Genomic DNA, 144,179 nt, shown 5'->3' with positions numbered 1-144,179 from the left:
CTCTATGACCAATGTCTGAAAATTCAGTTCCCAATGACTTAGATGACATAGCCCCACAAGTGTAGCTGCCTGTGACATATATCATTCTCTTTGACTAGTCCAACTTACTGCATGCAGCCACTCTTGCAGATGTCTCGGGGATCTGGCATCTCCAGCAACCTTAACCTCATTTTTCACAACTTCACAAACAGCCTCTCAAGGCCTCCTGCCTTCTCGGGGCCTTCACTCACCAACTCCGCTGTCACATATTGTCTGGCCTTAGTGCCTCACTGAAACTACAGCAAAATCCATGAACCCTTTCATTCTTGCATCTTTCATGCCTCTAAAGCCAGCCCCATGTGGATAGCTGCCAAATTCAGCAACCCGCTTCGGGTGGCATCTGACATTTTAAATATCATATTTCTAGCAGCTTCTATTTACTTTCTAGAAGCTGAAAACTTATTGGGCCCTTTCATAATTTGCAGGCTTAGCTTGGTTGGGTCTTGCCCTGAGGGTATCCTTGCTATTTTTCTCCAGGTATCTATCTAGAAGTTTCTCATTGACTGTAAACCTCCTGTTGCTGTTTTTCTCTCCAAACTGCACATTTTGTTTCTTTCTGCCCCACTTGCTCTTTTTCTTTGTAGAGCGACATTAACAGTATGAGTATGGTTAATGCTAATAACCATGTTTGATGCTTGATTGTCTTGAGATTTCCCCTGGGGAGGAAATTAGTCCATTACTTGTAAGTTTAAACTCATGTAAGTTCTTCAGATATGGGAATAAGGAAGTCAGATTCTTGGTCAAAATATCTCACAAATAAACTTTTGACTCATTGCTAATATTGTAATCCCTAAAAATTCTTAAGTTATACCTCTACAGTCTTCATTGATCTCAGAACTACCATATTCCAGGATCTACCTAGAATGGCAGTTTAAGCTCTACTTATAGCATTCATTTCGTTTTAGTCCAAAATTTTAGTCTTCCACATTTCTCCCCAAACTACATGGGGAAAAGTCTACCCTACACAAAGAACTTGAGGTGACTGAGTAAAGCAGGGAGTGGGAGAGATGGCTCTCCCCAGGGAAGAGCAAAAGAATTGGTTGTGCAGTGCCAAACAGTCAGCCCTGAAAACATACATACAAGTAACATTATATGGAATCAGCAGATTATATGGCATCAACATCTTATATTTAAGAATATACATGTATATACAAATAGTATATGCATACAATAACAATTGATGAAGAAAAAGACCTTGAATTTGAAGGAGAATGGGGAGGGGTGTGTAGGGGTGTTTGGAGCAGTTATTCTTAACCTTTATAATGCTGTGATTTAGTACATTTAAATTTAATCATATAACCCCTAATAGAGTTCCTCATGTTGTGGTGACACTTAACCATGATATTATTTTCATTGCTACTTCATAACTGTAAAATTACTACTGTTATGAATCATAATGTAAATATCTGATATTCAGATCAATAGGTTGCTCTGCCAAGACTAATTTTTTTTTTGAGTCAGTAAGATTGTGAGCTCAAGGTGAGCCTGAGATGCATATGGAGAACCATTCTTAAAATACATACGGAGAGAGAGAGAGGAAGACAGAGACAGAAGACACAGAGACAGAGAGAATTACTTGTTGTTAATGTATATGAGCAATCTTACACATGAATAAAAATTAAATTATAATTACTTGTACATCCACATTTTCTTTCCAGAAAACAAAATTATAAAATTTGGAAATAAGGGGTCATCATGGGAAAAGGCACTTGCCTCACAAGCCTGGCTACTGTAGTTTCATCCCTTGAGTACACATAAAGAAAAGGGAAAGAGTCAATACTACAGAGTTATGCTTTGTTCTTATATACATATACATACACAATAATAAGAAATATGTAATTTTGAAAGCGAATTGGAACTACTTTAATGCATATTTTTCTTTTTAAAAATTTTAAACAACCTTTTTATATTACATATCAATACCAGTTCCTCCTCCTTCCCCTCCTCCTGCTCTCGCCACCTTCATCTAGCCCCGCCACACACACACACACACACACACACACACATCCACTCCTCAGAGAAGATAAGACCTCCCATGGGGATTCAACAAACTCTGACACATCAATTTGAGGCAGGACTAGGGACTGTATCCAGGCTGTGCAAGGTATCCCTCCATAGGAAATGGGCTCCAAAGAGCAAGTTCATGCAGCAAGTGGCCCCACAAACTGCCCAAGCAATACATCTGTCACCAACATTCAGAGGGCCTAGTTTGGTCCTATGCAGGTACCCCAGAAGTCAGTCTGGAGTCAGTGAGCCCCTACTAGATCAAGTCAGTAATCATGGATTGGCCCTTTTGCTCATATCACTCCTCCCTCTCTATGCCTGAATTCCAGGAGTTTGGCCCAGTGCTTAGCTGTGAATCTCTGCATCTGCTTCCATCAGTTACTGGATGAAGGTTCTATGATGACATTTAAAGTAATCATCAATCTGATTACAGGGGAAGGCAAGTTCAGGCACCCTCTCCACTATTGCTTACAGTCTTAGCTGGGGTCATCCTTGCGGATTCCTGGTAATTTCCCTAGTGCAAAGTTTCTCCCTAACCCCATAATGGCTCCCTCTATCAAGGTATCTCTTTCCTTATTCTCTCTCTCTGTTCTACCCCCAACTTGACCATTCCATTCACACATGTTCTCTTCACCCTCCATTTCTACCCTCCTCTCTTCCTCCCTGCCCACAATCCCAATTTATTCAAGAGATCTTATCTTTTCCCCTTCCCAGGAGGATTCATGTATGTCTCTCTATTAGGGTCCTTTTTGTTACATAGCTTTTCTGGGCTTGTGGACTGTAAACTTGTTATCCTTTGCTTTACGTCTAATATCCAATTATGAATACTCTTTTGCTTCTCTCTCCCAAGCCTACATACATTTATCCAACATTGTGACCCATTTAGAGGTCTTTTTAATCTGAATTTTCTTTATTGCATATCTGTAATTATTTTCTGACCAGAAGTGGTTCTTAAAAAGTTAAGTGACACTCTTGGCTCCCTGATCATTCTGCAGGGGCTGCTCCCCTTGCTGGAGCTGCTCCCCTCTGCTAGGACCTCACTCTCCCTAACCCATCTCAGCTTGCACCCAGGAACCTCCTCCCTTCTTCCTCCTTTCTGCGGGGCTGCAGGATCAGCCAGCTCAGCCGATTTGGGTGCTGGGGGCAAAGGGTGGTGGGAGTTCCTTTTCTTTGGTAACCTGCCTGCAGAAAGGTAGGCCTTTTGTCAGCAAGGTCCCTGGCCAGAAAGGGAACCTGATCCTGTTTCAGAAAACCCATTGGATAGCATTTGTAGAAGGAGATGGGCAGGCACCAAGGCAAGAATTCTTCCATCAATCTGAAAAACAACATGAAAACACCAGAACCCAATGATCTTACAATAGAAGGACTTGAACACCCTAATCCAGAAGAAGTGGAAAAAAATTGACTTTATGAAAGCAATAGAGTCCCTTAAACAGCATGTAAAAAAATGCCTTTATAGAAATGGATAAAAAGTATAACAAAAAGTTTGAAGAAATGAGTAAATATGTAAATGATTGCCTGGGAAACCAAGAAAAAACGATCAAACAGGTAATGGAATCAGTTCAAGAATTGAAAACTGAAATGGAAGCAAGGAAGAATACACAAACTGAGGGCCGGCTGGATATGGAAAATCTAGGTCAACGAGCAGACACTACAAGTATAACCAACAGAATACAAGAGATAGAAGAAAGAATCTCAGATTTTGAAAACACCATGGAGAAAATAATCGCACTGATCAAAGAAAACAGCAAATCCAACAAATTCTCATCACAAAACATTCAGGAAATATGGGACACAATAAAAAGACCAAACCTAAGAATAATAAGGATAGAAGAAGAAGCAGCTCAAAGGCCTAGAAAATATATTTAACAAAATTATGGAAAAAAACTTTCCCAACATAAAGAAAGATATTCCTATGAATATTCAAGAAGCATACAGAACACCAAATAGACTGGATCGAAAAAAATCCCCTCACCGTATAATAATCAAAACACAAACACACAGATTAAAGAAAGAATATTAAGAGCTGCAAAGGAAAAAGGTCTAGTAACTTATAAAGGTAAACCTCTCAGACTTACACCTGACTTCTCTAAGTAAACCATTAAATCCAGAAGGTCCTGGATAGACGTACTGCGAAAATTAAGAGATCATGGATGCAAGCCCAGACTACTATACCCAGCCAAGCTATCATTCACTATCAATGGAGAAAACAAAATTTTCCAGGATAAGAACAAATTTAAAAAATACGTAGCTACAAATCCAGCCTTACAAAAAGTAATAGAAGGAAAATCACAACCCAAGGAATCCAACATTGCCAACACTGCCCGCAATAACTCAGACATCTAGCGACCCTTCACCAGCACAACTCAAAGAAGGGAAACACACAAACTCTACTACCAAAAACAATAACAATAATCGGAGTCAACAACCACTGGTCATTAATATCACTTAATATCAATGGACTCAACTCTCCTATAAAAAGGCACAGGCTAAGAGATTGGATACAAAAACAGGATCCAACATTCTTCTGTTTACAAGAAACACACCTTAATTACAAAGATAGGCATCTACTCAGAGTAAAGGGTTGGGAAAAGGTTTTTCAAGCAAATGGACCTAAGAAACAAGTAGGTATGGCCATACTAATTTCTAACAAAACTGACTTCACACTAAAATCAATCAGAAGAGATTGAGATGGACATTTTATACTCATAACAGGAACAATTCATCAGGATGAAGTCTCAATCCTGAATATCTATGTCCCTAATATAAAAGCACCCACGTATGTAAAAGAAATATTACTAGAACTGAAGGCAGACATCAAACCACACACACTAATAGTAGGAGACTTCAACACACCTCTCTCACCAATGGACAAGTGTTGAAATAGGAGCGGCGGGCTGCGTCCCCGGCATCCTGCCACCCGCACGGCTATCTTTACCCAAAATAATTACACGGACACTGTATTCTTTTAAACACTGCCTGACCCATTAGTTTCAGTTTCTTATTGGCTAGCTCTTACATATTGATCAAACCCATTTCTATTAATCTGTGTAGCCCACGAGCTGGCTTACCAGGAATGATCTTAACCTGCGTCTGTCTGGAGTGGGAGAATCATGGTGACTCCTTGACTCAGCTTTTTTCTCCCAACATTCTGTTCTGTTTACTCTGCCTACCTAAGGATTGGCCTATCAAATGGGTCTAGGCAGTTTCTTTATTAATAAGAAATCACTCCCACATCATTTCCCCTTTTTCTGTTTAAACAAAAAAGAAAGGCTTTAACTTTAACATAGTAAAATTACATATAACAAAACAGTTATCAAGTAAGAATTATAGTTACAATACTTATATCTACTTTATCTTTTTTCATAACAATGGAAAACTATAACTACCTATCCATTCTTCAACTCCATCAAAGACTCCAGAAGGATATATTACCTAAGTAAACAAGAACTAAGAAACTTCAAACTCTAGAAATGACAAAGACACCCTGCTGCTTGGACAGTCACCAAAAGTTCTTTTGTACCTTTGGGGCATTCATCTTCAGCCTTCAGGCCCATAGTATCCAGCAGACATTTTCATCAAGCAGGAAATTCCAAAGACAGTTCAGTCACTTTCTGCTGTGTCCTGCAGAATGTCTCGCAGACTCTTTCTTGAGTTAGAAACCCCGAACGACCATCTCACCTTTAGGCAAGTTCAGCAGTCCTCTCTCTGCGGGTTCTCTTTGTCCAGTTTATGCAACAGTGCAGGCAAGAACAGTTTCTTGCCCAAATGGCTATCAAACTTCATAAGGATCCTCTTCGATGCCCATCTTCTTCTTGAAGTAGATTGGTGCTGCCAGGAGCAGAGTGTCTCATTGTCATGAAAAGTCCTAAGTTATTAAAACATTAAATGCCATATTCTGCAGTCTTTGAATGATATGAAGAATGTCTATCTAACTGAAATGTATCTCTATATATCTAGAAAATCTAACTAACATGACTACAAGCTTGACTATTACTGATGATTATCCATTAACCTATATTTCTTAATTATACATTACAGTTTTTAATGAACTACACAATCACAATATCTTAATCAATAGCAGAAATAAGCATATACATATAACAAAATTGACCTTAAATCTCTATCAATAAAGCAAAATCTATACTAATGCAAATTATTCATATGTATATCATATCCCCCTTTAAATGTAAAAGAACATTTATAAACAATATTTTGGGAACATGGACGCAGTTTTTTCTCTCCATACTGCTTCCTGCTGAATGGGGACGCTGTTAATCAGATCATTCAGGGTGTAACCTGTGTGCCAGGTTTATCTCAGTTGGCAGTTGAGTGAAGTCATTTTTTGAGGGTGTTCACAGAAACTTTTTGGGAGTTCGTGGTCTATCATACCATATCGGGATAGATGCAATCCACAGGGTCTGATCCTCTGTGAAAACAAAAGAAGACCCTCTCCAAAGCATCATATCCTTAGACCCAAATTTTGAAATCGTAATACCCTTATATCCATTCTGGTTTAGCTTGGCAGCCCATGCAATGAAATGTGTCTCTGTACTTAGCTCCTTCACAGTCAAAAATTTTAAAGAAAACACAATGTACATAATCCAGACTCTCTGTGAATTTTCCATTTTTATGTGGCTTATTTTTTTTATTTCTTTTAATCTCTTAACTATCTGTACTCTGTCTCTTTAAAGACTTTACCCTTTTTTAAGACATTAACTTTATTTTTTATATTCTTTTTCTTCTCTCTCCCAAGCCTACGTACATTCATCCAACAGTGTCTGAATCTGTTTTATTGTAAATCTGTAATTTTTTTTTTTTTTTACTATCCAGGAGCACTTTGTTTTGTGCCTTTAAATCACTAAGCGCTTAAGAATCTAAGCTGTGACAATTCCTAGGTCAAAAACAGGTACTGCCTGCTTGCCCCGCCCAGTCTAACACGGCGGAGCCACTCCTGCCTCTAATCCTTGCACATTGTACCAGTAGCATGGTGGGCCTCTGAGCCACAGCATACAATGACTTCCTTTTAGGCACACAGCGAGTCTAGTTGCCATTAAACAAATCATAGCACTTTACTCCAAATGCTCTATTCAAAACCTCTGTCTCCCACAGGAGCCAGACAGAGATCACAATGGCAGCACAGCCCAGAAAGCCAGCATTTTAAAACAGCCAGTTTTTCCTGCTGCTGAGTCAGGAAAATTTCAAAATGGAGGACATAACATTTTGTTGTAGCTCTGGGGCCGCCAGGTAGGAGCGGCACTCAGCACTTTATTCTGAGACTGAGCATGCAGCACAGAAATTGTTTTCATCCAAGTTACAACCAAATCTGACACGCATAGCACTGCGCAGTCTGAAAACACTGTATGGCGGCAGGAATCCTCCATGCTCTTCTGCCTGTCTAAGCCTGATTCTGCAGTCTGCCCAGGTGCAGGCGGGGAGCGCTGAGCACTCTCCTTCCAATCCCAAGCAGGGACACAAACATCCAGTCCCATAAAATCCATTGAAATGCTTTAAAGCCAGAGTTCACGCTGGCAGCACAGCCCCAGAAAGCCGCACTTTAAAATGATGCAGCCTTTTTTCTGTTGCTGATGCCGAATCAGGAAATGTCTCTATGGCAAGCCACTAGTAAACAGCAAAAATCTGTGTTAAACACTCTCTCCCTTATTTTTAAGCCTTCTCAGGTTGCTTCCCTGGCACCCAGCCGCCCACATGGCTAGCTCTAGATTATGCCCCGAAATAATTACACGGACAATGTATTCTTTTAAACACTGCCTGACCCATTAGTTTCAGTTTCTTATTGGCTAGCTCTTACATATTGATCTAACCCATTTCTATTCATCTGTGTAGCCCACGAGCTGGCTTACCAGGAATGATCTTAACCTGCATCTGTCTGGAGTGGGAGAATCATGGTGACTCCTTGACTCAGCTTCTTTCTCCCAGCATTCTGTTCTGTTTACTCCGCCTACCTAAGGGTTAGAACATCAAATGGGTCTAGGCAGTTTCTTTATTAATAAGAAATCACTCCCACATCAGACACGTCAATCAGACAGAAACGTAACAGAGAAATGAGAGGATTAAGGGAGGTAATGAATCAAATGGACTTAAAAGACATCTATAGAACAAACCACCCAAATAGGAAAGAATATAGATTCTCTCCAGCTCATAGAACCTTCTCGAAAATTGACCCCATACTCAGTAACAAAGGAAACCTCCACAGATTCAAAAAAATATTAGTGACCACCTGTGTCTTATCAGATCACCACAGATTAAAGTTAGAATGCAACAAGAATGCTACCCCCAGAAAGCCGACAAACTCATGGAAACTGAACAATCAACTACTGAACCATACCTGGGTAAAGGAAGAAATTAAGAAAGAAATTAAAATCTTCCTTGAATTTAATGAAAATGAAGAGACAACATACTCAAACCTATGGGACACTATGAAAGCCGTCCTAAGAGGAAAGTTCATAGCACTAAGTGCCCACTTAAAGAAAATGGAGAAAGCACACATTGGAGACTTAACAGCACACCTGAAAGCTCTAGAAAAAAAAAGAAGTAAACTCACCCAGGAGGAGTAGAAGACTGGAAATAATCAAAGTGAGGGCTGAAATCAACAAAGTAGAAACACGGAAAACAAAGCAAAGAATCAAAGAAATAAAAAGCTGGTTCTTGGAGAAAATCAACACGATAAACAAACCCTATCCAAACTCATCAAACAAAAGATAGAGTACACGCAAATAAATAAGATCAGAAATGAAAATGGGGATATAACCACAGACACAGAGGAAATTCAGAGAATCATTAGATCTTACTACAAAAGCCTGTATGCCAAAAATCTGGAATATAAAAAAGAAATGGAAATTTTTTAGATAAGTACCATATACCAAAGTTAAACCAAGACCAGGTGAAAAATCTAAATAGACCTGTTAGTCATGAAGAATTAGAAGCTGTTATCAAAAACTTCCCTTCCAAAAAAAAGACCAGGACCAGATGGTTTCAATGCAGAATTCTACCAGAACTTCCAAGAATAGCTAATACCTATACTCTTTAATGTGTTTTACAATATAGAAACAAAAGAGGCATTGCCAAATTCTTTTTATGAAGCTACAGTTACCCTGATACCAAATCCTCACAAAGACTCAAACAAGAAAGAAAATTACAGGCCAATCTCACTCATGAACATCGACACAAAAATTTTCAATAAAATACTGGCAAACCAAATCCAGGAACACATTAGAAAAATCATCCATTATGATCAAGTAGGCTTCATCCCAGAGATGCAGGGCTGGTTCAACATACAAAAATCAATCAATGTAATCCATCATATAAATAAACTGAAAAAAAAACCCATATGATCATTTTATTAGATGCTGAAAAAACATTCAACAAAATTTAACACCCGTTTATGATAAAGGTCTTGGAGAGATTAGGGATAAAAGGGTCATACCTAAATATAAAAAAAGCTATTTACAGCAAGCTGACAGCTAACATCAAATTAAATGGAAAGAAACTCAAAGCCATGCCACGAAAATCAGGAACTCTCTCCATACCTCTTCAATACAGTGCTTGAAGTTTTAACAATAGCAATAAGACAACATAAGGGGATCAAGGTGATTCATATTGGAAAAGAAGAAGTTAAACTTTCGTTATTTGCAGATGATAAGATAGTATGCATAAGCAAGCCCAAAAACTTTACCAAAGAACTTTTACAGCTGATAAACACCTTTATCAATGTGGCAGGATACAAGATCAACTCCAAAAAATCAGTTGCCTTCCTATACACTAAGGATAAGGAAGCAGAGAGGGAAATCAGAGAATGATCACCTTTCACGATAACCACAAATAGCATAAAATATCTTGGAGTAACTCTGACCAAGGAAGAGAAAGATCTATTTGACAAGAACTTTAAGTCTTTGAAGAAAGAAACTGAAGAGGACACCAGAAAATGGAAGGATCTCCCTTGCTCTTGGATTGGGAGGATCCAATTTGGTAAAAATGGCAATTCTACCAAAAGCAATCTATAGATTCAATTCAATCCCCATCAAAATCCCATCAAAATTCTTCACAGACCTTGAGAGGACAATAATCAACTTCATCTGGAAAAACAAAAAACCCAGGATAGCCAAAACAATCTTATACAATAAAGAAACGTCTGGAGGCATTACCATCCTTTACTTCAAACTCTATTACAGAGCTACAATATTGAAAACAGTTTGGTATTAGCATAAAAACAGAGAAGTCGACCAATGGAATTGAATAGAAGACCCATATTTTAACCCACAAACCTATGAGCACCTGATTTTTGATAAAGGAACTAAAAGTATACAATGGAAGAAAGAGAGCATTTTCAACAAATGATGCTGGCATTACTGGATGTCAATCTGTAGAAGAATGAAAATAGATCCATATATATCACCATGCACAAAACTCAAGTCCAAATGGATTAAATACCTCAATATCAGCCCGAACACACTGAACCTGATAGAAGAGAAAATGGGAAGTACTCTACAACAGATGGGCACAGGAGACCACTTCCTATGTATAACCCCAGCAGCACAGACATTAAGGGCAACATTGAATAAATGGGACCTCCTGAAACTGAGAAGTTTCTGTAAAGCAAAGGACACTGTCACTAAGACAAAAAGGCAACCCACTGACTTGGATAAGATCTTCACCAACCCTGCAACAGACAAAGTTCTGATCTGCAAAATATATAAAGAACTCAAGAAACTAGACTTTCAAATGCTAATTAACCCATTTAAAAAATGGGGCACTGAAATGAACAGAGAATTCTCAACAGAAGAACTTCAAATGGACAAAAGACACTTAAAGTCATGCTCAACTTCCTTAGAGATCAGGGAAATGCAAGTCAAAACAACTTTGATATATCATCTTACACCTGTCAGAATGGCTAAAATCAAAAACACCAATGATAGCCTTTGCTGGAGAGGTTGTGGAGGAAGGGGTACCCTCATCCATTGCTGGTGGGAATGCAAACTTGTGCAACCACTTTGGAAATCAGTGTGGCAGTTTCTCAGGAAATTTGGGATCTGTCTACCCCAGGACCCAGCAATACCACTCTTGGGAATATACCTAAGAGATGCCCTATCATAGTACAAAAGTATATGCTCAACTATGTTCATAGCAGCATTGTTTGTAATAGCCAGAAACTGGAAACAACCTAGATGCCCTTCAATGGAAGAATGGATGAAGAAAGTGTGGAATATATACATATTAGAGTACTACTTAGTGGTAATTTTTTCAATGATATCTTGAAGTTTGTGTGCAAATGGATGGAAATAGAAAACACTATCCTGAGTGAGGTAAGCCAGAGCCAAAAAGATGAACATGGGATGTAGTCACTCATATTTGTTTTCTAGCCATAAATAAAGGACATTGAGCCTATAATTCATGATCCTAGAGAAGCTAAATGAGAAGGTGAACCCAAAGAAAAACATATAGTTATCCTCCTGGATATTGTAAGTAGACAAAATTGCCGGGCAAAAACTGCGAACTGGGGGTGGGGTGGGATGGGGGAAAGGGGAGATGGGGAGAGAAAAGTGAGAAGGGGAGGATGGGAAGAACTTGGGGGAATGGGATGGTTGGGATAAAGGAAGGGTAGGTATGGGAGCAGGGAAGTATCTATCTTAATTAAGGGAGCCAATTTTAGAGTTGGCAAGAGACTTGACCCTAGAGGGGTTCCCAGGTGTCCAGGGAGATATCCCCAGCTATTTCCTTGGGCAGTAGAGGAGAGGAAGCCTGAAATGGTACTATCCTATAGTCATACTGATGAATATCTTGCACATCATCATAGAACATTCATTTGGTGATGGAAGGAGATAGAGACAGAGACCCACATTGGAGCACCGGACTGAGCTTCCAAGGTCCAAATGAGGAGCAGAAGGAGGAAGAACATGAGCAAGGAAGTCCGGAGTGCGAGGGGTGCACCCACACACTGAGACAATGGGGCTGAACTATTGGGAACCCACCAAGGCCAACTGGACTGCGTCTAAAAAGCATGGGATAAAACTGGACTCTCTGAACATGGTGGACAATGAGGGCTGCTGAGAAGCCAAGGACAATGACACTAGGTTTTGATCCTACTGCATGTACCAGCTTTGTGGGAGCCTAGGCTGTTTGGATGCTCACCTTCCTAGACCTGGATGGAGAGGGGAGGACCTTGGACTTTCCACAGGGCAGGGAACCCTAACTGCTCTTTGGGCTGGAGAGGGAGGGGGAAGGGAATGGGGGAGGGGGATCGAAATGGGAGGCAGAGGCAGGGAGGAGGCAAAATTTTTAATAAAAAAAAATAATAATAATAATAATAATAAGCTAAGTGACATTACTATGACTAAGGCTGCTTTGCCTTTTGGGTTTTCCCAGTCCAACATGTTGGAGGTGGTCTGTTTATTGCCTCTGAGAGCCATTCTTTCTGCCCCACATCAAGGGTCAGGTTGCAGCAGGTCTGTGTTAGCATTAAGCAAGTTTTAGCACTCTGCTCACAAATCCCATTTAAATGTTTCATAGCTGGACCTCCAGCTATGGAGTCAGAGTTTGTGCTGGGAGCATGGCCCAGGAAGCCACCATTTCAAAACTGCACTGCTACCACTGAATCAGTAAGAACTTTCTTAAATGAGTTGCAGCATGCCGCCAGCAAGAAAACTCTTTCAGAAAAATAAATGCAGCTAAACTTTGTTGTTCTGTGTCTAGAATTCCTTTCTAAGCTTTCTCAGATTTTAAATGGATTCTAGTTGGCCATGTTAGAGCCAATTTGTGGTGGAGGCTGTTTGTTTCTTCCTGGTTGCTCAGCTCCCAAATAATAACACAGAAACCATATCATTTGTGATACTGTTTGGCTAATAGCTTAAGCATATTTCAGGCTAACTCATATCATAAATTAACCCATCTCCATTAATTGGTGTATTGCCACGAGGCTATGTCTTACCAGGTAAAGTTCTGGCATCTGTTTTCAGTGGGGCTACATGACTTCTCTCTGACTCTGCCTTCTTTCTCTCAACACTCAGTTTAGCTTACTATTTCTACCCTGTCCTTTCACAGTCACCCAAACAGTTTCTTTATTCATTAACCAATAAAAGCAACACATATACAAAAGGACCTCTCATATCAGTACATACTATGCTTGTCTTTCTGGGTCTGGGTTACCTCACTCAGGATGGATTATTTTTAGTTCCATCCATTTACCTTCAAATTTTATGATGTCATTTTTTTTCTACTGAGTAATACTTTATTGTGTAAATATACCACATCTTCTTTATCCGTTCTTTAGTTGAGGGGTATCTAGGTTGTTTCCAGATTTTGGCTGTTACAAACAATGCTGTTCTTATGCCAATACCAGGCTGTTTTCAGTACTGTATCTCTGTAGTAGAGTTTGAAGTCAGGGATTGTGATGCCTCCAGAAGTTCTTTTATTGTGCAGGATTATTTTGGTTATCCTGGGTTTTTTTTGCTTTTCCATATGAAGTTGAGTACTGTTCTTTGGAAGTCTGTGAAGAATTTTGCTGGGATTTTGATGGGCATTGTGTTGAATCTGTAGATTGCTTTTGGTAAGATTGCCATTTTTACTATGTTAATCCCCAGATGTTAATCCATATAACTTCGAATACCTGATTTTTGACAAGGAAGCAAAAAGTATCAAATGGAAAAAAGAAAACAAATTTAATAAGATGTGCTGGCATAACTGGACATCAACATGTAGAAGAATGAAAATAGACCCATATCTATCACGATGCCCAAAACTCAAGTCCAAATGGATCAAAGACCTCAAAATAACGCCAGCCACACTGAACCTTATAGAAGAGAAAGTGGGAAATACACTTAAATGCATTGAACTGGAGACCACTTCCTAAGTATAGACCCAGCAACACAGACACTGAGAGAAACAGTTAATAAATGGTACCTTCTGAAACTGAAAATCTCCTGTAAAGCAAAGGACACAGTCAACAAGACAAAACAACAGCCTACAGAAAATATCTTCACTAACCCCACATCAGACAGAGGTCTGATCTCCAAAATATGTAAAGAACTCAAGAAATTGGTCACCAAAGAACACATAATCAAATTTAAAAATGGATTACAGACCTAAACAGAAAACTCCCAACAGAGGAATCTAAAATGGCTGAAAGACACTTAAGGAAATGTTCAAGATCCTTTGTCATCAGAGAAAAGGAAATCAAAACAACTTTTACACCTGTAAGAAAGGCCAAGATCAAAAACACTGATGACAACTTAGGCTGGAGAGGTTGTGGGAGAAAGGGAACACTTCTTCATTGCTGGTGGGAATGCAAGCTGCTATAGCCCCTTTGGATGTCAGTGTGGCAATTTTTTCAGAAAATTAGGCAAAAACCTACCTCAAGACCCAGTAATACCACTTTTAGGTATATATCCAAAGGATGCTCAGTTGTGCCACAAGGACATGTGCTCAACTATGCTCATAGCAGCATTGTTTGTCATAGCCAGGACCTGGAAACAACCTAAACTCCCCTCCACCAAAGAATGGAGAAGGAAAATGTGGTACATTTACACAGTAGAGTACTAGACACAGATAAAAATAATGACATCTTGAATTTTACAGAAACATGGATGGAGCTAAAAAACATCATTTTGAGTGAGGTAACCAGGACACAGAAAGACAATTATCACATGTATTCACTCATAGGTAGTTTGTAAACCTAAAGCAAAGAAAACCAGCCTAAAAACCACAATCCTAGAGAACTTGGACAACAATGAGGACCCTAAGAGATACTTACATAGATCTAACCTACATGGGAAGTAGAAAAAGACAAGATCTCCTAGGTAAATTGGGAGCATGGGGGACCTTGGAGGAGGATTGAAGAGGGCAGGGTAGAGCCAATGAGGGGAGCAGAGAAAAATGTAGAGCTCAATAAAAATCAATAAAAAAAACCAAATAATGCTTCTCTAAACATAGTTGAGCAAATGTCCTTATGGTATGAGTGTGCATTTTTTGTTTATATGCCTATGAGTGGTATTGCTGGGTCTTGAGGTAAATTTATTCTCAAATTTCTGAGAAACCACCAGGACATTTCATATCCTTCACAAGAAAAATCCATCAAGATTAAAGTCTCAGTTCTGAAATCTTTGCCTCAAATACAAAGGCAACTACATTTGTAAAAGAAACATGACTTAAACTTAAATAGCACATCAAACTCCACATAAAACTATTCAGAGACTTCAACACTCTACTTTTACCACTGGACAGGACTGCCAGACAGAAACTTAACAGAGAAATAAAGGAACTAACAGATGACTCAAATGGACTTAATAGACATTCCACCCAAACTCAAAAAATATACCTTCTTCCCAGCTTCTTATGGAACCATCTCTATAACAGGCCTCATACTTGGTAAGAAAGCAAACCTTAGCAGTGCTAAGAGGAAAGTTCATAGCACTAATGCCTACATAAAGAAGCTGGAGAAATCTCACACTAGTGACTTAACAAAACAACTGAAAGCTCTAAAACAAAAAGAAGAAAACTCACCCATGAGGAGCAGATGACAAGAAATAATCAAATGGAAATCAATAAAATAGAAACAAAGAAAACAATACAAAGAAAAACGAAACAAAACTTTGGTTCTTTGACAAAAATCAGTGAGAATTAGAAATAATTAAGAAACACCTATATATGTTTTAATTATTTGCACTGTTAAATATTAAGAACTGTTTCAGCTTTTCATCTCATTTTCATCTCGTCTATTGTTTTGTAATTTCTTACTCATCCATATGTCAGCAAACCTCCCCAGCTATTTGAAGTTGTTTTGTTTTTCAGAAGCTCTCAATTTCCAAAAGAAAAAATAAAGGGAAGGACAAAGAATATTTTTAAAGGCATAACTCATGAAAAATCCCCTGAAATAAACTTTAAAACTGCATATTAAAAGAGGAAACTAGCTTTCCATTTTATACAATGCAGAGATATACTGAACAAAAGAAAATCCCAATAAAATTGTTAAAATGATTTATGAAAGAAATGAAACCAGCCTATCGTCTGCCTGACAATATTTATGCTAACAGAAAATGGTACAATATAGTCAATACCTCTAAGTAAAAAACATAAATTATTTTCCACATACCAGCCTGATTTTCAAAGAAAAAGATCACAGACATTTAAATAATGTGTGAAAACAGGAGATCTATTATTTTGATAATTTCTCCCTTATTTTAAAGGAAGAACATCTAACACCTAAAGTATCTAGAAAGGCATCATTAACATGCAACTGTTGATACTGATTAATAATGACACCTAATGTCATAGATAAAAAGAGGCAGTCAGTCTTTATATATCTCCAAATAGAACAATTCACAACCTATGATGCTAAAAGAAAGAATAAAAAAAATTAACACAAATCTGATCTTACAGAACTAAGTGCCAATTTATAGCAAGTGTAGGATAAAGTAGCACATCAAATGGTAATAGAAGATGCCAAATCTGGGAAGGTCTTAGAGGACGAATGATAGCATTGCTTGAACACATAAAGTATAAGTGGAAATAATAAAATTCTCTAGATAAAAAGACCTTTAGAGGTCAATGAAGTACAATGAAACTGCTGCTTAATAATAAATATTTTGAGGATGAGATATTCAAGAAAATAAATAGTGATTACTGCAATGGCTGGTGTGTAATTAGTTATTTTTGAGGGGATATAAAAAGATTGATTGTTATAAATGTCTGCTTTTTTCATGAGATTATGAGTACTAGAGTTTGAACCATAAGAACCTATGTAAATCTGGATGCAGTAGAATGGACCTGTAATCTCTTTACAGTGATGTGAGTTGGGAAAACAGTAATATTCTTTGAAGATCCCATGCCAAATAGCATCAAACAAGGTGAAAAATGATCAGGGAGACTTCAGGTTGTCCTCTGATATCCACATACTTGCTGTGGCACATGTACATTCACACATACTTAGACTGACACCCACAAATGCACACTGAACTCATACAACATATACCCATACATCTTCCCAAAAGAGCTCAAGGTCATCATTGTGTCCATAGGTAGTTTGGAGTCAGTCCAAGTTAGAGAGTTTGTCTCTCAAAATGAAAAGGAATAAAATAGCACTCTTATGTTAGCTCATGTTGGTTATCTTTTTATTTGTACAGTAGTTATACACTCAAATGCAACCCAAATATGTATAGTTTTAAAGCATGGACGTAGATGGGCATGCATAGAATAACTAGTTACTTCGGGAAGAATAGTTAAGAATTTTTCAGAAGCCTACAGGGCAAGGGAGAAAAACAGTAAAAATAAAAAAGACAGAGAGAGAACCATTAACAGATTCCATTTCTTTTTTTTTTTTCAGGAAAGTATCATACTGTCATTATTTCTATTTTAAGTAAAACTTCCCCCCATTCCTTTATCAAGGCTAAACAACAACCAAAATCTGTCTAAGAAAAATGGTATATGCTGGGTGTACTACAGCATACCTGTAATTCAAACACTCTGGAAATAGAGCAGGAAGATAAAGACTATCCTCAGTTATCTGTCAAGTTCAAGACAAGCCTGAGCAATTTAAGACCATGGTTTTAACCAACAAAGAGGAGCAATATTCAAAACTTTGGGGCTACTAAGACAGCTCTGTGGATAAATATACCTGCTGCCAAGTTGGATGATTTGAGTTCAATCTTCCACTTAGTTGAGGAACAGAAAAATCTCCTGCAATTTGTTCTCTGACCTCCATATGTGCACCTTCAAACAGACAAATTAAATAATTTTAAAAGAGCAGTGTATAAAACATAAATACAGCATTTAACACCATTGCCTATAGAAGGCCAAAGTTATTAAAAGCTAGATCTACATAGCTACATAGCATTTACCTGATAGCTAAGGAAGTTGAACATGTCCTTAAGTATCTTTTGGCCATTTGAAATTCTTCTGTTGAGAATTCTCTTTTCAGTTCAGTACCCTATTTTTTAATTGAGTTATTTGGAATTTTGATGTATACTTTCCTGAGTTCTTTATATATTTTGTAGATCAGACCTTTGTCTAATGTGGGGTTGGTGAAGAACTTCTCCCATTCAGTAGGTTGCCTTTTTGTCTTAATGGCTGTGTCCTTTGCTTTACAGAAGCTTTTCAGTTTCAGGAGGTCTCATTTATCCATTGTTGCTCTTATTGTCTGTGCTACTGGTGTTATACATATATTTCTCTAATGGTCACAGTTAATCTCTTTTTTAAAAAAAAGGAGGAGGATATGATATAGAGGTGAATACTTTATATTGGTATGGACTTTGGTTTATTGATACAAAATTAAGGTAATTCTTTTTTTAAAAAAGAGATTGACTGTGACCATTAGAGATATATACCCTACCCCTTTTAAATGAAAGCAGATATTTATAAAAAATCATTTCAGGAATTTGGGCATAGTTTTCTCCAAGCCACTTCCTGCTGTTTGTTGGATTAAGTATTTTTAGTGTTCGTGGAGACTTTTCAGAGGGTCTTGTTTCATCAAACCACATTAGCCTGGAAGAAATCCACAGGCTCTCATCTTCTGTAGAAACAAGAGCAGACTCTCTTTTTCAAAGTAACATATACTTAGACTCAAATTTTGAGGTTCAGATACCTTTAAAATATATATGTTGGCTTAATTTAGCAGCCCCCAGAAGTCAAATGTTTCTCTGCAGTCAATAAGTTCAAAGAAAACACAATAATAGACATAATCCAGACTCTGTGTATATCCCATCTTTGTGTGGCTTATTTTTACTCTATTTCTTTTTAATATTTATTATCTTTACTCCTTTAATCTATTACTGTCAGTACTCTTTCTCTTTCTCCTAAGCCCATGTGCATTTATCCAATACTGTGACCCATTTAGAGTTCTTTTTTTGTCTGAATCTATACTTATTGAGTATCTGTAATCCTTTTCTCACCAGAAGCACTTTTTAAAATGCTAAGTGGGCATGTCTAGGACTAACAGTATGGCTTTGACCGTTCACTCCACCCAGTACAACAGAGAAATATGTTTACTGTCAGCTCTGCTAGCCATGATCACTGCCCTAGCTCCAGGAATATAGTGGGTCTATGTTGTCATTAAACATGCTGCTCACAAACCCCATTTAAGTGCCCCATAACAGGACCTCCTGAAAGAGCCTGAGCCATTCAGGCCACAAGCATGAACCAGGAAGCTGTCAGTTAAAGGATCTGAGCAATTTTTGTTGCTAATGCTGAGTCAGGAAGCCTTTGCTTAAAGGAGCTGCACCTCTGCTTGCCAACAGCAAACAAAACCTACCTAAAAAAATGTGGCTGTGGCTACCAAGAAGCCGTTCTTGGCTCCTGTTTTTGTGGGTCTAGAAACCTTCTCTTTTTTCTGAAACTTTTCTAGGTCCTATGTGGATCCATGCCTTATGTTGGGTACCATTAGGTAAATGGAAACTGTGGTTTTGTTTCCCAACTGCCCAGACCCAAAAAATCCCATAGAAACTATATTAATTGCAACACTGTTTAGCCAATGTATTAGGCATATTCCTACCTAGCACTTATATATTAGATTAACCCATTTTTATTAATCTGTGTATTGCCAAGAGGGTGTGTCTTACTGAAGAGATTCAGACATCTTTCTCCTTCAGCAGCTATATGGTGTCTCTTTGATTCTACCTACTGTCTCTCTATATATATCGAGATCTGTTCAGATTTCCTGACTAGCTTTATTCTGCCCTGTCATAGGCCAAAGCATCTTCTTTATTAACCAATGGTAATAAAACATATTCACAGCATATAGATGGGAATCCTACATCAACCTGAATTCCATCTTTTACAAATTTTGGACATGATCTTAACAAGACATATATCCTCATTTTGTTTCTGTTGTGATAAAACACCGATGAAAACCAACTTCTGGAGGAAAAAAGATTATTTTACCTTACAGGTTATAATCATTCTTGAAAGAAGCCAAGGCAGCAGCTCAAGGCAAGAGTTTGAAGCAGCAACCAATGAAGAAATGCTTACTTTCTTGATGCTTCAAGTGCCTTTCTTATATAGCCAAAGATGGCATTGCCTATAGAGAGCTGGACCTTCCTCCATCAACTAGCATTTCAGATAATATCCCAAAGACATACCCACAGGCAAGTCTGATCCAGGCAATTCTTCAGACAAGGGTCTATCTCCCTAGTGACTCTAGGTTTGTGTCAAATTGGTTGGTAAAGCTAACTATGGCACATCTCTAGAAATGATGTTTATATTCAAAACATAATTAGCATTATCATCTCTCAAAAAAATTCCTAGTACTATTTAAATAACCTTTGGACTAAAAATTCTTGCTAACACACAGTTGGAAATATTGTCGGTCCAAACTCACACTTCTACCACCATGAGAAAAATCTAAAGCACAGCATGATTTCTAGACCCACTCTGACTCCTCTCCTTTAGTGCATTTCAACTTGCATCTCCTCAGTAAATACGTCTACAAACAATAAAGTACAATTCCTAATTACCCCTAGTCAGTCATTAAGATCATTGGACTAAGTGCTAGAGAGATGAAATGGTAGTTATGTGCACGGGTCTTCTAGAAGACCGAGGTTTAATTCTCAGCACTCATATGCCAGTTCACAATGATCTGTAACTCCAACTCTAGGGAATCTAATTACTGTTTCCCAACCTCCACAGACTCTACGAATATATGCTCTACACATACATATATGCAGGCCAAGTGCTCATATACATAAAGTAAATAATCAAATTTAGAAATTACTGGAATAATTCATCTTATTTTTGGATAATTTGTTCATAAAAAGAAAGCCTTTAGTTGAAAATTCAACTCCCATGCCTATTACAGCTTTCAACAAAAAGCAGAGGATTTCAGCATTCACCAGCATTTCTTTTTCAAGTCTAGAAGTTCAACCTTGAATATTTTTACCTCTGAGTGACTAACTTTCCTAGTAACTGGCTAACTACTTTATGCATATATCCTCATGTACTTGAAGATTTGATCTGTTATTCCTGACTTTGCAGAATCTGCTGCCCTCTCCTAGGCTGTCATTTTGCTTTCTCCTTAAGGTACTCAACCATAGCCTAAACTGTCTATCTGTTGCCCATTCTCCTTTTCAGTAAGAAAGCACTGAAAGGTTTAATACCGATTCTCCACTATTGTTGTGGTTTTCTATATACATTTGCTGTTTATATTTCCCTACTGTGATCCAGAGAACTGGTTGTTGCTACTATTTGAAAATTTCTTACTCACCATCCCATGTCTCCAACTTGCTCCAGGGTAGAAGACTGCTTGTTTGTTTCTTGGCTGATCAGACCCAAAGAATCACACAGAAATTATATTAATTACAACACTGTTTGGTCTATTGGCTCCGGCTTATTATTAAATAACTCTTACATCTTAAATTAATTAATAACTCTTACATCTTAAATTAAATTTCCATCAATCTGTATATCGTCACGAGGTTGTACCCTACCCACAAGTTTCTGTATGGTTCCTGTCTCCTTGGGCAGCTATGTGGTATCTCCCTTACTCTGCCTGCTCTCCAGTGTTTTTCTCACATTAGGTGTGTTATTTGGGGTTCTCTAGAGAAACAGAACCAATAATGAATGTCTATTGTAGTGGTTTGAAAGAAAATGATCACCATAGGTTCCTATGCAGTGTTACTATTAGGAGGTTTGGTATTGTTAAAGGAAGCATGTTACTGGGAGTTGGTTTGAGGTTTTACATAGGAAAGCTAGGCCCAGTGTCACATAGCAGTGTGTCTTCCTGCTGTCTATAGATCCAGATTTAGAACTCTCATCTACTTCTCCAATGCCATGTTTGCCTGCATGCGGCCATGCTTCCCACCATAAAAATAATACTAAACCTCTGAAAATTGTAAGCCAGTTCCAATTAAATGAATTCCTTTAGAGGACTTTCCATGATCATGGTGTCTCTTCACAGCAATAAAACCATAACTAAAACATATATTAAAAGAGAATTTAATAGACTTAATTATATATATATAACTAAATCTATTAAATATTATATATATATATATAGTCAGAGTCATAGAAGAAAAATTTGTATCATACCAGATAACCCCAATAAGTCATAAACCCAGTTTTGTCAAGTTCACAAGTTTCAATCTGGTCATGAAGACCTGGAAGAACCCTGGATAGGTCCCTGGATAGGTACTGATCATCAGTCCATCAGAAGTCTGAAGAAGGTGGTTGTAACATCAGTGAAGAAATTAGCAGAGTCTTCTGTCTGCTTTCGAAGCCTTAAAAATAATTGAATGAATTATCATCATTTGGAATCCTTAAAAATAATGGAAGAAATCATCATCTTATCATAACCAGCAGCAGCAACAGAACAGATGAACTCAACAAGAGCAAAGGACAAGGAACAACAAAAAGAACACACTGGGATTTCATTCTTCTATGTCCTTTTTACCTGGGAAGCTACCAAAAGGTGCTGATCGCTTTTAGGCTAGGTCTTCCCACATTGATAATGACAATAAAGACAGTTTCCCACAGACACACCCACAGGCCAACTTGATATAAACACTCTGTTATATCAAATTGTATCCACTCTATTATATCAAATTGTAACCACTCTATTATATAAAATTGTAACCAGTGTAACCAGCCTGGAAACAAATATTACTGTACTTATTTTGGCATAAGATGATTTTGTTTGCTCTTTCTTCAATCTAGCAATTATTTGCATTGATCAAACCCACGATAAACTTGCCTAGGGTCTTATATCACTAGAATTAACTTTGATTTGTTCCATACTTCCTTCACATAAACATTTACTTCCTAGAATTAGATGATACAAACAGCTTGTCTACAAATACACATGTAATTTTAGAAGTGGCCATATCCTCCTTCTTCAAATAAAAGGTTAGTTATATGGATTAAATCCTTGGCTAATTTGTCTCAAATTCAACTTCACTGCAATTAATTTGGGTGCATTCCCTGCTTCCCTCTCAAATAAGCATTTATCATATAGAATAGACAGCTAGCAGAATAAACAACTTGGCTAGATGTAATTTCGGCAATGACTTTTTAAATCCTGTCCTCTTTGAGATAAGCATTTAATTATGTTAGCTAGACCTCACAGCTCTCTCTTTTAGGATCAAATGTCACTGAATTAAGTTCAGTGTTTGTCTAAAGCCAGAACCTTTCCCTGGGCTAAATATGCAGATTCTTACTTTTAGTTACTTTGTGCCTCCTTTTTGTCTGTTCTTTTCAGAGAGAAAAGAAAAGACTTTGTTGATCCTATAGTATCAAAAGTTAAATCTTGCCTAAAAGAATCCCATCACTTCCATGGGCTTTATTTTTTAAGCTCTAAATGTAGATAGATTTCAAAATTTAGTTTTTGGTTTAGGAAACATTTATTGAGGGTATTATGTAAGAAATGTTTGCTAGACTCTGGAGATGTGATGAGGAAATCTACAAGTTCCTATTTATGGGCTAGAGTCCAGAGGAGGAAACAGATATACAGACTATAGTAACTTCCTAGTAAGATCTGTGCCCTAGCAGATATATGCACATAGTTACCAGAGAGGAGAAAATGGCTGCTGATAATGTGGGTGCTTCAAAATGTAGTTTAAGATTAAACTAGAGGTCTTGAAAGTGACATAGGAGTTTAATAGATGTTGCATTTGAAATACTCAATTCCAGGAAGGAGAAATAGCATTGATAGAGACAGAAAGGCATCAAAGTTTCTGGTAGGTTTGGGCAACATCAAGAAATTTAAACAGATGAGAACTGAATGTCTACTTATGGTATCAATTAACATTTATTGAGCATGTCATATGATCAAGGAGCTGTACTGTGATTGGTTTAAAAACATTAAATCCCCTTTTTTAAAATAGAATATGTGTTTCTATATCTCAATTCAAACCAGCTACGTGTCAGATGCTTAAAAGACACTCTTGGAACTGACAAGATTGATCAGGGTATAAATTCACTGACTACCAAGTCTAACAATGTGTGTTAGATGCCTGGAGCCCATGTGGTGTAAGAAGAGAATGTATTTCTGAAAGTTGTCCGCCAGCCACCACATGCCTGGTGTGGTACAAGTTCAAAAACATACATGCACTCACACACACACACACACACATGTACACACACATGCACACACACACACACACACACACACACACAGTTTTTACAACTCGTTCTGTTGTAGTGGACAACTTAGCCTCTTGTCTGAGGCTGCTCATTGGTTCCCAGACACCCAGACTCAAAATAATAACACAGAAACTATATTATTTGCAATCCTGTTTGGTCAGTAGCTTAAGTGTATTTCTAGCTAGCTATTATATCTTAAACGTACCAATCTCCATTAATCTGTGCATCACCATGAGGTTGTGGCCTACTGGCAAAGTTTCGGCAGACTCTAGCAAAGGCATCTGTCTCCTGTGACAGCTACATGGCTCCTCACTGACTCCACCCTCTTTCTCCCAGCATTCAGTTTAGTTTTCCTACCTAACTCTACTCTGACTTATCACAAACCATATGAGCTTCTTTATTCATTAATCAATAAAAGCAACACATATGCAGAAGGATTTTTCACACCAATATTTTTAGGGACAAGAAGTTCTTATCACTGTTTCCTTTGTTTGTTTGTTTGTTTGTTTTCTGTCTCTTTTCTGTTTCAGCACTGTTAGTGTTAAAATGCACATTTAGGATGACTTTCTGTGGACCCTGAGAACTGCAAGAATCTTTAACAGATGTATTTTGTAGTTTTAGTTCAGGCCATTGAGTATTCTCTAAATGGATTTCATATTCTTAGTCATATCTAGTGTGCAAGAAAATATGTATATTTACAACATAAGATAGGCTTAATATCAATAGATATGCATGATGACTTATAAAATTAAAACTCAGGGGTTAGATTAGTCAAGGAAATTGCATAGAGATAAGAATAAAAATGGGAAGACGAGATCAAGGGGACTCAGGAAAATAGCCACATTGAAGGAGATAGAAAAGAAAAATAAAGCTGGGCGGTGGTGGCGCACGCCTTTAATCTCAGCACTCTGGAGGCAGAGGCAGGTGGATCTCTGTGAGTTCGAGGCCAGCCTGGTCTAGAAGAGCTAGTTCCAGGACAGGAACCAAAAGCTATGGAGAAACCCTGTATCAATAATAAAAAATAAGAAAAAAAGAAATTATCAAAATATTGGGAGGCCATCCAAAGAATGTCGTAGTTAGGGAGCCAAAAAAAAAAACTGGGGGGAAAAAAAGGAAGGAAGAAAAGTTTGCCACACTGTTTTGGTCACCATATTAACTAATAGCAAGAGGTAGTAGCTACCAGAGAACTGGTCAGCTCTCTCCATTATACAATTACTTGACAAGTTAACTAGTATGATTTCGAACACACACACACACACACACACACACACACACACACAAATTAATGAACACACTTAAAGACAGTAGAGCCTATATTAAACTTTTCATTTTTGGGTAAAAGCTCCCTCTTGTGTCCAGAATGAGAATTTGCTTGGCAACTAGCAAGGACTTCAAGAACAGTCTTTGCTGACCTGTTTTCCTGATGTTCTTCCCATATGTACCAATAAATGCTTATCAATTCTGTAACAAATCAGAAAAATCACAATACAAAATACATTTGTTTCCTCTTAGACCCATATATGGTTTCTGTAGGAAGAAAATTACTAAGTGAGGCAGGTTGTTCCATTGAATATTATAGACCTTTCCCAGAGGTACAAAGAGAATTCCTTGACATTCAGTAATGGGTGGAAATGACTGATGTGTTTAATTATCAACAAAAGTGATTAAGATTTACTCTCAAGTTTGGGAACTATTTCTGTATGGCCATAGCTATCTATCATGTCTTCACTGAAAGGAAAAGAAACCTCCTTTTGACGATTCTGTGGACTCCCATTGCAGACATAGAAAGAATTAACAGTAGGAGGTGGCATAAGAGGAAATCCTAAGGAGATTATTCTGCTGGTAGAGGCTGTAGAGAATTTGCAAAAGAACCACATCATAGAAAGTTAGAGATTTAGGAGCTCGCATGTCATCTCTGGCACTAAATTTGGCTGTGTATCATCTTGCACAGGACCTTCAGAGTTTTTAATGAGATAAATATATTTCAGGGTCTAAACATCACACCATGAGATAAGTGAGGCTATGAAGCATTTGACATCCTCCAATCCTTCATCTTCCCTATTGTTGAGACTATGATCCCCACCCAAGGCCCTGATGCCTTGCTTCCTAAATGTATTTCAGCAGACAGGCATTTTTTTCCCACTCTAAAAACATACCTGAAGTAAAATAACTTTATAAGTAAAGAAGATCAGTCATCTCACAGTTTGGGAGGTTCCATATTGAAGAGGGTTCAAGCTCTGGTGTTGGAGGTAGATTACAACATTTCTGCAGGTGTATGCACAAGAACAAGTTACCACATACAATACTAGGAAACATAAAGAGTGTGAGAGGCCAGAACTGACTCTTTTATAGCCATCTCTTTAAGAAAGATGTCAAGGAATCATGGAACTACCACACGTTTCCAGTGACATAACCCTTACACACACACACACACACACACACACACACACACACACACACACACAAACACATACACATATACACATACACACACAGTTCCAGCTGTTAAAAAGTATTCAGTATCTCAATAACCCTACTCCATGGACCAAGCTTTTAATCACATGACCCTTGCAAAAGACTCCAACAACAACCAAGTCACAGTAAGTAACCTGGGCAAAACAGAATTAACTCAGGCCAACCTTCACTCCTTGACAAAGTATAACTGGCAAATCAGGAGTGGTTAATAGGAGTTCAATAATTACATTTAAAACCAAAAAATAAGAGTATTTGTGATTATGTTAGAGACATTTTATTGTTTATTTTTCATTAGATTTGGATTCTTTAGCAAATACACATTGAAAGGCTATGCATATGTGTTAAGTGATAATACACTTTCTTCAACCATTGGCATTCATTTTCCTCATAGCTGTAGACATTTGAGAAGAGCGACTTCTTGTGAGATAGTACTGATGTGGCCTGATGATCGAGTACTATATACATCTCAGAAGAATTCTTATCACCACAGCAAGCTCAAATACACATTTCTTAAGTAAAGGAGCCTCTATTTCATTAGGGGTCAGATATTTCACTAATACTGGAATGAGAATCGCGGATGATGTAATTCCAAATCCTGTCTTCTTTCATTGCCATATATTTTCCTTGACGCCACAGCAGGGGAATACAAAATCTGCGGCTCAAGCAAAGATCACTTATTTAATGCTTTTGTGAGAAGAGAAATAAGGACAGCAACAGCATTGGGGCATGGACCCTGAGGATATTGGGTTCAGGAGTTTTCTTATTCCCTTTATTCCCTCTCTGTTCCTCTCCTTTCCCATCTGCCTTCCTGTCTTCTTTTGTCTTTGCTTATTATTTCTCTGGATTTTCTACATTTTTACTATCTTCTGATTTTTCCAAAGGCTATAAAAGAACAATGTCCCCTACCTTCATCTCATAGACACAAAGTTCCATAGAGTGCCAGTACCATCAACTTGATCCTGAAGCAGCCTGGTGTGGTGGGTGTGGTGGCCTAAAGCCCAGCAAATGGCTAACAATATTACCACAAAATGCAGCAGTCTTATGGAGGGAGGCTTTTATTACATGTGTCTGTTTTTAACTCTAACAATGGTGTGCTGGAGAATAAAGGTATGTAGGAAGCCATGAACCCTGTCTTCTGCTTATCAAAGAATTAAAGGTCTCAATTAGATCAGAATGTCACCACTTGTCACTGAGAAGGAAATAGCTTCATGGAGATTAGAACATAGCTGAGAACTAATCATTGCAAACACAACGTACCCCCAAATAATTGCATGTCGGAGACAGTACACTTTCCATCCTCGTCCTACCAGTCAATATGGCCCTTTAGCTTCTAAGCCTTTTCCCTCTCCTTCTCCTTCCTCTCCTCACTCACCACAGAGTCTCTTCAGAGATTTATTACAACGAAATTGAGGAAAAACAGAGTGCTTTGCTCTTCCCTATAAAATCCCATGCATGGACTGCAATTCGGCACTCACCAGGGAGTTCTCTAACTTCCCTTCTCCCTTGGGAGGGAGGGGTTGCAAGCAGCAGTCAAGCTTGCCTGCTGAATGAAGGCCAAATGTGGGGGAAATGACTGAGTGCTACTCCTGTGCTGTCAGATGGAGTTTGCCTCCAGAGCCAAACCCACTAAAACTGGGTCTGGAAGCTATCAAAGAAGAAATTTGATGCATGTATGTTTTTACCCACAGTCGTCCATCATCAGGGATTTCTGTATTTGAGGTATGTTGCAGACTCAGGCAAGCTGCTATATATCAACTGTGATCAGTTTTTAACATGCTGTAATAATCTAAAGGGAAACAGCCCCTTGGAATCCACATGCCAGTATTTTTTTTTCATTTTTGTAATTTTCCCTTTGGTACCAAATCATTAAAACAAAACCCTGAAAGGCAAGACAAATTGAGCAATTGTTATTTAAGAAAGCTCTGACTTACTTGTATATATGTCTTTGACTGCAGGTTAGGATGTGAATATTTAGATACAAACAATGAAGTCAGATGATGCCACTTGAAGTGTATTGGCCACCCACAAAGGCTTCGACCTGGACATGGTGCCTGGTCACTTATATACGTTAAACTGAAAGAAAAGAAAGTTAGAAAGATAGAAAAAAAAAGAAAGAGAGAAAGAAAGAAAGAAAGAAAGAAAGAAAGAAAGAAAGAAAGAAAGAAAGAAAGAAAGAAAAGAAAGAGAGTGGTGGGGAGGATAGAAGAAAAGAAAGAAAGATCACTCTTGCTAGATATAATGGTCTGACTACGTACCCAGCCACACCACAGTTTTTACAATGAGCCCTTAATCCATAGAAGGAAGGTATTTGGTAAATATTCCACAGCACCCAAACTCTAAACCACTTCTGGTTTACAACACATTGAGAAGTATTTCAGAAAAGATATAGTCACTATTTATCCTCTATAATGTAAGACACGCAGTAGTTTCAGAAACTTTCAAGATATTAGACAGAAGCTGCTATTTTGAGATTTCTCATTAAATTCCAGTTCTGGCCTGGCATAGTGATATACGCCTTTAATCCGAGAACTCTGGAAGCAGAGGCGGGGGGGTATCTCTGATTTCAAGATCAGCTTGTTCTATAGAGTAAGTTCCAGGATAGCCAGGACTACACAGAGAGAAACCCTGTCTTGGAAAGCAAAACAATCAAAAGTCGCACAGTTACCAAAGATGTAGTATAAGGCAAGTACCAACCTTTTGTGAATCCTCTTCTCTGTTACTTGAATGCTAGGAATTCTTTGAGATTTTATACTATGTCTCTCCTGACCTCACTAAATATATTCCTTCTAGGAAATCTCACGTTCTGGAGCTCAAGACTCATATACTAAAAAGGATGGGTATCACTTGGGTATCCATAAGCATCTGGGACTCAATATGCCCTAAAATTAATTTGCTGTTTTTTTCCCTAGAATTTGTTTTCCATGCTGTATCTTAATTGGTGAAACAAAAACCATTCATTGTTAAAGTCACAAGCCTAGGAGTCTTCACCAATTCCTTTTCCTTCAGCCACTATATTAAATTACTTATCAGGTACTCAATTCTACCACTTCGGTTCTCCAATCACTTCATATGCCTCATGTCCTGTGTTTATCTAGGCACTCCCCATCATTAATGAATTGTTGCAATCATTTTTTTAGCAGCTCTTTCTACTTCTTGTCTTCTCTCTTCTGATGTCAACCTCTCCAATAAAACTGTCCACTCTGCTACCAGTCTAATATTAGGCACATCTATACATATGGAAATTATTTCAATAGCTTCCTTCTCTACACTAGAACTAGTGCAGTCTCCTTGGTATGACATATACATGTCTTCTGAATGTACTTCCTATTTTCTCTCTAGCTTCACCCATCTACCCTTCTATTACTGGTGTGCTTTCTACTTCAACAATATGGAAATACCTATAACTTCTCCAACATCCTGTACTTTTGCAGACTTGTGAATTTCTTTGTGTGATTCTCACTATTGGAATTTCCACATTGTTGCAACACTTTGTTTGCAAAACTCTTCTGTGGGGGTCCTTTCATGATCTCCTACCTTAAAACAGCATCCATTCTCTGTATTCCTCCCTTTCTCTCTAACCATCTCATTCTCATAACCTTCATTTCCTCTTTTGGAAAATGAAGCATGAGTGTTCAGTCTATAGAGGACTTGTAAGATGTGAGGGATAAAACAGAGGAAAGCTGTGTAGCAGTCTTGCCCATAGTTTGCACTGAATAAACAGTTGATATGAACTGTGTTAGGGATTTTACATGTATGAACTCTTTTCATTGTCCTTACCTACTAGGTACAAATATTGTCTCTGTATTCCTGGTAAAGGCACAATGAGTCGGAGACAAAAATGACTTGTTCAGGGTCACAAAAGTGGTTAGTGGGACATATAGTCGAATCTTGGTGACTTAATACTAGAACCATATTGTCAACACTATTCGTTCATGTATAATTCTTTTCACATGTACATAATGGGAACTGCTATAAGAGATGGACTGCTTCTACCTACATCTACAATAGCTATCTCTCTTTGGGCTGTTCCTTGGTGCTTTCTAGATGCTCTGTTCATCCTCACTGCCTCCATGCCATTAATCCATCCTAGAACCCTACTGGAAAGTCTGAATGCACTTCAGACAGGAAGGTAACTGGATCCATGCTGAAAAGCAATTTTACTCACAGTTTCATTTGTTGGGTTTTTTTTTTATAGTTTTATGATGATTACAGTTAGAACTTCAACTGCATCACACAGACCACTATTTGGCTTTTTATGTTCATAGCATAATGTGAAACCCACATAAACAACATAAATTGTACAAATATCAAGGTCCATTCTAATAATATTAAATGTCTGTATTGTTTTGCAATTTTAGAAAGTAATGTAGCATATATAAAGTCAATGACAAAGAATTACAATATTGTAGTAGTCCCTCAATATTCACAAGGTGATGACCCTCCATGGGTACCAAAACGTATAAATACTCAAATATCCAATATAAAATATCATTGAGTTTACATATAACCTGAATTGCTAATATAAAATGACATATTGTTTATATACTGCATATGCACATTCACTGTAGACCTTAAACCATCTCTAAGTTATTTATAATACCTAATGCCATACAAATACTATATAAATGATTGTTAGACTATTAGTTTTGGGATAATGACGAGAAAAAGGAATATAATCATCTATATAGATGCATTCTGACCAGTGTTTCTCAACCTTCCTAATGGTGTGACCCTTTAGCCCAATTTCTCATGTTGTGATAACCTCAACCATAAAATTATTTCTATTGTTACTTCATAAATATAATTTTTCTACTGTTACAAATTGTAGTGTAAATACCTATGTTTTCGATGGTCTTAAGCAACATCTGTGATTTAAGCTTCCCTACATAGAATACAAAGAGATGCAAGGTAGTCAAGGTACAAACAATGAATGCTAAAGAGATGCTGCATGTGTATGAAATGGCATGAGGCTATTGCAAGATGTGTTTTCAAAGGCTTTCCTTAGCCGGGCGGTGGTGGCGCACGCCTTTAATCCCAGCACTCGGGAGGCAGAGGCAGGCGGATCTCTGGGAGTTCGAGGCCAGCCTAGTCTACAAGAGCTAGTTCCGGGACGGGCACCAAAGCTACAGAGAAACCCTCTCTCGAAAAACCAAAAAAAAAAAAAAAAAAAAAAAAAAAAAAAAAAAAAAAAAAGGCTTTCCTTCCCGTGGGTTTGGTGCAGTGCTTGCCATACATTTTGCTTTTTGGCGTTTTCTAGAATTAAAAAAGAAATCTAATCCAAATTGGTTGAATCTGTAGATTTGAACTTCATTTAATATTGAAAACCACACTAACCTTCCCTCCATGTATCCATTACCATTTGTGTTTATATTTTCTATGTCTATGAAGCAAATTGGTGGGCCTCATGAAGATTAAGAAATATTTCCTGAGGTGTGTTTATAAGGCAAGCATGATTTTTATAAACTTATTTGAGGCAACTTGATGAATTTGGTTCCCAAAACCAAATGTACTGTCAGTGACAGTGACTTTAAGGATGCATAGAGATTCTTGGGTAAAACATAAATTACGAGTTTTCATTCTTTGCCTTAAATTGCTGGGTGGGTTATAGAAAATTAAGTTCTGTCTTCCTTTCCAGACATTTAGTAATTTGGGAGATGAACCCCCTTAGCTAGTGAGAAAGTCCAATTAGAGAGATAAGAGAGTCAAGCTGGGGAAGGAATGAGTGGGGGTAGGGGGATGTGACAGGAGCCAGGAAGGAGGAAATCACACCCACCCTGGAGTCAAGGCAAGGTTTGTAGTTTCCACTAAGAAACCTGAAAGCTCAAAACAGGAAGAAAGAGGTGAGGTGCAATCCAAAAAGCAATCAGCTCACTGACATTTTATTTATTTTTACCTGGGGAAAAGGGTTGTGAGGAAGGGGGTTTAGGCTCCCAGGCTGACACAGCAGCTGCAGCTGCAATAAAGGAAACGGGTGTCTGGAGAAGTGGAAGAGGGGCCCGGGATAGGGAGTGGGGGCTTAACCTGTTTCTCGTTCTAAACAGAAACTCAGACATTCTGAATAAAGGAACCAGAGACTGTGTGAAGTTCAAAATGGGAGATATTTTCAAGCCCAACCGAAAAGGAAGTTACTCTCCATGAACACAAAATCTATCTCAGTAATTACCTAGAAACCTAGGGGAGACCTCCTTGCCCCCAGTACCTTTCAACTACCTTATGAAAAAATGCAGTGGGAATGGAAAAAGAAGAAATGAGAAAAAGACAGAAAGCATACAAAATTAAGATAAAAGAAAACTTGTTTGAAATTTTTAAAATTGATTTTTATTGAGCTCTACATTTTTCTCTGCTCCCTTCCTTGCCTCTCTCCTCCCCCCTACAACCCTCCCCCAAAGTCCCCATGCTCCAAATTTACTCAGGAGATCTTTTCTTTTTCTACTTCCCATGCAGATTAGATCTATGCATGTCTCTCAGTGTCCTCATTGTTGTCTAAGATCTCTGGGATTGTAGTTTGTAGGCTAGTTTTCTTTGCTTTATGTTTAAAAACCACCTATGAGTGATATGTGATATCTGTCTTTCTGTGTCTGGGTTACCTCACTCAAAATAACGTTTTCTAGTTCCACCAATTTTCCTGCTAAATTCAAGATGTCATTTTTTTCTGCTGTGTTTTGTAACATTGAACTTCATTCCTCTTCCAGAAAGGACAGGAAAGAAAAGAGGAAAAAGGGAGTGTGAGAGACGGTTGAGAAAGTATTCAATGGTGTCCCATAGTATGCTCAGGCAGCTAGGAGCTCAGACTCCTGTCACTAAAGGAGCTAAAAGTACACTGTTATGGGTTCTAGGACAAGAGTGGTCTAGGACACTGAGTCTCAAGAAAACCTTTTCCACCTCTGCCAGCCTCTGCTCTACAGAATGGGTAGTGAGTGCTATTTAAAATGAAATAATAGGTGTGTAAGGTAGAAGGTACAACAGTACAGGTAACAGTTCCTGACAAAGCTTTATTGTGCATTACCTGCTACACATTTAATTCCCCTAACACTTGGGGTGATTAAGAATCATTATTGCTTCCTTCAACAAACAGGAAAACAGGATTGTAAAAAGTTTAGTCCATTAAGGTTAAAAAAAAAAATAGCTACTAGCTGGAAGACCAAAGCCAGCTCTGATTAAGTCTAGAGCTTTTAACACTCGAATTCAAGAAGGTAAGGCCATCTAAGTAGTTATTACACTGTGGACTTCATAGTGTTTATATTTTATTTGTAGGATGTATGTGTGAGGACCTGCAGGCTGCTTCCTGCCACCCGGCTAGCTTTACCTGAAATAATTACACAGAAACTGTATTTTTTAAACACTGCCTGGCCCATTAGTTCCAGCCTCTTATTAGCTAACTCTCACATCTTGATTAACCCATTTCTATTATTGTGCGTAGCACCAGGAGGTGGTGGCTTACTGGGAAGATTCTTAACCTGCGTGCATCTGGGAGAGGAGAGCTATGGCGTCTGCCTTACTTCCCTTCTTCCCAGCATTCTGTTCTGTCTACTCTGCCTAGCTAAGCTGCTGTCTTATCAAAGGCCAAGGCAGTTTCTTTATTAACCAATGAAAGTAACACATAGACAGATGACCCTCCTCCAGCAAATGTATACCTATTGAGTAGTAATACCTTAGAGATTAGGGTAAAAATGTTCCTTGATTGATGGAAGGGTAATATTCTGATGAACCTTGTATAAGTTGAAAATATCAGGTTCAAAATATACTTGATATACTCAATCTACCAAACACCTCTGCACAGAGGCACAGCACACCACTAAGTATTGCCTCTTTAGTCTTGAAATCTTGTGGCTGACTTGGAACTTTGAATGACTGTTACTGACATAGATATCTTGAAAGACATCTATACCTTTTTGGCAAGCTGAGGGAATGATTACTATTTAAAATTGGAAATCTGATTTCTAAGGAATGCAAATCACTGTATGGTATCAAGAATATATATATATATATGTATATATGTATATATGTATGTATGTATGTATGTATATCAACATAAGCAAGGGACCCTCTGTACTGCTTCCTGTTAAGTAGGAATAAAGAGAAAGAGTTTAGAGTCATTATCTGAATTCCAAATTTAGAAGTCAAGCAATATCTCACCATTGGATGTTCTAGACTCAGTCATGTCAGGTGGGAGGAAACATGCTTCCCTTGGAAGGCTGTAGATTCCATTACTTCATTAAAGAGAATTCTTTAAAGGAAGAAAAATTTTAAGATGCATAAATATCTTTCTAACTGCAAATTCATATTAGAATTATAAAATAAGTGACTGAGAAAGAGGAGTGGGTTGAAAATACCCTAAAGGGTATTTCTGCTAAAAGACAAAGAAATGGATGTGATAGTCCTTTACTCTTTCTCCCAATACACCCATTCAGACGAAGCTGGCTAGGAAGAAACCTCAGAGGCTACTGCACCCTACTCCAGTAACACTGAAAGGATTCATAAAACTGTGGGACCCAGGAATGTCTTCCTGAAAATGAATACTTTACATATATGGTATTGTCTTCAGTTCCTTAGTTTTTCCTTATTCCTCTAATTGACATCTGTTGTCCCTCAACAGTACCATCCACCATCTCTGTTCAACAACAGCCTCCAAAAAACCAGAGTCCTTTCAGGGAGGACTAGAAAGGACTCTGGAGCTAAGGAGGGGATGCCTCGGCTTGCTGACTCCTGTGGTCATATCCCCAGCCTTAGCTCTGTAGTAGCATGATTACAAGTAAGTCACTTGCCTATCAGAGGGAAAGGGGGAGGGAAACAGGAGGGGAAGAGGAAGGGAAGAGACAAAGAAGAGAAAGAGAGAATGAGATCTATCCATAGGTTACATCTTGATCACATTTTACAATATCAACAAGTGTGAAAGTAAAACAATTGTCATAAACTGAAAGTGTTTAAAGAAAAGAGAATTGTTGTTTTAATTGGCATTTCATTTTTGTCATGAAAGAATTGGGTTTCTTGGCATTGTAGGCACAGAGCAGCAGCGAGCTCCTTGTCCTTCAGAGGTTTGACATGGCTGGGTTGCTGCTGAGAAGAGACAATGATCAGAAGTAATCACTGAAGGAGAATGTAACCAGTCAGGAAATCATCCAGAAAATTAAAACACAGCTCCCATTTCTGGTGACGGCTTGGCAAGTAACGTTGAAAAGGAAGTGAGAGAAGTGTAAGTGAAAAACATAAGGGAACAGAGAAGCCTGGCTCCAGAGCTGAGCCATCGGGGGGGAAGCCAGGGTAAAGGACAATGAGTTGAAGACATGTGGCTTAGAGTCTTGGCTTTTAACACATCCAGCAGATGTGTAACCCTGGAGGAGTCATGGAAGGGGCATATAGGGTTTTCATTTCCTCTGTAGAAAAGACAACATAAGAATTTGGCTAACATGAAGATAGCTTATGATTTTTTTAGTCACTAATATGTGCTTCAGTATAGAATTCAATGTTTTTCTGCTGTGAATTAGCTGTAGTCTCATTACAAATTGTTCCCATTCCCTAACCTTTCGTCTTCTTAAAACATACTGAAAGGGCAAAGGAAATGACTTTGTGGGCAAAATATTTGCTATGTAAGCATGAAGTCTTGAGTTCAGATCCCCAGAAGTCATGTAAAGCTGGATGGAGTAGTGTGTATCTTCAGACCAAGTGCTCACACATATGACAAGATGGGAAGCGGATATGGGACTATCCCCAGAAACTCTCGGGCCAGACAGCCTGCCATGTACAGTGGAAAACAATCAGAAACCCTGTATCAAATAAGGTTGAAGGTGAAAAGCAACACCTGATGTTGTCTTCTGACCTGTATGTGTTTTATGTCTCTCCCAAATGCCCACATTCAAACATGTGACACAGTCCTAATACTCATGAGTGCATGCATGTGTGCTCATGGGTGTGCATCCACAATATTGGAAGTCAGAAAAGATGGGATAGAGGAAAAGAAGGGTCAAAGAATTTAGAGCAGAGGTGATTTGGATGAATCAGGACTTCCTACTCTGCAGAGCAGTTTGCTGACAGCACAGCAGCGCACACAGAGGGCAGTGGTGACATAAGCTGGTACAGTACTAGGGAATATCGGGCCTTGAATCTGGGTCAGCCACTTACCAGGTATGTGACCTTGAATTACTTATTTCCTTTCTCCACAACCCATTTTTCTAGCTGGAACTACAAACATAGTAGCCTCGATCTCTTCATGCCATTGTGAGGATTAAATGAGTTTTGGCAAATAAAAGGCATTCAATAAATGTTTGACATTAAAATAATAATTTGATACAAAAGAAAACTGTCCTTTGGGCTACATTTTACAGAAATAATATTTTCCATCCAGAGAAAATTGCTTTAATCAGACTACTCTGTGTTCACCACACTTTTTCAAATATATCCTCACAATACTGAAAATATTTTTTTTATCCATTTTGGTGCCCTCTCCAGCAGTCTGTTACCCTCTCTCCTATTTTCTCATCTCTCCATCCCTCTCTTCCATCATCACCAAAGAAGCTACCAATGTAGCAGCTAGCTAAAACAAATGTGGCAGAATACAGGTCTTACTCCACTAGGATATAGGTAGGTTTGTCCAAAGGGGATAACGATACTACTTTGTTTCTTAGTTACTAGAACTTCCCATAAACCTTAAGTGCACATTAGTGCACAGTACCTCTTCAGTCTTCTCCCAGCTACTACAACCATGATGTGGGATGTCCTTCTGTATATGTGTTGCTTTTATTGGTTAAATAATAAACCTGCTTTGAACTATGAAAGGGCAGAATATAGCCAGGCTGGAAGAGATATATAGAGAGAGTAGGTGGAGTCAAGGAGATGCCATGTAGCTGCCGAAGGAGGCAGATGCCATGTAGCTGCCAAAGATGCTACAAACCACAAGCCTCATGGTAAAATATAAATGGGTCAATTTAAGATGTAAGAGCTAGCAAGAATGTCTCAGGCATCAACCAAGCAGTGTTGTAATTAATATAGTTTCTGTATGATTATTCAGGTCTGGGCAGCCAAGAACAAATGAGCAGTCTCAGTTTACACACCCCTATTTTCTGTTGATAGCTACAGTAATGTATAGACTGGGTAAATTAAAAGAGAAGAGGTTCAGTTTGGCTCCCGGTTCTGGTCCAAGGCTGAAACTTTATAGCTGGCGACAGTCTTCCTTGGCCCAAGGACTGTGGGTCCATTGACCTGTGCTCAAAGAGCTGTATGGGAGAAGGCTATAGGAGTCTCATCTGATCAGACTTTCAGGTAGATTAAAAAATGTTTAAACCTTGGGATCAAAGGCCCCACCTTGGAATCCGGCCCCAACTCCTTTTGATATATTCTACTGGAAATCGGCAGTTTTCTTATCTGTGCAGCCTTTGGACCTTGCATGCATTTTCACAGTAATAATTTCTAACGACCAGCTGGATGGCTCAGTAAAGAAGCCCAGATGAGACTGAAAAGGACACAGGAAGGTCCCTGATTTTACATCAAGTTGATTTTGATGTCTAATAGATTTCTTTCTCTTTAGGAATGTTTTTCTGACTTCTTCTTAGAGAATAATATTCTTATGCAAACAAGTATATCAAAGTATCTATCCAGTGAACGTGAAATAAAATTAAATGGTCATTTCACCAAAAATTTTAAGAAAATGAGCAGTATGTGATGGGATTGTATGTGTGCCCATTAATTTTGCTGAAATCCCTCATCCCTGCTACTACATGACTATACTAGAATACAAAAACAGCATCAAATTTAGCAAAGAATTATGTGTGTAGATATTCTATGTTTACAGATGAATAATTCAGGAGATCTCACAGTGCTATGTGAACCCCAGTACTGCGTCACTGGAACAAGATTAGAAACGCTAGTCCAGGAGTTGGGTCACTGTCATTATTTTATATGATTTTTTCTCACTCTTATTTTTGCTTCCTTCTAAATAGTTCTCTACATAGTAAAAGGTGTAATTATGGAACTATGGTGATCAGATCGTGACACATCCCAGTTTTAGTCCCACTGGATATCACATACCACCTCAATGTTTGACGCCATTTTTTTCTCCATCTTACAGAGTGCATGTGCAGTCATCAATCCCATGTAGAAACCTACTCTGCTGCTAAGTGGAAGAGCTGGAAGTCAGAATTTTATATCAGCCTATGCTTTCGACTGTGCCCTAGTAGGTCCCTGGTGGTAACACAATTCACTACAACCTCACCAGATGAATAGTCAGTGGATTTAAAAATGCTCATGTCTGAATTCCATAATAGTGTGAGTACACTTTCTAGGAATTCATAGAGCCTACCATAATCCTCAGTTCAGCTTGGAATCTACTACTTGCATCTAAAGGTGTTTCTTAAGATGAACTGGGTGGGTCCAATGAGCTTCAGATACCCTTCTAGGTTTCTTTTAGTTATTTGATAGGCATTGTTAAAGACTGAGAAAAGATTCCTCAACATTCAAAGATATTCAGGGCCAATGCTAAGATGACAGGTGTGGACAAGTCCAGTATTTTAGGAATACAGCTCTGTCTTGTTACCTTGATGACTGAAGATCATGCTAGTTTCCTGTTCATAAAAGGTGATCTGTCTGCTTTCGTTCTTCAGTGGTATTTCATCTCTCAAGTATTCATTCATACAGTCACCAGAGATTAGACAATATCATCAAGCCAAAGGTCAATGAGCGAATGACTTCTAACGGAACTATGAATTTTCCGGTAGGGTCAGCTTCATGCCCCAATCTCCTGCAGCTCCAGATCCAGGATCATTTGAAATCTTCTTCTCCCTGAAAGTCTCTAACAAGGCCTGGCTCTGGGGTGCTTGCCGTTCCCTCGCTGAACACCGTTTCATCGAAATCAACTATTTATGTTCCCTCTCAGCTTTGTGTAACAGTTGAAATTCCTTCTAGATAAAAAGCAGGATAGTGGCCAAAAAGGAGCCAAGAAAGAAGTTGGAGATAAGCCCCTAAAGCTTGATTTATGCAGTTGAGTTTCTGAACATGCCCGTACCTTCCATGACCAGGGAACAGCTGGGTGATTTCTCTTTTACCTTCCCTTCCACTACCTCCAGACCTGCTGGAACTCTTCAGGTGCTCCAGCCTTGGAACACTCCTTTCCCTTATCTATGGTCAGCCTTCCTCAAAGTGAGTCATTGTGACAGCTACCAACTGCCAGACTGAGCTTCCTGAGTGCAACTGAAAGTGCTCAGGGGCAAACAGCAAGGAAAGCAGAAGGCTACTGAAGTCACAGACAGGCAAGGCATTTCAGCACGAACGTGCACCACTCCAGAAACCAGTTTTTGTCTCTGTGTGACTGTTATGCCTGTTCGAACGTGTGTGTGCAGTGTGTGGGTGTGAAAGCCAGAGACACCATCTTGTGTCTCCCTCAATTGTTCCCCACTTTGCTTTTGTGAGCCAGTCTCTCACTAGGCTGCAGCCTAGACCTGAAGCTCATTGACTGCTTGAGCTGACCAGTCAGCCACCCCTGGAAATTGTCTGTCTCTGCTCCTTTCCACACTGTGTCAGTGTCCAGGCTTTTTCCCTTGGGTACTAGAGATTCAAACCCAGGTCTTCATGCTTGTGTGTCAACTGAACCGTTTTTTCAGCCCCTCCATTGCTATTCTAAGTCCAGGCGCCTTCCATTTAAATTATGATGACTCTTTCAATGGCCTACTTGCTCCAAAACAGAGTGTTCTCTTCTAATTTTCGAGCGGCATAGAATAGTAGTTAAAAGTTCAGGCTCTAGAGCCTCACTAGCTCTGAAATGATTTTTGTTGTTTCTTTTTATGATTTTTTAGTTTTGTGATTTCTCTCTTGTTATCTCTCTCACAAACACACACACTCTGACACACAAAGAGAGACAGAGAGAACATAAAGAAGTTGGTTAGTAGAGAGGTGTGGAAGATGAGGGAAGAGCTGAGAAAACATGATCAAAATATACTGTATAAAATTTAAATATAAATAAAAGAAGCTAACTTATAAATGAATGAATGTATAACAAATAAGATGAGGGATGGGAAGTCTTGTATAATGACGCAATATGGGGAAGGATAACTAACACTAAAAACTTTTCCAAAAAATCCTAAAATATAAACACACTCACGCACACTTGCACATATGTTACAGAAGTATGTTACAGCTCAACATTTTCAAGATTTTGACATAATGATGTACTGCCTACAGCATTTAGTATGTCACTCTCCCAGTGAGGTTCAGGATAACAATGACACAAATTATACATGCTCCATATTCATCAAACACGTTAAAATTTATGTGGTAAAGTGTTTGCTCACACTATGTGAGGGAATTGAAGATTACAAATAGTCACATATTTAGCTTTTCCCCAAATGAATTTGTGCCAGATTTTTAATAAAAAATGCTATGTTCAGAGCTCTCAAGATGAAATAAATGCATATAAAGTTGTTGCTTTTATTTCCATATTCTCTTTTACTTTTCCACTCTTCTCTATACATATGTACTTTTATGTATACATGTGTGCAAATGGGATGTTATATACACTATTTTGGACTTGAGTCTCTTTCCCAATAAATAATATGAGCTATTCTTTAGTCAGTTGATATTGATAAGTGTTTTGTATCTCTGGTATTAGGTTTCTCTGCCAATGCAATAAGCCAAATTGAGCTGAATTAAAAGAAAAGGGCCAGGGTTAATCTGAGCAAATCATTCCTGGGTAATCTCAGGGGAAGACAAGAAATAACATGGTAGGTCTATGGAACAGAATTTAAATACCCTGCAGGTGTGGTCTTGAGCAGCTCCAGGGCAGGAACCACCCCTTGGTGGACTTTCTGAGGGACAGGGTTTGGAGAGGGAGTATTGGGGTCTGAGGTGGAGCTTCCAGTGGAACATCCCAACAGATACATATTTAACTTTTTCTTTTCAGTATTATTTTTAATATCCCAATATTAAGTGTCTACCAGTGTGAATTTAATGGATCCCTGCATGGTGGACATTTTCATAATTATTGAGTATTTGTTTCTGTCTTTTGTCCTTTTATTTCTTTTTTTTTTAAATTTTCTCTTTGGCTACAAACTTGCAATGACCCAATTCCTTCTTCATATCTCTTGATGATATTTTGTAAGTTTATCTTTAGAGATTGGCTACATGATGATTTGAACATTGTGTTTATTTATTGGATTGTACCCACAAATACTCAGGTGATTGTTCATTGGAATCCTAGGGAAGAGTCACACCATTTTTTATCAGAAGAAAATCAAAGAGGTTACATTATAGAGTCAGCTCAGTTTGTTTCACTATCTGGTGTCAGTTTTCTCTTGGCTTAATAGTCTCAGATGGGCGCCTTTTGTAGGTCCTGTATTCTTCCTACCTGTCTTAGGGTTTCTATTGTTCTGAAGAGACACCATAACCATGGTAACTCTCATAGAGAAAAACATTTAATTGAGGTAGCAGCTTGCAGTTTTATAGGTTTAGTCCATTATCATCATGGCCAGGAGCATGGTAGCATACAGGCAAACAGGGCATTGGAGAAGTAGCTGTGAATTCTACATCTCACAGGCAAAAGGAAGTGAACTGCTTCATTGGATGTGGCTTGAGCATATATGAGACCTCAAAACCCACATTCACAGTGACACACTTCCTTCAACAAGGCAATGCCTCCTAATAGTGCCACTCCCTTTGAGCTTCTTTTTCTTTCAAACCACTACACTACCATTTTCTGTTTTTTTGATAAGAAGTTTATTGCTATAGTTCACATTCCACAAAAGTCATCTATTTAAACCTCACAATTTAATGCCTTTGAGTTATGTTATATTCAAAGTTATTCAGTCATCATGACAATAAACATTAGGGAATTTTCATCATCTCCAAAATAAAACTGATACCTTTTAGTCCTTGCTTCCTAATCACTCTAGTGCCCCAGCCCTCTCCTTTAGAAATTATCAAATATAGTATTTGTAAATAAGAAATTCCTGGTATCCTAGCTTTACTGTTTGAAATGACATCTTGAATCTAGGCTCTGTACTTTCCCAGATGTTATACACAATGACAAGTGCTAAAGAGGGGCAGGCTGCTTCTTAGCTACACACTTCCTACCATTTTAAACACGCTGCTTCTCTCAGACTATATTGACAAGATAGAGTTCATGATACAGATCTGTTCAGTAATCTATTTTAATATTGTCTGGGAGTTCATAAAACATTATGAAACTTTAACCTTTTTTTTTTTTACAAATCACATGTCTATACCACATTCTGACTACTGTAACACTCTACCTACTCGCTCTTAATTTTTTTCTCCACTTTATTATGCCCCCTCCACCTTACAAATCCCTTTCCCACATTCATGTCTGCTTGATAGAACAAGTGTTTTTCAGGGACATCTGTACAAAATATAATGATGATATTTCTTTGACAATTATTGAATCAGGGTTATGGATGTGCAAGAATTCACAGCATAATTTTAGCATGCTTGACATTTTCCAAAATTAAAACATAGACGAGCTTTCAAACAAATGACAACAAGGTGCTAAGATGGCTCAATAGGTAGAAGTGCTTGGCATGTAAGTCTGACAACCTTAATTTTGACCCCAAGAATACAATTGAAGGAAACAGTTGATTCCCAAAACTTGTCTTCTGACCTCCACATTCATGCAGAGAAAAGTGTGTACTGACTTACTTTCTCTCTCTTACACACACACACAATACACATATCGTATACATATACAGTAGTAATTACTTTTTAATTATAAGAAGAAAGTCTTTGATGACCACAAAATTAGATAACATTCAAAACAAATTTTGGAGTTTATATACAATACTTTTTATTCAAATACACCCACACCCATTTCAATAAAAAAGTGTCTGTAGTGTTTTAACACATTAATAACAGAGGTGAATAATTGTGACTAGACTTTGTGATCCACAACACTTTTTACAGAAAAACATGAAGATCTTTGTAGCATAGTGGTTGTCAACATTCCTAATCCTGTGATCTTTTTAATACAGTTCTACATGTTGTAGTGACTCCAACCATAAAATTATTTCTATTGCTACCTCATAACTGTAGTTTTGCTACTGTTGTGGACCATAATGTAAATATCTGATATACATTCTATCTGATAAGCAACCCATGTGAAAGGGTTGTTTGATGCAAAAAGGTGTCATGACCCACAGGTTGAGGGCTGCTGTAGCGCATACCAATAAATCCATTAGTTGTTAGTATTCTCTCAAACCACTCTATTTGGTAAATGTTAGGCAAATGATGAAAATGGAACAGGCACTCTTGATTCTATCTGACTGCTCCACCTCAGTCTCCATTACAAACCTCCCCTTATGTTCCCCTTTAAATGTTACAGTAATTTGCTGCTTTGTCCTTATTCCTTTTTATACATTAAATACTTTTCTTGTGCAGTAACAATGGTACTTTATTCTTAAAGTTAGTATACAAGTTGATGAACACAAAATCTTTATTTCCATACTAGATCGCTTTGGGACTCATATATTCTTCTGCTTCTTTGACAGTAGCTTAAAGTTCCCAAAGGGACCTAAAAGACAAAAAATCCAAACTAAATTCAGGAGCTCTATTAGTCCCTCCCCAGGTTTATTCTGGGTAGTCTTAGTGCATTGCACCCTTTCCCACTCTCAAATCATCTAATCCAGAAACATGAAAGTAACATTGGATTCCTCTATCTTTCCCTAACACAGTTAACCACTTAACATGTTTCATGAATGTTGTCTCCTAATTAGCTCTGAAATGTATCCTGCATCCCTCCATTCCCACTGCTAATACTTATCCAGGTTTAGCACTCCTTTTTATTTGTTAAAACAGAAAAAAATTCCTAGCTATCTTACCAAGCTACTTCAAATGTGATCTCTTTCTGCCTGTCCTCCATGCATCTTCCAGAATGATTTCTCTGTAGCACAAAGCTAGCTATGCTATCGTCTTCCTTAAAGCCCTCTATTACCATTTTGCAGAGTCAAGTTGAAATCCCTGTATCTGACATGGAAGAAAGGGTTTTTAACTACATGTCTCGCTTCTGCTTTCCACAGTTTCCTTTTCAGTTCTGTTCCTGTAATCCCAAGTATGCTTCACTGTCTACCTCCATATTCTACATCACACAAACACACATACACACACACATTACTTATGACTTTCATGCCCCTGGGTTCAGTGTTCTTCTTCACAATTCTCTATGTACACAATTACTGTAATACATCTTATCAGAGTTTTACCAGGTGACAAGCTGTCTGATATAAAATAGACATTTATAACATATGTGATGTTTTATTTTTGTCATATGAAAAATTATTCCAGTGCTGAGAAATATTTATAGAATGTTATGTTTCAGGCATTCTAGTGTTTTCTTCTAGTAAACCATTCAGTCTTCACAATAGCTCTGTAAGATAGACACTGTTACAATCTGTTCTTAATAGATGAGAATACAAAGTCACAGAGACCACTCTTCATTAGTGATAAAGTGAATTCATGAGCAGATAGCTAACTTCAAAGTTAAGCTCCTAATCACTGCCCCCTTGCTACTGCACTGCTTTCATTGTGTAGGTAGTTTGTGTAAGGCAATGTGATATAGTGGGTAATAGTATGGACAGCTCAGAAAGAAGATATTCAAATTGATGCTCTGTAGATGTATGACTCCTAGCTTTCTATTTCTAAAATTGAGATTGCTGAGTACCGATTAAATGAGATAAGCAATACAGGTTAAGGATAATCGTGTACTACTTGGTGCACATTAAATTTTTCATAAATTTGTTGGTTGTTACAATTATTAAAAACAATAACTCTAATGTTGGGGGTTTCAGACATCAAAGAGAAAAGAATATAACAGGGTAGTTAAGAAAAGGACTTCAAATCTTAACCCTACCTCATAATAAAGGAATTAATTGCTGTGGTTCTCATATAAAACAAATAACAGAGCCTGACACTAAGGGCTTCATAAATTTTCCTTATGATAGCAAATATATTTCCATTGAGGCCTTTGCTTCTTCTGATGTAGGATTTCCCTATTCATGCTGTGATTACTTTTAATGAATAAAGAACTGCTTTGAGCCTATAGCAGAGCAGGGCAGGGTGGAGAAGAGCTAGGTGGGGTGGATTGGACTGAATGCTGGGAAAAAGAAGGGCAGAGTCAGGGAGAAGCTGGTAAGCCACAACTACATCGTGAGACACAGATTAATTTAAATGGGTTAAATTAATATTCAAGAGTTAGCCAATAAGAAGATAAAGCTAATGGGCCAAGCAGTGATTTAATCAATACAGTTTCTGTGTGATTATTTCAGGTCTAAGCTAGCTGCTGAAACCAAGAAGCTCCCTAATCCAAAACTCTTCTGCCCACATATCTAGTTTACTATAATATAACTTTGTTTTGACAACACCTGTGATAGCCTGCTGCCTCTTATTTTCAATTACTAGTATACTTAAAGGCAGGCATGATTTCTTTGTTCTACACACCCACAATCATCAAACTCCAGACCACAGTATGATGAATGGCTAGACACATGCATATAGTTATCAGTAATGGATAAATGATTGAGTCTGAGGTGAAATACCAACAAACAAAAAGAATGAAATTTTTCAGGGTTGGGGATGTAGGCAAAGTGCTTGCTTTATGATTATGATGAGAACCTGAGTCTAGATCAACAAAAAAACTGGACTTGATAGACTATAACCTCAGCATCGGGAATAGGAAAGAGAGGCCAGACAGGCTACCTGAATTGGAGCTCCATGTTTACTGGCCCCATGTTTACCTTGTCTCAAAACATAAGGTAAAGAGTGGCTGATTTCTCCCTCCCCTCTGGAACCCACATGTACACTCATGTACACATGCACACATACAGAAACATATATATCATATACATACAATAAAAATGATCAAAATTGAGGAAGTCCTATAGCTAGTACAACATCTACCACTGGGGCCAATTTTATTGACCAAAGAGTAAAATAGAAAACTCTTGTCTATGTCCTTTATTTATGGCTAGAAACCAAATATGAGTGAGTACATCCCATGTTCCTCTTTTTGGGTCTGGCTTACCTCACTCAGGATAGTGTTTTCTATTTCCATCCATTTGTATGCAAAATTCAAGAAGTCCTTGTTTTTTACTGCTGAGTAATACTCTGATATGTATATATCCCATACTTTCTTCATCCATTCTTCCATTGAAAGGCATCTAAGTTTTTGATCCTACTGCACGTACTGGCTTTGGGGGAGCCTAGGCAGTTTGGATGCTCACCTTACTAGACCTGGATGGAGGTGGGTGGTCCTTGGACTTCCTACAGGTCAGGGAACCCTGATTGCTCTTCGAGCTGATGAGGGAGGGGGACTTGGTCGGGGGAGGGGGAGGGAAATGGGAGGCGGTGGCAGGGAGGAGGCAGAAATCCTTAATAAATAAATAAATTTAAAAAAAGAAAAAAAGAGAAAACTCTTGTCTACTTCTGAATAGACATCAAATATTTAATAAGTGGCACTTAAATGTCAACTGACAAAGGCTATATTTCATTTTATTTAGTTCACTGTCCTACCCCATTGGTCTTCATTTGAGTACAACACATTTTGACTTTCATATCAGTCATTATCTTGAAACTACTTTTTCCCCCAAACATGGCAGCCTGTGAATCTGGGGCTGAAGTAAGGATGACTGACTGAGATGTGTATTTTTGCAGATATATCTACCTCTCAATTATGAAAGCTCTATAGAACAAGCAGAAATTTTTGATCCTGACTGTGTATCAGAACAATGTGGAGAGTTTATTAAATATGCAGATACCCAGATTACGTCAAGATCATGTTCAGAATGGAGAAGTCAAGGAGTCTACATTTTTTTAAAGTATCTATCAAAATGACACCAACACAGTTCAAAAAGATACACAAGGTTAATTAATGGATATTATTGAATCCTTCCAAGCCTACATGGCTCATTTATATTCTTGTCCTAGCATTTACATATTTATCTGAAAACATTATGTAAATACATTCTTATGATATCTCACATAACCCAAGTCATGTGGACCCTGGAAAAGAACAAGGGTCCTGTCATACGGAACACCTGGAAACCAAATGTTTTTCTAGACAACTTGGTGAAGCAAGAGTGACAAGCAATTTGGCCCTACAGGAAGCATCCCATAAGCCTGTGGTTTTTTTCATCCTGTCTTTGCACACTGACTTGTAAGCTGATACAGGCTGAAGGAGCTCCTGTTCCTCTCAGTGATTGGAAATAAATGTGTTCATTGACGCACAGAATCAAAAACAGAAAAAAAAAAGGAGCTTTTTAAAATGAAGACAATAAAGATACTTTAACTTTTAAATGGATGTTATTTTTAAATGTTCCTTCTAGTTCTAGAGAGCAAAAAGAGAAAATATACAAACAGAAGACACAGACATAATCCAGTCTGCTCCAGAAGGCCACCACAGAACTTGACCGCTGAAAAAACATACTGTTCTTGCTGCAGTAGTTCAGCTTCTCACGCTTCAATGTGGCCAGCCTTACTATAGAAGGAGTCAGGAAGCTAGCCGTTTGTACAGAAATGTGGGTTTACTTCAAAGCACAAATGGTCCGGTGCTATGCAACCATTGCTGATCTGGCTGAGTTAACATTGAGTTGCAGCTGTCCTTGTTGTGGATGTGGCAGGCGCCACTCACATGTTGTCAACCATTCCTTCTCATGTATAAGGACTTCAGATAGCAGGAAGTGCATAGCCATTTCACTGTGGATGTGATATCCACTTGTCTATCTGAGGAAATGGAATACCCACACTATAGCAAGTTACAGGAAGCAGCATTATTATTTACAGAAAGGCAGCAAGAGACAGCAGAAGTCAAGATGGTGCTCTAAGTCTTAGCCCAGAAAGCTTCTTGGGGTAGATGAAGACAGACTGCTCCTACTTACACCAGATGCGAAGCTCTTGAAAGCAACCTGCCCTGGATTTTATGTCTCCAGGGTTATATGTCTCCAGAACCGTGAGAAAGTAGTGAGAAGCACACTGTTTCTAGGAGAAGCTAGAACTGAGACTAGAAAGTTCTATGCAGCTCCCTCCTTACCTCGGAATGTTGTATTTCCAGAACATTCCATAGGTATTATGGAGAACAACAACCAAGAAAATGCAGAAGACTGGATGATTTCAATGCTATTTTTTGAATACTCCCACAGACAGGCAGTGTAGGATCACCAAAAATAGAATCCTATAGCATCAAGCAGCTTCTAGGAAGGTCCATGAAAAACCAGAAACAAATATCAGTGAGAGAGCAAAACAACTACCAAAATGACAGTCAGGCTTCTCCCCAGTAACCCTCTTCTTCCATTTCATACCTACCCAGCTGACATTTTCAACAGGAAGTTGTGTCCTTTCTGTCAAAGGATGCATTCTTTAACCTACATTTTAACAGGCACCCCAGCCAATTTAATTATATGCTCTGGGACCCAATTATTTTCCCTCCAGGGAAACATGCAAACTAGATAAAGCTGGGTGTCAACTAAGGCATAATAAGAATAAATATCTATATATCAAAAGAGCAGAAAAATGAACCATCTGTTCAACTCAATTTGAAGAACCTGTTTTACATTATCTCAGTTGATCATAGAATTATAATAGGAGTTATTGTTCCTATTTGACAAATAATCAAAGAGATAGAAACCACCTATGACAGTACCCAATGTTACAAACCATGCTATTATTGAAATCAATGCTGATGCTTTAATAAGTGTCAGCAGTCAAATTCACCAAGCAAATAATACATTCAGATTGGCTCCCTGGGAAACAGAAGTGTTCGTATGTACATGGGTCCACATAGTATAGTTCTTGTTTTCCTTTCAATTTCTTTGTATAAATTTATTTGGTCCCCATGAGTTATTAATTTCTCAGAATTAAAAACCTAAGAATGTATATTACTGTTTTTCACATAATGCTAATGGTAAGTTTGAGATAAAAAGCATGGATTCCCTGAAAATGCTTAGTATTGATAATAGTGTTTTTCAGTTGAGCAAATTCTTTTAGATATCTTACAGCAGTCACAACACAGCAGCAGTACATCTGGAAAGGATGCTCTCTGTCTTCTTGTGCGCAGGATGCCATTTTATTTTTTATTTTAATGTATTAGTTTAATGAATTATTCATTGAGAGTTTACCATTTTTATTTAGCTATCATTTTTCCAATTATTTTTATACCGATAACAGTTTCCTCTCCCTCTTCTCCTCAAGTTTCCCCCACCCAACTCCCATCTGTCTTCTCTTCATCCTCCTACTCCTTCTGCTTCTCCATTCAGAAAGGTTGAACAAGGCATGGCACATCAAGTTCGCGTAGGACCAAGCTCCTCCCCTACATAAAGCCTGAGAGACGTAATCCAGCATGGGGAACAGGTTCCCCAAAGTCAGAAAACCACCAGGCACAGGACCTAACCTCACTGCTTACAAGCCTTACGAACAGACCAAGCTATACAACTGTCGCACACTTACAGAGGGCCTAGGTCAGTCCCGTGCAGGTTTCCTCACTGTTGGGCCAGATCTGTGTGCTCCCATGAGCTCAGGTGAGCTGTCTCTATGGATTCCCTGTCATGGCATTGACCCCCTGGCGCATACAATCCCTCTCCTTCAGGAGGACTCACAGAGCTCAGCCCAGTGCTTGGCTGTTGATCTCATAACGGCTCTGTGATGGCAATTAGGATAGTCTCCAATCTGATTACAGGAGATGGCTAGCCAGTTCAAGCACCCTCTGTACTATTGCTAGGGGTCTTAGCTGGGATCATCCTTGTAGATTGCAAGGAGATTCCCTGACGCCAGATTTCTCTCTAACCCTGAAATGCGCCCCCATCAAGTTGTCTCTTTCCTTACTCTCCCCCTCCGTTCTACTCCCAAACTGCATACCACACACCCAGCCAGCCCATCCAGCTTCCCTCTCAAGTTCCAATTCACCATGTCTCCCTACCCCCTTTACCTCCACTCCCAATTTACCCAGAGAGATTACCATTATTTCTCATTATTAATGACAAACTATTCGAATACCTACTATGTAGTAGGAACTGAGTCAGACACTAAAACATGTTGAGGGTAAAGCTGCAACTCACTCAGCTTTGATCGCGAAACTTAACTGGGGCAATGAGGGAATGAAGAAATGACAGACACACAGACACAGAAAAGATGGGATCAGTCGGGCTGTGCAGTCTGATGGAGCCATACCTATACCACTGACACTGGAAACTTGAGCATCTTTCTTATGTATAGCACAGGGGAAGTGGTTAGTCAGTCCCAGGAGGAGGTCTAGGGCTATAATCTTGGAGGAGGAAGCCGCAGTTGCCTGTTTTTGCATACACTGATCTTAAATACTTGTACTCCAACTAGAGGAATAATCCTTTGACAAATTGAGCAAGACAGACCCATATAGGGAAAAGCTTTGCCAATTTCCCACGAAGCTGAGGCCTCGGTCTTTGTCATGGCTTTGCCCATGTGAACAATATACATTCAGTTAGCTTCATGTACTCAGTACTCCCTTTCTCCCTACAGGGTAAAAAATAAATCCCATGCTTCCCTTAACTCAAGGAAGGAATCCTGTGACTAAATAAGAAATGTGCTGTAAGAATTGCCTAGTAAATTATTATTTGGCTTCAGGGCTAAACTTTTTCAGTGACAAAATTATAATGATACTCTAGCTAAATCATTCCATTTTCTGAGGGTTCTGATAGAAAATTTTTCCTCACATTGCAGATACATCTGTCTTCTGCATTCTACTCCTACATTATAGGCCTCACTCAAGGATTTTCACTAAACACATTTCAAGTATTTCAATCCAACTGCCATCATCAGCCACCCTCAGCTTTTCTGTTTCAACCCCTGCTTGACCAGTACGAGGAACAGACCAGTGTACCCCAAGGATTCTTCCCTGCCCCAGTTTCCAAAGTAATTGAAGTTTGTGGTAGAAAGTGCATAAGCAGCTGAATTCAGCCACTCTTCATTTCAGTTCCAAATTGCTTGTGCTTTGAATAAGATACCATCCGTGTTTGTTTAGTTTCTGAATCATAGCATCTTTGCCACCTGTGCCCAACGGGCTTTCTCCCTGGACCTCTACTCTGATTTTCTGGCGTTACAGCGTAAGCCTTGGTTAAGAAACTGAAATCTGACCGGATTGTGGTGGTGCACATCTTTTATCTCAGCACACAGAAGGCAGAGGCAGGAGATCTGAGTTCAAGGACAGCCTGACCTACAAAGCTCCAGTAGAGCAAGGACCACACAGAGAAACCCTGACTTGAAAAATCAAAAATTAAACAACAAATAAATAAATTTTTGAAAAGCTGTAATACAGTTATCATAAGGAAGAAAGGAGATCTCAGCTTGAGCACTTTAACAGACAAAGAGATGGAAAGGGAGGAGGGAAATAGAGGTTCCATATAAAGGAGTAAAGGGACTTGTGGGTAATTACTTCAAAGTATCTTAGGTGATGAAGAGAAGAGATGTAGAGCAAGGATGGGAAAGGTGGAATTTGATGTTGTTTAGAAGGCTGCCTTGCCTGCACCCTGCAGATCTGAGCAGGAATTTAGTGCGATGAATGCACCTGCGTAGGGGGCTGAAAGTTGAATTCCGTGACGTTGATTTTCCTCTAGTTAAAAATAGCATGTCAAAAGCAATGATTTACACCCAAAGTGAATTCAGAGTGGCTAATAACTATACTTACGCCCACGTAATTTTGTATGTTCTTAACATATCTGAGATTTCCACCTGAAAACTGTTTTCATATTGGATCAGGATCTGAAGACTATCTGCGAGCAATGCAAGGTGGATATTCATAGATTGCGTGAATAGAAGACTGTGGGTGGAATATAATTAGGAATCATTTTACATTGGGCTACAAAAGCTCTGAGAAATTTGTTGCTATATTATTTCATCATTTTCCAAATATCAGAATGTGCTTACATACATAAAGATAGCTACAAAATCAGTGGTATAATCACATAGAACTGCTATCATATAGGTGGACCACATCTGATCAAATTGTCATGTGATATGTAATTATTGTTACTTAGGAAATAGGAAACTGGCTCATCAAAGTGGCAGCACAAACCATTTTCTAAGTGAGTCAGGCATGGTGGTGCACACCTTTAATCCCTGTACTCAGGAGGCACATGCAGTGTATCTCTGTGGTTTGAGGTCAGCCTGGTCTACACTGTGAGTTCCAGGATAGCCAAGTCTACACAGAAATCCTTCTCTTGAACTTCCCCACCCAAATATTTCCAAGTGAAACTAGAGATTATGTATATGTAGTGACTCTAGGGCCCTAATCTAGACATTTTAGTAGAATATCTAAGTTTCAGGAGTACAGAATTCACTTTGCTGAATTAATCATTAATTCTTTTATCTAAACAGTCTTTTGTGTGTGTGTTTATTTTTTTTTAGTTGTTGCAAAAAGAAATTAAAAAAAATTTCTGTCTCCTCCCCATTTCCCATTTCCCTCCCCCTCCTCGCAAACATCTCCCCTCCCCCCACTCCTCTCCCCCTCCCCCCTTATGGAGCACTATTTTGTATCAGCTATTATTCAAGCAAGAATTGGCAGCTATTTCCATAGGAGAAATGTTGCATAAGTTCACCTTTTCCCTTTCAACTCCTGGAAATTATATACGTGCAACAGGAAAGATGAAAACAAAAGCCTCACAAAGAAAACATGTTTGCCAGGAAAAGTCAATGTCTCTGTCAGTGTCTTTCCTTGTTGTTGTGACAAAATCCATGATAAGATGCAACTGAAGAGAGGATGAATTCTACCTGAAGTTCAAGGTGATGCATCCTATCAGACAGGGAAGACATGGAGGCGGAATCAGGGACAGATTATTATATTGTATCTACTGTAAGGAGGCAAAAAGTATTCAGGAAGTGAAACTGGGCTATAAAACATCAAGATACACATGCAAGTGGCCCAGCAACACTTCATCGTCCGAACATGCCCAAGCAGTACCACCATCTGGGACCCAAGTATTCAAACATAAGAACCTATGGGCAACATTACACATTCAAACCATAACAGTTTCCATTAGGTGGCCACAGAACTTCTTTTAATTATGTTATGTAACATTTATAGAAGGCCATTGATTTGGACTGAGCTTTTCCACTGGTTTCCACTGGACCAAAGCAAGGTGGAATTGCTAAAGTTTTATGGCAAGAAACCAAAAGTAAGTCACTCATGTAAGCTTCTGACTAATTAGATATAACAACTAAATTATCTTAAACAGACTAGGTTTAGCCAACATAAGAAGTCACCTCTGTTTGACTTTTTAATTTTACTTTTTTTGATTTTTCCATTCAAAAATTTACATGTCCTCCCATCCTCCCATTCCTCTCCTGCTCCCCCACTCACCCTCCTCCCTCTCCCTTCCTCCTTAAGAGAGGGCAGGGAACCCTGCCCTGTGGGAAGTCCAAGCTCCCCCCCCCCTACATTCAGGCCTAGGAAGCTTTGCATCCAAATAGACTAGGGTCCCAAAAAACCAGTACATGCAGTGGAAACAAGTCCCAGTGCCTTTATCAAAGGCTTCTCAGTCAGCCCCCATTGTCAGCCACATTCAGAGAGTCCAGTTTGATCACATGCTCATTCAGTCCCGGTCCAGCTGGATTTGATGAGCTCCCATTAGAACAGGCACACTGCTTCAGTGGGTGGACCAACCCCTCACAGTCCAGACTTCTTTGCTCATCTTTTCCCTCCTTTGGCTGTTCAACTGGACCTTGGGAGCTCAGTCCGTTGCTCTGATGAGGGTTTCTGTCTCTATCTCCATTCATTGCCAGATGAAGATTCTATGGTGATATTCAAGGTAATAAACAGTGTGATAGTGGAGCAAGGCCAGTTCAGGCACCTTCTGCTCTGCTGCCCAAGGACATAGCTGGGGACATCCCCATGGACACTTGGGATCCATCTAGAGTCAAGTCTCTTGCCAACCTTAAAATGGTTCCTTTAATGTAGATAACTTCTTCCCTGCTTTTATATGCACCCTTCCTCCATCTCCACCCTCCCACTCTCCCAATCTCTCCCCAGTCTTTCCCTTCTCCCTTCTCTGTCTTAGAGAAGCCATATAACATGGTGAACCCAAAGAAAAACATATATAGATCCTCCTGGAAATTGGAAGCAAACAAGATCGCTGGGCAAAAGTTGGGAGCATGGAGGTAGGGGTAGTGGTGGGGGTGGGGTTGAGGTTGGGGGAAGAGGAGAGGTGGAGAGAGAAGGGAGAAGGAAAAGTCTGCTTGACTTTTTAAAAAGAAAGCAACTTTTGGCATAATCAATCCACTTTTGATTCTGTATTTCTATTCTATTCTATCCATTCTATTCTATCTCAATTCCTGCGACCCACACTGCACAATGGGGTTCTTTAATAATTTCTGGTTCTGAAGGATACCCAATCTAGGAAGTGTTCATTCTTTCCTCAATCTGCCAAATTTATTTTGTATAAAGTACTTTAAAACAGATTGTTAAGTAAGAAAGACTCTTGTCACGAACTTTCACTGGTACTGCTTTTAAACAGATATAGGTTAGGATACTCCAAATTGTCCAAAGATGGATAATTAAAATGGAACCTGGCACAACACTGGATACAAGTGTATTTATTTATACATGGAACTGTATAATAAAAACTCCAATGGTACGAAGCATTTTGCCACAGAATAAAGAAGTATTCTGTTCAAATATGCTTTCATAAAATTAGAAACAAAATGAGAATAATTAATTCTTAAATCAAGAACACAAGACATTAGAGCACCAGGAAAAAAATTGGTGGTCCAAAAGAAAAGAGTGGATTTCAGCATTCACAACTAAAGAGAAATTTACTGGTCCTAGATATATTTGGAGATGAAATGAATGAAATTTGTTGATAATGCAAATATGAAGTATGTGTGTCCACTCTAACATCCTGTATGGGTCCATATGAATGAGTTCACATGGCTTCATATTTCTATAAAAAATTTAAAAAATAGCACATCTTAGTATACTGGCTTACATGGTTGTGATTATTGATTTTATGTGACAACTGAATTAAATCATTTCTTTTTCCCAGTATAAGTCTTGGTGTGGTTATGCAAATATTTCATAATGGAAGTGGGCTCCAGCCAGTTACTTCAAGACCTTCAAACCAAAGACTTAGCTTTCCCAAGGTACAAAAATTTCAGCTCTAAAATTGTGACATCCATTCTCATCTAAATTTCTGGATCATAAGACAGTTAGTCTACTCTACAATGATACTAGATTTATCAGTCACAAATCATGAGAAATAGTTCCTTAAAGAAGTTCATTCTATACCTTTTTCTTTCTTTTGTGTTACCCAGTAAAGGGAAATTGGGTGGGAGACAAAGTTAGTGGTATTTGATCAGTTTTATCTTTGTGATTTATGTAGTTCCCTTTCAGCCTAATGCATGTGTATAGATCAAGGAATTAATTCCTCAAACACCTGTTGCTGACTCTGCCTGTTTATTCAGCATGATGACATAAAGGTGCAAAGCCAGCGTTCTTATCACTATAGGAATGTGTCTTTTGGTATGGGTACTGGAGGAGTAAAAGTGGAATCATGTCAATGAAGATACTAGATTGTGGATCGGTGAGGTGGCTTAGGGGTAACGGTACTTGCATAGCAAGCCTGCACATGGGAGTTCTATCCCCAAAACTTACATAAAAGTGGAGGAACAGAACTAACTTCTCAAAGTTGTCCTCTTACCTAGACATGCATGCTTTGGAATACATGCTCATTTACACATATCATGCTCACACACACACACACTATAAAAATAAAATATTAAAGAGGATAGTTTGTAGAAACTTGTTTAAGTTACCTGATGTGTACAATTATAATGAAGCGGTGTTGTTAATGTATTGTTCCCAGAGAATTTCTCTTGTTACAAACATATTCAGTAACACAATATATACAAATATAAATTGTTTTTATAGTTATTTTGGATAGAAATTACATAAAATAGAAGTTTTCAAATTTCTTACATTGTTAACACCACAAATCTAAATTACTTTTACAAGCGTAGGTCACATATCTACCCAAATTTACAACATTCTTTTTTGTCTCACCTACCAATAGGAATAGTGTATTTTTATCAGTCATTGCTAATAGAAAGACAAATTGTTGATTCTCTTAATTTAAAATGATTTCCTGGTATTGTCATACCACAGCAATATAAAGTAGAAGCAAAAATCCAACATTAAACTCTATGCTGACTAATCTTGGTTTTCAACTTGACACACACGGGAAGAAGGAGCCTCAGTTGAAGAATTGCTTCCATCATATTGGTCTGTTGGTGTATCTATGGGACATGTTCTAAGTTGATAATTGATGTAAGATGGCCCAGTACACTGTGGACCATGTCATCCTGGGCAGGTAGACCTGGGCTATACAAAAAAAAAAAAAAAAAAAAAAAAAAAAAAAAAAACATAGCCTAGCAAGCAAGGAAAGGAAATCCAGTAAGCAGTGTACACCCTTCATGGTTTCTTTTTCAGGCTCCTGCATTTGTTTTCTTTGGTGACAGAATGTAACTTGTAAATTGAAATTCTTTGCCCCTCAAGTAGTTTTCTGTCAGAGTTTTATCACAGAAACAAAAAGCAAACTAGGACAAGCTAAAACTCAAGAGAAAGGTACTGTGTGTGTGTGTGTGTGTGTGTGTGTGTGTGTGTGTGTGTGTGTGTGTATTTGAAGTTACTTAATGAAAATATTGCATTTAATTATTTTCATTGTGGCATTTGGGGCAGTCAGATTTAAATATTGTACTTAGTTGTGATTTCTCATTTTAAAAATGTTTGAATATCTACATTTGTCTTTCCTATATTTTGGCAAGCATATGGCATGTGTGTACATAGTAGTGTGTGTATGTGTGTGTAGTGTATGTATATGGTGTATGCATAAGTGTGTGAATATGTACATATGTGTGCAGAGGCTACAGCAGGAGGGTAGTTGTCTTCCTTGCTCTCTCCCCACCCTATTGCCTGGAGAAAAACTCTTTCATTTAATGGGATGCTTGCAATTTCAGTGAGCTCTTTAAATCTACCTGTCTCTACCCCCTTTGGGCATTACAGGCACAAGCAGCCATGTTCAACTTTTTATGTGGGTGCTGATGTTCAATTTCAAGTCCTAAAGCTTTCAGAGTACGTGCTTTTAACCACCGGGCAATCTCCAGTCTTGTTTGCACAGTTTTTAAGGATGTTTGACCTAGAGAGGACATTCCAAATTGTCCCAGCTTCATAATTTACAAAAATTTGACTCTGACCCTGATTATGAGGGCAAGAAGAGTATTGAAAGACACCCAACTCCCTCTTTTTATTTTTTTGATCTTATAGTTGGCTATTTCTGGGTCTTCTTACTCTAGAAGTGTAGCCACCATCAAAAGCACATCAGTTATACATCTCTTACACTAGCTTGTAATAGTCAGAAAGTCACAAAATAGCAAATTTCCTTCCTAATTTGCCCATCTTCTATTATCCCCTTAAGTGTCGTGTTGCTTCAGCAAATGCCATGCTTCTCTTGTCCATCTTCCACAACCTAAACTTGAATATTTTCTTTTTATTCTCCCTTATTTATTCCACTGGTCCCCTAAAACTGACTAAATGTAAGCTATCATACATTCAGGGCTTTAACGAAAGATTAACTACCTTGTTTTCTCTCTGTTTTGATTTCTCAAATTTTCTAGAAAAGGGATTCTTGTGAATCTCTTTTCTAGGAAAAGTCATACCCATGGAACGAAAATGGTGTTGGTGAAGTCAAAATGGGAGAAACAGTGCTGTGTGGACAGAACTAAGAGAAAAAAATGAAGTTTAAAGGGTATATCTGCAGGTATATAGAACACTTATAGTATATTCAGTTTTGAGGATATTTTTATGTGTGCCTCATAGGCAACTTTGGATCTGTGTGAAAGAATGTATGACCTCAGAAGCAGTATTTAGTCTCATGGAATCATGTAGGGTAAGAGCCAGAAAGGACATTAGAGATCATAATCCAGTGACTTCATATTACAAAATGGTCACTGGCACTGAATGAGCTGGGCAAAATCACAAATGTGGTTGCAGTTGCCTCAAGGACTCTAATCCATGTAAACTAATAACTAAAGTAACCAACAACATGCTCTGTTTGATAGTAGCAGTAAATCCAACTACTTAGAGTCATAGCTGTTGAGAAGTATGGACAGACATTTCCAAGGCTAAATGAAGAAAACAAAATATCCCCTTAAATAGCAGAATGCACTGTAGTTAACACTCAAATTGAATTTACTATTTAATCATGTGAGATCGGGGCCTATTGCATTGTAGGAGAACTTAAGAAAAGGGAAGTAAAATAAATGCCTGAAAATAAATATTTTTAAAACTATGTGATCTCAGGAGTTATATCACTGTCTTCCAGGGAGCTGTATAAAAATGAAAATTGTAAGGTTTTGGTTTAGAGCTATAAGATCAGCACATTTAAGTGAAAGGCCAGGTAGTGGAGACTCAATAAGTGTCAGAGATGATGCTTAAAAATGCAGCTTTGGATCTCAGTTGTATTAGCAATCTAAAAATGTTGTAGGGTCTCCATGGACAAGAATGGTGTGCTATGTATTCCAGAAAGCTAGAAGAAAAGTTATCGTATATATTATTGAGGGGATAGACATGTTTACTTTAATTTGTGGTGATATTTTGTTTATGCTTATTGCCTGAAGATCAGAGGGCTGAGTGAGACATTAGTTAACCATAGAGGTCTATAGGTCTGTACAGACAGACAGGAAGTGATATGGCTGGGTGTAGAGAGTAATATAAGGTGGGAGGAGACAGGAGCTCAGCCTTTTTTAGACTGAAGAGTTAGCAAGGTAAGATTGGGCTGTGGATTGTTCCTTTGTCTCCCCGATATTTCAGAATTTACCCTGATATCTAGCTCCAGATTTTTTAAGACCAATTAGAACTCATGTAACACTAACTTCAACATTTCAGTAATGTGTGTGTATATATGTACATTACTGAAATGTACATATATACATATGTATACACATATATCCACAGAATACACACACACACACATTTATATATATGCCTATCAACTTACTTGTGCTGCAGGAATTCCTAAAGCCAGTAGCCTTTATGTTACCTGCCCACTTCGGCGTGACCTCTTATACTATATATGCCACTGTAAAGCACATGCCCTGCCTCTCTTCTGTCTGTGGAATTCAGCTGCTGTTCCCCGTTCAAGCAGAGGACTATAATCTGTGAGTCTACTCCTAAATAAATGATCCTCTATTATACTCACTTCTGAGTTAATGTGGATTTTTTTAAGTATCCAACTCTATCTGGCACCCATGTTGATTCTGACTCCACAACTAACACGTGGACCCACTTAAAGGACTAACTGCAGCCAAGAAAGTCTCCTACCCCAGCCCACCTGGTTTGCTTTTACCTAAACCATTTTTTTAAACCCCCGCCAATGTGGAGCTAACTATGTGCAGCGACTCCGAAATTTCCCAAGCTCATGTACATCTACTTCCCCACTGCTGCATTTCCTGCCACATGATGATTTGCACAGCTTCCAGTGTGTGCTCCCTGCCCATGAGTTATGAGCTTCTTGCTCCATGTATGGAACTGATTTAATTGCTTTTAATTTGTCAAGCAAAGCATATTTCTCAATATTTAACCAGCATCAAGGCAAAAAAAAAAAAGCAGTTCAGGACTTTTCATGGCACTTGGTTGTGCCACTAGTTGCAACTTTCAACCATGACACCTGCTGGACAATAAAGATTATTACACCTAAAACAATTTACCAGACCTCATAACAGTAATTAATAAATCAATAAACTTGAAAGTTATATAATGGCAGACAGCAATACGATGGAAATTTTTAGTAACGTTTTTGCTAATACTATAGATTGTATTCTGCAAGGCTTATATGGTTATTGTGATACATCCATTTATTGGTTATTGGGGATCTGTTTTCTCTTCATATTATATCCTTAAGAAAATGGTTTGATAAGATAGTCCCGAGTGAGACACTTTTAGAAATGATACAGTCTTTACAGACTAATAATAAACAGCTAGCTGATAGGATTAATACCATCAAAAATCCAAAGATACTTGAAAAAATTAATTCTATTGAAAAGGGTAACATTAATTTGACAGACAAAATTGAATCCATGTCAAAGGGTACTGAGAAATTATCTGAAGGAATTCATACTGTTGAATTTGACAATCAAAATTTGATAAATAGTTATGATAGGTTAGCAGATACACTATCTCTCCAGGAAGGCAATCTGTATGTTATCCAAATAATGTCCAAAGATGAGATATAATCTTTAAAGGAAAAACTTCAGACCTTGGAATCACATGTGTAAGATGAGGACCAGAGGCTAGTGCCTCAATGAAATCACTAGAGATATATATAGGCCAGGAGATTCAGGCTTTACAAAAGACAGTAGTAAAAAGATTGGAAATGATTAAGCAAATTATTGGAGCTGATGAGCAGGGAAAGAAGGTAGAAGGACAGGATTCGCCATCACCAGTAGCTGTCAGAGATGACTTACCCAGGGCTTTAGCTTCCTACCCTTTAATCTACTTTGACAAAGCCTCAAGTTCTAAAGGCCCTAAAGGATTGAAAGAAGATGGATGGATACCTATAGGAATGAATGATCTAAAAGAAATTAAGCAAGTAGTAGTAACTTATGGTTTGCATTTTGCATTTGTTAGGGAGATGATAAAGACATGGTCTTCTAGCATTAAAGTGATGCCACACAACTGGCTTTAGTTAGTTTTAACTGTCCTAGATGATGGGCATAAACTGATGTTTAAATGTTATTTCAGGGAAGAGGCTAAAATTTTAGAACAGCAGGGAAAAGCAAAATGACTTGAGACTTCCCAAGATCAAATTCTTGGTGAGGGCACTTATGCTGACCCACATGCTCAAGCTCTTTATGATGAAGAGATCTTGTCCCTATGCCACAAAGCAGCCTTAAATGCTTGGGACAGGATTCAAGAACTAGGAAAATAAATTGAATCATATACCAGGGTTAAACAGGGCCAGAGAGAATCCCTTAGTGACCTTTTTTTTTTTACAAAGATTAACTAAAGCTGTACAAATAATAGTAACAGATCCAGATGCTAGACGAGTACTTATTGAATCTCTGGCTTTTGAAAATGCCAACTTAGAATACAAAAAGATACTTGGGCCTTTAAAGTTTAGATCAGCACAAATAGATGAATGGATCCTGCATACAATGAAGACTGAGACATTTGACTATAATACTGCATTTGGGGTAGGAGAAGCAATTTCCACAGTAATGAAGAAATATCAAAATGCAAAACATTTTATTTGTGGCAGAATAGGACACCTGAGAATGGATTGTAGATAAGGAATTCCTAGGAATAATATCTCCTCTGGGAATGGCAAGAATAGGAGGATTCGGCCTTCAGGTATATGTAGAAGGTATGGCAAAGGCCGACATTGGACCTCTGAATGCAGATCAACAAAAGATAGACAAGGCTACCTGATACCATTGGGAAACTCCTTGGGGGGGGCCTCTCTCAGGTCCCCAAATCAAAAGGGGATCAGTCATTCCTAGTCACTCTGAAGGATATATCTCACAAGGAAAATTTAAAAATCCAGAACCTTCTGTAAAAAGCCATACTTTTCTAGATGATGGAATAAGCATGGAGAATGAATCAAAAATTCCAATAGGAAATAGGAAACATATGTTCTGGCAGACTTCTATAAATGATCAAAGACTAAAGCTAAGAGTGCATATAAATAACATTGTAATTATGGGTTTCATAGACATGGGTGTGAATGTGAGTATCATTACTTTAGAATCTTGGCATCAAAATTGGCCTCTTCAAGAGCCAGGTGTTCAATTACTAGGAATTGGAACCCTATCTCAAGTTAAACAACGCACAAGATGGGTTGAATGCATAGGGCCAGAAGGACAGAGAAGAAGGCTGAGGCTGTGACTAATATGGGGTCATGACCTGCTTTAGCAATGGAATATCCAGACTAGCATTCCTGCAGTCCCAGAAACTCATAATTTTAGGAAGGATTTTATAAGGTACTATAGACAAAGGTCACCAGCCATTCGGTCTGTACAAGAACACAAAGCAACTAGCAAACCTTTAGAGGTACCAACAGTACTACCTTTAAAATGGTTAACTGAGAAACCAATATGGGTTAAACAGTGGCTAATAATAGAATATAAACTATTGGCTTTAGGACAACTGGTACAGAAGCAACTAGATGCTCATCATATTGAAGAATCAACCAACCCTTGGAACTCTCCTGTATTTGTTGTTAAAAAGAAATCTGGTAAATGGAGAATGTGACAGATCTAAGATCTGTCAATAAGGTAATTCAACTTATGGACCCTCTACAATCTGGAATCCCTCTGCCTTCTTTATTACCAAAAAAATGGCCTTTTATACTTATTGATTTAAAAGATTTTTTCTTCACTATACCTTTACAAGAAAAGGACAGAGAAAACTTTGCCTTCACAGTGCATACTTATAATAATCATCAGCCTACTAGGAGATGCCAGTGGACCATCCTTCCACAGGTAATGCTCAATAGCCCCACCCTATGCCAATACTTTGTAAGTCAGCCATTGGAAATAATATGTAAAAAAATTCATAAATCTATAATTTACCATTACATGGATGACATTTTGCTATCTGATTCAAACACAGATACTTTAGAAAGAATGTTTGAAGAAATAAAGTTTTGCCAAAATCGTGTTTACAAATTGCTCCTGAAAAAATAGAGAGGTGATTCTGTCAATCACCTAGGTTATAAAATAGGTTAAAAGAAAAATTACAGGAGGCAGATGTGGATAGGTTGAATCCAAATCGTGATGGCATTTTAGTCATATTGACTTCCAGAATTTCCCCCATAGGAATTTTAATGCAATGGAAAGATATTATCTTAGAATGGATTTTTACCATATAAACCAAGTAAAAAATTAAAAACTTATGTGGAAAAAGTCACTGAATTAATTAGAAAAGGAAAATTGAGGCTTCATCAACTAGCAGGTATAGACCCAGCAGAGATTATAGTGCCTTTTACTTCCGATGAAATTAAAAAAAAAATGTGGGAAGACAATAAACCTTGACAAAGAGCTTGTGCTCATTTTTAAGGAGAGATTAATAACAGTAATCTCCAAAGTGATAGAATTAACCTTATAAAGAGAACTACTTGGATCCTTCCCTGCATTGTACAGAACACACCAATAACTGGAACCCATACATTCTATACTGATGCAAACAAATCAGGAAAGCCAGGCTACAAATCACAAGATTTAAGTAAGGTGGAACAAAGCCCTTATAATTCTGTCCAAAAGGCAAAATATATGCTATTTTCATGGTACTAATGGGTTTTAAAGAACCTCTTAATATAATTACTGATTCATAGTATGCAGAAAAGTTGTTTTGCATATTGAAACCACTGAATTTATACCAGATGATACAGAATTAACTTCAAAATATACTAAGAAATAACTTTATCCCATATACATAACACACATCCTATCCCTTACAGGTCTTCCAGGTCCTCTAGCACAAGGTAATGCAGAAGTTGATTGATTACTGATTGGAATTAAATTGAAGGACTCAGAATTCCATAAGAAACTTCATGTCAATAGCAAAGTTTTAAAGAAAGTGTTTTTTATTACATGGCAACAAGCTAAGGAGATTATAAAGATATGTCATACTTGCTCTTTCTATAACCAAATACTGCTAACTGCAGGGAATAACCCAAAGGGTACTCAAAGGAATGAATTCTGGTAGATGTATAGGTTCCACTTTGCAAAATTTGGAAAATAAAAATATGTACACCACACCATTGACACTTATTCAGGTTTTCAATGAACAACTGCTTTGAGCTCATAAAAAGCTGATTCAGTAATCACCCATTTATTAGAAGTTATGGCCATCATGGGTATACCTGCACAAATAAGACAGATGATAGTCCAGCATGTTTCTCTAAGAAAATGGAACAGCTTTTTTTTCTTATTATAATATAAAGCATATTACAGGTATAGCACACAATTTTGCAGGTCAGGCAGTTATAGAAAGATGAAATCAAACTATAAAGGATATGTTAAACAAACACAAAAGGATGGGAAATACCTTCAGAAATAGATTACATAATGCTTGAATTTTCTTAATGCTAATGAGAAAGGGACAACAGCAGCAGAGAGACATTGGATAACAGAAAAGTCTTCTGAATTAAATCAGCCACCGTATTTCAAGGATGTGTTGACATCACAATGGAAGCCACAAGATGTGCTACGTTGGGGAAGAAATTTTGCTCTTGTTTCAACAGGAGAAGAAAAGTCTTGGATACCATCAAAATTAGTAAAGATTCAGTATGAAAAAGAGAAATATCTTGAGAAAGAGAAGTGACAGCTCATCCACAGAGGTGACAACCAATCAGGTGGTAAGGAAACCTCATAAGGGTTGGGGCATGGTTATGTTCTTGTCTTTGCAGGAAAATACTCATTTTCAGAAAGTCAAGAGACTCTGGACGCCTAGATGCCTAAAGAGGAAAGGATAATTATCCAGATTATCCAAGCAAAGAGAATTATCACTAGTGAGGACATGTCATCTGAGGGTAATACTATCTGAATACTAAATAAAACAATAATCATTACTCACTTAAAAATAAAAGTTGGCCTTTGAGTTGGACAGTGGCTCTGTCCTTCTCTAAATCCAAGTATGTTGTTAAAGTTAAAATCCGGAGTTTCTGTCTCATGTCAGGAGCCATGGTAAGGGACGGAAATAGCAAAGAATTTAGAAAAAAAATGACTTTTCTTCATACCTATTTTTGTGTCTATCATACCTGTCACTGAATATATATGCCTGTATAAATAATGTTTAAGCTTTCCACAATTAACAATGAATTTTCCTGCAGTAATCATTGAAGTTTCCAGGAAGAAGATGGGGCTACACATATATCCACCTGGTTCATGTGACCTCAATATGCTGATAGTGCTACAATAAGACCTGTTTTCGGTACCAGCTGCTCAAGATGGTTCCAACTTGGTTAGCTGAAATGGTGTATTTGTGTTTTTTTTTTTTACAATGTTCTTGTCAGAACTCTGAATAGGAACCTCAGAAAAATCCTACCAAATACTCAGAGTCTATTTTCAATTATACCAGACAGTAAGTTTTGGACTTAACCAATATTTTACTTTCACAGGATCCCATAGAAAGAACATTGCTCCCATAACAGCTAGAAGAATTCTAGAAGATGATGTCCCCTCTCCCAACAAAGTTTGTCTTCAGGGTTAGGGACATTGTTTGGGTGTTGATTATAATTGTTATAGTGTTGGGTGTTGAGAGGGAAATTTTGTAAGCTCAGGGATCTCTTGAAAAAAAGGAAGAAATTAAAAGGGATAATAGATTAATTTGAGCTTACTCACACTAATAATAATAATGAGTAATGAAGTGAATACTTGTGAGCTATTATTTACATTGGTATAGATTCTCTTGTACTGATTCAAACTTAAATTATATTGAATATGTTCCTATTTTCATCTACAATATTTGTATACCTAGGCAAAGTTACTTTGTCATATTGTATGCACGCATGCTTCTACCTCTGCTTAAGATATTTTGTATATTGACATAATTTTAAGATATATCTATCTTATTGCAATATACATTTCTACCTCAGATCAAGATACTCATACATTGTTTATATTTTAAAGTTATTGTCCTTGTTTGCTGCACAGTTGTTTAAAGATTGTTTAATATTCTCATATGAAGTCTTAGTCTTTAAGTTATATAGGTATTAAGATATATAGGTCAATAGTCATCCATGTTTGTCATACTTATAGTTAGACTAATCAGGTTCTTTAGATACATAAAGATTGTATTGTACATAGATAGATAGTCTTCAACCACTTCAAAGAGCTGTAGAGTAGTAGAGTATGGAATTTATATAACTTAGGGTTTTGTTAAAGTGAGACACGAGTGGTCTTGGCAGTACCCATCTATTCCCAAGAGAATGCTGAGCAACAAAGACACCCCCACTTGGAGCTTGTTTTCTTCTTGGCAAAACTGGCCTCTGGGCAAGGAACTGCCCATGAATCCACCACTGACAAAATGCACCGTGTCCAGACAGGACATGCATGATACAAGAAAAAAAAACTGTCAAATCTTGCCAAGACAGGGTACGATGGTTTTGAGAAATTTCCTGCCTCTGAAAATGGTCTGTCAGTTACTCTAGGCCTTAGCCAAAGTTGATTGCTCCAACGTTGCAAATGAGGCTTTGGGTGATTGCCCAAGTAGCCAGGTGTCTCTGTCATTTGTGGCATATTTTGGAAGTTGCCTAAATTGCACTTCCTGCTTACTCAAGTAATATTATTTCCCTTCTCAGGTCTTTGATAGGGTTAAAGTCTTGATAGTTGTAGTTATTTTCCTCTCATGATTTGGCCAAGTTATTTATAATACAAGACTTAAACTCTTTAGGTAAGAATAATTATTGAAACATTTATCACATGTTTCTTGCTTGATATTGTTTGTGCTGGTTGGAATTCTAATTTTTATACCTGATATTTGCTCTTATTGTATATAATTTTATAGCAAGCTTAAAACTTTCTTATTTAAACAAAAGGGGGAGGTGCTGCAGGGATTCCTACATTAAGTTACCTGTCCACTTGAGCATGGCCTCTTTACTATATATGCTACTGTGAAGCATGTGTCTGGCCTCTTTGCTGGCTTCTAGATTCAGTTGCTGTTCCCTGTTTGAGGAGAGGACTGTAATCTGTGAGTGTACCCCTAAATAAATAATCCTCTATTGTACTCAGTTCTGAGCTAGTGTGGGATTACTTTTAAGCATCTGTCTTCATATTTGTATAAATTTTATCTGTTTATGTATTAGTTAAAATTCAAGCCAAAAAATTATAGACTCTAAGTCAGTTTGGCTACAAAGAAAATCTGGTTGTAAGGCAAGACCCTGTCTCAAAACAAGCAACACTGAAAATTAATATCAGAAAAACAAAATGATAATATAAAATATCAAATAATTCATGAATTTTGAACACAAGAAAAATAATATACAGTATGTGATAATAATTCTGGTGGAATAAGAATCCAATTTTTTTATACTTGTTCTTTTCAAACTTTGGGTAAATGTTTTTGCTTTGGGATGCCCTATTTATATTTATTTATATTATAACAATAAGCAGCTTTAGGAGTTTTAAGCATGGAATGGTATTATATAAACTTTGCTGATGAACAGTAACTAGAAAAGTGAACAAGTGTGGCTATGGCACATCAGTAAATAGGTTATTGCAGTAGTCCAAACTAAAAGGTTCTTAGAAGAATTGGAACTAAATTGATTTAATTTTAGCTTTATTTTGATTGGATCAGGAACAGACTGGACAAGCAACAAGGGAGAGAAGTTTGTCAAGCATTATTGAATATTTGGTATGTGGTGAATATTGAAATTTGGGGGTATGAATAAATATATTGACAGTTCAGGCAATTGAACCTGAAGTACAGATCAGGTAGGTAATGGCTGAGAACCTGGAAATAAATGGAGGAAACTGGGGCCTTAAGGACTCTCCAAGGTCAATGGACACATAGGAGAATTCTGAACTAGAAAATGTGTGATGGCTAGAGGGTAGGTGTTGGCAGATATGGTGTCCAGTATGGAGCAGTGGTGATAGGCTGCTCTGGGTTGGCCATAAGCAGAATATGCTAAAGTGGAGCTGATATGGCAGTTAGTGGAGATGAAGATGCTAGGGAAATGACAGGATGCTGCTTAAATCATTTCGGAGCGAAGATGTAATTGTCACCCAGGGACCGAGATCACTTGTGATACTAACCAAATCAATAGCTATAAACAAGGAATGCTGAACCGGATGTCAGGAACATTATGAGCGGAAGATAGCTTAGTATCTATATTGTAAACCCTTTGAATAAAATATCCTGTATTTTGAAATGTGGGTCATCAGAGAATGAACACCCATGTTTTTTTTAAAAAATGTAAAGATATACTTACTTATTTTATATGTTTGAATGTTTGGTCTGCACAAATGTCTAAGCATTATGTGTGTGCCTGGTGCCCCCACAGTTCAGAAGTCACTGGATCCAGAACTGGAGTTACAGATAGTTGTGTGCCATTATGTAGATGCTGAGGAACAAACCCAGACCCTTCACAAGAATAACAAGCACTCTCAAACACCAAGGCATCTCTCCAGCAATCTCTACTGTTTTTGAGAACAGAGGTTTTAGGTTAAGGAAGATGTTGAAATTAAATGAAAGAGCTTTGTATATGCCAAAGCAAGAATATTGTCAATTTTATGCAGTGGTTTATAAATTTTTGTTTCATGTAGAAGGTGGGGAGTTTATTAATTAATTTTATTTTTATTGCTAAAATTTCTTATTTATGAGTTTTATTTATGGAAAAGTACTATGGTGTGTGGGATGTGTTTCAAAGGTAATAAATGCAAAGTAGGTGAATAAGGGCCATTTGTGAATTAAGACTGGCCTTGTGTTTATAATCATTAGTGCCCAGTAATGCATTCCCCCCACCACGAGTGCCCTGGCTATTCTATTTTTGCACTGGATTTTTCTTAAATAAAAGTCAAAGAAATCACTTCTTCATATATTTACTGCCACATCTAGTACAGCTTCAGGGACAGACCCAAATGGGGTGGAAAAGGAATGAGAAAAAGACAAACACACAGACATACCAGACAGAAATCTGTCAGCAGCTGGGCTCTCTGCTTGAGAAAGCACAGAACCCTAATTAAGTAGAGTCAAACAGAGAAGAATTATTGCATCTGGCTAAACATCAAGGAGGGTTATTACATACAGAAAAAAAGAAAGCAGGGTTTATGCTATACAATTTGATGAAGTTTGATGACTTACCTAATCTCAGTAAGTAAGTCCCCTACATAGGGTAGCAGTCATTGGACAATTACATCTGGTGGCTATGGTGGACATTTTCTGCACACACTCTCAATATCTGCACATGGACCAGAAGGGAAAGATTTTTCATTTCCCTCTGGGTCCGAGGCTAGGGTCCTTGACATGGCCATACCCATGCCAAAAATGCATACTGACACAGGATCTCACACTCATGACTCTCTCTACTTCCCACATCTATTGCTTCTCCCTTTGAGTGGCTCTCATACCATTTTCTCATAAGGTACAGAGGAACTAATTGGAACTAATTATTTATTCCCATTTTACCGATAGGCTCTTCTTATCCTATCAAAAAAATGTATATCCATGGGTAAATATCTGTTTATTGGCACAGTGCTCTGTTGACTTCCACACTAGTACTGTCTACCACCTAACTGGAATTTGAAGTTTTTTCACACAGATGTTCAATAGTCAGAGCAATTTTCTAAGACCTTTGTCTTTAGAAACAGCCACCTGACATCTTTTTGCTCACACTGATCCTCTCGCCTGGAATGTTTTCTAGACTTCCCTGCTGTCTGGTTAATGCCTAGTTTCCCTCAAGTTGTCCCAATAACCATCCCTTCCTTTACACTAGGAATTTTGACACAATGAATGAATTTTAACTGTGTGCTTGTGTGTGTGTGTGTGTGTGTGTGTGTGTGTGTGTGTGTGTGTCATTTCCTTAATTTCCTAGAATCATGGACTTAAAATTGTCTATTCTAGTTTTTTTTTTCAAAAATGCCAACATCACGAAAGTATGTACTCAGGAAATTACATGTACTTAATTTAGAAGTAACTGGTAAATGGCAATACATGGGTAGCACAATCGATGCTTTTGGTCATTTGGTGTATCTAAGAGTGCATACTTGGTAATGTGATATGCAATGCTGAAGTTGAAAGGAACATTTTCTGGAGGAGGTACTGAGTAGGTCCTATCATTGAGGATGCTCCCCTCAAATACCAGGTGATTACCAATCCATGCATAAAATGTTCTATAATAGAGTTTGAGGTCAGGGATGGTAATGGCATTACCATCCCTGACTTCAAACTCTATTACAGAGCTACAGTGATGAAAACAGTGTGGTACTGGCATAAAAACAGAGAAGACGACCAATGGAATCGTATAGAAGACCTGAATTTCAACCCACAAACCTATGAACATCTCATTTTTGATAAAGGAGCCAAAAGTATACAATGGAAGAAAGAAAGCATCTTTAACAAATATTACTGGCATAACTGGATGTCAACCTGTAGAAGAATGAAAATAGACCCATATCTATCACCATGCACAAAACTCAAGTCCAAATGGATTAAAGACCTCAATATCAGCCCGAACACACTGAACCTGATAGAAGAGAAAGTGGGAAGTACCCTACAGGAGATGGGCACAGGAGATCGCTTCCTATGTGTAACCCCAACAGCACAGACTTTAAGGGCAACATTGAATAAATGGGACCTACTAAAACTGAGAAGCTTCTGTAAAGCAAAGGACACTGTCACCAAGACAAAAAGGCAACCTACTGACTGGGAGAAGATCTTCACCAACCCCGCAACAGACAAAGGTCTGATCTCCAAAATATATAGAGAACTCAGGAAACTAGACTTTAAAATGCTAATTAACCCAATTAAAAAATGGGGCACTGAACTGAACAGAGAATTCTCAGCAGAGGAAGTTCAAATGGCCAAAAGACACTTAAGGTCATGCTCAACCTCCTTAGCGATCAGGGAAATGCAAATCAAAACAACTTTGAGATATCATCTTACACCTGTCAGAATGGCTAAAATAAAAAACTCCAATGATAGCCTTTGCTGGAGAGGCTGTGGAGGAAGGGGTACCCTCATCCATTGCTGGTGGGAATGCAATCTTGTGCAACCACTTTGGAAATCGGTGTTTCGGTTTCTCAGGAAATTCGGGATCAACCTACCCCTGGACCCAGCAATACCACTCCTGGGAATATACCCAAGAGATGCCCGATCATATGACAAGAACATTTGTTCAACTATGTTCATAGCAGTATTATTTGTAATAGCCAGAACCTGGAAACAACCGAGATGCCCTTCAAAGGAAGAATGGATGAAGAAAGTATGGAATATATACACACTAGAGTACTAGGCTGCGGTAAAAAACAATGACTTCTCAAATTTTGCATGCAAATGGATGGAAATAGAAAACACTATCCTGAGTGAGGTAACCCAGACCCAAAAAGATGAATATGGGATGTACTCACTCATAATTGGTTTCTAGCCATAAACAAGGGTCACGGAGTCTACAATTGGTGATCCCAAAGAAGCTAAGTAAGAAGGTGAACCAAAGGAAAAACATATAGTTGTCCTATTGGCTATGGGAAGTAGACAAAATGGCCGGGGAGAAAATTGAGATCTTGGGGGTGGGGTGGGATGGTGGTAAGGGGAGATGGGGAGAGTAAAGGGAGAAGGGGAGAATGGGGGGAACTTGGGGAAAAAGGAGGATGGGGATAAAGGAAGGTTGGATAGGGGAGCACGGAAGCACAATTCTTAGTTAAGGGAGCCACCTTAGAGTTGGCAAGAGACTTGAACCTAGAGTGGCTCCCAGATGGCCAAGCCAAGGTCCCCAGTTAGTTCCTTGGGCAGCTGAGGATAGGGAACCTGAAATGACCCTATCCTATAGCAATACTGACGAATATTTTGCATATCATAGAACCTTCATCTGGTGATGGATGGAGATAGAGACAGAGACCCATACTGGAGCACTGGACTGAGCTCCCAAGGTCCCAATGAGGAGCAGATGGAGGGAGAACATGAGCAAAGAAGTCGGGACCACGAGGGGTGCACCCACCCATTGAGACAGTGGAGCTGATCTATTGGGAGCTCACCAAGGCCAGCTGGACTGTGACTGAAAAAGCATGGGATAAAACTGGACTCTCTGAGCATGGCGAACAATGAGGGCTGATGAGAAGCCAAGGACAATGGCACAGGGTTTTGAACCTACGTAATGTGCTGGCTTTGTGGGAGCCTAGCCAGTTTGGATGTTCACCTTCCTAGAAATGGATGGAGAGGGGAGGACCTAGGACTTACCACAGGGCAGGGAACCCTGACTGCTCTTTGGACTGGAGAGGGATGGGGAGAGGAGTGGGGAGAGGGGGAGAAGGGTGGGAGGAGGGGGAGGGAAATGGGAGGCTGGGAGGAGGTGGAAACTTGTTTTTTTCTCCTTTTCTCAATAAACAAATGGAAAAAAAATAAAATGTTCTAAGATCAAAGAATTTGCATTAATTTTTTTCCAAAGCAAGCGAACAAACGTATGAGCAAATAAACCAAACTTCTTGCAGAGGAAGATGGCAGCAGGAGAGGTGGGAAAAGGGATTTCTGTTCTCAGGAGGTAATGCCAAAGGGTGTGAAAAACAGGTAGACATCAAATTGATACATCAAATACTACCTAGAAATGCTCCTACATATGTGATATCATATGTTTTAAATGGGCTTTTGAATAGACAACCATTTAAAAACCAGTAAGGAGATATTTCTGAAAGCTCTGGTTGCCAAAGCTTCATAAGATCCTTTTATTACCATCTTTTTGTTTTGTGCTGAAAAAGAGTGGCCTGTTTCCATCCATAGTTGTCAACTAACTCATCATAAATATGGAGGGGAATCAAGTGCCAAGTAATATTTAGAGGTTTATAAATTCTGTGTCCCTGATCCATCTCATTTGTAACATCAACAAAAACAGGTCACTTCAAAGTACTTGTGGATCCTTTCTTCTGCAGTTAGGTTCCAAACTCACTACTAAACATGAAACACAGAAGACTGTATAAGGGCGGCTTATTATTTTTAGTGATGACCCAACTGATGTGGCTTTTGCCCTTATTGATTTGTTTTTACTATTTAAACACATATATGACTAGGTGTTTTCATCAAATCCCCCTTCACTCCCTCCTTTCCAATATGCCCCATACTGCCCCACCACTTTTCCCTCCCTGTTTAATATGCTCTTGTTTAAACCCACTGACTCCTCTCAGTGTCGACAGTATGTGCATGGGTGTTATTTGCCTTTATAACAAGCTTTCTCAACCAAAATGGTTGAATTGGCACAACTACTATTGCTACAAAAGGAATCCCAAAGTGTGTGCATATGGTGTTTCCAAAATGCTAACCTCCAAATAATTATTGGCTTTGGATTGTCATCATTTTATCCCCCAGAACCAGGAAACAAAAAGGTACAAAACTTTTTTACTATATATTGTATTTGTAAATAAAAAGACTGACCAGCACACGCTGCCTGATATGTTATCTGGAGACTTTTTAATCACTTCCTATTCATTGCACAAATGCAAATTCTGTTGCTGGTGCAAGACAATTTCACTGTGTACTGAATTGAAAGTAATTATTAAGCACATAAAGCCTATATCCAGTAAACACCAAAGCATTTTCCACACAGTGCTTCATTTTCAAACAGCTAACTTTATTGTCAGTGAAAAGATAGGCACAAAGTGGATTTAACCTGCTTAACTTTATTTGATCTACCTCTCATGATTACAGAAAAGAATCACAACCACTATGAGACCACATATATTAAATCAAAAGTAATTCTTATCAAACCATCTGCCAACCCCATCTAGCCATTTTATTAAACACATGCCATTGATAACAAAGTAGGTCAGAAGGAGGTTTGAACGCTTCGTGTAACCTGCCCTTGCTACCAGAAGAAAATGTCCATGTTTCCAACCTTTCTCCTACTGTCAATGGTGGCACTTGAAAGAAGAGTTTCTAAAGATTGCGGCAGGCAAAAATTGGTAACAATGAACTCACAGCCAATACCTCCCTTTGAAAGTATTTCCTTGGAAAAAGAAACACATTTTTCTGTAACATATTCCATGTATAAATGAGCATTTAAGACAATAGATTGTACGGCTAACAGACATGAGCATTTATTAAAGTTAGCACATACATGTATACTTTAAGACGCCACATTATTTAGATTCTTCATAAAAAGTAGCTTGGGAATCAGTTTGTCAGAGCCACTGAACAGTGCAAAAGGAAGAAGAGAACAGGACAGGTATCTTGCTATATTTCCTGTCACAGATCATGGCAGATGCTTCAAGTTTCTACCGCCCCGTCACCCTGCAGCTCAAAGGCAACACTGAAATGAAAACCTACATTAAGACAACAGTCACAATACATGACTTTCAAAGGAAGTTCAAGCTGAGTTTACTTCCTCAACAATGTTAACAGTTTTGTATCAAGTATAGTTCAATCAAATGAAATTCTGCTGGACATGGGACATTGCAGGTAACAAATGAATAATAAGATCCTCATAGACCACCAGACAGTAAAAGTTAAGACAACAAATGCCCCCTCTTCTTCTAGGGTGCCAGGAAAATGCATACATTTTACTGTAAATAGGAGCAAGTCGAAGAAGAGGCTCCAAATGCTACATCCACATAAATGGGAAGAGGTGGCTAATTTGAGATTTTCCCATATAACTGAATTTTTAAACTGATACCTAGTAGAAATTTTCTCAAGAGGTGGAGCCTGTATGGTCCATAAACAGACTATACCAACACAGTTTTCTTCCGTTTCTTAGACGTACACTGTCCTTCTAGCAAATCGCCTGGGCCTGAATACTGAGCAGGACTGCCTCTAGTGTGGTAGGCCAGAAAGGTTCTGGAAAGTTCCAAATAGTACTTCTGCAAGGACTTCCTTCTTTCCCCAAACACATGATTTTAAAGAGATAGCTGTCATACAGTGAAGAAGGTACCATATCTGTCACTTCACAGAATATGACTGGAATCATGGCTCCCAGAGTCAGCCCAAATTCTAGCAATGTGTTGTCATCAGGAGAGGACATGAAAAGTTTTTTATTTTCATTCATTAGCTTGGGCAGAAAGTCGTTTTCCTCGTGCTTGCTGCCTGATTCTTCTACTGTCTCAAGTTTTTTCCCCTTGCAACAGAAAAATGGTGTGAATGAGCATTATTCACAGGACTGCACTTTCATGTTTCTATTTGGCCTTCACTCTTTAACTGAGGACTGATGGACTGGATGACCATTTCGTTATTAATAATGTGAAAAACTAGTTAATAGTTGTTGCATTTCCTTCACACATACACACACACACACACACACACACACACACACACACACACACAAATAAATCCTTTGGAAGGTAATTAGGAACCACACAAGAATACAGGTAAATAGAGCAATCTTATACTCACAGAGCAATACATAAAATGACCCCAAACACATGATTTTATAAGGAAAAACAGTTGAGTTGATGTCTTAGGGATGCATTTCATGTAGCTCAATGATGAAATGGGATGAGAAAAAGAACAGTTCCATACAAGGCACTCCAGCAGAGACAAGACGAGAAATCACCCCAAACAATCTAGTCAAACCAAGAAGATTTTCATAAAGTAGGCATACCCTAGACTAGGAATATGCCTTTTCTTCAAAACAGGCTCTTTTTTAATAGATAATCATTTCCCAAAATAGGCATGTAATTGGCAGAGCAGACAGATATACTGTGTGATCTTGAAAAAGTCACTGAACTTCTCCAAGTCTCAGATTCCTCATCACTAAAGTTAGAATGTAGAGCTACATTGCTAGATAAAGTTCCTTCCCATCACTAAAGTCCATGGCATAATATATAGACTACCCTTCTATCAATCTGATTTCTAACTTAACATATCACTAAACCTCTACCCCTTATACTTAATAGTCCCCCTCCCCTTACCCTCCCTATACCCCTGAAAACAGACCTTAATGATACTATCTGAAGTTATATCACCTTATGAAGGGCAGAGACTAAGGACAAGGACCTGCGGCAACTGACACCTTCTGTGTCCTTAGAGGCAGCCCTATGATAAGGCTCCCTGTTTGGTCCCGCCCATGTATACATTCCCAGCTGCTTCCCAAGGGGTTTCCAAGATGGAGTCACAGGCAGTAAGAAGAGGTAGTTGAGGAGATTGCTGCAATCAACCTCTCTCCTGACTGCAGCCCGGCACTTTGGACTTCTTACGTTATTTCCATGGAGGTGACAGTTGCATGTGCCTTTGAAGACACATGCTAATTTGGAAAAACAAAACTGAAATAGTTCAAAGTATTAGCCAGAAATTCAACACATTCAACCTGTCCAAAAAAGATGTTTCCTCATTTTGTAAAGTATTGGCAAACAAAGACTGGGGAACCAGTCAGTGAATCTGCCTTGTGGAAGAAATAAAGGCTACGTCAGTCAACTGGTCAAATTTAAGGTGACGGAGCCATGTTCATGACTATATCTTGACCACAAAAGTCTGCATGCAGCATCTCATGATGCCCTCCTTTGAAGCTGCTAACATCAGACCCCCCATGAGAGAGGAAGTCATGCATCACTCTGTTCATTTACTCTCCTACCATCTGAAAGCAATATATTAATTATCCAAATGCATAAATTATTCCAGAGTATATATATGAATGGATGAACCTCCAGGAGGGAACCAAAAGAATCCACTTCCAAAGCACCATTGAAATGAAGATAAATACCATCAGTATGAAGGGGCAGGGTAACTGGCAACTGGGAGAGAAAATTGGTCCAGTTCCCTTCTTAACCCCAATACTCTCTTCCTTTTCTCCAGCTTCCAAAGCTCCTAAAACACTTTCTTTTCTCAGCTTAAAGAAAGACCTTTCTTTGGCTGTTGTCTAGGTAGTCACTAGACAAAGCAGCAAATCTTCAAATTCTCTCCAGATTTCCACTTCTGAACTACGTGTTACAAACTGCCTTCCACACATGCTGTATTCTTCAATGAAAAATGACCTCAAATTGGGAAATGTCAAAACAAATTGAAGCATCTGAAATCAATGGACATTGCTACCAGTTAAGAGTCCATGATTTAGATCAATGCCAGCAATTAGTTCTAGAGCACATTCTGCTTAACCTATCATCTTGAGGTACTCCCTATGGAATTCTCATGGTATTAAGTACTACAAGAGTCCAATAAAAAGTCCCTTTAAAAAATCATCCCCACCTCCCAACCCCATCATCACCCCAGATTAAACAAACAAAAGGGAAAAACGATTAAAAGAACTCTTGCTGATAACTTCAGCTCTTGAGTATGCTGTTTAGATGAGATATTCCACCATCTCTGCATCAGGTTCTTGACTCAGGATCTGAATGGGTGCTTTTCTTTCCAGAGTGCTGGAGTGGAAAACAGGCCCATCTAAATGGAAATGAGAGGGTAGAAAATAATTAGAGACAACGAAAAAAAAAAAAAAAAAGAAGAGCTTTCACCGAACAACGCAAAGAACCATCACAAAACAAATTTCTAAGTGTGACTTGCCACTAGGTACACCGGCATCATTTACTTTACTGGTAAAATGGCCACTCGTGACCATTTTTATTTTAATGAATGAGAGAAAGCATTTCCAGAAGCTCTTTTTGTCTCTTCTCTGACCAACCCCCATTAGATCATGAAACATTCAACTCTGTCAAAATGGCAGGCACCAACTAATAGATCTACATCTGAGAACAAAACCAGAAGATAAATTGGAATTACCTGGCTTGTCTGGGTTGCACATCAGATTTGGTGTGGACAATCGGCGTGGTCCACAGCTGGTACCTGGACTTGCAGGACCCTCAGCCTGAACCAAAGCTGGAGTTGGAGTCGGAGCTGGAGTAGGAACTGCAGTCGGAGCTGGAGTTGATGCCTGAGTCGGAGTCGGAGCAGAAGCCTGAGGCGTTGCTGGAGCCGGAATCGGAGCGGGAGCTGGAACCGGAGCCGAAGCAGCTGGAGCAACCTGAACAGCAGTAGCAGCAGCAGCAGCAACAGCTGCTGCTGCAGTAGCTGCAGTAGCGACAGTAGCAGCAGAAGGAGCGGGAGAAACAGTAGCAGAAGTAAGAGATGAAGCAGCTGGAATCTGAGCAGCAACAGCTGGAGAGACAGGAGCAGCCGGAGAGACAGGAGCGGCTGGAGAAACAGGTGCAGCTGGAGAGGCAGCAGCAGCAAGAGCAGCAGCATTTGCTGGAGATGGGGCAGTGGCAACAGCAGCAGCTGGAGCAGCAGCAGCAGCAACAGCAACTGGAGCAGCAGCTACCATGATAGTGGTGTTGGTGGCAGCTGTGGCAGTGTTGGTGGCAGCACTTGCAGTGATGGCAGCAGCAGGGGCGGCAGCAGCAGCAACTGGAACAGCAACCGGAACAGAGATGGGAGTAACAGCTGCGGTTTTGGTTGGTTCAGATCCACGTTCTGTTTGGGTGCTGCAGTCGCGACTGCCTGTCTTCGAGTGAGCCGAGAGCAGGGGAGTCGAAGGAGGCACAGGTGAAGGTGTGGATGGGACAGACTCAGCACGATAGTCTCCACCCAGAAGAATGCCTACAGATGAAGCGAGGGACCAGAGAAAAGTAGGTGATTCCTATCCAGACACGGATTAACTATTCACCCTTGTCGGAGTTCAGGAAAAGAAAATATATGACATTTTTCTTTGAAAACTATTTGTTTTTACTTCTTGTGAACCTCTGGGATGCTACATTTCCCACCATAACTAAAGGTTGGTTTTGGACTTAGAGGATCCCTTCTTGTCTTCGTCATCAAAGTCTCAACACAACATATTAAACCTGTGTGTGTCCTTGGTAGCTGATCAATTTTCTCCCCATTGGTGATTGTGGCAGAGCAACTCATCAGAGTTCCATTCTCTTCCAGTAATATTAATGCCCCATATTACCAGAGAGCTGAAAATAACCCAGGAATATGGGGAATGTGTACGGATACCCACGAGGGTGCTTTTCATTGTGTAAACTACAGTGCCAACCATGACAATGGCTCCCAGAATGCTTACTCAAACTAAAGGATACTGCAAGAGTCAGAGAACCAGAAAAGGCAATAAAAACAACAAAAGATTTGAGATATATATTTGTTTGCTTCTTCGGGGTCAAAAAAAAATGTCTCAGTATCTATGGGACTCCGAGGCTTTAATTAGAGGGGATGAAACAGACAGGAATTGAACATAAAAGCACATTCTATTCTCATGTTGGAACAGTCCGTTAACAAAAGCTGCCACCTGACCCCATTAGCTTAAAGAGAACTTTGGGTCCCCTTTCTGTAAGAAAGGAAGGAACACAGCAATGCTGTAATTTTGAATTTTGCCTGAGATGAAAGCCATTTCAGTTTTGAACAAAGTTGCCATGTGGCAAAAGCCAAATCTGAATTTTTTCTTTTTTACATAAAATTCAAGTTGTCTTCCTTCCCATCTGCAAGGAACTCAGGATCCTCATTTTTCTTTTCAGGCTTTGGCCTCAGTTAATATTCTCGGCAAGAGACTTCAGAGTTCCTGGGCATGTAGCTTGTTCTATCAGGGGCAAAAGTAACCCTGAATTCTTCTCTCTAGAACCTGAACCATTGTCTCTTCCCCTTGCTGTGTGTAGCACAGGCGAGGCACTTTCTAAGTACATCACTGTGCACTTCCCTGTTTGCTTTCATTTTCATTACCTAGGCTCCCCTTCCAGTTTTTATCATCTCGCTTCTCCTCCATGATGGGAGTACCAGTCAGGGTAGAGGAGTGGGCAAGCAGGCCTGATCCAGCATTGGAGATGGACATCAGAGACTTTGCTGGCCTCATGGACGACAGCTGCTCTGTCTTACTTGGCTCTTTCCTGGAGCGCTGCTGCAGCACTTTGATCATAGCATCCTTTTCAATAATCTGGGCATGGAGCGTCTTAATCCTGAAAGGCGAGAGAAAGTACATACAGAAACACGGTTGCTACCTCTGTGCTCTGATCTCACTGCCTAAGTGGATTTGCATACCTATCATCTTTTCTACTAAGTGTTGTCGGAGTTGGAAGGAAGGGTCAGGACATTAGCGCTTTAAAGACAAAAATAACACATTCCATGGATGGCTAAGGAGATGCAAGAGAACATATAAGAACTTCTGCTGCACATCAGAAAACCAAAGTCAAATATCAGCAAACAGAAAGGCTATAGATCTATGATGTTGCTCTTTGCTGAAGGAGCTCTTCCATACTAACAGTACATTCAGTGAGAAAATGGAGCATTCTACTAATAATACATGATCTTCAGGTAAAATGTAAATGACACTAAAAAAGTCACTGGATGCTGAATTTCTCTCAGTGTGAACAGATGTTTTGTTGAGAAATCGGCTCTATTATAGAATTGAGCTGTAGTGTTATGAAGAACACCTCAGAGTAGGAATGTCAAAAATCAGATCTAGCAGAATGCAAATGAAAACAATTACAAAATCCAGGGGAAAGCAATCCTACTTGGAATTGCATAATTGAATGTTCATTATAATGGCCATCACATCAAACCTTAGGTAATCGATTAGCAGGAGTGAAAGGGGGAGGGGACAACACAATCTAGTTCATCACTTATGAATAAACTTTCTTGTCCTTCTCTATTGATCTAGCTGGTCTCAACTTCAACTTCTCAATCCATCTGGGTCCACATCCAGATTTTACCTTCCTTCCATGTCCATGCAACGCTTATTGGCCATCAGGATTTCTTCCTCTTCCTTCTGGATGCGGGCCTCTAAGGCTGTGTCATAGCTGGTGTTAGGAGAGTGGCTAATGACCATTGTGTCTCTGTGGAGGAAAATGGGCAGTGATGATGATGAACAGGCCTCAGAATGAATAGATGTCATTCTCTATCCTAAGTCAGTGGACGTTTTGCTGAAAGGCTTTAAACTGAACTGACTCTCAATAGGAACGGTTGGTTTCTGAGGGACTTACTGGAAGCAGCTTTCAGCAAGAAAGATTTCACGCTAGCAGACACTGGCATGGACATGGCTGCCGAAGTGGGGGTTTGGTTAAATATGTATACACTGGCTATATGGAACTGGATAAGCACGTTTCCCCCAATTTTCTAGCAGCCGTCTCATTCAGCATTTTAGGTCCCCAAAGAGCAAGAGGAATCAGCACACTTTCCACTATTCTCCTAACAGTCACAGAGTGGAAAAGTTAAACTTTGGAAGAAATTGGGGGGTTGTTGGGGAGCATTTGTGACAGTTGAGTAGCATTTACATATAGGGGTAAGAAACAACAGACACAGTTTGGGCACAGGAACTAACAAACGGGGCCTTTGATTCGGTGCTATTTGGTTCTTTATCTAATCTACATCGGAACTATTCTATCATGGAATGCATGAACTTCTACCAACTAAGCAACTGTCCTCTTGCCAGAGCCACAGCTGGGCAAGGGGTCATCAGGTTCCACCTGAAATTGTCTCATTCCATTAATTCATAGACTATTATTGAGAAGAAACATGTGTGCATAGGAGAGAATGGCAGAGGAAGAGATGGGGAGGGGAAGAGAGACATAGGACAGAGAACTAGAGATGAGGACTAAGGTAAAGAGATGGGTATTATGATTGAGGGAAGACATATGGGATTACAAAGATTAACAGGACATCGGGACAATAGACTGAAGAATGATGAACTGGCCCTGCTTCACCGTACTCCTCCCATATCTTAGGTATATTATCTGCTGGAAGCTAGATAGCTATATTTTCTTGGCATTAAGATTATGACGAGTACATGTTGGGTACAATATAATAACAGAGGAGTCAATAGGTAGTAAGTTAACGTCCAGCTTGGGGAAGTTCGGGAGGCCTCTGCAAAAGCCACTGCTGTCCCAAAGCCTAGAGCTCACTTGCAGAGTTGACACCATTCACTGGAATTGGCAAGAAGGAGAGATACAGTTGCTCTCATCATTTGGCAAATTCAAGCTATTTTAACATCCCCAAATTCTATATTCCTTCAGTGCAATTCACTTGTTCACAATCTCACTGGATTGTCTGAGAGAAACCAGCACTACGTACTTGATATCAAGGCTTTTACTATAGACAGGCCTAGGATCACATCTAAACTTCCGCAAATACTCTGCCACTAACAAACTTTCGGATCTCCAAAAGTCAGTTACATATTTTTTGCTTATTCTTCCTCATATGCAAAAAGGCAACAGAAATGACATTTCCTTCTACTTCATGTAAAACAAAAGTATTCAGGTAAAAACATATACCATCAGGCACAATAAATGTACTCAACAATGTTTTTTTTTTAATATTGAGAAGAGCAGAAGTAGAAAGAGAATAAGAAAAAGTGGGTATTGTGACTTTAAGCCATTCTACCCCTTGGTGTAATCCTGGAGCCCATTCCTGACCTAACAGAGTGCCAAGGGAAACTGAAGGCTAACACTTTAGAGCCAAGCCTCCTGAAAAGTGTGTGGTGTCTACAGACACTGGGGGCTTGAACGTCCAGTTTGTCACTGGGGGAAATAGTGCTGGCTTACTGCCACTTTCATTGCATAAAAGACCAGTTTGGGTACACAGAGACTGGCTGGCTAATTGATATGGACACTGTGAACTCCTCAGGAATGGAGCCTGAAAATGTGGGGCACTTAGTGAATTCCGACAGGGCTGCCAGTACAGCCCGCAGCATCAATCTTCCTTGTAAAAGACCAGAGCTATGAAGCCAATGGCTCTGCAAATGCAACCTAGCACAGCGTTTGAAGGAACAACTTCCAGTACTCTCCGATTGCCCTCCAGAATATCAGAAGATACTTACTGCAGTATGAAAACAGTATGCACAACACAGGCATCAGAACCAGATATACCATCATCTCAAAGTCTCAAATAAAAGGATGTTTGTCAATATCCCCCAAATTATCTCTCTTCTTCTTTTCTCTCATATCATAATCCAAACTTTAGTACTTTTGAGATTGTCACTCATGATTTCCTAATTAAAATACTTTTTTTTTCCAAGATAGGGTTTCTCTATGTGTAGCCTCTGCTGTTCTGGAAGTCGCTCTGTAGAGGACAGCAATCCACCCACCTCTGTCTCCTGAGTACTAGTATTAAAGGTGTGGGCCACCACAGCCCGGTCCTATTTAAAATACTTAGTGGACATTTAAACTTCAAGTATGATGATTCATACCTATAATCCTAGCCCTTTGGGATGCTGAGGCAAAGAGATCACTCCAAGACCAGCTCTATATAACAAGTTTTAGGCCAGGCAAGGTCACATAGTGAGACCCCCATCTCAAAAGATCAAAAATAGTTTCTTAAAATCAGACACTAGCTATAAAGTAAAGGATATTGAGCCTATAGTTCATGATCCTAGAGAAGCTAAATAACAAAGTAAACCCTAAGGGAAAAAAATGGATCCACCTGAAAATGGGAAATAGATGAGATCGTCTGACAAAATTGGGAATATGGGGTGGGGGAGAAGGGAGGGCAGAAGAGGAAGGGGAGGGTAGAGAAGAACTTGAGGGAACAGGATAGTTGACATGGGGGAAGGACAGAGATGAGAGCAAGGAAAAAGATATTTTGATTAAGGGAGCTATTATGAGGCTAGCAAGAACCCTGGCACTAGAGAAATTCCCAGGAATTCACAAGGATACCCCAGATAAGACCCTAAGCAATAGAGGAGATGGTGCCCAAATTGGCCTTGCTCTGTAGTCAGACTGATTAATATCTTAAATATCACCATAGAATCTTCATCCAGGAACTGATGGAAACAGAGGCAGAGACCCGCAGCAGAGCACTGGGCTGAGCTCCCAACGTCCAGGTGAAGAGTGGAAGGAGTGAGAATATGAGCAAAAGGTCAAGATCCTGATGGGGACACCCACTGAAACAGTCTGCCTGAGCTAACTGGATCTCACAAACTCCAGCCAGACAGGTAAAGAACCGACACAGGTCCAAGCATTGGTCTAAACTAGTCCATCTGAATGTGGGTGACAGTTGTATGGCTGGGACAGACTGCAGGGCCACTGGAAGTGGCATCAGGATTTACCCCTACTGCTTGTACTGACCTTTTGGAAACCTATTCTCTTTGGATGGATAACTTGCTCAGCCTAGTTATAGTAGGGAGCGCCTTGGACCTTCCCCAAAGCAATGTGCCTTACCCTCTCTGAGGAGTGGATGGGGGTGGGGTAAGGGGGTAGGTGGAGATTGGAGGAGGGGAGAGAGTGGGAACTGGAATTGGTATGTAAAATGAGAAAAGATAGCTTGTTTTCTTTTTATAAAAAATAGAAATTTTAAAAATTCAGTAAATACAAAAATTATTTTTAAAAAATAAATCAATAAATATGCTTCGTATTTTCCTCTGGGTAGTATTCTGCTGCTTATTTAATAAAAGAATGTTACCATAAGTGGAACATTGTGGGAGGCCAGAGAAGAGAAACATGTGGAAATGATTAGTCCCTGGCTGCAGGAAACTTGCAAGGGAAGACAAAAGATAAATAATTAACCACTACAGGAATGAGTTTGGACTTTAGTCTAATAGGCACTGAAAATTGCTAGAGCTTTTTCTGGAGAAGGAAAGGACCTGTGCTAGGCTTTAGGACAATAGTATTGTCTGTTGCGGAAATGTGATGGTTGGACCAGAAGAGAGAGGTACTTGAATCAAGAGACCAGTAAGGAAGGTGATTGAAGTAATCCCATCAGGCGATAATGAAAACACAAACCATAACATAGAAGGGGAAATAGGAACAGTCTGTAGGAGGTGGATGTGATTGAACTTGGGAGACCATGTCAATGAGATAGCATTACGGAGATGAAAGAATAAATGAGAATTACATTTGTAATTCAAATCATGGACTACTGTTGGTTGTCATAGGAAAACAAAGAGAGTTTTTGGAAAGTGTTGATGACTTTAGATTTCAGAGCTATTGATGTGCATTTGCCTTGAGAATGGCCATAAGACAAGATCCAGTAAGTTACTGAAGATTTTCAATTTAATTTCAGAGATGTCAGAACAACTATTACATCATTTTTCTTATTTCAGAGAAGTCATGGTAGAAAACCAGCTAACTATAACAGAATACAGACTGAGAAGCAAAATATAGAAGCTGAGAAAAGCCATGTGTAGTATGTCTTCTTCCTGAGCTCTCTTTACTTCCTCCTTTTCTGAATATTCCAAGTACAGTTAATAACCCAATTCAGTAAATCCAACATAACAGGATAATTCATGGTTGATGGGTTGTTATCGTATTATCTTTTTTTTTTGCTGCTCTTCAGGCATAAATTCACCATTTATGAGCTTGAACTCAAAATCTGTATTGCCAAATCTGGTCTTCAGGGAATGCACAAGAACTTCTTGGTAGGGATTTCCATTTATCATATTAAGCACCTAGATTCTCTAGAGACACATTAACTCCGAGGCAGGGAATAATGGTGCAATTATTCATAATGCTTCCAGGTGCCTCGGTAATAGCCTCAATTAATACTTTCTTTATTGAACAGCTAATGATACCGAGTTCCCCACATCTCAGAGACCGGTAAAGTGAGAAAATGTTGATTTAAATCCTGACTTTTGTGCCCTTTTGTTTAGATATAGAGATGCTATAATTCCTCTGGGCCTGAGAAAAGAACGCATGATAGCACCTAAGGAGAAGCAACAAATTTAAAGTCCTCAGAAGAGCACTGCCTATTTTTGACCAATAAAAGATATTTTCTAATATCCTTTGGATAAAAAATTATTAAATGTAAAAACCTATTTTATTTTATACATTGTCTTGTAAAGCCTAGGCTGGCTGTGAACTCATAGACTTTCTCCCTGGCCCTCTTGTGTACTGGTGTTGTGCTGCCACCACCTTAGGTACTTATTTTAAATAAGAAAAAATTAAATTACCTTTCTAGAGAAGCCATGAGCCTTTCTTTCTCCCCCTCTTTCCTTCCTTTTCACTGAATACATTTACCTATGTACACTACTGCTCAGGATCACCATCTACTCCTGGACACTTCTAGTCCACTATTTTCAGTTTTCAACAATTTCCCCTTGACAAAAGGTTAGTCAGAATCAAAGTACTATAAGGGGTATAAACAGATCACCCTAGTATGCTTTCCAACCCAAGAAAATAAATTCTTTTTACTCTTACATTACAATTTGCATTTCATTATAACTACAGGTCCCCAATTGGAAATAATCCAAATAGCCATCATCAGGTGGATGGATAAATAATCTATGCTATATCCATTGCACGGCACATTACACAAATAAAAAGGCATGGGCTATTAATACATTCATCGACTGGGAAGGCTCAAAATAATTATGCTGAGCACAAGAAGTAAAACAAAAAGTGTAAACACAATACGACTCCTTTTATATTGATACTCTAGGAAAGGAGTTAGTAATTCTATGACAAGAACCAGATGACTCATTGTCTAGGGAGGAAGACATCAAGTTTAAGGGACACAAGGTCATGTGAGAATGTGTCTCCTATTTTGATTTTGGTAGAAGCTCCACTGTTGTATTCATTTTCCAAAATTCAAATCATACACTTGAAGTTGATTAATTTATTACTGTGTTGACTAACATTTTAGCTGAAAAAATACTCTGTCATTTCTGCTATTGACATCATTCAAATAGGGTGACTGAATTGTGACACATGTTGCTTACCTGTGAGCTACCTGTCATAGACCTGTGAAGTTTAGAATATTTTAAATTGAGATGCTGATAGAATATGCAGACACCAGGCAGTGTCTCAAAATGTACTACTAATTAAATTTGTCAATATAAGTTACACATTAAGAAAAAACCCCTCTCCACCTCCTTCCCTTCCTTCCTTCTTTGTCCCTTCCCATTTTTCTTCTTTCCTTTCTTAATTAAATTTTGAGCACTTTTCATATGCAGCCAGTATTCCAGGCATTTACAAACTGCATAGAATATATATATATAGCTTTCCACGATAGAAAGTGATCACAGGACAGACTCTTCATGTCTACCTTTAGGCTGGTTGGTGGGAGGGTAACAAATAGAGAAGGAATGCGAAGAGATTTGGGCAAGGTAGATAGAAAAGCCTATAAGTTAACATATAACGTTTTCTGGCTGTTTCTCCCCAAATTCGTCATCGAATGAAAAATGAAGAAGAGGGAACGACTTTGCATAGCAAAGTAGAACGATCCTGTCTTTGGAAATACAGCACAGAAGGACTTGGGGGAATCATCTAGTGTAACTCATTGATGTCACAGCACTTTCAGTACAATCTCCCTCTCGTTCTCTCCTGTTGTCTGGATGAGTTATAAACATTCCAGATTTGGAACGTTTGCTGCTGGTAGAAGGTGTTCCTACTAGCTAGGAACACTGAGAACAGACTGGGTTTTAGAATATTAAATGATAATCATACATATTTTGCTGAATCCAGTGGTTACCTGAACACTTACCACCTAGTAATATAAAGCAATTCAATTTAAAACAAATATAACTCATAGAAGCCAACATATTTTGCATATAGGTCTGTAAAGGAATTCTCTCACTACATAGTGCCTTCAAGACAGGAAAGTAGGAGTGAGCGTTCTGTCTTAATATAATGACCCCTCCTGCCAAGCATCTTTCTAGCTATCCTGTACTTTGCCCTGGAGACCATTCTGTAGTCAGCCCCAAGATACTGCCTTCAAACATTTTCTCATGCCCTGCACCATCACGAGCTATATCATCCCAAGGCATCTGTATAAAGCTGACAATGTTCCCCTGCATCTATCTCCCTGGCTCACCATTACTAGGTTTTCAGCATCCGTCTTTCACAAATAGCTCTGAACAAATGCTGCACTTCTTTGGGAGCTACTTGGTAATCCGACACTACATTCTGCTTCAAATCTGCCCCCAAGCCTTGTGACCATCTTCTGACACAGCTGGAGTTTCCTTGGCCACCACTATGACATTGGCTTTGACTGAGCATGCTTTTCTCAGGAGACAAAGCCAGGGAAGCTTCGGCTCACGAAGACCTCAAGATTAAGCCAAAGACAGCTTCAGTCCATCAAAGGCATAAGGTTATCTGGAAACAGGATGATCACATGGAGGAAGAAAGAAGTGCTCGTGGAGAATCACGAGCAGGTTGAAAACGTGCCAGGCACATGATCCACTGCGCACCCTGATCACTGCCCAATGTCTAGCAAGTGCTGGACTCTTCTGATGTACCATGTTTGGAAGAATGTAAAAAAAACCCTGCTGATTTTATTAACGTTCTGGAGGAAGCCTGTTTGGGTGCAATACACTCTACACCATTTTCAAAACTCAACTCTATGCTGCTCAAGCTCTGTCCATTATTACAACCTAAGCCATCACCAGATAATAATTGGGTTGTTTCTTTCCCAGCTAATAGTAATGAAGATTAGCAACATAGTGAAACTATTGAAGAGCAATTGATTCCTAAAAAGTTAATCATTTTTTTAAAATAATATACAAAGAAGGTACCTAAGAAACCAGAAATAACATTTTTTTTTTGCCATTTTTTTCTCTGGTACCAGACAGAATGAGACTCCTTGTATGTGATGAGTTCAGGAATACAAAGAATGTGGTCTTCAAATATAGACCTTCTCAAAGGGCAGTGATGGACTCATATTCGCCACATCCCCAGGAAGAGCCAGAGCTATCAAATAGCAGCAGCTACTCCCAAGTGACATTTGCTTTCCAAGTGGAATTTCTCAGGAGGGGATTTCACTTTGGTGCTGAGACTAAACAGCATGTACACCTGGCTAATAGGGGCAACGTGTCCAAATACTTAGCCAAGCCCACCTGAAATGCTCCAGCTCACTAAGGCCAACTCAACTATGATTCCAAAATGCCCATAGAGTAAACATTTTTAAGTCCTTTAACCTCTGTCCTCAAAGCCATCCAGTCCTTGTATAATTGAAAGAAAGAAAATATATTTGAGAGAAACTGGGGCGGGGGGGGGGGGGGTTGGGGAAAGAGTATGGAAGGAGACTAAAGACCGGGAAATCTCTGCATGAATTACCATTCCTGGTTTTCCCATCCTCTTAATTAGGGGTCCTTCTACCCACTGCTTACCTCTGCGCAGCCACAGTTGCAGCAGCATCCAGAGCAAAATGTCTCATCACATTCTCTTCCAAGTACTTCTGCTCCCATTTTGTCATATCTGCTTCCAGGGCAAGAATTCTCTCCTCCTTTTCACGAAGGAGCTCCATCAGTGCAGCAGCATTGTATTCTGAAGCATTGGCAGGCTGCGAGTTGCCCTGGCGCTGTGGAAGGAGACAGCAGGACCCTTTGAATTAGTGAAACAACAACCACAGTGTCCAACGTCCATTTGAACATCATTTATGATTTACTTATTTATATCTCTTTACTTAATAGTGAAGACTTTCTAAGATAAGATCTCACTCTGTAGCCTTGGCTGGCCTTAAACTCAGGAACCCCCCTGACAAAGTTCTCCTACGAAATCCAATTTTAAGAGTTTTTATTTTATAAGGACAAGTTTACCTAAGGTATTGTGTTCGTCTGTCTACCTGTTTGCATAGTGGTACAGATCTAACTTAGATTTACACATACCAGGCAAGCACTCTATCATGGAGCCTTCTTTCCAGGCTTCAAACAACCTGAGGTTCCTCTTTCTGTGCTGTGAGCACCGGTAAGGTGTTCTATCACTAAGTTAATCCCAACCTCGAGCTTGAATACTGATTCAAAACAAGGAAGGAGAATTTAGATCTCCACAGGACATGGACTTGCAATATGAACCTCCCTTGATCAGAAAAGGAATCTACCTTATCAATTGCCATGTTGTTAAGAAATTAGATTAATGAAATAAAAACAACATAAGAAATTAGATTAATGAAAAAAAACAGCAACCTTCACTTGACAATAAAGGGCAAGGGTAATGAAAAAAAATTAAACCTATGATTTGATTCTAAAACTGTTCCTAATTTATGAGATCTTTGGTGAGTTGTACAATATTTTATGGGGAGAGGGGGGACTTGATTTTTTTCCTCCTCTAAATCAATAAGTAGTATGACCAGAAGATGTCTAAGGAGCACTTCCAGCTAGACGTGGTAGTGCATACCTGCACAGACTGGGCTGTAGGCCAGCTGGGATGACAGGAGACCTGGTCTCAAACTAAAACAAAACAGAAGATCTGCCCAAGATCCAAAACCATCCAAGGATCTAGGTATGTAGCTATCTCACTTCCTGTAGGGTCTCTTGTTCTGGTTCAAGTGAAAAGTCAAAGGTGTAAGATACTATGATGGATTTTGCTGGCAGACGAAGCTAAGGAAATAGGTAGCTTTGTGTATATCTTGGCAAAGCCTTCTAACACAGGGAGATGGTGAAAATGTAAAGATGAGAAAGCATTTAAATGCCATTAGTGTTTTTGCCAAACACCAAGTAAAATAAATAAACTAATTAATTAATTAACACCCAGGAATAATGGCATTTCTTTTCTTCCTTTCCTTAATCCCATACCTGGTAAGGAAGACTTGGGAATAAACAGAATTTATGAGCCTCAAGGAGTAAAGAAGTAAACCATATTTCCAGGGCTAAGGTACCTAACACAAGAATTCTAAGTCCCCTCCCCACACCCTGGAGTTACATAAGCAGTAACAATTGCTGGAGAGAAAAAAAAAAAGTAGTGATTAGCAGAGCAGCCAGAAAGTTGGGCAGGGATCTTTAGCGATTCAGCTGTAGTGAGTCATCACCCACACTGGAGCAAGCTTTCCAGCTGCACTGGAGTCACCTGTACTTCTGTAAGTAGCCCCTCGCCAGTATTTCTGTAAGTAACCCTAATAAACATCATGGTTCGGGAAGACAGACTGGGGCAGAATCATTCCACTGATCTATCATCTCGGGCCATCCCCAGGAAGTCGCATGGTACCTGCTGGATTCTCAGGGATTCCAGTTCCCTCTCCAAACGGGTCCGGAGTCGGTGCTCCAGCTGCTCGCGTTTCTCACAGGCTGCCTGGAGCTGCACTAGGGCCTGCTGCATCTTCTCCACCTTATCGACGTACACTTGCTTCTTTTTCAGCTGGAAATGCAGGGTGGCAGATTTGCAAATGGAAAGAAAAGATGGCAACGGAGTCAGTTACGGAACCCCCAAATCCAGCCTTTTTCTGGAATTTCAAAAGAACAAACCATGAGATGAACCCTTGGAATACGCAGCTGGTTGCCATGTATATCTTGTACAAATAATGGGAAGGAAGAGAGGAGCCTCTCTTGAACCCTTCCTCCTTCCAAAAAAGGCTTGTCTTCCCCAAGGCTATGCCCCTCAAAGCAATACCTTAGACATCAAAATCGTCAGTTCCCCACTTCTGGTTGCCCTCACCTTTGCTCTTTACTATAAATGAGGCTGTCTGAGGCAAAGTATGTTTCATTTTAGTTCTCAAACTTAATAAATGCTAAAAGGGTGGGAGGAGAAAAAAGAACAATGTTCAGTTTTTCCTAGTAAAGAAGCCTACCTTTTTGTCTTTACATTGCTTATTTGTGGGGGGGGGGATGGAGAGAGGGAGAGATTGAGAGGAGAGACACATGCTCATGCATATATATATGGCCACATGCCCACATGCCTCAGTGGGTACATAGAAGTCAGGAGACAACTTGTGAGCCTAGATTTTCTCTCTCCTTCCACCATTTGGTTTCCAGGTATCAAACTGAGGTTGTCAGGTCTGGTGGCAATCCCTTTACCTACTGAGACTTTTCACCAGCCCATAGCCCTTTAAAATACTGTCTCCTTTCTTATAATGGGGCTGTAGAAAGGGGCTACTAAAGATATAAAGAAGCCAGAAAAGACTTTCTGTAAAATAGCCCTAGTTATGATCCAAAATAACCCATTGGTTTGCTTGGAAAACTGCTGCTTCTCTAATTGTTTATGCCATGTGATGGTACAAATGCCTTTTGGTTTCAGGACCAGCAGTGTCTCACATATTTTTTAATTAAAAAACAACAAATGATTTGGGACTTATTTCCCATGTTGAGGTTGATTACTGTACACTTTTTACTTTTATTCTGGAACCAAGGATCCCTAAATACTCAAACGAATCAACCTATATCTCAGTGAATGATTGAGTAAATCATGATTCTCCAGATTTGCAAGTCTAATATACCAAAGAAAAAGTTGAGATAACTGGAAATAAGAATGTGAGTTCTCTGTGCCCGTTTAACTTGCAATTCAAATCCTGGCTCGGCAGCAACGAGGGAGGAAGTGATTAGAGAGCCTTAAATGAGATAGTCATACTATCTCATCCAAGAGAACTGGGAAATGGGCAGGCAGTCTTAGCAGTTTGCTTGCAAAAGAACAGACTCTGCTTCTCACAACACCTGTCCAGCATCAGCCAATCTTAGGAGACCAACTTGTAGCCTCTTTCTAAAATAGAAATCCTCCCAAGTGAGGGACAGCTGCCATTACCATTCCCTTCGAGGATAATCTTCACCCCTAAGATTAAGAGTTAAAGTATTATTGCTAACCTGTACTAAAACACTAAATCCAGTCATTTGACTGTGGGTAATTCCTAAGCCTCGAGTGACTTCAGTGGGTAGCTGCAATATAACAAGTTGCTCATTGTACCAACATTGTCCACATGGCTTTGATGAAGCCAACAGGACCCATCAGACTTCTCAGTGCCGAAACCAGTTATCTCCTTCATGGCAATGAGTCTCCATCACAATTCTGCTCTGCTGGGGAAACAATATTTGTTTCAAATTGTCCTCTTTCCGTGTTTGAATTCCTGAGCTTTTTCCGTGGGGCAGGAAACCCATCTTCTATCTTCCTGACTCCAGACCTATGCATCTCCTTTGGCCATCAGAAGGCAAAACTTGGTAAACTGTTTCAGTGTTTTATTGACATTTCCTTCCAAGACAGGCCTCATTCAATCTAGCACTGCATGCAATCCAACAGACGCAGATTTAAGTCTAGATGTTTTGCTATTTAAGATCATTTCCTAGGATATAAAATAAACAAAGAAGTCATCATATCCTGCCTCTCAATATGCTTAAACGTTCCTTTTTGGACTAGCATGAGCAAGACATTTGGGGCAGGGAAGCCTCTGCCTTGCTATTTGCTAGGCATTCGGTACTGAAGGGGGGGGGGATCGTTCTTTATCCTTCACCTTTGGGGTTCCATAATGTTCCTGAGCTATTTAGAGTTGAATGCATTATTTGTGAATCATGCTGAAAATCCTAAGGGAGCAGTTCTATGCTAATGTAGAGAATGTGAACTATAATTACGAAGGCTTACAGCAGTTATACTTAAAGGCAATTAAACATAGACAGCATGCCGTTCTTGCCTTGATAGTGAAATACAGCAATGTGAGCTCTGAAAAACTGAAAAGCAAGCAACCCAGCATCACGCCAATCTCCCTATGCCCTGCCTTTCTCAAAAAGGAAAAGTAAATATCCTATGAAAAGCACTCCCAGAAAGAGGAGTCACTAAGCCAACCCCCTGAATGAGAAAACCAGCATGGGATGAGGATGTTCTCTGAGTTTAGTGAAAACAGGCATATAGTTTAGACCAATTCTGCAGAGCAAGTTAAGAAAAATAAAGACCATTATTGCTGTCATACCTCTCTTTCTCCCTGTCAAGGGAAGATTATACCAAACACCATAAACACCACAAGCACCTGGGAAGCACTTAACCTCTAGGTATGTCACAATGGAAAGTGACAATTCTTGAATGCTGCCCATGCAGGGCTTTATTAATGTAATTTACTAACTCAGCCATCTTCTAAGTTACATACTCCACATTTTGTAGCTCATCTCTAAGTACCACAATCCATGCGCTTTACCTTCATTACTATCCTAGCTTTTATTTATCTTACTCTTACCTTCATCATAGTGACGTCGCTTGTCTGCTCTGCCTCTCTCTTACAGTTATCTATGCTGTTAAGCTCCTCAATTATTAGATTACTAATTGCAACAGTAGACCCCCCCCAATTTTATCTTTCAAGGCCATTGGAAATATTGCTGCTTATTTCTTATGTAAAGAACATACAGGTAGTAGCAATCTAATGTCCTAAGTTCTCATAATGCCTGAGCCCCTATCCTAGCATTCTCATTTAAGATCTCTGCAACTTAAGGAAAAGGTGCTTAAATCTCTCTGACCTTTAGTTTTGATTTCTCCCAAGCCTTTATTAGTCATTAGTCAATAATATAGATACAGCAATAATGTAGCCTGTTCCTTTATCAGGATCAAATGAGATAACACGGAAAGTGCTTGGAAGAGCATCTGCTATAAAACGTCCTTGGTGTTTTGTTTTGTTTTCCTTCTTTAGGGAAAAAAGTCATTACCAAGTCAGACAGGTTCTAATGGTCTCAGTTGTGAATGTTCATCACAAAAACCTTAATGTGCTTTTCATTGTCTTGGTGACCGACCCAGAGGATAACATCATTTAATAAAAAATAATCAGATAAACACTAGGCTTCAAATAGTTTATGCAAAGAAAGAACTAAGTGTAAATGTATAGAGCAAAACTGTTTATTGAAGATACAATTAGAAGGAATCATTGAGTATCTACAATAACAATATTTTCTTGAAAATGCTATTGTTTGCGGGGAGAGGGCTTCTATTTTATGACAAAGAAATACGTTGCTTCTAACAAAGACCCTTAAATGAAGAAACAAAAGACCTTGTCTCCTCTTTCTTCACATCCCATTTCCTATCATATATACACATGAAAACCTCTACTTGACAGCACAGTGAAAGATAAAGGAACACAGAGGCAATGAGGAGACTTCAGTTCTAGTCCTCAGTAGGCTAAGAATGACAACTTCCCCATTCTCTGCCTCAGAGTCTCGGTTTGTTAGCAAACAAATGCAGAGGGGAAGTTCAGGAACCAGCAAAGCAAAATGGCCACTACTATGCCAGGCCACAAAGTGTTGACAGCTGCCTTCCAGCCATTATGACTGAGTATAAACAGTTGCAACCATCCCTACAATGTCCTCAAAAAATCAAAACTATTTACTGTTTAGTGCCAGCATGGTATTTTAGAGACAAAAACAAAACAAAAAAATAAAAATCAAAACTCATCAATCTCTCAAGGTTCTCAAAACTTCAAACTGTATTCCAGAGTTCTAATGTTTTGTGGAGACACTTAGGGGGTCACTCCTCTGGATTGGTTGAATTGCCTATCTCCTCTATGGTATATGTGTGTTTTAGAACTGGCCTGGGCCTGAAAAAGCCTGGGATAAAACCGGACTCGCTGAACATAGCAGACAATGAGGACTACTGAGAACTCAAGAACAATGGCAATGGGTTTCTGATCCTACTGCACATACTGGCTTTGTAGGAGCCTAGGCAGTTTGGATGCTCACCTTACTAGAACTGGATGGAGGTGGGGGTTCCTTGGACTTTCCACAGGGCAAGGAACCCTGATTGCTCTTCGGGCTGAGGAGGGAGGGGGACTTGATTGGGGGAGGGGGAAGGAAATGGGAGGCGGTGGCGGGGAAGAGACAGAAATCTTTAATAAATAAATAAATTAAAAAAATAAAAAAAGAATTCTATACAAAACAGAGCTCTGTCTGTCTGTATTCATCTCTTCTTATTTCTGATGTTTCTCTGAGAGAAATGGCTGTCCACCTCACACCACTCATTTGTTTGTCTGAGACAAGAGTTTTTCTAAACTGCCCAAGCTGACCTCAAACTTAAGATCCTCCTGCCAGAATGCTAGGATCATATGTATACCCTACTACACCTACCATGACATCTATCTTTCTATAAAACAGATACATCATTGTTACATAACAATACTTCTGCTTCTCATATACCCTTTGGTCTTTCACCCCAAACTGTTTCACTGCTTAGGAATTCCTTCTCCCACAAAGTTATAAGAAGTTAAAAATAAAAAACCACTAAACTAGACAGATAATGGATTTATGATGATCTCTACAGGTCTTTAAACTCCATAGTTCATAAACCTAGGAGTTCACTTTTCAGATTCAACAATGAGCCATATCTAAGAGTGTTAAATAAAATAAGGTCTTAAATAGGGCCCTAGAATATTGTCTAGTCATAACTATTGGGGATAAGAACTAAAAACATGCTGTGTGTGTGTGTGTGTGTGTGTGTGTGTGTGTGTGTGTTTATGGTGGATCACAAAAAATGTACACTTCTCATAGAATCCTAGATGATTTATTTTTGATGTCTTCAGTGTTCAAGGAAATGATGAGTTTCCAAATCCACAAGAGTGGCTCGGGTCTTCATGTGGAAAATGAGTTTTCAAAACCACAGATTAGTCATTCTGAGTTTCTAATCAAGCCCTGTACCCATGAGTTCCCAGAAGAAGCCAAGTAAATCCATCATTTCAACCTAAATCCCTCTGGTTATCCAGTGAATAGAAGAAATCATTCCATCCATTTAAGTTTTCTTAGTAAGCACTAGTTCCCAAAACTTGTCAAAGATATTTCCCTTCCTTTACTTTCCTCTAGCCCATATTCTCTCAGTTTGTCTCCTTAACCCATTATTTCCCCCTGCCTTCATCTTTGGTCCACCTTTTCCTCAGCCCATCCATTTTTGTCTCTCTATGAATGCTTCTTAACTATTTATTTGTTTGGCTAAGTCACCATAAGGATATCAAGTCATCCCTATTCAGGATACATTTTCAAAGGAGAATCTTATCCAAGTATCATGATGCAGGCCTACCTGTAATCCCTACACTTCAAAGACTGAGGATAGAGGAACAAGTGTTCAAGACCAACCTTGACTATATGAGTCAGTCAGTCTCTCTCTCTCTCTCTTCCTCTCTCTCCCCCCTCTACCACTCTCTTTCACACACACACACACACACACACACACACACACACACACACAAAGGGAATCATTAAAAATTATAAGAAATAGGAGAAAGAACAGCAGAAAAGTACTTTGATAACAAACAAGGCAAATCCTCTTGAGCTAAATCAATCATCTTTTCCAATGCACTTCTGTAAGAATTTGAACCCATTCCCAAGAATTTGGCAGATCCCATAACCTCTTCTGACTCAGGAAAATATGATCCCTACAAATGAATACCACGTGACGGCATCACTTCCCTCCTTCCAACAACTGTGGGTGTCTTTCAAACTGATTTTTTAAAGATAGCTATATACAAAATTAGATTTAGAGCACCCCAAGCTAATCACTTGCCTCAGGCCTTCACAGGGAAGTTTTTTAATCCATCGTTTTCTCATTGCTTTACAGGAAGACAAGAAGCAGGCCTAGTGGAGCTGGCGATTTCCCTAGATTTCTCTCTAACTGTCCTGCCTTATCTGTGTTTCAATATTATCATCAAGGCTCCCAGAGAATAGAAAATATATCTTTTGTTGTTATTTATTTTCTTTTTCTCTTGTTACTCGGGTTCAAACCCAGGCCATGTGCATGCCAGGCATGTGCTCCACTATTGAGCCACATTAACAGCTATGTGTAGAGTGAACAAATTATTATACTAGCGGAGAACACTGACACAGGCACGCACTTATCTTCTCAAGGACACTGAGGCTGATGCAGAACTAAATTAAGTGCCTTGAATATATCTAATCTGTCTCTTGCCTTCTATTGCCTACAAAACAGTATTTTGTAAGTGTCATATGGGCAGTATATTTTCTCGATTCTTCTCCTTCATATAATGAGCTTTTATGTTGCCTCATGAGCTTTCAGGAGTTTTAGCTTGATCTGATTTAGTTTTACCCGGTTACCCTGCTCTAAGTCAGGATTCACATTGAAGCAATTTGGTAACACTAGCCTGGTATTAGCAAGCTGCCTCTGTCCTTTGCCAAAACGTCTGTGGTCCGCTGGTAGATATTAAAAGACTTAAAGAGTAGAACACCGCCTCTGGAAACTTGCTGCCTTGGGAATAAAGCAACTTCCAAGGCTTCTACCTTGGGAATTTAAAAATCCATATAGTCATGAAGGAATGAGTGAAAGACAAACTACAAGAGGTCACCCCGTTTCGATTTGGTATGTGGTCAAAGTGTCTTCTTTTTGAACATGCTGGATAAGGCAACCAACACCCACTACAAAGAGACTGCACTGTCATAGGCATAAAATCTTCATCCTTCGATGAAATGTTTTTCAAATAATTTGATAGTCCAATATCAGAGCACTCTGGGAAATGCCTGGGTGCATATGTATTTTATCATATTAACCATAAGTGTACACATAGTTTACCGTCATAGACTTCACTCAAATGTATAACATCTTAACTATTATATAAGCTTAAACTTCATCAACAGAGTCCAGCTGGTTAAAAATATTGGAGAGTGTTAAACATATCAATGTTTGTACACAAGACATCTTCCTTTACTACTGGAAAGGAGGAATCTGGTGTATTATGTGGTAGAGAGATGATATAGCATAACTTATCTTTAGAACAAAACAAAACAAAAAGCCAAATAAATTTAGTAGTAAGGGACATAGAAAGATTGACAAGTGATAGCCCTTAGGAAGAATGCTGGTGGCAGTGGAATAAAACATTTGAGAAGTGCCTGAGAATGGGCTATCTTAACAAGAGCGCAAGTCTAAATCATCACCAGCCACTCTAATGCCGAACAGGTTAACAATTTAGCCCCTTCTTCCTCAATCTCCATAGTGTTGATTATAGCCCCAAATTCAGTTCCCTGGCTCTCCCCCAGTCCTCCCTCTCACCTGCTGTTTTATGTGTTTCTGTACCCTGTTCCCACTATGTGTACCCTCGGCATCTTCTCAATCTGAGTTTGCCAAGTCCATTTTTCCCACCCTCCCTGGAACAATCACCCAAGCCACTGCTTCAACTCTGTATTCTCCTAATGTAGCAGCTGGCCAGGAACCCAGGCTGCCTTGAGTCTTGTGAGAAGACATGCCAGACATCCATGGAAACTCCTCAGTGAGGTTAAAATTAGAGAGGATGGGGAAGCTCTCTGTGAATGTGAGACTATTGTGGTTGCTTTAGGACACAGAGCTCTTTTGACACATTTAATCACATGTGTCCCAAAAGATAACGGTAAGGAGGTCAGAAATGCATCATTTACCTCATCTGGCTGTTGGCTACCCAGGCTGTAGACTGATTTTAAGGTCTGTATCACCATGACTTGCCAGGGTAACAGATGTATTCATGCCTGTCCTAGCAGAATAGCTCTGTAGATGTCACAAGAGCATTGTTCACAGAGGAGCATGCTCACATCTGCATTGAGCTTGGAAGAAATCGAAAGTTAGGGCTTTAGGAAACCAGTTCTTGCCTGAGGTGGCCCTCCTGTGGAATGCTTTCAAGATTGGCTGCAGAAGCCTACAGGCAGGAGGCACAGAGGATTAGAAAAATGAGGTGAATGTCACGGAATGTACCTACATGCGGGCTTTCAAGAGGCGAAGGCATAAAAGAACCCAAGGGTCCTTGACTCGATACACTTATTTTCCCTGCCATCTTGGTGCAATGCAAACTAGTTACCTGAGAGTCCCTGAACTTGAAAAGCTGGGAAAAGCCTCCCCTCACCAAAAGGCCCGTTTGGAGAATGCTCTCAGAAAGCTGATTTGCAAAAACAGGCAAGAGAACTTTGCCCTGGAAAAACTCCATATTTTTGAGCAGTAAGGAAAGTTCATAAGGCCCGACCTGAGCCATTCAATGTGAGGTTACACAGAACACAGGCAGGTCTTACAGTGTCTCTCTCTTAAGCCATATCCATCAAGCATAACAAAACCTTATCTACTCATGAATCAATCTCAGTCTCCCTCATTCTCACTTTGTATCTGGAGATAGATTCTCACTGTGTATTTCCGTCTGTCCTGGAACTCACTATATAGACCAAGCTGCCATTGGACTCCCCAAAATCCACCTACCTCTGCCTCCTAACTGCTGGGTTCACAGGCATGTGTCACCACACCCAGCACAAAAGGCATTCATAAGACAGACACAGTCATTGATTCTGTGAAGGTATTACACTAAATACCCCATATCAAACTGTGAGAGAGTTAGTGAATTCTAAGATTCCATACTGAGCAGTTTTAATCCTGAATAAGCAAGGCTTTCTGGGGAATCAGGCATATCAAGGCAGTATGACAAGGCTTTGAGGCGCTGTCGTTTTCCATAATGTAAAAGTATGTTTCTAAGACAGAAGACTGAAGAAAAACACATGTTGATTTTCTACAACTTAAAGTTAACATTTCGGGCAAGTCAGACTAAAGGATATCATGGATTACATGGTCTGATCTCCTAGTAAACTTAACCCACAACCTAACTCCAACCAGTCTTTAATGCTCAATGAGAACAGCAGGGGAAATCTGTGCATCTGGAGATCTCCAGCAACTAGGGCCATTTTTAGTGAGGGGCAGGAAGCAGGGGACTAAGGAAGGCAGGGAAGACATACAAGAGCCACAATGCCATTTAGTTGCTAAAACTACAATTTTATTTTGTTTTGGCTTCATAAGGCTTTCAAATTGTAAGAAAATAAGGGCTATTACTATTGTTTTCAGAAAATGTTTCACTATGTAACTTAAGCTGGCCTTAAATTTGCTATCTTGCCCAAGTGGCTTCCTACTAGAAATCCAAGAAAGTTATTGTTTCTCTTAAAACAATTCAAATTTCAAGATAGAATTGAAGAAGATTTTAATTTCTTAGTCAATTTACACTTCATTATCACATCTTTGCTGGAATATACTCATTCCCAAAAGTTCAGTATTGTTAACTGTACTGTAGCACAATCACAACCAGCATTCAGGATTAATTCATTAATGGCAGTACAGCAGCAAAGTTTCCTCTTTTTCACAAGAACAGTTTAGTGTGGCAATAGAGAAACTTCTCCATGGAGACTAGTCAAATACATCTTTAAATCACATTTTTAATAGTTCAGGGACCCTTGTGTTTGTTAAGAGATGGTTCCATACACTCACACAAAGAGCTGGCAAATTCAGCCATACCACGTAATAATATTCTTTAAAACTAATCTCTAAGCCACAGTCAAGATCTTTACCGATGCATTCTCCTGACAGAAACTGTAACCTCTCCATGGGTCTTACTTTGTTGTCAGACCTCTGAAGCCAGCTTCCATCTCCAAACCATACTGTCAAATTCAATAGCAAAAGATGTGGCCATCAAGATGCATTTCGGACCTAAGACAAGGGACAGGTTTGACTTCCTATTGGGTGTGGGGAGAATAGGACCATTTCAGTTTCAAGATCATTGGAGGACTTCAAAATACCTGGAGTTATTCTATAGATATTTGTAAACAAGGCTTTAAAGTTCAGTAAAAAAAGAAGCTTAAGGTAGGGCTAGGTATTAGGGAAAACTTAGGGTATGAAAACCATTTAGTAAATGAATTGCAGAATGAAAATTGCCTCCTTTGATTATAATAATTTTATATTATAGAAGAAATGAAAGGAACCTGTAGAGAAGAAAAATGACATCAAAATCAACCCATTTGTGTGGGCACAGTTATAACCAGGAGCCAAAGATGGCCCTCTCTCTGTGGGAAGACTGTGTAAGCTGCATATTCAAAAGGATGAGAAGGCCAGGAGCTCCCCAGACCTCCTACTCTCAGGCTCATGTGCTACCTGAGGACACCTACCTCTTCTTCCAGCTTCACCACCTTCGCCTGGGCATTGCTCAATGCCTGGTCTCGGATTTCAATGTGTCGCCTTTGGTCTTCATTGGTAGAGCGAGCAGTAGCCAGCTCTGCTTCAAGCTTCTCTTTCTCCCGCTGGCTTTCTTTATCTGTGAGGACATGAAATATCAATATTGTCTTCCTGAAACTGGGTCAAAGCCTTAAGTGAGCAAAACTAATATGTCATATATATTAACTACTTGACAGTGTGCACTCTTCTAGAACATGGCTAAAAGAATCAAAATTTATAACATTTAGATTTTATCACTGGATCAACCACTAACTTGTTGGATAAATAAGAAGTAATGGATAAGGAGATATAAAACGTCCTAAAAAAGAATTAAGCACTACACAAAGATGAACACACATGTATACATACATACACATACAACACAGAGTAAGTTTATTTCCTTGGTTTTGTGTTTGGAAAATGTTTGGCAAAAGAGCAACTAAGCTGAACAAAATTTCCCCCACTATCTCTTTATTCCAACGTACCAAATACTCTAAATATGTTATTTCATAAAACAGAAGCAACCTCAAATCCTACTCCTTATGCAAGAACCTTTTCTCAGATCAAGACCATTAGAAAACGTGTCCTCTCTAGTGAAAGCCCGATCCAGCACCATGGCCAACCTAACTCACTGCATTTCAGTATCTACCAAGCCCGGAGTTTTTATAAAGGAAATAAGGTAAAACTGGAAGCCATCTTATATTCTTTCCTACCCTTTCTTTTGCAGGACAGATTGGGTATGGAGGGATTGTGGGAAAGAACAGGGCAGAGTATAAGGGAAAATTAATTTAGAAATATAGGCATCAATTTCATCTAAGCAAATGATTAGAGCTTTTACAGTAATAAAATATGTTTGTGTGTGTACAGTGTATTTTGCATATATGTGAACACACATGCATGCACACATGCACACAATCATATTTGGGGATGTAAATCTATGTATAATGTGTAGCCATGTATCTGTACATATGTGTATCTGTGTGTATATGTATATTTGCATTGATAAATTCTATGTCATTAGAATGGAAGAGTCACTAATTACTGATTGCATTCAGAAGCAGAGTAACGCACATAAAGATGAAAGCACTGAGAAGTCTCTGTCAAGCAGGGCAAATCAAAGATACTAGAAATGAAGAGGAGAAAGGCACGGAAATAGAGAAAATGGAATCCAAAGAGCATTCAATCCCTTATCTTTGTTCAGATAAAATTGAACAACTGAAATCTATAGCAAAATGTGTACTAGGAGATGATATAGCAAAACGATGTGGTATTTATCTCAGCCATGCAAGGGTGGTTCCATAAATACCACAGCTCTTGGGCCTAAATCTATAATAAGCCATTTAAACAGGACCTTGATTCTAACTTCTACCCTGTCTTAACCTTCCTGACTTCAACATGAAAAGCAGTTAGGCCAACTACCAACCATATTTTAAATTCTTTTTATTCTAAAATAGAATAATAGAAAATTGTGACTCCATTCTAACAGAGATTTAAAAAGCTGAATTAAAAAGAAAAGATTGAAGAGAGATCTATAGAGAGCTCTCACAGAAGTGAAATTCACAGGGCAAGCTTCTGTCCTCAAAGTAGGAGGTAGGTGGACAGAGAATCACAATTTACCGAATTAGAATTCCATGGGCAAAGACCATGGAAACCATGGGAGCTGGTTAGGAAACCCTGCATGACAACTGAGGAATCGCTAGCAGCTCAGTATGTACAAATGTGAGAGCTAATTCCTGGGAGAGGCGCTCATACTGAAACACCCACATTTTTGGAAGTTTTTTGCCACCAGGTGTTCATCCAGGGTTCTCCCAGGAGGCCAGAAAAATATGTTATCAGCAGTAGGAGGGGAAAGAACCCATCCTGAAACAGACCAGACATTTTGTTTTTCTCAACAAGACATGCCCTGAGGAGAAACTTTAACCAAAAGCTAACTTGCAGAAATACTTTGGATACTAAGCAGTCTGGAGGAACGATGACAAGGTCCATTTAAACATGTTCCAGGCCTCAGAAAAATAAACACCTGACTCTAGGCCCCTCTGATGGCACTGCAGTAAATACGGGTGGGGACCGAGCCACATTGATAAGGTTTACAATCCAAAAGCACAGACTCAAAATAAAAACCAAAAACCTAATCAAAGTGCTAGAAATCATTTCACTTGTTGAACAGCCCATGCCACATCGGAAAGGAGTCTTCTGCTCAGAACAATACAAGGCAAGTATTGTTCAAAGACTTGACTACTGCAGTCCTTCTTAGCCACCATGTAATTTCTGCTACTGAACAGCATAATCAAAATAGCAGTACTCTTTTTAAACTAAAGGACAAAATGCACACAGTTTTCTAAAAGACACGGCCTGCATCAGGAGCAGACCCAGGTAAGTCAAGGATGTTGGAATGGTCAGATCATAACTTTGAAATTAATGCCTTTGATTAATAAGCTTTAAGTTTTTAATAAGAAAATGTAGACAGTATGCAAGGTCAGGAAAGTTATAGAAGTAGAAAGACGGACATTCTAAGAAAGGATAAAAACACTTTACGGATGAAAGTATAGGCAACACTGCTGTTTTCGTTAATCCATATTAGTTAAGGATCCAATGAGATAATATAACGTATTTAAATGAGAGAAACATGAAAAACACCAAGAAAGCCTACTAAAGAGAATAATAATCACCGTCACCATAATTGATGATGGAAAAGAATCACAGTTTCAAAAATGTCTTTTACTAAGATGTGAATGATTCTTTTATATTAGTTTTTACAATGTGAAGGCTAAGTCTCACCTGTAAGAATAGCAATTTTGTTTCTGAACTTGACACTAAAAGTATAGCTACAAGGGACCTTGCCATATACAGCTATGGCTCCTCATGTTTTGCCAGGTACTTCTGTTATCTAGGACAAACCTCATGCCAGAAACTCAAACAAATAGATTTGGACCTTATCTTCATGATGCCAGCGTGGTCTCATTTCCCACTGTGACATTATATACATCGATCTGAATAGATGTACCATGAAAAGCAATGAGCATTTGCTGAATGTTCACTACATATCAGGCATTGTGCTAGCTTAATCCTCAGAACAAGGATATGAGGTATTATTCTTCTCTTCTCTAGTTTGCATATGAGGAAACAGGACTTAGAGATCAAGCATGACTGCGTTGTAAGAGCTCCCACATCTGAAAATGTGGAATGGATTCCACACTTAAGCTCAACCTATTCAAAGTCTTTTCTACTGTACCCAACTGCCTTCTGGGTTAAACTGCTTCTGTCTCTCCGGTTGCGAGAGTATACTCCCAGGGAAGGCTGTTCAAAAGAGCTTCCTTCCTTCCTGCTACAGTTCCCACCTTGCAGGAAGGTTTGGATGCCCAAAGGCAAGAGAATTAAAGGGGTCAAAAGGCATGCTCTCTTCCCCACCTAGTTTTAGAACTGCTGAGAGTGCTTCACTCTGCTGTTAATGTAATTTGGTTTAGCAAATAACTATATTTTTTAAACCCACAGCAGAGCTCCGACAGCACCTGAAATAGCATTTCCTCACAGAGAAGAGTGTAAGCTAGCAGGTCCAGGGCAAGAATCCCTATGTTTTGTTTTACTCTGGGAGACTGCCACCATCTTCCTGCCACTGAACTAGCTTCCAGGGTAACTGTGACACCACAAAAGCAACTTCACAATTTCCCCTAGGTTCTGATGACACCAGAAAAACAGCATTCCTCACTCTTACACTACCGCCAAAGGACTGGGAGGCTCAGGGCAAAGAGGAAGAACAAAACTGTTCAGAAGCCAGAGCACAACAGAGTAACCCAGGCAGGGATGGGAATATTGGAAGTGAAGATCAAACAGACTTGTAAAAGCTAACTGGAAACTGCACAGAATGACATGAAAGGGTCACTGGGAGGCCCAGCAAAAATAAAAGAGTTTGACAAGTCCCCAACAAGCAGGATAGCAGTGGGAGCTGCACTGAGGGAGGCTGGGGCAGGGCAAAGCCAAACTTAGGCATCTGCAGAAACAAGGACAGTTCATCTGTTCTCAACCCAATTTATTCTCCCAGCGGACTCAATCTACTATGAAGTTTTTATTGTTGCTTTTATTATAGCAATTGGAAAGAATTAGGCATTGTCTTGCTGGGTGGAGTCCATTAGGGGCCGATAAAGAAGAGGATTAATTCATTGTTACAGTCCTAGGAGTATTTCCAGACAAAGGAAACCCTATTATGAGGAAAGTACAGCTCTGCCCAGCCCTGTACCCTCCAACTCTGCAAGCAGAACCATGAATTCAGGTCATAGCAGAGCAGAGGCCCGTCTTTCTCTGACTGTCTTCACAATCTCCCAGTGGGTAATAATATGATACAACAGTAAGCGTTTAATAGGGGTGCAGGCTGGGGATTCCAAACATTAACCATTGTCCTGCATGCCCATCCCATCTACCAGAGCCAGTATATGGAAGCACCTACAACGATCCCTTCAGCATGAATAAGGACGAGATTCCCTAAGGTCTTGTCTCAGCCATGACAATGGTGGGGACCCAAGTGGGCTTTTTCTGACTTAGTCCAGAGAGTAGTGTGACTGGAGGTTGTGGCAGCAGCCTTCCTGGTGTTTCATGAAGCAGCAGAAGAAAGACATTCATTCTCTCCCGGTTGTTTGGAGAAGGCTAAAGAGTCAGGCACCATTGTCATAAACTTTTCTTCTATCCACACCAGCAACATTTCCAGAGCAGTTACCGCCCATCCACACATTCATACCTGCCTGTAGCGTTTCCAGACTTACTTTTGGCAAAGAGCTGAGAGATGGTTTTCCTGGTGTCCTCTGAGCCTTCGTACTCCTTTTCTGCCAGCTGCTTGTTGGCAGTCTCTAGACGGTCTGCGGGATGTGCAGAAAATCAGCAGGGCCTTACACATACCCTTCCAAGTGCTTGGTGTTTGTCTTCTAAATACTGGCCTTTGGCAAAAGGCAGCATCTTTTTTTGACAATAAGGATGGGTGACACAGACCTGAGTTTGTAAATGTGAATCTCAAAACAGTAAAAGACCTAGTAAAGCAAGAGCCAATGTAGGGAATGCATGCTTTCAAGGGTCTTATGGGCATTATGGAGTGCAAAGCCAGCAAGGACAATGTAGTAAGTTCTAGGCCAGCCTAAACTATGTAGACCTTATCTCAAACAAACAAACAAACCAACTACCAAGTTACTCTCACTAGTCCCTTACCTCTCAGATCTCTGTTGAAGTCATGCATCCTTCGAATCTCACCCTCCAGCTTGTTCCTCATGGCTTTCTCCAGATTCTCTCTTTTAGAAGATGACTTCACCAAATTCTCATATGCCTCTGAGACCCGCTGAATTTCTGTCTCCACCTTAACATTAAAAAGAAAGATGGTGTTGCTGCTAAAAGTTTAATGGGAAAGACAGTTTAGAACCGTACATACAATACTTCAGTGGCATCTTTTTTCAGAATTTACATATGGCCAGGAAGCAAGTGTAACATATTTAAGAACTAGGTTTTCAAAAAAGACTGTGGGCTCAGTAAATGATTTGTCTGCTTCATAGGATTTCCATAGGACAAAGGTGTGCATGTGTGTGTGTATTTCTGTGGGGGTGGAGTCGGGGCTGGGCACTGTGATTTCTGCCTCATGGAAGGCAATAAGATAAAATAGACTTCACACGATTTTAATTTCTATTTTTTTCTGATTTTGAAAATATTAATAATACTGTATATTGTATAGCAATAACTTTCTTTTGAAGCCCTCAGAGCACTTCTGTGTGGTTCTCTCATTTTGCCCTGACATCTGCCCAGGCGATGTAACTTGACCCATGTTAGCAGAGAGAGTAGTTAAATCACCTTTACCAAGAACAAATCAGCAAATAGTCAGCCTCATGCAGTATAATTCAATTCAATTCCCTTTCACAACTAGCCAATCAGGATTCAGACAGTCAAGAAGACACAATTACGCTGTCAAGTGTGCAAATCTGAGCGAGAATGTCCACATTATCCTCTCCTCCACTACAATCAAGCCAGAAAACTTAGGGCCAGACACAGCCAGAAGGGAATAAGGAGCAATGCAAAAAAGAAAAGAAGTTATCCCTGGTTGGGGGAGGGGAGGAAAATAATTTCAGGGAGAGATGGCATTTGGAGTCAGATCCTGAAAGTGGGATTGGATTTCAATGGGCAGAGGTGAGGGGAAGGGTATTCTATTCTGAGTAAGCAAATGCATTCCCAGAGTGGCCAGGAGTCTCATTTGACTGGACACTGTGTGGTAGCCACAGGGAAGCTAGAGGGATATGGCTGTGAAGATAAGTGCAGTCAGGTCATAAAATGGTTTCAAATGTCAGGCATTTGGACTTTATCCCGCAGTCACCAGAGTCAGTTGGAAACTCGTACCGATTTTTAACTCGAATTCATAATTTGTGTGGTTTTATGACACTTCTCTGCAAGTCTTATAAAATGAGAAGAAAAGACCAACGCTCTTGTCCAGAATTAGCCAGAATCAGGAAGAAAAGACGAAATTAGACTCTAGAGTTTCTCTGCCACCAGTCCAGCTCCCGTGCACGTGTAACAACCGCAGAGATTATTTGCATATAATTTGTATAAGACAAATAAACCCCATGGCCTATTAAGCAATTTTCAAATTAAGGCTGACTCCTGTAACCACTCTGCATTTCGACTCAGCTTTCCACTCTTCCTAAACAAAGCTCACGTGCTTTGGGAGGGGGGTGATAAACAGGCGCCCCAATTGAGGGTGGAGGAGGAGCGGTTGGGCTACAATCAGTTCCAATTCCAGCTGCCCCCATCTTCAAAATCCTGCTGGAGACAGAAGTGCCTGCAAACAAATGAGGCTCACTGAAAAGAGCAGACTTGAAAGTGTTTTTCTCCTTGCAGATGGCACCAAGATAGCAGCACAGAAGGTGAAAACTGGCGAATGGCATTTAGAGACAAGATCTGCAGGGCCTGCGCCTGGTGAAGGCTTTTGCAGGAAATTCAAGTGCTGCAGAGGAGAAAATAAACATTTCCATTTGAAAGAGCAGGCTTGGTGTTGGTCTGCAAGAGGCAGCCAAGAGAAAGTGAGTGAGACTTCCTACTTGCTGCCCAGGGCCCAGAGAAGGCGGCACCTAGAAGACAGCCCCTATCTCCAAGTACACACATAGTCTGCCTGGGAAGAAGCTGTTGCTAATCCTTCTCCTTCCCCTTCCCCTTGTGGAGATACTGTCCTCTTACTAAGAGCAGTGCAACAAGGCCTTCACAGAAAGGCCAAGAAGGGCCGATCCAATGACTTGGTGTGGGTGGTAGAAGGCCTGGAAGACAGGGAGAGTGGTGGTGGATTTCAAGATTGGCTTGTTCTACTTTCTGTCCCCAGGAACCCCCAGTGCTCACTCGCTCACTCTCCTTCCTTCCTTCCTTCCTTCCTTGCTACCTTCCTTCCTTTTTTTCTTTCTTTCTTCCCCCTCTTTTTCCTTTCCCTCCTTCCTTCCTTCATTTCTTCTTTCCTTTTTAGCTCTACTATCTGGTGTATACCATATTTTTCCTTGCATTTTCTTCTCCCCTTTCTGTTCCTTTTTCTCTACCTCGGCATTGGCTAGAACTGGCTTCTCCAGACGCGCAAGCTATGATGATTGTGTTTTTCTGACATACGTCAGTACAAGGACCAAACAATAAAGAAAATTCCTATTTTGCTCTCTGCCCTAGTCATCTGACCCAGCTGCTAGTGTCACCAGGGATCCTTGACAAAGATGATCTGAGCTCAGGAACCAGTAATTATGTCATAGATAAGGCCAGGCCACCCAAATTAAAAGTTAGAGGAGGTCGAACCAGCTAAACAGGGTTTCTAGTCAATCGACAAAATTCATTTATAGCATTAGTGCAATGTGAGAGAGGGGAATTGTCAAACTGAGAAGAAAGAAAATATAAAATCAAGACAAAATAATAGCTCTCCATCTATCCCAATAGCCCTCAACCGGATCTGAGGAAACTGAGAAAGGGGGCATCTCTTCCACATAAAAACCACTTCACTATGGAAAAAAATAAGGCTGCTTCTCCTTTAGGTAAAAGATCTGCTGTTAGCACATTCTTAGTTTTGTACAGGTCCTGAAATTTCCATTCTTGTTGTCTCCTAGGGATAGAGCTGCTGAACAATACAAGGCTACCATCCTTCCCTCCCCACCTTTGGCCGCAACTTCCTGAACAGTCAGCAAGGAGATCATGTCACATGAACTCCTCAGGGTCAAAAGCTACAGAGGAGCCGAAGGCAGAACTCTATTCACTCTGCCACCCAGGCAAGAACTGAGGTTCGGTCCTCAAGGCCCTCAACTGCTGAATTCCCAGCTGCAGCAGAAGGTGGGGGTGAGGGAACAGGGAAGAACGGGAACTGGGGACACACACTCCTTTTTCTATTTCTTCTGCCTAGGGCTGTCACCTGTCACCCAGCTGTGGCGCTAAGCGCCTTTTGTGTGTCACCCTCAACACACACACACACCAGGGAAATAGAGCAGATGCCGAAGCGGATCTGTGCAGAAAGACCAAAGCAAATGTGGGGAGGAGGGCTAGTGTCAAAGAAGAATTTGGAAGAGAAGTCCCACAAGGAAGAGCACTGTCAGCTTTTTCCTGAGCCATACAAAATCTCAGCTGGTGGGATTTTTCTAGAAACTATGAACTATGGCTTTATACTTTTGACTCAAAATCATATGGGGAAAATATAATCAAGACAAAAAGCCTTTAAATGCTGGCAGGTTTTCCATGAGCACAGACCTTACTAATATTCTTTATGAAGAAGTATATCTGATGACTTTTTGAATAAAATAATGAACCAAGTCTTTCTTTAGGGTTATAGAGTCTGGGACATCTATAATATTTTTCTTTTAGTATAAAAGCCAAATGTTATCTCTCTTAAAGAAAAAGGGGGAACAAAAGATGGTAGCAAGTGTTTATATAATACAAGTACATGATAAGCATTGTGAAAATTTCATCATGAAGTCCATTGTTTTGTTCTTAATTTATGATAATAAAAAAAGTTAGTTATCCTAGACAGACAGACAAAGCTTTTACATAAAGTTTGAGCAACATCAGAGGAAGAATTTGAAAGATCTACCCACACGAGATGGTAAGCACACACAGAGGAAACCTTTTTATGATAAGTGCACACAGACAAAACCTTTATATAGGTATTTAACAGGTCCCCACCAGTACGATTCAAAGAAGCCGCTATTGACCCTCAAGGGGAGCCATACCTTCTGCAGTCTGGCCACCTTCTCATAGCATCCATCCAACTCCTGCCGCAAGTTCCGATTCTCGTCAGAGAGGATCTCAACCATCTGCTGGGCTCTCGAGACGATGGAGAAAGGGTCAGCTGGCAAGGGCTGATAAGAAGCAGACGGCTGAGCCCGAGGCATAGCTGAGTAGGCTTCTCCCGGCTGCTGCTGTGGTGCTGGAGGAGGCAAGGCGGGCTGGGAGAGACGGTAGTGGTCCCCCTGGTGACTCTGATTCGGAAGAAAGTGTTGCTGCTGCCTTGGCAGGTGTGTAGAGTGGTCGCCTTGGTTTGCGGCCAAAGCGTGTTGGGCAGAAGACAGTCTCGTAGATGGTGGAGACTGCAGCAACTGATTCCCGGTCGTCAAGGAAGATGTCGGGCTGTGAGGCTGAGAATTCCTTGCCGACAAAGACAGCGAGATGTCCTGCGTTGTCCTGAAAAACACAGAAGGCCAGCTCTGATAAAGTTCACTTCCAAGGCACAAGTAAATGACACAAAGGGATAGCCCCAAAATACAGGTAAAATGCATAGCAAGCAGAATTAGATCCCCGCCAAAGAACTCTAGCGTCCCATTCTTACCGAGACATCCTGTGGCTCTGTCCAACAGCTACTGCTCACTAGCTATGAAGCCTTTGGAGATGAAACCAGATAACCTCTGAGGTAAGTATGAAAATCTTAAGATGACTATCTCCACATTCATTCCTTAGTCATTTAAAATTCCTTTTGTACAAAGTAATGCTCATGACCTGACTGAAAACTGAACCTGTCTGGGAAAAACTTTATGTATGCAGAGACTTCAATTTAGAAAATATGTTTACTTGGTTACTTAAAACAGTCGCTCGGTTGCCTTTCGTGGTCCTATCTGCAACTACCTTTGAGAATTCATACACTCAAGAATTTCTCAAAGAGACAAAGATATTTATTAAACTTAAAACACCAAATAATTATTGCTCATTCCAGTTATCAATTTAATAATACACATTAAGGAGCAATATGGAAGCTTGGAGAAGATAGAGGCAACACTATTATATTATTTATAGCACACTGAATCACAAAATTTAGGAATTAGAAAGACTTTAAAGGAATTATTTTCTTGTATAGGATGAAACTAAAACCCAGAGAAGGAAAGAGATGTGCTGAGGGATTGGATATGGTGCAGAGCTGAAACACAAGCCCCGAGTACATAACATAAAACCCCAAGTCCCGTCCCGAATGAAACAAACAGAAAGAGAAAGAAAGCCAAAGCCAGAGATCTGGGGAAGAGTGAACTATGGTGTTAGTTCACTCCACTCCCACCTCTGGCTTCCTGAATTTCTAAGCAGTGCTGTACAAATCCCCAACCTATTGCTTACAGAAGGTCTCAGAAAGAAAACTTGGGTACACTGTTTAATATGGCTTCCTGATTTTTGGTAACTAATTACGAGATACGAAATATTAATACGTAAGTACAAATAATTTGTGCATAACTCTTAACTAAAACAATCAAAGCATATGGATGTGTTATTTCCCATTATCAACACTATCAGGAAGCATTTGTGTCTGTTTATTCTGAAGGCAAAAACATTATTTTTCATCCCCTGGCACAGGCTGAACTTTATATGTTCCTGAATTTCTCAATTCAGGGAAGACAGAGGACTAAGAACATGATTTAGATACCAAAAAGGGGACTTCAGAGACTTTTGGTACTACTTACTAGCTCTGTGAAACCTTGTTCAAATTTCTTAGTATAGAAGGAGAGATAACTCAGTAATAAGAGTAGTGGCCCAGTCAGAGACCCCAGCTTTGATTCCCAGAACGCACGTAACAGCCATGTTTCAGGAGATCCGATGCGGTCTTCTGACAGGTATCCCGCATGCATAGAGAGCACAGACTTACATGCAAGCAAATCACCCATACACATAAAATAAGTCCTTCTTAAATTTATCTTGCTGGGCATGAGGGCACACACCTTCAGTCTCAGCACTCATGAAGAAGAGGCAAACCGATCTGGTCCACATACTGAGTTCCAAAATAGCCAGGCTTCAAATGAATTACAAAAATACTGGGAGCTCTACCTGTTTTGACTCAGTAAGAACTATAGCTTTTTTTCTACCGGTGAGATATGTTGACCTTGTTAGTGTCTTCCTGTTAATCTTTGTGCTAATTTGTTTAAAATTCTTGACAGAAGTTGGACAAGTGAGCAGAAGCCATTAACTTTTCACTAGCAATCCAGACACTTTAGCACATGTCTTTCTCACACACTCCAGTAACCAGCATCCCCAACCACTCCTCCCTGTATAGGCTGTTTACAACCTAATCATCCCAAATATTTGTTCATGGACACAGCCAGTGACCTCAATACTTAACAAAAGTACTAAAACCTCTTTATACCCGGGGTCTGTCCCGCAGCCTCATACATGCCTCTAACATACACACAATTCTTCCAATTTTACACACTTGTCGCTGGCACTAATTGGTAAATATGGAAGAAATCGCGTAAACTACTTGAGCATACAAGAAATGACACACTAGTCAAGCCTACAACTGGAGAGCTGATGCCATACATAACCTTTCTTCCCGAGAGCCCGGGGTGGTTTGTGAACTTACATGGTGAAAGGTTTCCACTTCCCATCCTGTACATCTTCACTTTCTATACAGGTAAAAACAACCGTGTGCTTCCTTCCCAAGAGCTGTTTTAATATGTCTAATGCAGAGCTGGAATGTCCTGAGATTTGGGAGGAGGGGGCCTTTGAATATCTTGGGCGAAAGAAGGTCTTAAATTTCATGTTCTCCAACCCTACTTTCAAAATGTAAGGAAAAAAAAATCCCAGCACTATCTTTTGCCCTCGTTCTCAGGATCTGAAAGTCCACTGCCTGAGGTATATCTCTCAAAGCTTGAACACATAGTTTCAAACAGGGCTTCCTCTCCACGGCTCCCCTGGGAGCTTATCAAGCATAAGGGGCTTTTTACTCAAACAGACTTAGGCATCTGCTTCCCTCCTCCCTGAAGGGTGAATGGCCTGTCAAGGCCCTGGACAGTGCACAGCTTCTCAGGGGTCTAGGAAAAGATACTGCACGGTTTCCGGAAGGTCTCTGGGGTCAGATAAGCCCAGTATGAAGATAAGCCAAAACAAAGCAGCTGCCCCTTGACTCCCCAGGCCACAAAAGGAAGCAGGGTGCTGGAAAAACCAAGGCAGTCCTTTGCTGGCAGATTTGAAAACAAGTAAACGCTTGGGTAGTTGAAAAAGTAGGGACCCGCTCCAGGCAAAAGAACTCCAGCTGGGCTTCAACATCTGCCCACCATCAAAAGGCAGGGCGATGGTAACCATAAAATAAGGGTCTGTTGGAGAACAGGGGGCTCAGGAAAGAAGACACAGGTTGAGGAGAACTCCAGCCTATGTCACAGGAAACAAAAACACACTGAAGACTAAATAATAAAAGAAAAAGTAATGATAGCAATAAAGTGGCCAAGGCGAAGGCAGTGCACTCTTGAGCTCCTCCACCCCACAGCATCTCCAAACACTCCCCACTGAGAACTAACTGGGAACAAGGAGCCACCAAGGAGACAGTAGAATCACATGATCCAGGGACAATCCGATCTGCCCCTCTGCTCCTTCTCTCAACATCCAACTCCTTAAGACTCACGGGCTACTAGTGATCTGAAGAAGAGGGGACTTGGCTGGCTATCTACGGAAGAGACCACTCACCAAACTTAAGCTGCTCCCCAAACCTGCATTGAGAGAGTCAATATATTCTCAAAAAGAGCTTGTAAAGACAAAAAGGGAAAGTAACATACACACACACACACACACACCCCTAGCAAATACAGACCTTCCCACCTGCTACCTCTATAGGGTCCCCATCCTCTTCAGTCACTCACACATGCGCCCACATGAGTATAATGAGTATAGGCATCTCTCTCTCTCTCTCTCTCTCTCTCTCTCTCTCTCTCTCTCTCTCTCTCTCTCTCTCTCTCTCCCTCTCCCTCTCCCTCTCCCTCTCCCTCTCCCTCTCCCTCTCCCTCTCCCTCTCCCTCTCCCTCTCCCTCTCCAGAGCAGGTGCCACCAGCAACCTATAGCTGGCTTCTCACCACAGAAAGGGTGCCTCTCCCAGGCTCTGACAGTGACTGTGAATCGTGGAACAGCTTGTGAATAATTCCAGACCGTTCCAATTGTACAAGTAGCTCTGTTCTGAGCTACAGATTTAGGTCACCCTGAGATTCTGTTCAACAAGCATTTCAAGGAACCTCAGATCTGGGCATGATTTCAACACCTGAAAGGGGGTGGCTGCTATATAAACAGAAATTATTTTAATTTTTTAAAAGCACTTGATCGGTGTATAAGCCCAGGATATAAAACAAAACAAAACAAAACAAAAAAAAAAAAAACAGTTCAGTACTCAGACAAAGATTTAGAAATTTAATAATTCTTCTCATGGTTTGGCCTTGTTTCCCCATCTGGAGCTCTGAGCATTCAAGCTATTTATTTTTCTAAGGAGGGAGGAGGGCATGGGGATGATGAAGTAATCAAAGGACTGTTTATAACATTGTGTTCATTTGAACAGCAAATCAACAGTTCACCGACTCTCTCAAGGCAAATGAAGGCAGCGTTTCCTTTCTAAGGGCACTTTCTTCAGAAAAACTGACATTTTATCCTGATCTGTCATCTGCGGGTTCAAAATTAAGAAGTAGGCTTTCTATTTTTTTTTTTTTAATTTTTCTGCGAGCTGCAGCTACTTGGGAAGATATTCACAGGCCATATAGGAAATCAAGCAGGAAAAGGTGTCAGCGTGGAAAAGTAGAAGACTTCTGGAAAGCTGTTCGACTGCGTCCGCCTGCCAAAGATCCTTCAATAGGTGCCACTCCCCCACGCAGGGCATGCAAAACGCTTAGAGATAGAATTTGTTGGATGTATACCCAAACTTTACATGGAAAACCTCTAGCTTAGGCAATTTTATTATTCGTCCAGCATATCAATATTCTGTTCCTGTCCTGCAGAGAAGCAACTGTTAGAGCCTACCAGTGTGTTAAAATACTGCTCAAGGGCTGGGGGCGGAACTCGGAAGGGCAGGGCGCTTGCTGATGCCCAGCACCAGCCAAACAAAAAACAAAAAAAAACAAAACAAAACAAAAAAAAAACAAAAAACAAAAATCAAAAATACCAAAAACAAAAAACAAAAACAAAGGTAGGTCAGCATAGGCTTTGTTGTTTCAAGGGCCATGAATTGAGATCCACAGATAATATAGAAGGAAAGAGAGAAGATACATATCTTCCTATAAAATATGTGCAGCTTAATTTCTCTGGTTGTTTAATCAGTATGGGAAGGAAAAACCCCTCTTTGTCCCCTTATTTATTTAGGCAGATCAAAGAGCTTTTCCATCTAGCTTCAAACACTGTGGGAGTCATTTCAGATCACAAACAATACTGGTGAATGAGTTCTGAAAATAGCTTTCCTGGGAAGGCGGGCCATGTGCTGAGCTGGGGCTTTGGCTTCAGCTCCACACCCTAGCCAACACACTCTTCCACAAGGCAACAGATCAGTAGCCCATCCACGGGCCAGAAGGGAGACAGTGCCTCCAATGCTTCCATACTGGTGGGAAAAGCAAAACAAAAGCCCTAGGCTTCCTTGACATTTTCCTAGCTTGAATGGATTTCCACTAAGCTATGCAGTCCAAGAGTGCAGGCCCTCCCTGGGTCTTCCATTTCACTGGGCAGATGGGAGTTGGGCTCTTGTAGTAGTTGAAAGCTAAAGGGCCCCGTTCTTATCCCATTTTCTGTCCTGAGATGATTATCAAAAATCAGGCTCCTGCCTTCTGAAAACTTCAGAGGAACTTTCAAAGGGTTAAGAAATCACCCTGGGTTAAGGAGAAAAGAAAAATCCTAAACCAGTAAGGCAAGGGGAGGAGCCTAAAATGAATTGCCTCTGGTCAAGAAAAAAAAATCAGGACCTGGAGGGGAGAAAAGAAATACCAGGAAATGCTAGGTAACTTCTCTTACCTCCGCCCTACTCCACCCCAAGTGCCTTACCTCCTGACTCACCAACTTCAAGCCAGGAGGTTCTTTCCCAAATGAACAAATAGACACGAGGCGAGGAAGATACCAATGAGATCACAGTCTTGGACTGTGAGCCACCTAGGGCTTCAAACCTTATGGATACCCATCATTACCTAAACCTGGTAAGAGGTCAGGATGCCAAGCGTAACTGCTGCACTGCTGGCTTTGTTTAACCGTTCCCCCGCACCATGTCCAATTGTACCAAAGAGTAGTAATATAACCAATAAAAAAGAATCAGGATTGGGTGAATAGTAAAAATGACAACGGGTGCTGAATGATTAAGAAATATACTTAGGAAGAACAAAAGGTATAAAACGGAAGGGTTGGGCATAGTTTTGCACATAGATTTTTAGTATCTGGAAGAACTTCTACAGAGATAATGTGAATTTAACCTAGATGCTTAAAAACATGACAGGCAGCTGCCTAATGAGCTCTCTCCAGAAGAACCAAGAAGCACCCCCCCCCCCAAGACATTTTCTGAAGGTCAAGGCAAGGAACATTCTGAGCCAGCACATGTATATAATTCTTCTCCCACCAACAATCGTATCTGCCTGGCTCTTGAGTGTCAAAAAGTATCACAATAATTCTCTGAGACAGTACAACTAACAGGAAACAAACAGATTGCTCCACACACACACACACGGCCGTGAACTGTGAATGATGGAAGGGACACAATGTGGCAGACTTATTAAAGCCCAAGACAACCTGCTTCTATTGCTTAAGGAAAGCCTTTTAAGAACTCACAAGATTAGAAACAATGACCCTTCTTCCAGAATCCCAGGAGACAAGAGAGCACATCAACACTAAAATGAAGCACTGCTTTTCTCTACAGCCACTGGGAAGTTTGTTATATCAAGCACCTGCCCATTCCTTCCCTTTCCCAAAAGGCAGCAAGAGAGGCTGGTTGGGGATGAGGCCAGGAAATGATAGAAAGGGAACTCTTACCTGGCTGCGCCATACTCAGGGGGGTGCTGATATCTCATCAGTTGCCCCTCTGTTCTCCCTGGCTGGTTCAGGCGATGCTCGCTATAGAAGAGCCCTGGCTCTTGGGGCTTGCACACTACAGACTGGGATGGCATGCCCTTGAAAGGGTATTCTGGTGGGGGGCCTCGGTGTTCCATGCCCTTCAGACTATGTTGGCTGGGAGGTGGCCCTTGAGCCTTGTAGAAGTCACTGGAACTGGTGGGATTCTTGTAGAGGTCACTGGGTTGTGGTGGGGAGAGGGGAGCACTGGTTACAGGTGGGTGGGCTTTCACTCCACTGGTAGCCAGTGACATCTGCATTAGTCTTTCACTTAGGGATCGGACATGCCCTTGCTTAAGGTCTCTAAGTCCTTCATCTTGGTGCATCTTCCCAGGATTGAGTCGCTGCACTGATGGGCGTCCCTCGGTTCTCATCTTCTGGTTAGTGACTCCTGTGACATAGAAGGCAGCGCCAACACTAGCATGCTGTTGGCCCCGGAAGTATTGTGACTGGACCTTGGCTTCTTCATAGGTCGGCAGTTCCTCATTATTCTGCATACGAGGGGACAGCTGCTTCTCCATGACGATGTTTTCTGACTGGATTTCCTGGCCCTGGGGTTCTTGTCGAGCAGGGTGTGCCACGAGCTGCTGGTGGTGATCCTGGGGACTCAAAACGTCGGTCTGAGGGCCGGGGTTCCCACTGCCAGCGGAGAATGGGGGGCTATTCCCTGTGGCCTGCTGGTGGATGGCAAGCAGATTACGATTCTCACTAGGATTGCCATAGCGAAGCTGCTCTTGAAGCAGGCGTTGCAATACCGTAGTTCCTCCACTTGGCTGTTCTTCAGAATTTCTCATCTCTATAGCTGGCGTTGCTTTGTGAAGAGAGAGAGAAATTGGGCACTTGGGCTGCCCTTGACCTGGGAAGGGGAAACAGGAAGCTTAACATCCAGGTGATGGATTAATCAGTCCTCTAAAGGGGAAGAAAACGTGTTTTTGAAGGGGAGGAATCCATTACAGAAACAAAACAGAGGAATTGCATTCATAAATCGTAGATTAATTCCATGCTTCTTGTCTTTAGCACTGATAGGTTGAGGAACATTTAGGTCAAAAAGTGGTTACCTCTTTTACCATGATCTAACTAATCTTGACTTACTTTCTAAAAGGAGTGGGCCAGCAAGGAGGAGTCAAGTAGGACGGTCAGAGCGGGCAGTTTTCTAAGACCCTTTCAAGTTTCATCTCTCTTTACTCTATTTAAATCAAAAATAGAAATGTTATGCTATGGAGGTAGAGACAGAGAAGTGGGCAGAGTTACCCCCTAAACAGGATTTATGAATAAGTTCAGCATGTAATATAGGAAAAATAAAATTCAAAACAATAACTTACGCAAATAATAGGGAAAGAGAGCTTAGCGAGCACAGGCATAAATGAACCCTGCCTCAATGTCATTTTTTTTTCAGATTGCCTATAACTCTGAAACATAATCTTAAAAACATCTTTTTAGTATCCATTTTGGATGCTCCATTACTTAATAAGAAAATAGCTTTGAACAAGTATTACTGACGCATTTCTCTTAGGCCATCAAGGAGAGACATTAAGGCAGCTTGCTGTTGGTGTTGGGTAGGACAAGTGGATAGGGGGAAGAACCTCTGACATTTAGAAACTAAAAAATCCAAGTCCATCCTTCTGAAACAACATGATGACCATGGCCCTGACCACCTCCATCAGCTCTTCTAAAGAGTTACTATGGATCTTGTCAAATAGACAGCAGCAGCACAAATTAAGATCCACGTCAAAAGACTACGGCAATATCCAAGGTAGCCTAAGCCAGTGCTCTTCTTTTCATAACTTCTGTTTCCCCATCTGAAAAATTGAAGGGCAAGTCACATGCACCACCCCTTCCCTCTTGACTCCTGACTTGTGCATGTCCATTAACCAGACACTCAAAGACTCTGGAAAGAATCTGTCCTGCTAAACACTGAGCGTAAACAGCAGTGCTAAAGCATGAGATTTTCACTGTAGAAGTGTGAAGTAACTTGGTGTGCATGGACATGTCACACAAAAGTCACTGTAAGGGCCAATCTACTGAGTGTTGGGTTTCCACATGAAAATCCCGCACTCTACCTACCAGGTCTTTATCTCGACAGTAACTCACCCCCAGCTCTCTGCAAATCCCTTTCCTTAGTGCTGCAGGGCATCCAGAATGGGGACAGCAGATGGACATGCTCAGCCTCTGGCTTCTCTTCCTTCTTGATGCCTATCACTACATGCCTTCCAACTGTTCTATGGAATGAGCTAACCCAATGGTTTCCCCCCCAAAAGCACGTTTTATCATTTTTTTATTCGGATATATAATTATCTTATTGATGGGTTTGTTTTGTGATATTAGAAATGGAACTCAGGGTCACAGGCATGCTAGGCAAGCACATTACCTCTGAGCTACATTCCCAGCTCAAAAAAAAAACCCCAACTCTTTTTGTATCTCATCCCTATTTTGGGGGAAAGTGTAAGCTAACCACCGAAAGGCTACCTAACTTAGCCTGTAATCATATTCCTCTCCACTCCTGTGACACTCTGTGGTTCCCAGATTTGGACTCAAGACTCAAATTGAAAAATCTCTTCTGTTGCCTGAAATTGGACAGATGACTACCAAATTCTTTTCTTCTAGCAAAAAAAAAAGGTAGAAACAAGAATGTTTGTAGTTAAGACAAATATTACCTCTAACCCTCTCCCACAAGGCAGGAGAATGTAGACACTGAGCTGTCCCAGACCCCATACCTTCAAAGGTATGCCACCCCCTCCCATGCCACACCCGTCCTCCAGCACACACACATAGGCTCCCAGGCATGTGCTCCTGTGGCTCAGCACGCACAAACGCAGGTCCCATCTGCTCAAGCACGTGTGCTCAAGCACGTACACACATACACACTTGCAAACACACACTGAGAACTCAAGAACAATGAATGGCAATGGGTTTTTGATCCTACTGCACATACTGGCTTTGAGGGAGCCTAGGCAGTTTGGATGCTCACCTTACTAGACCTGGATGGAGGTGGGCGGTCCTTGGACTTCCTTGGACCTGATTGCTCTTTGAGCTGATGAGGGAGGGGGACTTGATCGGGGGAGGGGGGGAGTGGGAGGCGGTGGCGGGGAGGAGGCAGAAATCCTTTATAAATAAATAAATTTAATAAAAAAAACACACACAAATACACACCCACCCATAGGCACACTCACACAAACACACACACACACACACACAGACATGTGCACGCACATATATGCACACCAACGGTTCATACCTATTTCTACTTTCTTTTAGGCTTAAAGCCTTGATGAGGATAGGGAACTCTTGCTTATGGGCAGCTCCAGAAACCGCAGCAGCAGATTCCCTCTCCCCTAACACTCAGGTTCAGGGTAAGCGCCGGCAAGAGTCCAACCACAGGTCACTCTGAAATGTTCAGGAAGGGTAGGGAGGGAGAAATCAAAATGTCGTTTCTAAGTTGCCACCATGAGCCAGCAGTTAAACAAACTACTCCTTCCAAGGGAAAGTCTTGTCCCATGTTGCTTGGCTTTGAAATGAGTGGCTTTGAAATGAGAGCTCACTGTGCAGCAGGTGTGTGCGGGAGGTCATTCCAGTCTCCAATGGGACAGAAAGACTAAGAAGTGACCCTGGAAAGTGCTGCTGTGTTCAAGTCTCCCAGCCTTAGAAAGCCATGCCTGTTGGAACCCTAGATGGTGGTAAATACCCACAACCACTGTTACCTTGGGAAACAACATTCAGTTGGTGTCAGTAGCAGGATAGATTTGTGAATTTAACTAACTTACAACCAGAAGGGAAGGCAGACATCGTAAGTTAGATCCAGAGTCCGGAAAAAAAAAAAAAAAGACCACTGAATATCAAACTCCTGACTCTACTGCCACAGCCTCGGCCAGGCAGAAGAAAAACAAACTTCAGCCAAGTCATTTAATATTTATTGAAGATTGAGCATTCCAGACATTTGCCAGGCTCGTACTAGACACAATGAGTCATACAGAGACATACAAAACATAGTTCCTGCTCTCATTGAGCTTACAATCTGATTAACAGCCAATCACCCTTGCAAGAGGAGGAAAGCCATACAGCCTATTGGGTTCAAAACACAACAGAACATGCCTCAGATTGCCCTCTCAGCACCTCCTCTGACACAGGGTCTCAGCAAAAGGAGTCTACTCCATTTTATTTCCATTTGAGATCATTTTCATTGAGTTTCTGCTTTGAATCCTTCTAAACCTCCCTTCAAGTCCAACCAACGCTACTGTAAAACTGAAGAGTTTGTGTTTAGGTAAGGTTGTACATGAACCACATCCTGGCCTAGCCATGACTCATTCGTATCACTTTAAAAAAAGAAGAAACAAACAAACAACAACAACAAAAAAAAAAAAAACAAAAAAAAAACCCTTTTACTGCACACCAGAGGCTCTGTGAGAAGCATGGCAATGCAGAAGAAACACACGAGCATCGTTGTATTTTGGGAGCTTTTCCAAAATTCTCAAGTTGAAAAAAAATCCACAAAACCACACAGTGATTAATTTAGCATTATTTCCTTGCAATGTTGCCAAAATTAAACGAGCAGATATGGAGTGAACAAACCCGGAAATTTGTCTTTCCATCTTGTTTTGGTCCAAAGTATAATCGTGATCAAAAGCAAAACTGCTCCCAATCTGCAAGGTAATTATTTGAGGGTGTCTCCCCTTCAGTGCAAAGCAGAGAAACAACTTTTAATTGGAGTCAAAGTGAGACTGGGAGTAGAACTCTGGTAAATAACCAGCATGCTCTTGTTGTCTTACTCTGAAGAAAACAAGTGTCTGCTTTTCAACGGAAACCAGAAAATGGCCCTAGGCTTTCAAAGAGGAGCCCCTGGAGGAAAGGCATCACAGGCTTTTCCTCCAGAACTACTGAGATTCTTCATGCTGATTTGAGACTGGCTTTCTCCTGCCTCCCTGATCTTCACTGGAGAAAACTTACTTGGCCAAAATCTCTTCCCCCACTCCCTTAATTTTGTTCAAGTTCCTCCACATCTTTTTCAGACCCCAAATCACTTTCTAATACCAATGAGACACTGTGTTCTCCCACTTCCTTACCACATGGTTCTGGTTTCTGTTTTACAGGAAGGCAAGTCATCTCAGGAGAAAAACAAACAAACAAACAGAAATTATACAGAGTTCTCCCAAGCTTATGTCTCTTTTTTTGATAACCTTATGTCCATCAGCATGCTAAGGAAAAACATGACACTATTAACGAAAGAGAAGATTCCTTGTCTCATGCCGAAGAACCGAAATAGTAGGAACTACATAACCTTTAATTTGCCCACACTTTTAATCATGCCACTGCCAGGGATCTGACATCATCTTCAATCAATAAAATAACCTTGTTGCTCTTGAAGACACAGAGTGCCTTTGAGGATAGTGGACCAGAAAAGAATGGAAATGCCTAGCTCTGTTTTATAAAATGCAGTATAAATCTATATATCCAGCTCCTCTGTAATAAGAAGGCAGCAAAATTTTTGCTCCACTTGGAGCTATGAACCTCTCCCCATATACCTGGAAGGTGAGCCAAACACATTAGTGAGAGCTCAGATGTTTCCCAAGCCAAGACCCAACAAAATCAACATTACAAGGTGGCCAGAACAAACCATATTTTTGCCCTTCAAATGAATTTTGCAATAAGCCTATTAGGTCTTCTTTCTAACCCTTCTTCTACTTCCTCCTTCCATTCTGCCCTTTACTATACAAACAAGGATGGAAAACCTAGTCTAGAAAACTGGTTTCTCTGCCAAATTCGGATCAATCTACTTCATATTTTATTTCCAGAGAAGTGGAAAGCATCCAGGTCAAAATTTCTGTGACTATGTCTTTGTAAATAAAACATCACACACACACACACACACACACACACACACACACACACACACACACACCCTTATTAAAAGCAAGAAGTCTGGGCAGGAGAGATGGCTCAGTGGTTATATTAACCTGAATGCTCTTCAAAAGGACTAGGGTTCAATACCCAGCACCCACACGGCAGCTCACAACTGCCTGTAGCACCAGCTCCATGGTATCGTACAACATCTCCTGGCCACCACAGACACTGCATGCACATCATACACAAATCTATCCAGGCCCAACACCCATTCAAATAAATAAACCTGACAACAACAGAGCCAGGAAGTCCCAGTAGATTCACTTGTGCTCTCTGGCTGGGCCGCTTAATGGCCTGATCTTTCATAGACACTATCTTTCCCAAGAAACTTTGCAAGCCAGAGCACACATTCAGCTCTGTGCATAGGATGTTATTGAGCTGAACAGGGAGTGGGGTACAGTAGAAACCCTGCGGCCAAGGGTTCTATTATCTCACTTCTCAAGTTCAAATCCTGAATTAAGTTCTTTGTTAATTGACCTCATCCACGTTTCTTTACCTGCATAGGTAACAGTGGCATCACCTAGAAATTAGGATCAGTGGTGTACACATAATAGAAGATTATGATCAAGATTAAGAGAAGTAGAGGTATTCCATGTAAAGTGTGAAGCATGGACCCTGACACTCCATAATAGCTCGAAAAAGTTAACTATTGCTATAATTATTATACCAACTTAGCTTTTATTCTAGAATGCTTTAAAAATGTTATGAAAGTTGCTTGATTTAAAGTCCCTATTTGTATCTTAGTTACAGGGTTTCTTAAGCCATCAATGGTCAGAATTCTGATAACTCTTGGGAGATCACTTAATGCCCCACAGTCCTGTAACTTGCAAACTGGATAGGCATTTGTTCCTGCTTAGAAAATTCTCGTAAGGGGTTGGGCAGTGGTGCACATGCCTGTAATTCCAGCCTAGGCAGGTAGTTCTCTGAGTTCGAGGTCAGCCTGGTGTACAGAGTGAGTTCCAGGAAAGCCAGGGCTCCACAGAGAAACCCATCTTTCAAGCCCCCTCCCCAAAAAGTAATGTGTAAGGGAAGAGTGGGCATCAATTCTTTTCTGTATCATTCATTGCCTAGACCACATTGGAAAATTACTGTAAGGCCTTGAAATTTTCAACCCTTACTGAGGAGCATGTGAGAAATCTGTTTCTAAAACATTAATTTTTTTAAAACATATTATATTTTAATTACTTTATTTTTATTTATTTGTTTATTTATTTAGTGTGTGTGTGTGTGTGCACCAGGGTGTGGCCATGTTCACTATGCTGTGCATGTGCAGAGCAGATGTCAACTTGCGGGAGGCAGTTGTCTCCTTTTACCATGCAGATCCTGGATATGGAAATCAAGTCTTCCCAGAGGCAGGTGCCCTAACCCCCTGAGTCATCGTGCCCAGGTCAGAATTGGTCATTTTTTTTTATCCCACTTACACTTTCTTTTATATTGCTCTGAACTAACCCAAACATATTCATGGGCAACAAAATTACCACGCAGACAGTGGAGGGGTCAGTGAGACACACAGTAGTGGGGTGAATCCTGTTACCACCCATTTTTTTCTTCTGATATACATCATTTATAAAGGGGATCATTAGACCATGGTACCACATCTAGCCACTTAATGCCTCAAAAAAGTACAAGGGATCCATAAAAGCAGGACACACATAAAAGGAAGAAGGTTTAAGAATCTACCTAGATCCTTGCTGCCTTAACAATCTCTTCCCCACTATGGTATTGTTGTTTACACTTTATTTTTATAAATAACATAAATACAGTGTGCAAATAGTTATAATAAAGAAGATAAATCACTTAGAAATCCAGTACTTCAGCATTGTTAAAATTTGTAAACACTCTATTTAGACCTGTGTAAAGCAATGAAAAACACCTGGTTTTGGTTTAAGAGACAGGGTCTCACTGCGTAGCCCAGACCAACCTGGAACTATGTAGTCCATACTGACCTTAAACTCATGGCAATGATTCTGCTCAGTTTACGCAGTGCTGGGACTATGGGTTTGAGCCATTACAACCAGCACAAAGAAATATTAATATGCACAGAATATGGGATCCTACGTTTCATTTTATTATAAGCCTTTTACCCATGTTTTGGCATAGACATCATAACAAATATTGTAATGGTCATGTAATATTCCAATGAATGAGTGTATCAAGATGCACTTACCCACTTTCCAATTAAGATAGTCAAATGACTCCCAATTTTGTGCTGGCCTAAATAATTTCATTAAAACATGTTTGTGATTTAACCTTTTGCTATATTTTAGAAAAACATTTTCTTAATTAAATTAATGAAATCTTAAATCCTAATATAATATTGTTTCTTAATGATACAACCCCACAAGTGAAAGGAATGGGTCAAGGAGCACAAATGTTTGTGAATAGCCATTTAAAAAAATAAATAAACGAACAAAAAAGTAGCAGAAAGCAAAGCCCCATGAAATCTTTCTTTCACTTAATAAAATGCTCTTCTGCCCCCGTTTCTCCACCAGGTCAGAGCAGGGCTCTGGGGACACTGGGAAGCTTAAGCCAAGAGAAGCAGAGGAGGACCTCAGTGCCTTTTGAAATGGCAGAGCGTGGAATGTGGGCTCCCCTAGGAATCTAGCTTGCATGCACTTGCCCCAAATTGCCACTTGGCCAAGAAGCTAATTAGTAAGAACATCAGATGGGTGAGAACAGGTTCATGGCCTGTAATGGCTTATATCATCTTTCATTTTTGCCCTTGGAACGATCTGACCGTCAGCTTGAAGACATTCAGTTCTAGTGACCCAGCTTGTTACTTTCTGAGAACAGAATTTGTTCGTTTTGAGAGCCCAATCTTCGCTTTAACCTAATGGGCATGTTGCTATAAAAAACTGAATGTACATGAGCAAGGAGTCTGTGCACATGCCTCTATTTGCAGCTTCAATCAGAGTAGCACTTTTAACGGTGACCAGGTTTAATATAATATGAAGAAATGCCACCTGTTTAAATGGTCAGTGTGTTATAGAAAGAGCACCTATTTGACCATACAAAGTCACCCGGGTTTTAGGTTTTAGTTAGGGAAGGCAGCAGACCAGAGATACCCCTGGCTTTGCATGAGGCCAATTTCTTTTCTTTTTTTTCACTTCTTTTCCAGAACTCTCAGAAAAGTGGGTTCAGCCCCTCCTTCAAAGATTTTCACTAATCATACTCCATTTCTTTACTTCCCTGAATTCTGCTCAGCATAGAAAACGAATTCTGTCCTCTTTCTGTTCCTATGGCCCTTGTACACAGCTGTTTTAGCACTAACCAACATTTAGTGAGCATTTACTATAGCTAAAAAAAAGTGTTTAGCTTTCGCTTGTACCAAGAAGACACTGGAGAAGAAAAAAAGCAACAAATATTTTGAGCCTAGTCATCAGGAAGTCCTGGGAAGGTAGGTCTAATCTAAAAACTTCTGTATAACAGAGATCTGCAGAGAGCTGAGTCGAAGGCACCGAATTTGTGGAGCCACATGATTTCAGAGACATTCTGAAATATATCTTTGGAAGTCATTGGTATATGTGGAAGTGCTAAAGTTATAAGAGAGAGGGCTGGGCCACAAAATAGGAACAGAATTCACCAAGGCTGAAAGTATGATGGGCCCCCGAAGAAAATAAGCATTCGAGAAACTCCTACATTGTAAATGTTAAACAGATCCCTTCACTTGTTCTCAGGTCACCTCCTCTATATAATTTAAATCCAGAAGCTCTTGCTTCAGGATCTAAGTCCCTAATAGTAATTCAGAGACATAAAAGAAGGCAATTCTCCTCACTGGTACTTCTAAGAGTCCAGGCAGAAATCACAGGAAGCTGAGCCAGAAATGGAAGTGCAAGTTGGTAGAATACATAGGATGGGGTACGCTCTTTCTATCCCAGTACCTAAAACACCAACTCATGTATTTAGTGTATGGAATATGGGAGTAAAGAGTGAATAAGACCTGCCCAAGGACTTTGATAGAAGCTACAACCGGAGAAAAAGTATGAAAGACATAGAATACTAACATCATTATTACCTTTAGTTTCTCAGCCCTGTCTCTAAGGAGTCAATGGTTCTTCCACTTCGGTTAGCCTTCTCAGCAGCTGTGGGGGGAAGTAAAGACAGATGTGAGTAACTCCACTTTACAACTGGAGAAACACAAGTGCAGGGCACATAGCTAATGCTAACTCACTAGATCAAGGTTTCATTGTTGCTCCCCAATAGGGTCAGAATCAGAAACCAAATCTTGTGACTTCCTGCCTGCCCTATATTCAGGTAAAAGACAAACCCTCCCACAGACTTCTTGCCAGGTTTGGAAGAAGACAGTTTACAACAGAAATTGTTTAAATTAATTTTAGTTAAAACTAAGAGAAGCTCATTCAAAAAGCCAAATCCCCTGAGCACGCCAACTGTCTGTCTACATAAGTATGTTTCCCCTACGCGAAAGTATTAAGACAGTTCCCCAATAGCAGGAGGACGACTGGCTTCATCTAACTCTCACTGGTGCTATGCTGGCATAACTTGAAGCCCCCATTTTGCTGCAGACTCTGGATAGGAGCCCCATTTGCCTTCAGTCAGGTTTTTGTGTCGGAGTGGGGCTCAGGTGCTGGCTGCAGGTGTGGCATCCAGCAGGTGCATGGATAAGAGCCAGTGTTTCAAATCTTCATGCCAAAGAACCTGAGTCGCTCTCCAAAGACAGAGGCAGCCCCTCCTTCTGCTGCCGAGCTGCAAAAACCACTAACTTCTTTTGACTCTGTCGCCTTGTAGAACTGAATCTAGACCCTGCCTTCTCAAGGAAGGACTAGAGGAAGATCAGTTACGCCACATGTCAGAAAGCCTAAGTAACTGCCCCACTCAAAGAAACTAATGCAGGCATGGCCAACAAGGAAAAAGCATCAGGGACTAGGTATAAAGAATGATCATCTCCTACAAACTGTGGAGGGAAGGGAGGCTCAAAGTAGACCTTATATTTTATCCCTCTATAGGACATCTATTCTTTTGCACATGTCCCTGAAATCTCAGAAGCTAGTATTTCTTTCCCTAAAAGAGGTGAAGAAAATAAAAACTATTAGGAAGGCAGTGCTTATGGTTAGCCCCACCCTCACCCTTTCCCTTCATGTTCCCAAGAAATAAGTGCTTAGCCTGGTCACAGAAACAGCGGGATCAGAAATTTACCACAGTGCCCCACACAATACTAATTGGCAGCTGCAGGCAAAAAGAATGCTCTAGGGGGTAAAGCAGGTCATCAATATTTTCTTAGCTCTGAAAACTGTTTGCTTTAGAAAACAATCTGCCTCTCTCAATCTCTCTCTCTCTCTCTCTCTCTCTCTCTCTCTCTCTCTCTCTCTCTCTCTCTCTCTCTGTCCTTCTTTTGACATATGTATGTACTCAGGCAAACACACATATAGGCACACACACACACACACACACACACACACACAGGCGGGGATAGGTAGAAAAAGGTACAAGAAAATCATGGAAGGAAACAGACTATAACCTTAATAAAATACTGTATTACGATCCACTGTATTTCCTTAGTTCATACAGAGAACTACCATTAGCAAGTTGTGGTTCAGAACTCATGATCCACAAAGTAAAACTGGATGCTAAATTAAAATGTGATCACTGTATAAACAGAGTAAAACAAAGATCTAAACAAAAAGCCCAAAGGTAACAGAGGAAATTCCATTTCTTTAGAATTGGCAATCAAAATGATTTTCCTCATCTGTGATTTTTTTTAAGCTTAAATTTGCTCTCACATGAGGGGGAATGTCACTAATTCAATGCAAATCGGCGCCCCTGAAGACAGCTAAAATGAGTAAAGGATGCGCTAATTAGCTTCCTAACAGGGAAAGCTTTAATTGAACTTTTCTATAACAACCTTCATCAAAGTTTCCAGGGCAACTTCATAAAAGATGTCAAACCTGGCCCATATTTATATCGTCTGAAAATAATTCTCAATACACAGAAACACAGAAAGCTGATTCAATGCTGTTAACACTCAGGCCACTACATTTTCTGATGTCAGCAATCCCCTTCCCACAAATATCCCAAGAATGCACCACCGTCATTCTCCTTTCAATTATGTGGTTTCTCTGCTCCTTTCTTGATTGAGTCCAGGCCTCTCGGATAATGAGAAGCATGTGCTGGGTAAAAAAAAAAAAAAAAAAAATGCTCTTTAAAAAAATACACACATCAGTTTCCTCTACATCATAAAATGGGGTGACAATCACTTGTCCTTATCAGAAATATCAAAATCTATGAGATATTATAAAAAGGGAAAAGATCATCATCAATGTGTAAAGGTGATCAGTTATTGTAATCTGAAACAACACCAATAAATAAAAGCGAGATACCCCCCAAATCCACCCTTTCTAGCTTGGCCACATTTATATTTAATGTTATCTTAATGTTGCCTTTGGGGGTATTTAAGTTCTGACATACACATGGAAATGAGCCACGAATTGTAGAGCAAGCATAAATATTCCATCATTAATAAAAACCAGCTGTGCCCAAAACACTACAACAGCTGGGTTTCAGTTACTGGCTATCACCAGTATTTGTCACAGGCAAATGTTACTCAAAACTTTCTCCCTTAAAACACAGACGCATTAAACTCTGCTTTACTTTAACAAGCTTGAAGGTGCTCTGAAGGATTCGCTGGCCACTAGGGTGCATTCCAACTGTCTGCTTCTCAAACAATTCTCCCCATCCCGACAGTCACTACTGTCCTTTGACTTTGCCGCAAACTATGAGAGAATAGGAAAAAATGTTGAATGTTTTTAAAAGGTTGAGAGGGTCAATAGCACAAATGTAGGGTCAATCTTAATTATGCTCAGAAAGGCAATAGGGCACCAAAGGGCACTGTATGTTATAAGCGAGCAAAAGCTCATTAGACATGAACACCTGCTCAGGACCCTATAATAAGCCTGCTCTGCCATCATGCAAACACCTTTCATCCAATGACCTCAAAGCATATGCCCAATATGAAGCATGCCTAAACACCTCTGTGAAGTATTAATATCCTCCCTTCCCAGAAGGGTAACTGAAGCTTAGAGCAGCTAATTCAGCTCCCCTTGGTCACATGGCAAGTCAGAGAGGGGCTGGGCAGAGAATCCCAAATCCTGGCTTCAACTCACACAGACTAATGAATGCCATTTCAGGCAGCCAGAGAAAGAGTGAAAGTGACTTCACAAATGTCAAGCAAATCAAGAGAGAGAGAGAGAGAGAGAGAGAGAGAGAGAGAGAGAGAGAGAGAGAGAGAGAGAGAGAGAGGTGATTGATTTGCATTAGGAACTATTACCAAATAAGCCAAACCCACCTGCATTTCTTTCCCCAGGAGCACAAAGGATGAAACACAAGCCTGTACTTCACTTGGAAATTTGTACATGATACAGACTTTGATTCCAGTATTTATATTTCGGCCGAAGAAATTTCATTCAATTGTGAAGAGCTATTAGTTTACCAGGAATGAGTCTATCAAAAATTAGATATCACATGAAAACTATATTTTATTAAGGAATAACTAAAGGTCCATGAACCTTAAGTTTTCACTATATACTAAAGGTCTCAAATCAAAGCAACCTCTGTGTGTGCACCACTTTACTGTAGCTATATGCTGTGTTCTTTATTGTCTACAAACTTTAGTTTTCTTGCTTTTTTTTCCCTCCAGTCTGACAAACATTATTTGTGAAGCTTTCAGACAAGCATATCTGGGCCTTCCTGCTCCCCTTTTCACATTCGGGATCCTTCAGAGTCCACCTAAATTTATACTACATTGAGATATCATAATGAAGCAATTTAAAAATAATGTCCAATGATTTAGACAAGTAGACATCGGGTTCTAGTTTAGTTTTTTTTTTTTTTAAGTGGCAGAGCGTAAGTGCAGGTCAGAAGAATAACATTAATGGGTTTGCTGCATACACAAACGAGCCACTTTCTAAGTGTTTAGAGTTCACTTAAACCTATTTGTTCCCTCCCGGAATTCTGGGAACAAAATGTGAGATTCTTCCCATGCACTCACTTTGGTTCTTACTCCATTACTCCATAGCAGTTTACAAAGCTTTGTCTGTGACAAGTTCTTACTTAAGGGCAACATTACACACCCCTATGACCCAAACTATGGAAATTTCACATTAGTAGAGGAGCCAGGAAAAAAAATTAATGGGATTCTTGAAGTTTTGTATAGAGTCTTGGCTTTATTATTTGATACCACTAAACTATAAAGCCAGTTTCTATAGATACATTATTACAGACAGACTCATCCCCACCCCACCCCACCCCCACCCCACATGCAGGATGAGTACAGGATTGTATAAGTTATAATGACTGTTGCACCTCATTCTGGTAGGTACAGCAAATTAGTGAAGCCTCAAAAGACAAGCTTGAACTTTCGAGAACTGATTGTCAATATCCCCCTGTCCAGTCCCCACAATTTACAGTGAAGGAAACCCTGCTAAAGCCTGGCTCCTCTCCTCAAAGGGCTCACCTGGAAAGGCTATCATAGAGTCTTATATTTAAAATGATACCAGTGGTCATTATTTGCAAAAAAAAAAAACCTATAACAAACAACTTTCTAGGTCCTTGGACTAGTCAAATATAATAACTGGAAAGAAAAGATTTTACCTTAAGTGAGGTGGAGAGTCTCATCCTTGGATGTTAAAAATCTGCAAAGCTATATTTGTTCCAGAAAGTAATGCTAACTTCTTCCTACAAGCATGTGTGGGCTGAGTCTAATGTGGGGAGCATTATTACAAGCCAGAATGATATAGACAATTAACTCCATCCCATATAACAAAAGGCTTCAAAAGCCCAATAATAGCCTCATTTAGTTCAGGCAATAATCAAAACAGCAAATGCTAACTAATGTAGTCCTTTATACAATAAATATGGTCCTGAGAAAGCCCAGTTATACTGAGGTGGTTTATTATTATTATTATTTTAACCTATCAAGTCATAGTTTAAAGACACTTAATAGGAAAGTTCTGTTCAAGGAAGTCTGTGTAGATACTTTTAGAAAGCAAATGACCTTCTACTTCCTTTCATTTTTTCTATCTATCTTTCTTTCTTTCCTTCCTTCCTTCCTTCCTTCTTTGTTTCTTTCTTTCCTTCTTTCTTTCTCTTTCATTTTTGTTCAGATTGTGTGTGTTGTATGTGGAGAGGGAAACTTCCTTCGAAAAGGTCAGAAGCCCACCATGGAGGAGAGAAACGCAATGTCCCAGCCTGTTTAATGCCCCCTTAGTTCCTGCAACTAAATTCTAACCTTTGACTTGGGGGTGGGAACCTAGATTTTGGACCAAAGTCCACAAAAGGCAACAAGGAATGAAAAGTAATGCTAAAGATAACACATCATACATAGTAAAACGCCAACAAAAATTCCTGGGGACAGGAAATCAATAGCTCACAATTCTAAACAAATTGGTTCAGTCCCCAGCTAATTTACTTGTCACACACATCTCTAAACCTACTGAATCCATGGGAGAAAGAGGTGATGTAATAGGCGATTTGGAAACATTTCCCATCCTAAAAGGATAGACCCGACCACACACACCTCTCTCCACCCCTTTCAGTGGGTTTAAGCTGGGCTCAATGAGTGCAAAGGACAATTTCTACCAGACAGTCCTGAAGAATAGACTGTTCTCATGCATTTCAAATGCTCAGTCTCCATGGAGGAGGCTACCTGGCCACAAGTATTTCCCAATAGGGAATATATCCTCTACTCCTCCTCACTGGTAACACTCCCTCTGTCCCAAGCAAAACAAAACTGCAAACCATCCAGAGAACTTGGTGGTGGGGTGTGATTTTCTGGGATAAAAGAAAGGAAATGTTAAGAGCGGAGCAGGAGGGTGTGAGAAACTCCTCTTTTCTCCAAATGGAAAATAAGCCTAAAAAAACTGGATCAAAAGAAGAAGGGAGTTGGGGGGGGGGGTTGCTTAATTACAAAGACACCCTTTTAAAAAAGGACCAGGCCCTGGGAGAGAGCTCTTAGGAGAGGCCCAGAAGCAGATGTACCCACTTAGAATGCTGGCACTCAATGGGACCTCAAAGTATCTATCCCCTCTTCCTATTAGCATTCCGGAGTCTGCTTCATTCTATACAAATATAGAATGGAGAAAATCAACCTCAGAAAAGGCCTTAGTCATGCATTAGTCTAACAAGCCTTACTTCATAAATGAAAAATTATACTTTAAGGTTCATATCTCAGTGTCAACTACGAATTGCTAAAATCTCTTTCTAAACTATTTTTCATCCAGTAAAGGGATTTACGATGTCCATGTAAAACTTACTGTACATACAGGTCGAGTTACAGGTTTACTTTGTACCTAGGCTGTGAATTAGAAAGAAGAAAAAAACTTTCAATTTTACAGAGACACAAACTTTCCCAAAGAAAGAAGTAACTTAAAATGAAGTATGATGTAGCGCCAGAAAGTGCCTGTAAATGACACCAGGCAAACCCGTACAGAATAGTTGGGACCTGAGTTAGCATCCGTAAATAGATGCGACTCCTCTACAACCACCTGGCTAGTAAAATGTCCCAGGCCAGTTTTAAAATTTTGTTTGGTCAGGCCAGCCTTTCCCTCCCAGCTGATCTGAAACACGATAGCCTTTAAAATTGTCACCATGTAACATGGTCACATCCCTTCTCTACCTTCCTAACGTCTCGCTCCTCCCCCTCCCCCAGTTAAATTCAACCTAAGAAAATTAGTTTAAAATGGACGTAAATGGTTTGTTCCCTACAGAATAAGCAATAGATTGGGGACATCTCAGTAACAAGTCTTTCAACACAACCAGGGCTTGTGGCACTTGCCCAACTTAAGAGAGGTAGGAGATAGGTGACAATTTACCCCATGTCCAAAATGGCATTTCTGACTATTCTTAGCTACTGAATGAGGGGACTGAAAGGTCTGAGGAGGTTTCACAAAAGCTGGCCTGAGAAAGAACAGTTCACATGGCCAAACCCAAGAAAACTTACGTATCATTATCCCTTCGTCACTAAAGATTATGGTAATGAATTATGGGAGGAAAAGGTTATATTCATATCAGTTTTAAACTGTCGCCTGACATCTACTCTTCATGGAGGAAGGGGATAGTAACAGAAGGCTTTCTCGAATATTTTCCGGTCACTTTTCATTAATTTGTAGTCAGTCCCTTGCATCAAATTACTAGCATATTATTATTTACCAGTGGCAATTATCAGGGACTGCTAGCAGTCTATAAAGTCTGTCATTTCCCTCCTCCTTTACCTTCTGTTCATTTTTACCTATCTATGAAGATAGTCCTGCTATTAGTGAACTGAAGTACCATGGCCAAGGCTCGGACCTTAAAACAAACACCTCTGTTTGCAAAACTATTTATCAAAATATTCTGATTTTATGAAGCAAATAACGGCAGTCTCCACCTCCCAAATCTCACCACCACCACCACCACAACACGCGTGCGTGCAAAAGCGGGTAGTAGTGTGGCTCCTTACTTCCACGTTTGAAAACTTGAAGAATTCATGGCCTGGGGGTCAGGGAGGGTGAGCTCCCACCCCAAGCCAAAGCACTTAGAGGAAATTTATCTAGCTATCTGAGATAAGGACAAACCTTCAAGCAGGACTAAAGGTAGACCTCCGAATCTCTAACTTAGTTAAGGTCTTTAGTTCCTTAAGTGATCAATTCAGTAGGGACCTACAAGAAACCAGGGACGCAATAAGGAGCACCCGGAGTAGTACCTTCCAGCATCTCCTCCTTCAAGTACGAGAGGAGTCCATACTTTTAAATTGTTTTAAACTTCATGCACACCTCGGAAAACTCAAGGGCAACAGCCAAGAAAGTGTAACATACAGGCGATCCCCACAGGCACGTATAACAACCTACTCACAAATAAGGGCATGATTAAGTTCACAAGACCACAGACTACTGCCCCAGTTCCCCGCAAAAAGTAACGACGCTTCTCCTACCCCTAAAGGCAATGAAGACAAGGTGACGATTTTCTCCGCTGGCTCAAGTGGCTTCGGTCCCGGGCCAGAGGCCAGGGATGGGTAGGGAGGAAGCCCCAGGTCCCGGCTACTCTCCACCTCGCTGCTCCCTCGGGTCTCTCCTTGGTGGCAGTGGACAGGCAGGCAGGATACCGGGCCGGAGGGTGGAGCAGCGGATAGTGGGAGGCGAGATAGGCTGGAGGTGGTGGGGGAAGGAGATGGGAACTAGGAAAGAGACGAAAGAGAACGGAGATGGAGGAGTAATTCAGGGGTCTACCAGCTAACGCAGCCAGAAAGCTCCTGGAAGGAAGGGGCGTGACTGCGATGAAGGCAGCTCCCGAGCAAAGGATGGGAGGTAGAAGAGGGGGAGGAACGGGTGGCTTTTCTTCTGGCGGTGAGCGGCTAGGACCGCCCAAAAGGAGGGGGGTGGAAGATGAAATGGGCAGGGCCGAGGGCGGGGCCAGCAGGGCGAGAGGCGGGAGGGAAGCCCGCAGGACACTGGCGGGCAAAGGGGAGGAGGCGGCGCCCCAGGAGGAGAGGCGGCCTTTGGGCGGGGAACTTTTAAACAATTGATCCGCTGCGTTCAGGAGTCTAGGAGAGAGCTGAGATAACTCGCTGGCTGTCTTCCTCTCACGCGCTTGACTAGACTTGGTGGCGGTAGTGCGGACAGTGTTTGCAGGAATTAAGGCGGGAGAAAGAAAGGAACGGGGTTTGTTTTGTTGTGTTGTTTTTCCAAAGACTTTAATAATCCACGGCGACAGTGCAGCAAAGTAGCGTGGGAGAGTCAGCGCAGCTCCCTGCCCCCTCGCGGGCAGAAGAAAAATCGTAGAAACACAGAAAAAGCTGCACGGAGGCAAAGCCAGCTTCACAAATCCAGGAAGGAGCAGCTCTCCTTCGTCACCCCTCCTCCCCCGGGCGCCCGCCCAGCCACTCTCTGGTTTCCTTTGACCAACTGGCAACCCACTCAAGGCAAAGTCCGCAAGATCCCCCTCTTTTTTTCCATTACCCCACCCCCAGCTTCAACCTTCCTACACCTTCCCTGCCTCCTGCCCCAAACCTCGACCCGGGTCCTTGCCCACTCCTAGAGTCTGGCCACTAGGGCACAAGGAAATGGGCAGGGCTGAGAGGAAGCTCCACCTCTTGGGAGTGCTTGCTTGGCAGAGCGGGCCCTGAGTAGGTTCCACCCACCATTCTTTTGCATCTATTCATTGGCCAGTCACGCCTGCTGTTGAGCCGTGATTGGTTCTTGCAGTCGCCAATCACATACTTTGATCCCACCCGCCCTCAAAATTAATAAAACTAAACAAGTGACTATTGTCTAGCTCTCTGAGCTCCCCAAGCCTCTGCTGAGAATAGGTAGACGAGACGGTTGACTTCTTAGTCTCCTGCGACAGTGTGTTTGCCAACTGGGATATAACGTTATATTTAAAGCACTGTCTGACTCTCCGCGAATAGGTAATTGTTTCCTCTTAATCCATTAAACTTGGAAAGGGAAAGGACATGAAGTGTCAATGTGGTGCTCACATTCTTTGGCTGCGAAAAATTCATACTGCTCAAGTACACAGAGAGTTGAGTACAGCAGCATCGCGAGGCACGGGATGAGGGGTTGAAATCTACAATGTGACAGCGGAGTAAAAAAGAAAAGAAAAGAAAACACAAAGAAGCAGTAAAGGGATAGCAAAACAACAAGGAAGTCGAACCAAAGAAAGAATTCCTTCTGGGCTCTCGCCCATATTACCAAGCTGCGGGACTTTTAGAGGACTTAAACGTCCTCATCTGTATGAAAATGCTGTAAGGCATGAACTGGGCTTGTAGTGCTACAGATGCGAAAATAAAATGAAATGTATCTTAAAAAACTCTATAAATCAGTCCACACTTATACGATACACATGGTGGGGACTCTGGCTCATCTGTTTTAAGCATTTATATCCAGGCTTGTGTAAGTTCTGTGGTTTTATTTTGAAAAGCCTCCTCTTTTCCTATAATTTTGAGGGTGGATATGAAGTTGGCTCCCTGCAGTTAGAATAATAAATTACCCCTCTTCTAACCAGAGTGGGTGAGATTGCTTTTGCAAACAGTTTTGCAGTTTCGCCACGACCTAAAGCTGTTGCGGTGCTGATGCTGAAAGAGGAAATCATGCTGTGGATCACCAAAGTGAACTTGAACAAACAGATATGAGCAAAGATTTTCCGTGGAAACCACCATTCTCTGTAGATCTCTACTTCTTAGAAAACCTTTGAGTTGGAAACAAGTAAAAGTATAAAGGCTCCCATCCATTCAGAGCTGTTAGAACGAAGCCATGCCATGAAAGTGGGCCATCTAATTCCAGCCTACCCAACGGGAGCCTTGGGTGGTGCCATGCATCAAGGCAACCTATAAAAAGTATGCACAAAACAACTGTTTCATGATTACTAGGGTCTCCAAACAGTGGGGATAGCAGGTGAGAGGCTGCTGCAGAGACTACAGAGCGTACATCAGGTTCTCCTAGTAGCTGCTGATTCGGAGGCTGGCGCCGGGCAAAATGGACTCTGAGTAGGATTCACTCTAGGTGTGAAAAGAGGTTACTTGGGTGATTTTTTTTCCTTTGGAGAAAGTTACTTTTTTTGAGTATTTAAAGTGCAGAAGCATCTAGTTTATGAGGCAGAGTTGTTCTGTATTTAGAAACACGGACCCGGAACTAAAAGTGATGTGGCCATCCTGAGGGATTGCGGCTGATCGTAACCACAAAAGGAAGCTTGGTAGCTCAACGATCCTGCTAAAATGGAAAAAGTAAAATATGCACATGGGAAGATGAAAGTAAGGCAAGAAGGAACGTGTCCAAGTGATGATTTTTTTTTCTTTTTCTTTTTGGTTTTAAAAAGTGTATTAAGAATAAATCATGAATTGGCATCTGACAAATGAAAAGATATGCAGAAAAAGTAGATAATTTGATTACAAAACATCATCTATTAATGTCTGAGTGTACACATCAGTAAATCAGTAAATTTAAAATACATATTTTCTCATAATCTCAGAAATGTCCTGATTTAACACATCTTGGCTCTTTTTTTTATTTCTTTCTTATAGGTAGTAACTCACACCAACCTTGGGTTTGTTGATTCAATGACATATCTTAAATGTCCTTCCTTTCATATCAGGACAACTACCTTACCCTCTACTTTGTTCTTAACTGAGCAAAAACCCTCTCACTCACTTTCTTCCCAAGGGGCCACTTTCCAATCTAAATTGCAGTAGCAAAAGCCTGGGGACTCAGTGTGATATGCTTGCTCCCGCTATTGATACTACTGACATTGCCGTCTAAAACACTTCCAAAATGTCTTTCTCACTGTTTTCGGAGCCTAGAAGTGTAAACCTTGGATATGACTCGCCAACAATTTGAAATTTTAATGGTGAAGCAGGCGACGTGTGAGTCATTTGTGACTTAGCCGGGGGCAAAAACAGCAGGTTTTTAGGTAAACTCTGTTTTTCCCTGGGGTCTTCCAAGTGTCTTAAGGTCTTAGGTGGTTCCTCCTCTCCCGCCACGTAAGACTTCCTCTGTATTTTTACGCTGAAAACCTTTCAGTTTGTTTAAAGTGAGTTTGAATTTATAAAGCTCTGCCTTGCCTGCTCTACTTAAAAGGGAAGGAGAGGGCAACATCAACAAACATAGACTGAAGTGCTGTTATGGACGGGACTAAAAAAACAAAAAGGTATGAGACTTGGCTCCTGCCTTCCGGCACATACACATGAGAAGACAACTAGCAAGTGTCTGCTAAGTGCTACATGAGCGGTATTGATGGTAAAAGCTGTAGACGTTAAGAGCTGGGAGTGAGAACTACATTTCAGAGAGTGAGTTTACACAGCAGACTATGCCACACACATTTAACTAATCCCTACAGCATCCCCATGTCTTCGAGACTTGCCTATAAAACATGGAAAGCCCTCTGGGGGATACCAGGAGAATTAGCCACTAGCCATCAAACACCTGTGTAAAGACACTGGGTAACTGCAGTACTACACATTAAGAAGCAATTTACTATATGGGGGGAAAAACAAGGACGTTTTCATCTGCGAACTAAAGATTCTTCATTCCGTGCTATGTACCCTGTTTGACCCTTTTCATAGTATGAAATTTCTCTTTTAGTGTAGAAAGTCTGTGCTGAAAAAAAAAATTGTCCGTCAAAAATAAATATCACCCTTGGAGATCCTGTGAGGAATAAAGGTAAGCAGCCACAGCAAGGGCCGATTGTGCTTCTGCTTGTATGAGGGAGCCCCAAGATGCAGATTCTTAGGGAAAACAAATGGAGGAGAAGTAAACGTGTGCCTGAGAAAAGCGTTCTTCATAGGAAGGGTTTCCATTCCGAAGCATGGGAAAGTTTGGAAATAGACAGTGGTGATGCTTACACAGTGTTTTAATTTTACACATCCTTAAAATCAATGCAATGATGTACAGTACGAAACTAGATTTTCATGTAAAGAGGGCAGCTGGAGCCCTACCATAGGCCACCAAGGCCCATCTTACCAGGACTTCTATCTCTTCAAGAGACATTGAAGTCATATGTACCTCATAAAATATTTTGTTTTTAAAGTTTTGTCAACTAATGAACGTCTTAATAAAAAGTCTGTCTTTCATATCTAAAATTTTGTCTTACCTACAGGACAAGCAGAAAGTAGAGGGAGGTGCATTCTTCGATGCCTGCCATATTCTTGAAAGACCATAAAAACCACACAGTCTTTTGCACTGAATGACTTCTCCACCCACGGAGTAGCTGGGAGTGGGAAATGAGCACATCTTCCTCTAATTGCCTTGTGAACAACTAAATCATTGAAATGTGTTTAGGAACACAAGCAGGAGCAACACATACTCTACGACAAATAAATCCTACACATTTATGTCGTTACCTACAGTTCTGCCCCCTTTCCCCCCTCAACCTCCGGAAAACAGCCTTAGACAAATTAGAAACTTGCTGAAAATCTGCCTTTTCTAGGGCAGCCCCGGAAAGCTTAGGCACCACTTGATTTCTGAACACCCAAACCCTGAACACGAAGATGCCAGCTGGCCAGAAGAGAGAAGCCTTGTCTGAACAGGACAGGAACCAAAGGGCACATGTGCGTGCGCGCGCGCGCACACACACACACACACACACACACACACACACACTAATCCAGACACAGGAAGTTTGAAGCCTGATCCATGTGTGGAAAACAGCAATGTGGGAATTCAGGAAACAACACCAGAACTCTGCTCCAGGGCCAAGACCTGCTCGGCACTGGAGAGCCAAGTTACTCCTGGGGTACTTGTGAGCCTCAGGATTTTGGAATTAAATCAAATGTAGGGAAATAAAACTGCCTGCAAGTCTATTCCCCAAATACCTCCTCGGGTCCTGTTTGACTAACCTGGGTTCACCTCTTTATGATTTATGCAGGGCTTCACTTCATTTTAACTAAATACCATATCTCCCTCAGCAGTTTTAATTTCTGCAAAAGTCTAGGCAGACGATACCTCTAAGTAGGGTTTGTTTGTAAATTCCTAGGTTATGTGGACCAAGAGGGATATATGGAGTATGAAGAACACACATTAAAACCTGTACTGTAAAAGGTGGTAGACTGCACTGGGGGGAGTGGGGAGGGCGTATTATTGGAGTTAGTGATTAAAAAAAATCTCTGAGAGCCAGTCAGAAGGAAGTCAAACAGCTGAGCCAGTAAGCATGTTAAATGTACCGAGTTAGCAGGAAGTTCACCCTATGACATTACCCTTTGCAAATAAACTCTTGATTGATTCTGCATTCTGTTTTTGTAGTTAGCAGAGTGTGTGAGACTTGTTATCCCAGTTGGAGGGGAAGAAGGAGATGGCTGGAGGAGAGATTTATCTTCCCTGGCTTGCTGCTTTACTTTTGAAACTCTACGAAAGGCAGGTCAGTGCCACTCCACTGTGATTTAAGACAGGTCCACCTTGCAGGCTCCAATCAGCCTTCTTTTCAGGTCTACCACTGTCCTGTGAAATTCACACAGGAAGCCCATTGTTTAAAATGTAAATACCTAACCTAGGAAGGGTTAAATAGTAAGCCATAATTGTGAGCTCTGGTGGAAAGGGCAGAGAGACTTTCTCTAGTCACCCAAACCTGGATTCCAACACAGAGCCACAGTTTAATGAGGAGGTAAATTACTTAATCATCATGGACTTCAACTTCCTTCCCTATAAAATCAAGGCAAATTCTCTGCCATAAGGAGTTGTTGTGAGGACTAAATAAAATGAGATCCTGTCATGAAGCCTGGCATAGCAACGGTCACCTAACTCTCCTACATTCATTTGCTATAGGCATTCCAGCAGGCAGCATCATGGATTTGTTGGGGAGTGTCCAGCGAATAAAAACTCCTAACTACAAGGCTCGCCTCATCCACTCTTCTCTTGTAGCCCTGATCAGTGGAGTCACTGGCTGCTTCAAAATCTCAAAGATGTCATTTCCTCCGTCTTTGTTATGCTCTTCACTGTGTATGTGACTTTGGGAAAGCTCTCGGTCCTCGTTTCTTCAATCTCGAAATATGGGTACCAGGTTGGGGAGATGACTCCCGTCGTTAGAACACTTGCTGAGAAAATGTTGGCACCTGTGTTTGGTCTCCTTTCCTGGAACACATAAAAACCTAGATATGTTGAATGCATCTGTAATCCCAGCCCTTTTATAGTGAGATGAAAGAAAATACATTCAGCTCTCTCACACATAACACACACACACACACACACTTTATAAAAATAAAGTAAAATGAGCTAGGTGTGATGCCACCCACCTTTTATCCCAGAATTCAGGAAGCAGAGGATAGTGGATCAGTATGAGTTCAAGACCAACATGGTCTAAAAACAGAATTCTAAGCCACCAAAGACTATGTAGTCAGAACTTGTCTCAGACAAACAAAACAAAACCAAATACAATGAAATATGAAAGCCAGTACTTACTTGAGAGGATGGTGGCAAGGATAAATTGACATACATAGGCGAATATTAGTCCATACTGCTCTTTGTAGTAATGTGAATGGCAAGCTATCCAGAGTGCCTGGGCTGTATGTATGTGTGCATATCTATATCACCTACTTTGTCTCTTTTCTCTCTCTTTCTCTTCGTGAGACAGGTTGTGGCTGTGTACTGGAAGTTAGTCTGGAATAGCTTATGGAGGCCATGGTGGCTTCAAACTCACGTTGCTCCTCTGAGTGCTGTGAGGGAAGGTATGAGTCACTGAGCCTGTCTAAGCGTTTACTGTCTCTACTGAGTAGTTTGAAATCTAAAGCAGGGGATGGTTTTACTCACCATGTTGAAAATTCTTAAGCAGATGCCACCTCTAAGTTAAGTTACTAGATTCCCAATTTGACTAAAAGTTAAGGTGATGCTGGCACACCTGCACAAATTTCGTTTCCAGGTGTTGGGCCTCCTTTCTACAAACTTCCCAGTGTGTGGCGACGACCTGAGTGCAAAGATGGAGCCCTGGGAGTAACGAGTTTGTCCGGCCTATTAAGACACTCTTGTTGGGAATAAACTGTGGATACATGGTACAAAGGACAACTTCATGAAATGAAAGAAGCAAAGAGATTTTTGATCATTAAAACTAGACTTAACATGTACATATCCAGCTGGCTGTGGGAAATTTGACAGATCAATGCAAGCTTTCAAGTGTCAGTTTGCTTGCTTACAGGGTGAACAGATGTTTATGATCATCCACTGGGCACTGGACATGGGTGTGAGCATTTGAGATGGTTGGTGGACACAACAACAAAATCCCTGTCCTTATGGAGCTTGCATCTTGAAGGGATGTTGGAATGGGAGGAAGGTATTTGAGGGCTTGTAAGTAAATATTCATGACTTTCTCTAACGTAGCTGTTCATAGTAGAACAGCTATATTAGCAATAGCATTATTAGTGTTTATGTACATCTAATTTTACTCATTTATTTTATTTGGATAAAAGTCTGCACACATGCATGCCTGGTATGCATGTAGGCCAGGAGATGGTATTGATTCCTTAGAGCTCAAGTTACAGTTGTGAGCCATGTGAGTGCTGGGAGTTGAACCCAGTTCCTCTAGGGACGCAGCCAGTGTTCTTAACCACTAAGCCATCTCTCTAGCCCCAGTACTATTATATTTTGATAGAGTTAAAATTACTTGGTTAAAACTCAAGCAAATCCAGGTAATTTCTGTACAGTGGACAGTAAATGGATAAAAAAACGTCCTTGAGATGCTTATAATATATTCCATTCCATCTTGACTGTCTGTATATTTGTTTGTTCCTACTGTGGTTTCCTCCTTAGCAACTGCTTGCCTGATAAAAATTAGTCCAGGGTGATCCTGAGCAAAAGGTTTCACCTCTGCGTGGATGAACTTTCCTCACATTGTTTCTGGGGTCAGAGAGCATGAGTGTGGACTCTTGACATTCCGAAGAGCTACTGCTGCCACCTTGT

General features: G+C 40.1%; 1 protein-coding gene across 2 annotated transcripts; it reads right to left on the bottom strand.

The window, feature by feature from the left end:
- Window positions 1-73,849: 73,849 nt before the first annotated feature.
- Window positions 73,850-136,139, bottom strand: LOC121444027 (angiomotin). Of its 2 annotated transcripts, XM_041645756.1 has the most exons (14): window positions 135,740-136,139; window positions 127,835-127,901; window positions 117,847-118,780; window positions 110,853-111,303; window positions 106,843-106,987; window positions 106,407-106,499; window positions 101,607-101,752; window positions 90,985-91,134; window positions 89,172-89,362; window positions 80,848-80,970; window positions 79,862-80,094; window positions 78,471-78,748; window positions 77,933-78,142; window positions 73,850-77,596 (listed from the first exon to the last, which is right to left on the bottom strand). In XM_041645756.1, the coding sequence occupies exons 3-13, from the start codon at window positions 118,716-118,718 to the stop codon at window positions 77,954-77,956; spliced, it is 2,871 nt and encodes a 956-aa protein (XP_041501690.1). In that variant the 5' UTR covers window positions 118,719-118,780; window positions 127,835-127,901; window positions 135,740-136,139; the 3' UTR covers window positions 73,850-77,596; window positions 77,933-77,953. The 2 variants fall into 2 exon arrangements, with proteins under 2 accessions (XP_041501690.1, XP_041501689.1); XM_041645755.1 differs by having other exon boundaries at window positions 77,933-78,748.
- Window positions 136,140-144,179: the final 8,040 nt, after the last annotated feature.

This window comes from Microtus oregoni, unplaced genomic scaffold, assembly GCF_018167655.1.
Source record: "Microtus oregoni isolate MIOR12 unplaced genomic scaffold, Mior012 000116F_ref0000321, whole genome shotgun sequence".
Taxonomy (NCBI): domain Eukaryota; kingdom Metazoa; phylum Chordata; class Mammalia; order Rodentia; family Cricetidae; genus Microtus; species Microtus oregoni.
The sequence above is the reverse complement of the archived record's forward strand: the minus strand, read 5'-3'. Positions and strand labels throughout refer to the sequence as shown.

What these genes read in the sequence shown, in the direction of transcription:
- LOC121444027 (XM_041645755.1), bottom strand. Translation starts at nt 118,718, where the DNA reads ATGAGAAATTCTGAAGAACAGCCAAGTGGAGGAACTACGGTATTGCAA. An exon ending in CTTCAACAGAGATCTGAGAG is followed by an intron (nt 106,500 to 106,842) that starts GTAAGGGACTAG and finishes CACATCCCGCAG; the next exon opens with ACCGTCTAGAGACTGCCAAC. An exon ending in GTGCAACCCAGACAAGCCAG is followed by an intron (nt 77,597 to 77,932) that starts GTAATTCCAATT and finishes ATTTCCATTTAG; the next exon opens with ATGGGCCTGTTTTCCACTCC.